A 144,179-nucleotide genomic window follows, 5' to 3' on the forward strand; every position below is an offset into this window, starting at 1 on the left:
CCATCATACAGACAATAGTGGCCATTTCTCGATGTCAGGAGCCAGTAAAATCCAGACAGATTACAAATAACTGTCTTAAATAGCGTACTGTTTTATAACAAAACATAGTTAAAAATACAGTTAAAAAATTAAAAAGCCATACAGTGATGTTCCATGAATGAAATTGGGACCTATTCACACAATTGATAAGTAGGTAACCCAGGAAAAACAAGTAAGAAAAGAATTCTGAAGGATGGAAATTTAATGGGATCAAACTCAAGATACATGGAAAATTCATAAAGGACTATTAATACTGGAAATAAAAACAACATTTGGGAGGCAAAAAACTAGAGGACACAAAACATCTAAAGAGAAACAAAAAATACTTGCTGACACTAGCACACAATAAATAACAAGGCCTGACTATTAATTACACACCAGAGATGAAAGTGCAGCAAGAGCAGGTTATCAGTCACATGAAGTAGTAAAATAGAATTCACTGTTTATACAGATGAGTAAGATGCAAACAAAAGGAATATGCAAGAACAGGAGAGAGAATCAGAGAATACGGCATAGTAAGCCACTTCAGTTGAGAATGACACAGGCAACAGAAATGGCAAGATGAAAAACACTTCCAAGGAAAACAGTTTAACAGCTATGACACAGTTTGTTACAAGACAAAATAAAGAAGAGGAAAAGAGCAAGGCAAATGGCTCTATCTTTATAGAAAGATAGTACCTTCTAAACAAGAAATTCACCTCACTTGGAAGGGTGATGTTTCAGCGCAAATGAAAGAGTAAAATTCAAATAAGCCAGAAAAAACAAATTTTGAGACTAAGACTTAATCACTAGCACTGACAACAACTTCTTGGTGTGAATTTTATTAATTCACAACAGAGGTAATTAAAAGACAGTCAATGAGCTCTGAGCTCATTCAGCATCTCAATGGACATCAGATAAAAATCAGAGTTGGTTGTTGAGAGTGCTGCTCAAGTGTTTCCAGGAACTCCAGAACCAGTTCACTGTCCCAGCTCCAACTCAGAAAGAAAAGCAGATAAAGAATGTCTGAAGTTTCCCACCATGTTTATCAAGACACTGCAAAAAGAAATTATTTCCAAATACATGGCAACAGCAAAACCACTACTTTCATTAGCACTAGGTGTCCAAAGACGAAAGGAAACCATTTGTCAAATACAAACAAGCAGGCAGAGAAATGGGTTTAGACCGATGGTCATAAAGTCAGAACCACACTGGGGTGTTTCCCCACCCTTTCCAAACTAAGCTAAAAAGGTAGGAAAACTAATACCTACCTCCCACCATGTCAAACTATTCATAGGTCATTGTCAGCACAGCTATTCGTTGTACTAGATGTTCACATTAGAGACCCATGAATGAAACAACAGAGATGCTAATGAATTCGTAATGAGTTTGGAAGGCAGAAGTTGAAGAAAATATCTTCTAGCACATCGTCCTCACAAGTGATATTCCACAGTTTTAGTGGCAGGAATGCAAGCTATGGTGACAGATATGCTGGTATCTAGCAGGAGAAGTGAGGAACATAAAATCTACACCTAAGACGCAAGACGCAAGTTGGGCAGTCTAAAAGAAATCCCAGAAAAGTGTAATTGGTTTCGAGGAAGAGGTCACATGTTTCAGAAAGGGTATAAGAAATAGGTTACATGAACTGCAATAGATCAGTTAAAACTAACAACCTCCCCAAAACAAATGTTATCTGTTGTACGGAAAATTACCTCCCTGCATTGCATTATATCAAAGTGAGCAGAAATTAAGCACCTTAAGAAGCAGCAGAGGATAGAGACACAACAAGCAATAATGGAATAGCCAACTGAATAACATCACTCTCAAAACAAAACTTAAACACTAAATGGAAATGTAGTGCCTGAGCACCATCACTATAAGCAAGAACATCTGCTGTGTGAGGTTCAAATACCAAAGAATTTTGATTGAGTAGAAAAAAAGATTTGTAGACATTTTTAAAAAAATACAAGACCTTCATATATAGATACTCTCTATGATTTCCTGGAAAAGAGAAGGAGTGTTAAAAATACAGAAAATAAGACTTAAGTGAAATACTGGCCCAGACAAGGCATTCCTGAAACACATCTTTCCTTCTATATTTTTCCTTAAGAGAAGAAAAATTAACATGTGAAGGCTACTGCTCTGCCATTAAGTTGGCTGAGCAATAACACAGGAAATATTACAGAAGCAGCAATAATATGGTCTAGCAACAGATGTGCTTTCTCAGTGAATTCTGAAATGAAAGCAACCAAGCAAGCAACGAAGAATCCCCAGAGACCTTTCTGCAGTCTGCTAAAATGGGAGAAAAAACATTCCAAAGCAAGTTCAGGTAGAAACCACGTGAAAGACTATCACCTCATACCACTTGTACGACAAACAACATGACCAGAAGATGCATCTTACTGGTTCAGCAGACAATAAAATAGACTGAGATGTCTAACACAGTTGTAGCAATCAGAAACAGAACAGTAAGAAACTGAAGGTAATTTACTATGGAGACTGGAAACTAACACTTTGCTTTCCTAAGGGAATGCATATATAGCTTATCCACTCCAGCATGGCATCTTGTCTGCACAGCTTCTGGGCTGAAGGTTGCTGGCCTCAAACCAGACTGAAGCATGCACAGATTTTGCTTACATTTGTGTGCAGATTGTAATGGATCTCAGGAACAGTTCTGCAGACAATGCTTCTTAACCACTGTGTACGTGTGTACAGCTGCTTACAAAAACAACTTTAAGACCTGTTAAGATCATCCTCTCCTATAGGGATCTCAAATCCTGTGACTCACCCACACAAACCACATATGCGCCATGGGACTAATTCCAATGACAATTTATGAAAACATTAACCATAAACAGAAACATCACATGCTACAAAGGCAAACTCAATTCTCTTACAGTAAAATGCAGCAATGTAACTAATGACATTCTTAAAAATCAGTTGCCTAGCTATTCCCAGGTAAGTGTAAAGGTACAGTGTCTTACTGACTAGAAAAATCTAAGACCCAACAGACAAAGCAGAGGAAGTTATAATAAAAGATAGCTACAGAAGACTGAACAAGTAACCTTTGTACAGACACAGGGAACCTTTTAGCCAAACCCTTCGAGGTATCACACCTTGGCCATGCAGGTTAGAATATGAGAAGGCAACCTCCATTTGCAGATGAAATAACAAAAAGATGAAATTAAGACTGAGGCAAACTGGAAGTCATTGCAACTGTTAGATCTTTTGATTCTTATGAGAAGGCTGGATGAGAGTTTCTGAGAGCACAGGTTTTATATTACTAGGTAGTACTGGCACTGGCTGGGATGGAATTGATTTTCTTCACAGCAGCTCACATGGTGCTTGCTGTGTTTTAGATTTGTTACCAAAACAGTGTTGAGAACACACCAATGTTTTAGCTGTTGCTGAGCAGCGCTTACACAGAGTCAAAGCCTTTTCTGCTTCTCACCCCACCAGCAAGTAGGCTGGGGATGCACAAAAAGCTGGGACAGGACACAGATGGGACAGCTGACCCCAACTGACCAAAGGGACATGCCATGCCATACAATGTCACGCTCAGCAATAAAAGCTGAAGAAAAGAGGAGGAAGGGACTGACATTCAGAGTTACAGCATTTGTCTTCCCAAGCAACCATTACACATGATGAAGCCCTGCTATCCTGGAAATTGCAAAACATCTGCCTGCTGATGGGAAGCAGTGAATTAATTCCTTATCTTGTTTTGCTTGTGTGTTCGCATTTGCTTTATCTATTAAAGTGTCTTTATCTCAACCCACAAGTTTTCTCACTTTCACCCTTCAGATTCTCTCCCCCATCCCACCAAGGCACAGAGCAACCCAGCAGCTGGGTGGGGCTTTGCTGCCTGCCAGAGCTAACCTACAACATAGATGGGTATTTTTACATAAGGGTTTAAGATCTATACACAAGAGGGTTTTTGAGATGTAGACAACACAGGGCAAAGTTAACATCATATTGAGAACATAAATGGTACATTTTATACACTTGTGTAATATCATATCTGACAGTATTTGAATTTTAACGGCTTTCACTTGAAAATGCTTCCACTTCATAGTGATGGACACTTTGCTGATCTGCTTCTAGCAGTACACTAATGCACAGCTGTACGTCTAGGTTATTTTAGCTATGAGCTTTCTGCATTGTTAAGTGTTAGTCACATGAACAAGCACATCATATAGGTGGGATTAAGTTTTAGTGTCTGCTGAGATTTTGGGATAGCAGTCTAAAAAGACTAAGAACAGGTAATAGCTCTTAACTGCTCAGATACCTTCACTCTTCTCCTTCTGCCTTCCTGTTTTAGACACACACACCCCCCTTCCATACATTCCTATAGGTGCCAAACCACCCTCATACCTAAAGCTTCCTAATATAAAATGTAAGCATACCCTTTTTAATTTTCCTTTTTCAGGAATTCTTTGGGATTCTAATTTTAGAATCATAGAGTTTAGAATCATAGAATCATTTAGGGTGGAAAAGGACCTTTAAGATCATCAAATCCAACCGTTAACCTAACACTGCCAAGTCCACCACTAAACCACGTTGTCAAGCACCACATCTACACATCTTTTAAATACCTCCAGGGATGGAGACTCAACCACTTCCCTGGGCAGCCTGTTCCAGTGCCTGACTGCCCTTTCGGTGACGAAGTTTTTCCTAATATCCAATCTAAACCTCCCCTGGCGCAGCTTGAGGCCATTTCCTCTCGTCCTATCACTTGTTACTTGGGAGAAGAGACCGACCCCCACCTCACTACAGCCTCCTTTCAGGTAGTTGTAGAGGGCGATAAGGTCTCCCCTCAGCCTGCTTTTCTCCAGACTAAACAACACCAGTTCACTCAGCCACTCCTCACAAGACTTGTGCTCTAGACCCTTCACCAGCTTCGTTGCCCTTCTTTGGACACGCTTCAGCACCTCGATGTCATTCTTGTAGCAAGGGGCCCAAAACTGAACACAGTAGTCGAGGTGTGGTCTCACTGGTGCCAAGCACACGGGGACGATCACTTCCCTATTCCAGATGGCCACGCTATTCCTGATACAAGCCAGGATGCCATTGGCCCTCTTGGCCACCTGGGCACACTGCTGGCTCACATTCAGCTGGCTGTTGACCAACACCCCCAGGTCCTTTTCCACTGGGCAGCTCTCCAGCCACTCTTCCACAAGCCTGTAGCATTGCATGGGGTTGTTGTGATCCAAGTGCAGGACCTGGCACATAGCCTTGTGGCCTCAGACCATTAATCCAGCCTGTCCAGATGGCATCCAAGCCATGAGCAGCCAGCTTCTCCAGGAGAATACTATGGGAAATGGTGTCAAGGGCCTTACTAAAGTCCAGGTAGACAACATCCACAGCCTTTCCCTCATCCACTAGCATGTCACCTTGTCATAGAAGATCAGGTTAGTGAAGCAGGACGTTCTTTTCATAAGTCCATCCTGACTGGGCCTGATCCCCTGGTTGTCCTGTACATGCTGTGTGATGGCACTCAGGACAATCTGCTCCATGACCTTCCCTGGCACTGAGGTCAGACTCACAGGTCAGTAGTTTCCCCAGATCCTCCTTCTGGCCCTTCTTGTAGATGGGCGTCACATTTGCTAACTTCTAGTCAACGGGGACCTCCCCAGCTATCCAGGAGTGCTGACAGTTGATGGAAAGTGGCTTGGTGACACTTCCACCAGCTCCCTCAGTACTCTTGGGTGGATCTCATCCAGCCCCATAGACTTGTGTGTGTCTACATGGTGCAGCAGGTCATTAACTATTTCCCCTTGGATTATGGGGGCTTCATTCTGCTCCCTGTCCCTGTCTTCCAGCTCAGGGGGCTGGGTACCTGGAGAACAACTGGTCTGACTATTTAAGACTGAGGCAAAGAAGGCATTAAGTACCTCAGCCTTTTCCTTGTCCTCTGTCACTATGTTTCCCCCCGCATCCAATAAAGGATGGAGATTCTCCTTAGCCCTCCTTTTGTTGCTAATGGATTTGTAGAAACATTTTAGTCTTTTACAGCAGTAGCCAGATTAAGTTCCAGCTGGGCTTTGGCCCTTCTAATCTTCTCCCTGCATAACCTCACAACATCCTTGTAGGCCTCCTGAGTGGCCTGCCCCTTCTTCCAAAGGTCATAAACTCTCCTTTTATTCCTGAATTCCAGCCAAAGCTCTCTGTTCAGCCAGGATGGTCTTCCCCCCCACCGGCTCATCTTTTGGTACATGGGGATGGCCTGCTCCTGCACCTGTAAGATTTCCTTCTTGAAGAATGTCCAGCCTTCACAGACTCCTCTGCCCTTCAGGCCTGCCTCCCAAGGGACTCTGTCAACCAGGCTCCTGAACAGGCCAAAGTCTGCCCTCTGGAAGTCCTAGGTGGCAGTTCTGCTGACCCCCCTCCTTATTTCTCCAAGAATCGAAAACCATCATTTCACGATCGCCATGCCCAAGACACTACGCTCACCTTTTCACTGCGGTGACATGGACATGGACGCAGTAAATGCCTGTCTACCCTGCAGCCCACAAGAAGTAGCAGCATGTGCTGGGCACCCACACAGAGAATGATGCCTTTCACGGTAGGGCTCGGTATAACACAGCAGTATGTCTTTGTGTATCAATTAAAACATCACTCCCCATTTACTAGCATTTGTTGTTGACATGTTCTGTCCTATTCCTGGCCTGCCTTCCTCCCTCCCTACTATTCCCTTTCTCCTCCTAGTGCTCCCTTCCTACTAGATTATCTTAACATACTCCTGCAAGGATGAAAAGCCTGTGCTTCCGGCAGCAAAAATCAACATTAACGCTGCAAACAGTCAATGCATCAGGAGCAGTATTTCCTGTCAGTCATGCCACAGACTACAAGAAGTAGTAAAGGTGCAGTGCCACCTCAGGGAAATAGTCAGGACTGACAGGACGGAAAAGTCGCGAGATCCTGCTCATATTTTGCTTCTCTGCAGGTATGTGTGAGGCGTTGCACTTCATACACTACAAGTATGAATGCAGGCTATTGCTTAACAACACAAAATTCATCCCCAAGAAACTCCATGTTTCTGTTTGTGAAATGTGTTTTAGATGGCAAATTTAAAATTAGCTCTATTGTACCTAGAAGAGACTTCAAGCTGTGCTGCAACTATGCATCTTAAACACCGAAGCCACCAGCTAGAATATTTTAACTTCACTGAAGATATTGAAATGCCTTCTTTACATAGTCCACAAAAGAGCAACCAATTCAAATTTTTGCAATGGAACTCTAAAAATATTAATAAATCATAAATGTTACTAAATATTAATAATCAAATTATTAATTGATGTTCACCAATTCTAAAATCATATTCTTACTTAGAACTAGTATCTAGCCAGAATTACAGTTTGGTTTAGTGAACACACATCCATCTGCATTAAGTCTATGATGATTCACCAGTATCCCTGAAGCCAAACTACCCGTTAATTCAACATAAGCACCTTGAACATCTCCACACAGCCCTTTATTGTTATATGCAAGAATCACAACTTCAAAAACATTGCCTTTTCATGTCCCTCTGCACTTTGTTCTCAGTAAGCCACTTCAAACACTATGACCTCGCCACTATCCCTGACGGGACAAGCCATGTTTCTCCACAGGATTCTAAAGGGCATTACGGACTGCCACAGAAAAGCCAATTAAACTATCTTTGTACCTCCGTTCCACATGACTTGGGCAAGAACAGAATCAGAAATAGACCCCTAATCCACAGAGGCTGAAGCTGTAAGCGCATTCCCATGGTCTATGCTGAACAGCTTGCTGGATGCAGCGCTACATTTCCATCAGGAAATCTGCCTGAATTCTACCAGGATTAGTAGATACTAAATACAATTACTGCCTGGGGAGCCTTTGGAGAACTGTGGAAAACAGCATTGCTATTTCAATCTATTTTTAAGTCAATGGAAGCTGTTGTTAAAAAGGCCTAACATTAATTGGCTGCTGACATCCAGGAATGAGCCAAGGAAGGATGAAATAGTTCCTTGCTTCAGGTTGCTTTCTCTTGAGGTTGTCAAAGTGCACTGACAAAACAAGATTAGCAAACCTGCTCCACGTTGAGCGAGTGCTAGGGTGTTACACAGCTCTATCCCGGGCAGCACACATGGATCTAGAGTTAAATAAATGCTAGAAGTTACTAGCAGCACTAGAACAGAGTTCTTTGTTAAAAGAACAAATCTTGTTGTGAGTTTAATTACCCAGTCTATGTTTAGAAGTCACACTAACTCCTTGACTTTGATGACACCTTACGATCTACTTATTATTCAAAGGCAAAAAAAAAAAAAATCCCTTTATTTACATGTATTTTAAGTCTCCAGGTACAGGCATTTCAGTGGCCCTGAACATCTAACCTGTGCCCCCATAACCCCATATCCCCGTATACTGCTTCATATCCCTTCACCCTGTTCCTTACACGCATCCTTTCCTTTTGTTGTTTTGCTGAGCAAGTTGCCTACAGGAATGCCTCTTTAGAAACCTATCAGCACAAGAATTCTACAACCCAGTTACCATGTGCATTTGCCACAGGTGCACTCCAGCTGTTATTACATTTCTTTTTCACCTAGCTCACCTGCATCTGTCTGAAATTCTTCATAGTTTGCTCTGCCCTCCTCCAAGTTGTTCAGCTATGAGTTCGGCTGCTTCATTTGCCTTTTTCCCAGAGCATTAATAAGCTAAACAACCCAGGACAACCTTAAAAACAACTACTGCCGCGCTGAAAAACAACCACTTGATCTTCGTTTGCCATTAGCTTGTTTTTGACTCACTATTCACATCATCTTGTTAATACCTGGGGTCTTTATTAACCCTTCTTCAAAGGCCTTTTAAATCCTCAATTAGGCAGGCAAAACTAGTTTTCCTTCACCGCGTTCTTTACGGAGGTAACAGGCTAAAGCCGAGTTACTTCTCTGAAGAAAGTAAGCGGCTAGCGGAACGGCAGTTTGCCTCCGGGGGAGCGCAGGGAGAGCCAGCCGGCAGCAGCCGCTGCCCAGCGGCCAGGAGGAAGGCAGGACCCGCCCGGCGGACGCGGACCCCCGCCCTGCGCCGAAGGGAAGGCCCCCAGCCCGGGTTTCGGGGTGCTGAACGGGCCGGGAAGGGGCGGATGGAGAGGGCAGGCGGAGGCAGGTCCCGGAGAGCTGCTGTATCAGAGACTTCGCTGGTTACGTTACGCTGCTGTTGAAGCACCCGCACCTCCGGCCCTCTCCCGTGCTCTGGAGGGGGGTGGGGGGCGGCCGCAGCCCCCGGCCGGGCGCCCCTCGCGGGGAGGCCCGGGAGGGGCCGGGGGTCGCCGCCGCTGGTACTCACTGCTTGTAGGGGTCGTGGAAGGGCAGGGCCAGCCAGTCCCCGTGCATGGCGTGCATGTAGCCCGCCATCTCCTCGGCGCTGTGGTCGGAGGAGATGAAGACGACCTCGAAGGGGGCGGGGGGCTGGGTCTCCTCCAGCAGCTCCGTGTAGAAGTCGCAGAGGACGGGGGTGAAGTCGCGGCACGGCGAGCACCAGCCGGCGGAGAAGTACAAGCCCACGACCTTGTTCTGCAGGGCCTCCTCGGGGTCCACGCTGCGGCCGTCCTTGCTGACCAGGAGCCGCCCGCTGAACACATCCACCATGCTGCCGCCGGCCGACCCGCCCGCCCCCGCGGGGCGCAGCGGAGCGAAGGCTGGCGCCGGGGGCTGCGAGCCCAGGTGGCCCCCAGCACCTCCACGCCGCGACCTTGCTTCCTCCCGCCGCCACACTCAGGCTCACAACCGTAACAACCGCCGCCGCTCCCAGCCCCTCGCCCCGCCGACGCCTTTATAGCCGCCCGGGGGCCCGCCCGCCGCTGACTGACAGCGGCGCTCGCCAATGGCCCCGCCAGGAGGGCGTTGCCCCGCCCCCTGCCAGTGGCGCCCATGGCGCAGCGGATAACGGCCCCAGCGGCCGGCGGCCTGAGGCGCCGGCGGGGCGGCAGAGCGGGGCCCGGCCGCAGCGGAGCGCTGCCTGCGGCGGTGCCCCGAGGCGCCCGCGGAGGGCGAGGGCCAGGGGCGGGCCGGCTGCAGAGGCGGGCCGGCGGTGCGGGGCGGCGATGGTAGGCGGGTGGACGGGGTTTCGCAAGAGGGGACGGGCGCGCTCGTCGTTTCTCACCGGCGGCCTGCGTTATTGCCTCACGAGGCGACTGCGCAAAACGAGACGTTTGGGCTAGAGACGTTTTTTCTCTTGTTCCTCTAAGTGCCAGATCGCCTTTTTGAGAAGGCGAGCACGTTCCCCGACTTGCTAAGCTTACGGAAGGTACGGAACGTGTGATACGTTCCAGCAGTCATCACCTTCGCACCAACGTCAGACCGCTTCAGCCTGTCGCGGGTTTCCCCTCCTCTCCCCCCCCGAAGGTCTCATCGCACGGCTTGGGCAGCTTTGGCACTGAGCTGGTCTTCCGTTGGACATACGGCACGGAATTTTTGTCCAGCGTGGAAAATCAGCTGAATTCTGGTGATGAAAGGGGCCGTCTCTTCTCTACACAAGCAGAGGAGCAATTCCCATTTTATTCCAAATGCATTTATCACGTGTTTGGATTCAACAATGCTTTTTTTTCTCCAGCTGATACTGAATTAGAAATTAATAAAAATAGCATTATATTACAAATACGCAATCTCTTTTCTGCCTAAAACAACCTGCAAAAAGGAAATGAAAGATGATTTGGCTGTAGGAGACTTTAATTACAGTTTATTTAAAGGGTCATGACAGGGTGATCAGCATACCTGGTACATTGTTTCATTTTCATTAATTGCACAATACCCAAATGAAGGAGAATTTATCTTAAACAAAAAATTATCAATATCCCCCAAAACAAATTCTAGTATTTATCCTGGATAAATACTTCAAGTGTCTAGTCACAAAGCTACCATAGGAAATCTTTCACATTAAAACTGCATATCCAAATGCATTCTAGGCTTTTACTGTTTCGTAGGTTCTCTTTTTTTTTAAGCTTCAGCCCCTCAAAAATCTGTTAATTTTATTTTTGGAAAAAGGCAGAGCAGTGACAAGTATGATTCAAATACTGAACACTAGAATGGAACTAATGTTAATCATGACGAGTGCCTGGTTAGGTAAATTGCAACTAAGTTCATAGTGAAACAGAGTCCAATTTCTACATCTGACCATCTACTGACCATATAGCATGCACTGTAAGAACTGCCATGCTTGAAGTCAAAAATGCAAATTTAATTTTGTATAGGAATAAACTGAGCACAGATCTCCTCCCACACGCATACCTTTCCTTTTGAGATCTTTTTGAAATGTTTTTTTCTTCCATTGATTTGACCCAAAATTTTTGGTTATCTACTGCCACTTTCTGTCCTCAGTGAAAGATACAAGGTACCGTTTTAAAATTTTGATTGTGTGAGAGAAATCCCAAAGAAGCACCACGAAAGTAACACAGCAATGTTTGTTTTTTTTTTCCAATAAGCTTCATGAAAAGTAACTGCCCGGTTGTGTGATCAGTTTGATTTGGGAGTTGCATTCACCTGTCCTTTCTTTTACCCCTTTTTCCTTTCATTGTGCAGATATACGGCTAATTAAAAGACTGCTTGCTTCTTGTGCAAAAGCTCACGTCTTTAAAAAAGCGTAAGAGTTCAGCCATTGTTATTGTTTCTAAGAGATTTGTTTATATGCAAATTAATCTTTACAAATCAGGCCTTTTTATTTATGTCCTAGTATATCTGACTACTTTGTAATTACTCTTCTGATGTTTTACTGGAAAAAAAAATGCTTAGGTGTTTGGAAAGTGGTTTTTATTCAAATGTAGTATTTCTCTGTTTTCATGGACTGTTGAGCTATGTTGTTTTCAAATCCAAGTGTATGTTTCCAACACAGAAGTGACATTTAAAACAAAGTAATCCTCCCATCTCTCACATCTCCCATCAATCCTTTCTCCAAGTTTTGAATGCTGTCTTGTGCTGTTGCCCCCTTCAGACTTCCACCTGATGTCAGAAGTAGAAGACAAAAGGAGCTGTGAAAGGTTGCCTCTTCTTAAAATAGCACAGGAGGGAAGTTCAGCTCACCTGAGCCTTTGATTTGCCACGCTGTCTGCCTTTGTGAGACCACTTGTGAAACACGATGGGGTCGGAGTCTTTGGAGCCTGTAGAGTCACAGGAAAATGGAAAAAAGTTTCCCTGTAAGTTCAGGCTACCGTAGGCTCGTTATTGATATTCCTACCAATTTCTCCTTCAGCCAGTGAAAGCATGTTTTCTCAGATAGTATGACCTGAAGCAATGACCCAAGGAAGTTGCAACCATCTCACCGCTACAGGTTAGAAAGCTGGTTAGCCAGATACGGTACTATTCCATGAGAAAAGGATGTATCGAGATTGGCTTCGAGGCCTCTGGGCATGCAGGGAAAAGTTCCCAGCTACCTACCGCTCCACAGGGAGACAGAGGTGGATGCACAAGGTGCACAAGGTTTGAGCTTACAGTTGTCTGTACTAAGCTTGTTGAGAAATGTAAAGAGCCAAGAAGGGAGTCCAAGCCGACAGGGAGTATAGCTGTAACTAGTACAGTGCTTTGCTGCTCCCTGTGTGTGTAACTTGCCGAAAGCCTGTCTGCATGCAAAGCAACTGCCATTTTTTACCTCTGGTAATTCCTGTAGCTGGTAAAAAGAATGATCTTGTATAGGAGAAGATAACTGTACTACCTTCCTTAAATTGTTTTGGTTTGGGTACACTTCCCCCTTCCCTAAAGCATAAAAACAACAGGAGACGTGATAAAAGGTTAAAACGTGTGTAGAAGACTATGGCTTGAGCCACACCCTGTCCATACAGATGGCAGGCGCATGCACACGTACTAGCTTGTAAATTATTGGCTGGTGTGCTCCAGATCATGCCTCAATGACAGTGACACTAAAGTTCTTGAAACTATTCAAGGAATAGCTACTAATCATGAGAAACCAGATACCTTCCCTGGGAAATTTATGGTGATCAACTCTGTCAGGACATCACAGATTCACTGAAAATGCTGCATGTCACAGAAAGTCTTATCTTGCACCTGCCTTTGATTTGACTGAATTTTGTCAGTTCTCTATGACACTAGCATGGACCAATTTAAAAAAGTTTCATTTTAGGATTTATACCAACATGGCTAAAGCCTGTTTCAGCTACAAATGTTTTCTAGGACTATTCTCATTAGGGGTGTTAACACTATCATGATTTATTCCATTCCCTAATCTGCACTTGGGCTGGTAATAATGGAGCTTTTTATACAGAACCTGTGGACCTTTCTCAAGGCAGTGTATTCTCTCTGAGATGACACCGTCAGAAAGCTTGTGAACAATAGTCATCCAGGGGAAGCCTCTGGGGAATTCCAGGGTAAAACAACTGAGATAAAAACCTCCCACCACAAAACATTACACTTCCGATTTTGCTAGAAACCAAGCTTTTTATTATAGAATTTACTATATTATTTTAATGTACCAATATTTAGTTCTGTCTTTTAATCTAAAAGCAAGAATGTAATTTTGTTTGTACTCACATTGAAAAGATGATCCTACTTCCCTTGTGTTTTGCTTCAATTAACACTGAAGTTAATTACATATCCAGGCTTTGACAAGCAAATGAGAATTTTAAAAAATATATTAAGAGCTTGCATCAATAAAGTCATGCTTTCAAGGGTATAGGGCAGCATGCTGAGAAAGAGACAGAGACGTGAAATGGAAGTAAAAAATGTTCAAACGTGCTAACTCCTATATAATACAGTATACACTCAAGGCAGTGTAATTCCATACACCTCTGGTGGCAGAGCTAATGTCTCTATAGGCTACATACAAATTAAACTAGGAGAAGGTTCTGAAAGCCTGTCTCAGTCTTTAATGAACATACCCTTCACTCTCTCCTTTGTGCACCTTTTCCGTAACTCGCACTGTTCTGAGCAGCAAAGGATTCGATCCAGTAAGCACTTGCAATAAGCAGTCTCTTATGAGTACAATTATAACTTGCAGCGTATGCATGATTGCTGGATTTTTAAGTGAAAAAGTATTGAACGCAAGGTTTCAATCTGCTTATAATTCTTAAGCCGTCTGTAGGACATACATGCCTCTATAACACAATTGACAATGTCAAGTCATATACATGTACAGTAAAGTCATAAGGCAAAAGCTGACTAAATATACTGAAAGGAGAGTGCTACCTGGATGAGGACTTGCTGAACCTGTGTACAATTTAATCATTAGCACACCATGTACTTAATTATACTCTAATTAAAAAACAGAGGTGACAAACCTAATCAAGGTAATCTTTGGTTGGGCAAAACTATATGGAATGCAATCCCTGAAGAAGTCAGATTATAAACTGCCCTTGGACAATCCCATTGTGTGTGAATGCTAACCAGTCAGAAAAGCAGACCCCAAAGGAGACATCAGGGGAAGGAACACACAGAATAAAGGAAACATACCAGTGGATTAAAGAGTTAAATATATAGCAATCATTGATACTAGATGAAACGATTGCTTTTTAATTCACTTTCACAGTACATATCAATATGCTTTACAGGAGAGAGCTGTTATAATCTGAGTTATTGATGAGAAAACAGGTAAAATTACTTTCCACAGTGTACACAGTGACTCACAAAAGAGAAGAAAGCAAGCTTCTTAGTCGCAACCCAATATATTAAACAATGAGCTGTGAAAAGAGACCAGTGCACAAAAAAATACTGAGCCAAAAAAAAAAAATCAATTTTGCAATACACAATCTGCCAACTAAAATAGTTACTGGGTATTCATAGCACTCCTTAGAGCTGCCACGTTTGGTACACCGTTTCCTCAGCTGGGATCAGGAGACCCAAATGAGGAGACCCATTATTACATAGTCAGCACTAATACCAATATTTTGTGAATGTTCTTTCATGACTGTTCTTGGGTCTATTTTCCCTATGTAACCTCCAAACACAAAAGAAAGAACAATATTTTTTTTCGAGTAGGAAAATTAACAAAATAAGTAGTGCATAGGTTCTTTAAAATACAGTCTTATTACTGTAATTCAAACTGTCTAGTGCCTAGCAGCATACTGCAGGCATCAAAGGCTAGCTGTAAGGGAATCTTGCTTTCCCTAGATAAAAGAGAAACTGGAATGTAGCTTATCGTTCTTACCACAAAGAGATCCAGCGTCAAATCAGGACTGAATAAGAGCTGTAACGGCTACCAATTAACCAAAACATTTTAGTACAGAAGGTACTGTTTAGGTAGGGATTATCCCCTTTTTCTGAAGCAACGGATTGTTACAAATAACAGGTGGTAATTATTATAGATAACAATTGTTATACTAACATTTGGAACATACCCTTGGGTCCCAGCTTAATATGCATTCTTGGCACAAATAAACAATAGCAAGGAAGAAAGAATGCCATTACAAAGACTTATAAATTAGCTGAATTTGCTAGATTACAAGAAATATTTTTTCTTTTAATCAGGAAATACTCAAACCTATTAATAGATTCTAACTAAGCAAGCAATCTACTATAAGAAGTGCAAGAACTAGGGCAACAGTCTTTGCATTGTTCCCTGGGTTTTAAATTATAGCAGCGCTGAACATTGGGAAAATAGCAAAGGTATATGAATTTCTCCTTGCAGTACGAAAAGCCTGATTCAACCATCCTTTGTGTCTAACTTTATCCTGGCTAGTGTGTATCAAATTGCCGAATAGTGTTAGGTAGTCTAAATATCAGTGCTGTAGCATTTCTGACTTCCAAACAGATACAACAGGGAAGCAATTCAGAGTCATTTAATACAGCAGCAGCAGCATGGCAACAAGGAACAACATTTGTGCCTGCTGCAGTGGAAAAATACTGAAATAAAATTCTGGTGAACTTCATTTGAGTTCAGACACTCTTTCCTCTTCAATCTTTAGCCTTTTAGCAGTTTAGTGTAATTAAGTAGACATTTTTTTTTGTGATGAGACCTCTGACTATGTGCATCCCTTTCAGGGTGAGAATCATCCAACATTAGATCCTGCATTTTTGTGCCTTATGAGAAGTGTAAGGCTGTGTGAGACTTCCTGCAGAATCCAGCTTAGTCCTCTACAGGGAGGTTGCTTACCAATTACTGTCATGGGCAAGACAGACTTGACCTGGAGAAAATTAATTTATTGCCAATTAAGAACAGAGTTGGATGGTGACAGACAAAACCAAAAATACCTTCCTCCCACCCCCCTCTTCTTCCCAAGCTCAACTTCACTCCTGAATCTTCTACCTCCTCCACCCCTCGCCGAGTGGTGCAGGGACCTGGGGAATAGGGTTTGTGGTCAATTCATAACACTCTATCTCTGCTGCTCCTTCCTCCTCACACTTTTCCCCTGCTCCAGCATGGGGTCTCTCCCATGGGCTGCAGTTCTTCATGAACTGCTCCAGCAGGGGTCCCTTCCAGAGGGTGCAATCCTTCAGGAACTCCAGCTCCAGCATGGCTGCCCCATGGCCACAGCTCCTGCCAGAAAAGCAGCTCCTGTGTGGGCTCCTCTCCACGGGGTCACAGGTCCTGCCAGGAGCCTGCTCCAGCATGGGCTCTCCATGGGCTGCAGCTTCCTTCAGGGCATGTCCACCTGCTCCACCGTGGGGCCCTCCTCAGGCTGCAGGTGGATATCTGCTCCACTGTTAACCTCCACGGGCTGCAGGTGGATATCTGCTCCACCGTTAACCTCCATGGGCTGCAGGGGGACAGCCTGCCTCACCACGACCTTCACCAGGGGCTGCAGGGGAATCTCTGCTCTGGTGCCTGGAGCACCTCCTCCCCCTCCTTCTTCACTGACCTTGGTGTCTGCAGGGTTCTTCCTCTCACATTTTTCTCACTCCTCTCTCACAGCTGCTGTGCAGCATTTTGTACCCTTTCTCTAATACACTTTCCAGAGGTGCCACCAGCTTGGCTGATGGTCTCGGGCATGTCCTGTGGTGGGTCCATTGGGGCTGGCCGTGTCCAACATGGGGGCAGCTTGCTGGCCTCTTCTCACAGAGGCCACCCCTAGACCCTCCCTGCTGCCAACACCTTGCCATGTACACCCAATACAGCTATTTTAAATTCTTGCATCCCAAGAGTAACTTCATCCCAAAACTTGTTCTATGGCTGAAACAATTCAGAGGAGGAATTATTTTAACTCAATCATCTTCTTCTTCTTCATTTTCAAGAAATCAGAAGACTGTTAACTCTGAAAACTGGCTGCTCCAGGGACGGTTCTGGGGCTAAACCACGGGAACAGATCACTGCAAACACGACACTGTGAAGAGGCAGAAACTCAGGCCCAGGATGCAAGGACCTGGAAGCTCTACAGATCATTGGCTGCTAGAAGGGCAGGTCTGTTGTCTGCATAGATAGGGAGTTAAGTTTTAAAGAAGCCTCAAAGCGTAAGTCTTCCATGTTCACAGTGAAACCACATCACATTCTGCAACTCCGATTGGCTGTGGCACAAATTCTTCCTGTGAGATGGACTTGGACCTTGAAAACAAGTAACAGACACAGAAAGGGACAGGACTCCCCCAGTACCAGAGCATCAAGACAGAGCCTTCCTTACCTGTTGTTAATCACCTTGCAAAGAGAGCACTACAGCATGGGACAGGATCAACCTTAATCTGGCCCAGAGATTAAAGGATTATTGCTTCAGAACTAAGTATTTCTGTTCTTATAGCTATGGTAGAGATCCTAGTAAAAAGTGGGTTCAGTTGCCGCTGTACCTTGCTGGAGCCTGCTGTCTCACTGCCATCCCAAAGGGCAGTTCAGGATTTCAGTCAGTTGGCCAGGTGACTTCCTTTTCACTCTACTGCACCATTTTCTCTGGTGGTTATTCTGCATCTTTACCCTGCCAAGTAGCCATTCAAGATTAATGACTAATCCCAGTAAGAAAACCAAACCAAACCAAACCAAACCAAACCTTGAAATTGCATTAGTTATTTCTAAGATGTTTACCAGTGATATAATGATAGTTTATGGAAAAGCAGATATCTCTACAGAACTGAAATTTCTGTCTTCAGCAGCACAGTGCATACTTTCCTTTGTTCTTTATTGACTCAAGTGGACAAAGTCACCAGCATCACCTGTCTTTGCAGTTTAGAACCTATGTTGAGGGCAAAAAAAGGTGTTTACTCCACAGAAGAGCATCTCAAAGCACAAAGTAAAAAATGGCTTTCAGGGCTATGACCACGTGCATCACAGGTTTTCTGCAGTGAGATTTTTAGGACTCTTCAAGCATTTTCCTTCCTTACACACGTGACTGTATTCTATAAAAGTCTCAGGCAATTCAGATCTCTCTTTTCACACTTTCAGATTATCTGTAAGAGTGTGATTGGTTAGTAGTAATTAGTAGTAATTTTAGGTAGTTGTAATTTTGTTATCTGCAAGAGTGTTATTTGTAGAACTAAAAATTCAGAGCACGTATGATGTTAATTTGGGCCATTTGCCTGCATAATTTGATTATGTTTTAAATATGAGGATTTCCATGTGTTAAACTAATTCTGTGGAAGCCAAAATGCTATGAATCTTCTCCCATGTACATTGCTAGCCTTGTAATATCAAGTTAAAGACCAGGATAATGATGTTTGGATTTACAGCATTAGAAAGTATTGCCCATGCTAGGCAATAATTAATCTTAATTTTCTTTTCTCCTCAGTAAAACCTAATACATTGTGCTTATTTTATATTATGAGCATCCTCTTGGTTAGTCTTTCATTCTTTTTGGAATGAACTTTTATTCTCAGTTCAGTTCTCATCTACTATGATCAGTAGGTACTGGGTCCATTTATTTTCCCCCCCTACCATCAGAAATTCTGAATCAAAGTCATTAGCTTTTCTACCTCACTTTTTCAGAAAACTGCACCGTAACTCCACTTTTTCATTTTGTTCTTTCTATCTGCCAGCTTCTGAGTAGACAACACACTGAGCCTCACTAACAATAGAAGAGAATTTTGTGTCAGGAGAACAAATACCCTTTTAAGGCAGAAAACTGAGAATGAGCGAACAAAGCCTGAGATTAATGAGGATTCCCAGCAAGACACAGTTTCAACCTTCCATAATGAAACAGGTGGTAATGTAGCAAAAAGTTACTTGTATAACTTGCTGTTGCTATGCTTTCTACACTCTTGAGCACGACCTTTGAATCATTATAGATTTCTTCTCTCATGCTTCTGCTATTAGTGTTGATTTATTTTGCTCTTACAGTTTAGAAGGTTACTTTGTTTTTAATCCATTAAATTCATGATAAGTTAAGTTAGACATCTGCTTCTGTAAGTTAAAAATGGCTAGGAGTTACTAAACAGTTAGTTAGAACTTTTATGGAAAGTGTAACAACCAGTGTTCCCAGTGCATGACTCCAGTGGTAGAAGATAAAAAGTCTTTCTGAAGATAATTTAAGACATCCATCCCACAGTCCAGTTCAAAGGTGAGCATATACCATGTGTAGCTAGTTAGTGCAGCAGGACTAAAAATCATCAGGCCAAAATCTGGTTGAGTGAAATGTGAAAGGATCTTACCTTTCCTTTCTCATATTTAAAGGAGTAGCTGCCCTGCCACTGAGCAATCTTCCATACAAACCTAGTAACATGCCCCACCTCCCCCAGCCTTCTCCCCTCCCAAAGTAGTGGCTGTCCACAAGAAACCACTCTGATTTAACTTGAATGTGCGTTTAAAGTAGTGTAAGGTTGTGTTGATTATTTTATCCACAAAAATATGCCTCTCAAATGTCAGGTCTGGGTGGAACATTCTTCAGTAACAAAAGCAGTTTGCGCAAGTCAAAGTAAACATGCAGATGTCCATGTTCATTACCAAAGTTAGCTTCGAACAGGTCAGTCTTTAGTGCAGAGACCTGAGGAACAACATGACAACAAATGCATCAAAACGTTCAAAAAGGACTTGTAAAAGTCAGACTCCATTGAATACAAGTAAATTTAAGGATTAATTGCACAGGGGTGGGTGGAATCATTGTCAAAGCATATAGGTTTTTTAACTGTCAGGCTACAAAACCATTTACATGCATTGTATACAAGTGATTGTACACAACACAACTGATTTCAGAAAAATAATGTGCAGGAATCTGTAATAAACATCTAAATAGATTAGGGAAATGTTAAGTAGACACCACCTTATTTACACTGCTGAGACCCCAGCTACTTTCTGTTCTGCCTACATAGCTGTATATTGTGCACATGCAGCTCTGCACTCTGAATTTGGAAGAGGAATCCAGGAATTCACAGGGCAGTAAACTATTAAAACAGAAAGAGCAGAGCCTGAAAAAAATGCTTAGTAGCCTGATAACTTTCCCAGGCTGCCAATCCTGAAATGAATTAAAATGGTAAGGTATTGATCTTGGCAGAGAAGAGAGTTAAATGATGTAACACGCCCAGGCAGAAACTTACTCACTGAAGAAGAAACTAGAGTTAGATTGAAAAAAATGCTTCTGAGTGTGCCAAAAAGTAAAAGGCTCTTATTATTCAGTGCTTAAGGATGAAAGCACATACCTGTCATTTCCTTCACTTGTTCTTACTTTTCCTTTTAGACCTTCATGATCTTAAATTGCAGCAGCCCAACCTCCCCCAAAATATCCTTACAAAAGTTTATCCTTTACGAAAAACAATGGAGTCCACTGAAATCAGCAGCATCTCAAATGTTTACAGCATATTTCAAAAGTTACTTCATTACAAAATAAAAAACTCACTGAGCAGAGAGAGAAGCTATTTTTTTCCTGAAAATACAACCTGTTTATATGCACAAGGAGGAATGTGACAGATGTGAAAAGTAGCTCTGTGTAGGACTCCTATCCCCACCCTCCTAAATCTGTGGGACATTACTGTTTTCAAAACATCAACATTTGAGCTGCTTGTAAATGAGCTCCCAAGTAACCAGCTTTCAGGAGCAATTTCATTACTGCAGTAATAAAGAACAAAAATACCTTTTTTTCATAGGGCTGCTTCTTCTATGAAGAGATGAGATGCTACAAAACTGAGGTTGGTTTATCAGAGGTAATACAGAACAGGTTCAGCCATTAGTATAAAATGTTAGTGTATCTATTTTTAACTATAATTTAATGTAGCCAGCTCACCCAGATTAACATCTGCTTTTTGGATGTGACGCTCTTGCTAAAGCAAAGCCTCAGACTCTCTCTAATCAGCAGATGTACACAATATAAATCTTCACGGGGATGAGTCTCTCAGGCAACAGGATACAATAAGCAGGACACTGAACTAAGGGAACTGAAGAGGCTTGGTGGGCATTCATCCCAACTGAATGCTGGCATGCTCCCAAGATCTTCAGTGTACATCTAATGAGCTTGGTGCCAAAAAAATGGATTTTGGGGTATCCATATAACACTTTCCCCTTTATTATCAGAAAAGAGGTAGGAATAAAGAAAACCTGTTCAATACTGGAAGTCTGCCTTAGTTATTTAACATAAAATAATTAAGTCTTCATGCATTAATCAGAACTTACATGACTTAAAAAAATCTGCAGCATGGCGATGTTATCTTCTCTGCTTATAACCCCTAATTTGGATCAACTTTGCTTTTTTATCATCAGTAAAATGTCCTTAATTGAATTTAGAATTTTATTAATTCAAAGTAGACAAATCAATCACCTAAACACTGCCAAATGCTTCTGCTCTTCCCTACTGCTGAAGCATTTTGTGTGTTCTGGAAAGAGAGACTCCTTCACAGACTTGCATAATCCCCTGGAGGGGATTTTTTCTGTGTTTGGTAAAATACAATTTAAGCAGTGTGCTTTACTTTAGCTAAGTTCCATCTTACCAACATTTATACTTACTTGGAAAAAAGAACAAACATTTGGCTTTGCAAGCAAACTTATTTCATAGGGCAAGTATTATACCAGCATATATGGCGCAGCATTAAAATAATAAATCCTTTTTAATTAGAAAACTGAAGAAACTGCTTCTTCACAATCTTAAATCACATCACTACATTTTGCTCATGAGAACAAAGTTTACAGTCATAAGTTGCACATAAAGGGTTTATTTTAAATGTTTTAAGGATAGAGTTACATCATAATTATAAAAATTACTTACAGAATTAAGTAACAGATTTAAAGTGTTTATACTTCTAAATGCAGAGAACAGGGAACTGTCTACATTGTTCAAAATAAAATAAAAATAATGAAACCAAGCTCTAAAGATGAAGTCATTACCTAATTTTAAAATGTGAACACGAAGACCTTTGAACTATACACATACCAAGAACCATCCAAATTGCACTAATGATGTAAAATACAAAAGCACAGCATTTTCAAGGAACCAGAAACTGTTTTTACCATAATTCTTTTCCCTGAAGCAACTAGTCAATTCTATCTGAATAAAGCCTCCCTTTTTAAATAATTCATTTAAAGGTGGCTTCTACCTGTTGCAATAAAAAGGGTTTTCCCCATAGTCTACTCCAACATAGTTTAGGGTTTGGCACTCAAAAAGAAAGAAGAAAAATGTAGTGTTTTGCTAATCAACTGTGATTTTATTTTTTCTTTAACAGAATACATGGTCCCTTCAAATGCTGTATGACACATACAACTGGAAAATTACCTTCCGTTGGCACTATGCTCGTCTCACCGGTGCATTTAATCCTACTAACAACCATTAAAACAGCACAATAAGCAAATTCACAAAAAACTGAACACAAAATAAAAACAGAACAAAACAAAAACCTAAACATTTTAACATGCAACTTTAGTTTGTTACATTGAACGTTCTAACCCTCTAAGCATGCAAAAAAGGATGGTCTGCATTTAAGGTTGTTGTTTTTTTTTTTTTTTTTTTTCCTTTTAAAAAGTTTTACATGGCAGCCTGACGTCACACACACACACACACACAATATACAACAATACTACAGCAGGTAAATGTGAAAGGCGAATAACTTTTATACAAAGATCCATGGCTTGTGCCATCACAAGCCCTATGTGATTTTGGAAAGTAATGTTGAACCCCTATAACAAGGAACCAACATTTAGTTACCAGGGTAACGCAAGCACTGCATGCAGATCTGAAACATGAGCCTAAAACAAAGCCCAAAGCAGATGGGCAGGGAGTGGAATTAGTCTCAAGCCTCAAAAAGGTGGTTTAAGCTATTTAAAAAAAAAAAAAAAAAAAAGGAAAGAGGAAAAAAAGATGAAAAGAAATATCCACGCAACAGACGACGGGGACATCTAAAAACAACCATAAAATTTACAGTTTATAGATTATACTCTAATTGGCAGAATATGTGGTGTATTCAAGAGGCTTGCAGAAAACCCACAAATGCAAGCCTAATGCTAAAAATGTTCCAGTAGACCTAAACCTCAGATATTTCAAAACAAACCTTGTATTCCTCAGATATATAGCCCAAAGTTCAGTGTCCTAGGTTATTCAGGTATCTTGTGTATAATCAATACACTCACTCATTCGTGTGCCACAAATATCAACTTGGGCTCATGGAGCCAGGCTCAGCTTTGAGATTTACATGCAGGACTCTTAAGAGTCAATAGAAAACACATAACAGATCTGCAGGATGAAAACACTGTGTTGCAAATCTGCTCACTTTGTTCAAAACACAAGGAACATTTACGACTTGGGTACTTAGTGCTTAAGGACTGCATTGAGAAACTATTCACTGAAAGACAATAGCCTGCCTTTGGTTGCCCATGATGTAATACTGGACATAATGCAATATAGTAGCAATGGACAAAGAATTAAGGTATCATATTTATATGGAGAGTATTTATTACCATTCAACAGCATAATGAGGCACAAGCCTTAAGGCTAAAATATGAAATCAGGCCAAAAAATGGACAGAAAGGGGCTTAAACCACTGAGTCTTCAATATCAAGAATACCCACAATAGAGGTCATCCGGACCTCTGATCTCTGATTAACAGCACCTCTCCTGCATCCTTCCACTAATGGCATAAGGTTGGATATCAGAGTATTTGTTCCTTCCATCAACAGTGTTGACTGTCTTCACATACTGTGTTTCTGTGAAGCAGTTTGTTGAAACTTGCAGAGCTCTGCCTTAATGTAACATGACAATAACATAACATTGCTGTGCTGATGGTTGTTGCAATTCTGATACTTTTAAAAGCTGCCACACTTAAAAAATCCTAATCTTCATTTACAACTATCTTGCAAGATTAAAACCGTGAAAGGATTTTGCTGTTGTGGGCTGCTATTTACATCCACAATGTAATGCAGATGACTGAACCACTGAGACTGCCTATAGCTTCCATTAGATAGTACACCACGGGCATGCAGAACTCTAGTGTTCATAGAATGAAATTCACGTTAACAGCATACCTCAAAGCAAGTACAATGTACACCACAAAAGGCAACAACAGGTTTAAGCTGTAGATTTGTCCGGACACTCCTTATGTGGAAAAGCCAGAAAAAGAGTAAGTTGGGAAGATGCCTTCTTGAACCAAAATGGTTAAAAACAAAACAAACATACAAACAAAGAAATGCAACAGACTGAGCAGAAGGCAACAAATGCTTCTCCTTCTCTAAAGTAAGTCTTCAATGTAAAAGGACCCCCACCCCCCACCCCCCTGGCATGAGATTGTATTTACCATGTAAAATATTAACTACTGTTAGGCTTCTAAGTCCACACACAAACATTCAGGTTGCTAGGTTTTGATATTAAATGAGAGACTACTGATTGCCAATGCGTAGTCTAAAGTCTTCTGAAGTAGCATATATACTGTTAAAGTTGTGGCACCAAGCACTTGGGTTTTGCTAAGAAGTGTGTATAACAAACGAAGAAGTACATTTAGGACTGAAGGCAGCCTTGTTGCATGTATTTTACTGGTTCCTACAACTTGTAAATACGGGCCATTAACCTGTATTTTCTAATTAACTGGTTATACAGATTAAATATATTTTTATAGTTTAAAGCCTTTTCACTGAAAGGTGCATAAGTCAAACACTTGATATCCTACTGCCCTGTGACTACTAAAAATGCACAAGTATTTGCATGTACTGCAAGTTCTTAAAAAGCTAAATTTGAAATGAAGTGTAGAAACACAGCAGATTGATGTTACTTGGGTTAGGCACTCCTCAGTGCTGCAACAACTGTTTAAACCTTTCAGAAAAGTCACCTCTGTCCCAACCCTGAAAACAAGGACTGCCAGTAGCCAAGAAATTAAATTTAATGTTACAAAAGAAGGCATATCAAAATATCAAACTACACTTGCATGTGGCAGTTGAACAGGTGAGTGCAAGGTTGAAGAAAAAGTTAAAATCTATGAAAAAATTTAGATTAATGATTACAATACTAGATCAACTTTACACAGCTTGAATTGCAGCTGTTCTTTGCTATTAACTCCCTCCTGCCCAAATATATTGACTTCCTTCAAGAAAAGGAGTTCTCTTACACAAAATGTGTCATGTTTGTTTATATTATTCAGAACAAAACAGTTTTGCTGGCAGAGATTGTGGGTTCGCAGGGACATTTAAGCTTTCATTAAACTGGAAAGCAGTCAAGTCTTTGTGTCTACAAATTTTACATTTAATAGTTCCACAAATTTGGCAAAAGTTCATGATGATGTCTAGGATGTCTTCACCAAATCGTAAACATAAATATGGAAATCATCATCAAACTTGATGAAATAGACAGATGGTTTGGCTTCAACTTGATGAATGACCATGCCAGTCCTTTTTGAGCCATCTTCTTTGGCATATTCCACTTGTTTGCCTACCAGGCTGTCCACAACTTCACCTGGTTCCCGTTCTGCAGGAGGTGAATCATCTGTAACACAAAAACAGTGTACTTTGGTAGACATTAATGGAATTTTTCAATATGGAAGACAACTGCAGTTTTCTTTAAAACTCATACAAAACAATCAGAAGTTTTAATTACAGAGTATGTAGAAAATCAGTTTTCTTCAGACAAGCACCTAACGACTGCCATGCTCCTAGAAAGTACAGTTGCAGAAAAATTTTCAAGTAATACTGTCTTCAGTTTTATTAAGACAAAAATAGCACTTTGATTGGTAAGAGAAGTAAATCTCTTGACATAAAGGTTTATGTACAAGTTACAGAAAATGTCTGTGGATAACTTAATTTAGGCCACCAGCAGAAAAAGGCACTGGGTCTCCTTAGCAGAGAAGTAGTCAAATGAAACCTCCCTCTTCCCACACACATTATTCAAAGTTTCAGTACATGCATGCTACTACAACAAAAACATCTCTTCTAAGATGATAGTAAGTATAAGCTCCTTTTTAAAAGGGGCTTTTGACTCCACATTGGAATAATACAGTTGGTGAAGTTTAAACCGTATTATTTGCTTATCTAGCAAAACCTAGCCAGAAATATCCTTGTATTTTAGATGATGCCTATGCTAAATTTGGATACAAAAAGGCATCATTTGTAACACGCCAATTGCCAAGGGGCTGGTTATAAGCCAATCACAGAATAAATGTGATAAAAGGTAAAAGCACTGTACTGGAGAACTGCAAGCTAACCACGCCTTCTTTCTCAGAGTGTCTTTTTGATTAGTTTAGATAAACTTGTGTTTGTATTCCAGTGAGGAATTTTCTTAGTAATGGTCACACCTAATGTGGCTTATATTCTGGAAATCCTTAGCCTTTGAATTAATGTTTTGTTCCAAGTTTGCATTAAGAATCCCTTACAGATTTCACTCATTTACTTTTCAGTTCTGTGAGCTGTGAAAGAACTCCCAAAGGAGAAAAAAAAAAAACCAAACATGAAATGAATAGATTGGATTATACTTGCACTTAAGATTCTTCCACAAACATAGGAAGTTTTGCTTTCAATTTTTGTTTCAGTTCCTCTACAAACACACTGTCATACACAGTTGTTATCCTCTTAGTATCAGTTTTATGTAAAGAGTCTTCCTTGGCAAAGATGCATGTTAAAAACTCTTACATTTTCATGTAGAAGGAACTATGAAGTGTTGACAAAGTTTTAATAGCAGATCCAGCAATATATTTTCCCCTCCCGAAAAAAAGTGCAAAAGGACTTATCTAAATTTTAGTTTCCTCACGTATGCAAAGCCTGTATTTGACAGGAGAGAGTTCCCTAGAAATTTTAGTTATGATACTATGGCAAGTTCCATCAAATTTACAGACATATGTCCAAGTATTCTAAAATCTGATTTGAAAAATACTACTCTTAACATCTAATCATTGACTCAAGGACACAATTCAAAAGATCCGGAAAGCATTCAGATTCAGGGAAGGTAGCAAATACTTAGAAGTGTTTTTGAAACAGGTAAGCAGTAGATAGTCTTGTGGTGAGCATGGAGGGAAGAGTGCATTAAAACCAATTAACTCTTAAATGGAAAGCATATAAGCTCTTTCCCTACCTACACACCCAAAGGTGAAAGAAAGCAAAGCAGACTTAAAATACATTCCAAGTCCTTTTTAATAGTTAAGACAAAGAACAAATTATTTGAAGGTTTAAATCTGAAGGAGCTTGCTTTATTTCTTTAGGAAGAAGAAGGTTACGTTTTTCCATTAACATTTGTGGGTCACTCTTTACAAGCAAATACATGGCTTTTTGTTAGAGTGGAAGGCAAAAAAAATCTAAACAGATTATCACAGACGTTATTTAAATAAGTGCCACTTGTTTATTTAGCCAGCAGGCTGTTATCAGTGCTAGATCTGAAGGAAGACAGTTTCAAACTCAACAAATTAATTGTAACTAATACTTATGTAAAGCACTATGTAGCCAACCACTACAGTTATCCCAATTATTAATTTTCTTTAAAGCTCAGATTGCCTCTGTCAGAGAAGTGCGTTTTAAATACATGCGAGAAATAAAACCTAAGTATTCTTTACAAGTTTTTTTCCTCTTTTTATCCAAATCTCTTGAACAATATTGATTCTGTGAAAATCCTTCTGTATTAATAGGAAAAGCCCCAAAGACTTCCACTTCCAGAAGGGAGGGGAAAATATCCCTCCTAATATACTGAAATATTTTTCTTGCTAGTGTGTTGCAACATGTGAGAGAAAACTAATTTTCAAAACATTAGTACTTCTTTCCCCCAAGAAACTACTCAAGAGTTTTTCACACTGAAGACAACTACCCCAACAAAATTAACCTGACTGTATTAGCAGACCCCAAAATATTATTCCCACAAGAACTGCTTCAGAAACACAAATGAAGAGCCATCTCAACAAGCTGTGATACTTCTGTAAGAAAACAAGAGTGGAAAACTTCTGGTTTGTCAGTTTATACTTAAAAAATCCAAGCATAAACTCCTCCACAGTAGTACATACATATTTTCAGCAGAATTAGGAATAATTATGGAAAATGCTTTTCCTGCCTATGTCACTGTTGATAAAAGTAAAGTATTCAGCAGTTAATACAGATGTTCTTTGTTGTGCTAGAACATTTCCTAGTTGTGATACTTAAAAAAACCAGTAAAATTAAAGGGAGTAACAAGCAAGATCTTTGTTTGTCAACTCTCCTGTCCATAAATAAACCACAGGCAAATGTTAATATAAAAAACTGCCACCGTCCAGGAGAAAACAGTAACTGGCCTACTTACTTGAATCAGGCATAATGCGAAGGTCACCTTCTTTATAATCATCTAAGAGCTGGTACATGTACAAGACGGGATCTTTCTCGTAGGTAATATAAAACCATGTGTTCATAATAGGAGCTCGAGCCAAAACCATCCCCCTCCATTCATCTTTTGAGCCATCTTCTGTCTCAAACATGTGTTCCACAGCTTTACCAATCATTGTGTCTGCCAGGTGGGCATCACTAATTCGAGATGAAGCTGAAATGACAGCATTTCATAAGTTCATTCAAAAGTACAGACATATGTCTTTATGAAAAACAATCTTTACCCCGATTGATAAACAAATTTGATTGGAAGTTAGTCAATTCACATACAAACCAAACACTGTCCATTCCAGAGAGTCTACTACTGAAGAACTGCAGAACTTTAGAAATGTTGTTAAAATAACAATACATCATCGTAATCCCTATGATTAAACAATCATAATGCAAGGTAAAGGGAGATCAATCTAGGCCACAGCAGGGAAGACTCTTTGTATTTTAACTAGACACTGGAGGGAGCGAGGCAGGCGGGGAGAAGAGGAAGAGAGGCCAATCACAGAACAGTTCTATGAAGTTATTAATGAAACTTTGAGGTTTGGTTCCCCCTAACGCCACTCTAGACACTGCTAGACAGTCTAGACACCAATTGCTTTGCAGTCAGAAGAAGCAACAGCTTCCTCTGTTTATAAACTAGTAATTACTTGGGTAAATATTGAACTTTGCAGTTTGAAAAACCTGCAGTTTAACAATCCAGTGGTAATTTTGAAAATCAAAAAGCCTTGTTACCAATCAAGTTATTTGCCTTAGAAAATGCCTCTTCCCCTCATTATTAAAAGTACTTAGACAAAGTACATGAGGAAAAATGTGACATTATTACTGTCAGACACAGACAACACAGCCAAGATGGCTTAGAGTTCAAATTTTAACAGAAATATCAATGTTAACTTTCCATATGGTTCTTAGGGATAAGAGTCTAAACAAATCTACAGAATGTACTGCATACTACTTAAAGACAGAAGACAACACTGCACTCACTGGTATTATCAAATCTTTGTGGAATCAAGAAAATTTAAATAGAGCATTTAGATTACCTGCCATGTGACAAAAATGAATTTGACTAGTAACATTTAAGTGGTCAGATGTTATCTTGGGGGAAGTCCGGAGAGATTAGTGGAGAACATTTAATAGTGAATGTCAGCTTATATGTATGCGAATTTAGGATAAAAATCCAAAACACTTACCAACTCTGTCCGGAAGAACTTCAAGTGCTGAAACTCTTTCATCTTTGTGCAGTTCTAGTCCATACACACAGTCAAATCCATCATACTTTATAAGATAGAGAGAGGGATTTACAGGAACTTGATCAAGAACTGTGCCCTTCCATTGTGTTACAGGTCCACTCCCTTCTTTCCATCCATGCTGTATTCTGCAGCCTACAATATTTCTTCGTGGCTGAGAAATAGGTTTGCTTGGTCCCACATTGTTTCTATGCTTTCTGTACACAGATACAAATGTAATATTAAACAAGTACATACACATTCAAAATTCTACTCCAGACAAGAGCTGTATGCTTTAAGATGGCAATGTATTTTATAGCTTAGTTCACCTTATTTGAACTAGGGTATAAAGCACATTACACTACATTGGAAAAAAGAAAACCACACTGAAAAGCAGTGAAACATTTTTGATGTGCTTTATAAGGTCAGTTTCCTAATAGTAATTTCTGAAACTAGTTTGCTTAAGCCAAAATAACTATTTTAGCCCTTGCTACACTGAATGTCAAAAGTAAAACTCACCTGATCAGGTCTCAAAGCACAAAGTTACCTGGCAGTATTATAACTTCACTACCTTGTTGCTCTCTGCAGAATGGTAAACACAACTCCTGCCCCAGGAGAAAGAAGTCACTGCAAACACTCCTGGTGGCTGACTAAAATTCTTCCAAGGCATTTGTTTTCCCTAACCTCTTTATTCACCTGAAGGAAATTTAAGCTTCCTTCTGCATTTACAGATGTTTTTGACTCCAAGTATTTTTAAAGACACATGGTAGCAACAACACTTCTCCAGCATTCCTTTTTAGTATAGCAAAATAAAAGTGATATGTAATGGTAATGGCAATAGAAGGGGTACTTATTACTGTGGAAAACAGATTACATGTACTTTTTTGTCCTGCCTCTACTTTCATGGAAGTTGCATGGAAATTCCGTCTGGTGAATAACAGTTGTTCTGATCAACAGTCATGTAAGGTATTTGACAGTTTCAAATCACTGAAAGTGTTATACACGTCTTGTTCTAGCCAGTTATTAAAAACACTAGTTAACAGTTTTGAATACAAATGGAAGAAACTAAGGAACATTATGACAGTATATTAGTGATAAGAAATGAATATGATATCTATTCTAGCATGTTACCATGCACTTATTCATTCCTAAAAAGATTATTTATCAAAATTCTCATCAATGTCAACTAGTTGTAAAATAAATTTTTGCGTTGCTACTTGCAGCATATGCCATTTAAGTGGCAATATGTACACCATTAGCATGCTTAAAAGCAACGTCTGAAAGAGAAAATCAGTTCCAGAAAACAATATTCTTCCTTAGAGATAATGACCAAAGAGAAATGTCTGCAGGAACGATGAATGTTCTCAGAGAAGTCCCTATATGATCCAAAAAAAGACAAACAATAATCATTCCACTGAAGTCCTGGAAGCAGTCTTGCAGAATAACGCACTCACTACATGACACTGGAATGCATAATGCTGAAGATGTAACATAACTATTAAAACCAAGATGTGTGATTGCTTCAGCAGCTTGTCCCACCTCCAAACTTTAATTCACCATAAAGATCTTCGCAGGGGGTTTTGTCAAATTTCACTTTTGTTATCATTTGACCTTTTCAGTATGATCAAACTGCAGCTTTTATATTCCTAACTTTTACCATGGAAAACCTACTTCTTCTTGCATCTGAACATGTGGTAAGAAAGCACACATAAATAAATAATAGCTATGAATATAGTTCCATGTAAGACAACCAAATAACCAACTCAAACCTCTCATTTCCTCAACAGTGTATTTCTGTGGTACACCAAGTAATACAATTGTACATAAAGATTCTACGATGCTATATCCAGAAGGCCCAACACAGTTTTTTCCTTCTGTTTCATTAGAATTATCTTTAAAATTCCACAAAGATTTGCTCTTGAAGACTGGATAACAATTTTCCTAGACACGTTAAACATGAGGCCAGGAAAAACAGAAAACAGCAAGTCCTGGAAATAGCTCTTGCCACATCAGACACATCCTCATTGTAAATGGCCCTTCAATCCCCAAAAGTTTCAGATCCTCTTCCTTATCTTGAAGGCAGTAAGCTGGTAAGTAGAACCTAGTTATGTGAGAAGGTTTCATTATCAGAACTGGATACTTTAAAAACTTTCTAGAGACTACACAGGCAGAAAGATATCTTCCCAGATTTTAAAGTTGTATTTATATGGTCCTCAAACAAACTTTTATTTGGCAGCTGCTACCAGGGAAACCAATGTAGTGCAGAACTGCAAAGGACTGGTAGCAGAAAAATCAACCGTTACTGCAGGGTTGTGCTTAAAAGACAAACTAGCATTCATAAAAAGGAGAATGGCAATTCCCGATAATCCTACCAAACAAAGTTATCTAATTAGGGTTTGGGGTTTTTTCTCCCCCCTGATCATCTCATCTCAGAAAAACACCACAGGGTAGAACTAAGGAAAAAAACAGAAGGGTGAAAGAAAACCATACCCCTCAGGTGTGAAAAAAGACACAACCGTGAAAAACAGGAAGGAACAATATCAAACAGTATAAATGTAGTACAGCAGCAATGGCCAGTACAATTTCAAGTCTTTTATGGTGCCAAGCAGAAAAATTATTAAAAATAGGACCCAAAACTTATTACAATTGTGATCTTATACAGACTATCATTAATAGCAGAACGATGATGAGAGAATTGTAATTAACTACTTTTCATAATATTCAGACTATGAGGCACATTAGTTGAGGCAAAAGTTTTAAAGTACTTTCTGCAATCCCTCAAAAGCAATCATACAGTTGTGAATTTCATCTTCAGATGCTGCAGGAACCAAGACTACAAGTTAGCTTAAATTCAAAATGGTTGACCAGAAATTCGAAATGGTTAAGTTCACTTGCAGTTATATTGCAGGTATAACCTGCGCCTCGAAGTCCTTGAATTCCCAACTACAAGAAATCTGGGGAGCCTATGAAGAAAAGATTGTTTTATACTTACACTATTTCTTGTACTCTTTCTTTATGCACCAAGGGTGGAAAGAATGAGATCTGGGAGATTACTGACTGATCTGATGCCAGTGAGGTCAGCTTCGTATTGGCAGAGATTACCACTACCCATTGACAGAGCACTTGGAAGAACTGCCCTATACCCACGGGAACCCTTTCCAAAAGGCTCAACAGATAACTACCATTTAGTAAAGAAGAGTGCAGAAGACTTATCCACACTGCTCATTCTATCACATCCTCAATTACTGAGTCATGCCCTGTTCCGTGCTTTTGGCTCCTTCCTCTGCCACAAACCTTCTGAAGCTAGTTTAAAATCTCCTCGATGGCCTTCGAGTGCCAGTGGGCTTGTTCCTCTTTTTCTTTAAATGACGAGTAACTAAATAAATAACTAAATCAGTGACAAAGTATGCATTACTAACTCATAATCTACCGTAACAACTCAGAGTAGTAGTATCAGCATATATTATTACATGGTCATTCATATCCTACTTGTTTATGGTAAACTAGTATGGTCTACTACTCTGCCTCATTCTCAGACAAGCCAGGGAGCAGCACTCAAGAAATCATCTTGGTTTGGTACAAAAACCCTTCACTAAATAATTAATAAACAATCGAACTAGGCTAAATTAACATAAAACTAAGCTGGATGCTTAAGTTAAATGCCTCAAAATCATGTCACTTGGGATCAAAACTTCTTATGCCCCATAAAAGCTTTTATGCTAACAAATTTAAAGCCTATTTAGGTATTTAAATAAGTGTATATAACCACAACAATAAAGACAAATCTAGCCACCCTCAAGTACAAAAGGCAACCCACCTCTGATAGTCTTCCCATCATACACTCCTTTCTCTGAGCGGTTGAAAGAGAACAAGAGAAATTAAGTTTTAACCAACTCTACCTGCCCCTAGACAAATAAATGTTTCTCTTTGCCTTCTATGAAGATGAACAAGAATGGATAATGATGAGCTGGTGGAAGGGATTAGAGCAGTTTTACATCAGGTGTTGTCTCTGGGAAACAGTTAACACTGTTAGCAGTGATTAACGATGTTAACTGTAGAAAATAACACCTGCTGAACAAATTGCTTTTGATTGATGCACCAGTATACAACTTTACACTTAAAATACAGCTAGTAACATTTTAATAAGTTTCACACTTACCCAGCTTAGATTTCTCCCACCAGAGATGTAGCTAGATATGATATCTTGCTGTTTGACACTAAGACCAATTATGCCCAGAACATTACCTCTATTTTCACACAGGTACTCACCAATGTTCAGCTGCTACTACTTAGAAATGTTGTAGAGGGAAAAATACATGCCATGAATGTGCAGGATAAGCACATATCCTTCACACACAAATAGCAGCCTCCCTACAGAAGTATTTCAGTATATTCTTTACTTCAGAAAGCTGAAAAATCCTTTTCAAAACTACAGTTGTAGTGAATGCAAGATTAGGTATTTCTAAGATTATTTCCAAGCGGAGTTATCAGTAAGCATACTCTGCAGTTTTTATTGGCTTGGTGACAATGCACGTACTCTGTGCCAGAGAACTGAGATCCTACAGTATAGGTGGCTAATTTCTGGCTCACAACTCCTTCCCTCTGAATTCCAGAAAGAATTACAAAATTGTATTCAAGGATAATTTTCTATTAACAGTCAAAACGATGTTTAAAACTCTATTTGTGGGGCATTCTTTCCTATCACCGTCTTGAAAGAATTAAAAGTCTGACTCTACACATGTAGACAGACTGAATATTACTCCACATGATTTTCAAGAACAAAGTGAGTGGAACAATACAGATATATTTCTAGAACAGTACTTCCAGTTACTGAGAGCTATACTTTAGTAAAAATATAACAACTTACTTGTGGGAAGTTCTTTTCTTCATCATGCTGGCAGACACTCCTGCATGACCTACAATATAAATGATGATAGAATTATTGAAAAACAAAGTGTGTATACAGTGCCAAAAAAGCCACCTTATACAAAAGTCTTCCTTTTGAATGCTAAAATGTAAAGAATCCAAATACTTCATGTTATGACTGATCAATGAACTACTAAAGGCTCTGCAGAGACAGATACAGGCTACATGCTCATGAAGCTCAGGGATGAACAGAAGGAGGGACTGACCACAACTGTTAAAAAGAAAACTGAACTTAACAGGGACCTGTGTGGTCTTTGTTCTAGGAAAATGGCTATAACAGTTGAGATGATCAATCAGCTACAACAGTTTAGTGAATCAACCGGCTGTGTAACTTTTCACCCTTGAATTAATCAAAAGGGTGCAAATACATGACTTCCAGAGTAAGACAGACCAGCACTGGGGAAGTATATACACATCTCAGCCTAACAGAGCATATAAAAACAGAACAATGAACAAAAAGAGCTTTGAGAAGAGCAACAGTCTTGAGCTCGCTTCAACCCATGTATTCCTTCCCAGTAACTGGGGACACCCAGTGCTGTGACGGTAAGCATGTTATAGAAACCAGTAAACATATGTATGTTTGTATTGAGATATAATAGTATATTGCAATTATTATATTCTGCTAGGTACTGGTCATTTTACAGTTGTAACATTCTGCTAAATCAAAAACTATGCAATGTAAAAAAAAAAAAAAGTTAAAAAAAAAAAGGTTCTTAAAACCTTAAACCCTCCTTGTGTGCAATATGTAAGAGAATCTGGTCAGGAGAGTGGTGGACTCTTGACACTAACTGGCATCATGGCCATGATAGTCTGTGACACAATAGGGTGAATGTTATTTAGTAAAAATTCAACAATACTGGGAATTCTGATTTAGCACTTTAGTCATAAATAAGAGCCTAAGAGAGGTCACTTGCACTGTGAGTAAGGAAGGGTAGTGAAAAGACTGTCTGCAGACAGTCTCCTTACTGTTTAGAGGATACAAAACTTTGTGAGTGTTAACAAAGGCTGCAAAAAAGCTAGCTGATAAATTTATAAAAGAGGAATGGAGAAATCCTAAGCAGGATTTTTCATGGATAGAACATTGCACTGATGCCAGTGAAATTTTGGGATGAATAAGAACAATGGAAAGCTTCTAATAAGCTGGGAGAGAGGAAAGGGGAAAGCAGACTTGTGCTGGTTGTTAGAAAGCTACTTGCAAGCAGTATTGAAGAAGTCAGCAGATAAGATGTGCAAGAACAAGATGATACAAAAAAACAGTTATGAAAGATAACATGATGTATAAAAGGTGATGTCCACAGCTAGAAAAATCAAAATGAGTTCTAAGAAGGAAAACTGCAGCCTCAGATCATATCCAATGCCCACATGCGTAGGGTTCATCTACTTAAGGTCAACTCAAATAGACGCTGTTAAAGTGATGGCTGCTATGTATGCTGAAGATGACAAATAGCCAGGAAATGTCTGGCTCGATCCCAATTCTCCTGCTCCCCTCATTGTACTGGTTTTGGCTGGGATAAAATTCATTTTCTTCATAGTAGTTAGTATGGGTCTGTGTTTTGGATTGGCTCCGAAAACAGTGTTGGTAACACAGGGATGTTTTAGTTACTGCTGAGCAGTGCTTACACAGCGTCAAGGCCTTTTCTGCTCCCCACACCGCCCCACCAGCGAGCAGGCTGGGGGTGCATAAGAAGTTGGGAGGGGACACAGATGGGACAGCTGATGCCAACTGACCAAAGGGATATTCCATGACATATGATGTCATGCTTGCAACAAAACAGGGTGGGGGGGTGGGGGTGGGGAGAGGAGGTTGGCCAGGGGCCACTGCTTGGGGACTGGCTGGACATGTTGGTGGTGAGCAGTTGTTTTCATTTGCATCACTTGTCTTTCTTGGGTTTTATTTTCCTGATTTTTTTTTCTCCTTCTTTCTCTTTTCCTTATGATTTCTTAAAATTATCTCTTTTTAATTATTAAACCGCTTTTATATCAATCCATAAGGTTCCCCCCCTTTTACCCTTCTGATTCTCCCCCCATCCCACCTTGGGGGGAGTGAGCAAGTGGCTGTGTGGTGCTTAGTTGCTGGCCGGGGGTTAAACCACAACACTCATAATGATTATTCACATGTCCAGAAAAAGAATGTAACTTTGAAGTGGTTGCTACTGTGATAAAAATTGAGCAGACACCAGATGCATCCCCTTGTGAAAAGTTTTATCTTCTTAAATTGATCTCCAAACTAAATTTTCAGCTAAATCAGGAGATACACCCCTAGAATGGATGACCTGTTTATGGGGAAAAGGAGCGAATCAGGTTATCCTCACCATGGAGGAGGCTCAAGGTTTAGTACTAAGGACTGGGGATTCTCTCACAAACCCTGCACGGCCAGAGGCAGACTTGCGGTGGGGCGATGCTGTCTGCTGGGCCAGGCAGGTCCCTGTCAGCTGCCGGGGAGGGATGGGGACAGGCAAGGGAGACGGTGGTGGGAGAATACTCAAGAGTTGCAGATCACCATACTGAAATCTGACATCTTGGACATGCTGGACAGATCAGAGCCTGTAGCTCAGGACAGGCAGCTGCCAAGTCTCCTGGGCACTACAGGGCAGGTCAGTCATGGGCCAGCCATGTGGGTTTTTACAGGGCTCAGGACAAAAGGCAGTGAGGTGGCTCACACCATCAAGAGGCCACTGTAATAGCCACTGTCATAGTGCAATTGCTGTATTACGATTATGTTGTGATTTCAGTATGTTGCTTTGCTAAATCAGAATGCCATGTAATGTTGAGTATCTTCAATTGGTATTAAAACATTAAACCCTCCTTGTCTGCAACATCTAAAAGAACCTGGTCAGAGTGCTGGACTGACACATATGTAACTACTGTCTTGTGTATGTAAAAGCATGCCCAGAATTTCAACTATGGATGCTTAAATTAACACCTACAGATAAATATTTGAGTTTCTCTATAGGTCTAAATAAACACATTATTTTTAAATTTAATACTATGTGCATGTTCCAAGCATAGCTTTGAAATATATATGTTGAAAACTTCCATGATAGTGGTAGTGTCATGCAAGAGACTCAAGCACTAGAAGTACCATTAACTTTCAACGTCTTCATAAATATTTTAATCTTTGCATTTTCATGTGAAAAATTGAAGAGGACACATACAAAGCTACAAAAATGGCAGTATTAAAATACTAGTACATCTTACAACACAAGCTCGTATCAAATCCTCAGGAACCTGCATTTCCAGCTGTAATGACATCTGAAATGTTTGGGTTTCAAAAATTAAGCCTTACATGCCAATTACTACAGTAAAGATCCTGTTTGCAATTTTTAATTATTTGGTCTTATAACGGTCAAACCACATGCTTATGAGGACTATTAGCTGGAAATTAAAAAAAAACCCAGTATCACAAAGAGCTTGATTAGAAAACCAAAGGACACTGGGACTTGACTACTACCACTAAACAACCTTTCTGATCATATTGCCAGCTATGTCTTCTGTATATAAGGTGTCTGCATTTTATTGATACATAATATAATAAAACATGTTTTATACAAATATGGTGGTGTTTTAGTAAAGACAAAAATACTTAGAAAAAGCAATCTGTTCTTCTGAAGTAGAGGAACCCTATCATCTTAACACAAACACACATTTTATGTTTTACATTACTGGCTGATGAGACGAAGTAAGATTTTGGCTACATCACCTCTAGTCGTTAAAAACACTACAGAAATAACACCCACACATTCTGCAGAATGGTTCAGCACAAAGCTTCTTTTCCGTCCTCTGCTCAAGGACTCTGAACCTGTACATAAGAAGGGAAGTCCAAAGCATTTAATCTTCCAAAGCGAAGAATAGGAACTTTAGATGTACACAGAAAGAAGATTGACTACAGAAGCTGCAATAAACATAAAGGAGAGCCTATGCAGACATTTGGGAATGGGTGTTTGCCCTGTTCACTAACTTTTCACCTTGGGAACCTCATATTTTTGATAGGATTCAACTTGTTCATTTATATAGTGAGCTCTAAACCAAAGCCTACTAAGACGACTAAGCACTGCTCAGCTTCTTATGTCAGTCAGTACCTTAAAATAGCTCCCAGTTCAATACACAAGTTATGGCATTTGGATATTTAATATGAATATAACAAGCTTTCAAGAAGATAGTATAGCAAGTATCCTAGGACAAACCCACTCTCATACTGACCACAAGCCTATTTGCCAGAATTCACCTTTGTATTTTGCACTGTCTTGAATTCAGTAATGCGTCAAGGAGCTTTTAAAGACATCTTCAGGTTAAACTATTGAATTGTGTAGGACTTCACTTGGCTAGACAGTTGAAGAAATTGTAGCAAGAGTTCACTGAATCATGAACATCTCTGTCCCCCTACAGCAGCGCTAAACAGGGGGATGGAACAGCACAGAATCCTTACATTTAGCATACTCTAGTAACAAGGTCAAAATTAGAATTAACTGATAAATCTTCCTGCCTCAAATCTTTCTTCGACCAGGAGAACTCCTTTAGCAGTATTTTTTTCCATTGCTACTGGAAAGCTGCAAGAACTCTATGAGCTACTCATAGGGCCAAAGTTCAGTAACATCCAGAGTTTGGAGTTGTACCTAAACTTCGGAGAAGATGATGGCACAGACAGAGGTAAGTGTTCAAGATGCCAACAGTACCACTTTATCACTCCGGACAGTATCTTCCTTACTGCTAACAAGATACACTCAAATAGTACACCTATAATCCTTGCAGTCTTCAGTGAGGATTCTGAAATCAAGACAATTAAAGAAGCCGACTTAAGCAGTTCATGCACATGTAACAGTAAGACAGCTTGATGTAGCAGTTGCATTGTTAAACACACACACAAGCACCCCCCCTCCCCCCCCAAATTTCACTGCCTGATCCCATTTCAGCCACCGAAAAACAACGATGATGTCTAGGTAAAATAGTAGTAACACACCAGAACCGCTTCAAACTGCTTTTTCTCCCATTTATTACCAAAGCATCTAAAACAAAGTAATGCTTTAAAGTAACCGCTAAAACAATTTCAGATATTATTTATAAAAAATAATAATAATAAAAAAATAAAGCAAATGCAGTTTTTACACATTAGGAAACTAGTTCCACACTTGAAGACCATATATTACATAATGCTGTAACCCTCAAAATCGCATCAGTAAGATGTACATGCCTTTATATGTTTAACAGCAGCATGTGAAAGACCATTTCTCTAATAGGAGCTTACACTAAAGTCCAGTGATGTGGAACAATATGTTCCAACAGACACAAGCACCAGTAGTAAAAATACAAAAAGTACACTGAACAGCCCCTGTCACACAGAGGAATAGCTATGGACCCCAAAGCACCTCTATTATCTCTTCCTTGCAAAGTATCATCTGATCCATGCCAAGTAAAACATTTGTTTCAAGCAGCTAATGCACAGTGGTCTTTGAATGGCTGCAAAAACTATTCCTTTGAAGTTGTAAAGCCCATTATAACCAATTCACAATAAAAATATTTAGAAATGCTGTTCTTTTTTTCCCTACAGAAATTAAGAAATCAATTGGAAATGCTAAAATTCTTCTGATGTGTAAGGATATCTTAAGTCCTGTGTATTTTGCTTTTTTGCAAGATTAAAGGAAGTAAAGCTACCACAAAATAAAACAGACATGAAACTTATCTTTATGTGGCAAGAAGTCAGCTCTGCAGAAGACTCTTCTTTCCCAATTTAGAATTAGCAAGAGCTTCTAGAGTTTCTTTACAGAGGTGTTTATTTGTAAATGCATGACATTTTAATGAGTGATGCCTATGATGTTGCATTGCTATGTCTTAATGACTTAAAACTTTTTTTTTTTTTTGTGGAGAGAGAATTTTTTTTTTTTTTTAAATTAACTTTTAACATACACTTACAATGCTGATGATCTCCTTCACCTAATGATTGTGGAACATAACAAAGCAGTAACCTGGCTTATATAAGTTCTCCTGAAACATCCAGTGCTATCTAAATAGCTTGGGACAGAAGCCTAATTAGTATTAGTCATTCTCTGTCAAGTGCCCAGTTCAAAGCAGAAAGGCATTTAAAAAATCCCAAACATTTCAAGGGCAGTATCTTAATGCAAATCTTTCAAGAGAAAAAAAAAAACAAACATCTGTGTACCAAGTGTTTTGGGGTCAAGCACAGTTTGGTCACAAGCTGCAGAGTGACTTCAAAGATGTTAATACTAATTAGAGAACAATAAAGGAGAGTTATTACATCCTATATAGCATGAATGCCATTGAATGGGTTTAAATTCACATTCTTTACCTCCTTTTAACTATGGAAAGACAAGTTCTAACCAGAACATTCCATGGAATTCCATATTTTAGGTAACCTCAAAATACTCTGTACAACTAAATTGCCCTGAACATAAAAACAGAAAAAATTAATACTGAACAAAAAACAAAGTACATGGATTAGTTTTAGTCTTCTTTGTAATAAGCAGCAAAGATTCAAACTTTGATGGATCTCAGCAAGGAAAAAATATTTATGTCTCAGTCACTTCCATAAAAGCACAGAAACACTTTTTTTTATATAGAAAGTGAGCACAAATTCCAACTCCCTGTCAAGAGCAATAGAATTAAGCATTTAATTGTCACAAGGTCTGTGTTTTTTGATGCTCAGTTCCTTAAAAATTCAACAGCAAAACTAGAAACCATGTTTCTGAATACTTCTACTTTACACTAGACAAAGACAGACATGGAAAAAGGATAAGACGAGACACACTAAACCAAACATTCTTTCAGGATGTTGACTCCATGGGAAGTACACATGTCACTTCAGCTGGTGGGTATAGCAGGAGAGATTAGTGAGAAGGCTGGGAGAAAGCTACTGGCAATGTTTTTATTATTGTCACATCAGATGGCACCCTCCATTCAATCCAGGAAAATCAGACAGACTCTTCAAAACACACCACAATATCTTATTTCTCTGAATATCATCTGTGTTTACAGCAAGCAGCAAAAGCCAGATGTTTCTAAGTTGTATTTCAGAATCTTCTGTGGGAACAGCAGTAATCCCACAGGAATTATTCTGCATCTGGAGGCTATTTCAGAATTACTTTCAGGGACCTAAGAAATACATCAACATACTTATTCACACCTAGTACTGCCCAACCTCAAGAGAGTTTGGGGAAGGAAGAAAGCTCTTTTAATCAATCAAAGCAGACCAGAAGTACAGAGATAAAATGAATTCTGACTCTGCCAGAAGATTTCACTGCAAACCTCATCAAGTCACATCTAGGAGTGGGACCTCTTTTCTCAGTTCACAAAGACAATTTACACTTGCTTTTAAATGGGAAAAAAAATACAAAAGCTTGTATACGACTTAATGTTTCCTAGTTCTTTTCTTTACTAAGAAACTACTTTGGTTTCAAACCACCCAGTAAAATCTTTACCATTGTTCCTGACCATCAGGCAGTTTGTTGGGATTCTGTACCTGTAGGAGATTACTGCTAGGAAGGACGCTAGAGGACCATGCCTGTTACTTATACAGCATTAAACAGGTGATCACTAGACTAAAAAAGGCCAAATCTAAGTGTAAACACAAGGGTCATCACAACTTATTTTACAACCAATTATACTATATAATGCTAATTAAAAAAACCTGTATTCCCCTATATTGGAGACAGACATAGACTAATTAGAGAGACAGGCATACTGCCATGCATAGGGGCAGCTGGCTGACCTACTGGAACCGTATCCTGGGAAACAACTCTATACTTTGACAAACTGTATGTAGGGAGCCTGTAGCCATGTACTCTACTGTTGTGAAAAAATAAAGTCTAGACTTCCTTCTTTTCTTCAGTGCTACCCTTTATTTCTCAAGATGGAACTATGAAGTATGTTTTCCAGTAAAGACATACTTCAAAAGCCTAGAGATTTTAATCAAAGGTACCTCTTCCTTTACACCTACTTTACAGCAAATAAAAGCATTTACTTTGTAGGCAGACAGACAGGACAGACGAAAATTGGCTTTTTCAAAGAAGCCACCACACCTCTAATGTCACTACTGATAAGTTCTCTACAATGGGATAAAATCAAAGTCAGTTTCAAAAAGCTTTGGTAATGCATTAAATTTTCTAACAGTAATCATATTGGCCTATACAAATACCAGACACAACCACTAGCTTATCTATATCTCCAGGTAGTGTTTTGTAGCCTGTACCTGATCCAAGAACCTCCTAGAATCCCACAATTTTATGATTTTACATGATTAACTGATCAAATATAAATTTTGTAAGCGATTTCTGTGCTTTCACCATATCTTTTAACCAGGAGGAAAAATTAATAATAGAAATAATACATGAATGCTGTATTATCTACTCCCAGGTGATAGCAATTTTATAGGCAGGACTTTTAAAAACGTATTTTCCACTTGAAGCATCTAAGCTGTTCTGAAACACTACATGTTTGTGTAGTTTCTTGGAAGTGGTGACCATCTTTAAAACCAGAAGGTAATAAGTGTCAAAATAAGATATTTGCATCAATAATGCTCTAACAGCAAATCCTGTTTGAAAGTTACTTGTTGACGTACAAGACTTTCTTTCACAGCTGTTCTAGCAAATCACAGAACCACAGAACGGACCTTTAAAGATCACCTAGCCCAACCCTGCTGCTGGGGAAGGGGACCTTTCACTAGATGAGGTTGCTCAAAGTCCCATCAAATCTGACCTTGAACACTTCCAATGACAGGGCATCCACAACTTCTTAGGGCAACCTGTTCCAGTGTCTTACCATTGCGAAACATTTCTTCCTTATGTTCAATCTAAATCTACCCTCTTTCTGTTTAAAACCATTACCCCTTCTCCTGTCACTACAGGCTTTGGTAAAAAGCCTCTCTCTATCTTTCTTATAAGCCCCCCTTATAAAATTTAAAGGCCTCCTCCAGGCTGAACATCCCAGCGCTCTCAGCCTTTCTTCATAAAAGGTGTTCCAGCTGTTTGGTCACTTTCATGGCCCTCCTCTGGACCTGCTCTAACAGGTCCATGTCTTTCTTGTGCTGGGAGCCCCAGATCTGGATGCAGGACTCCAGGTGGGGTCTCACGAGAGCAGAGCAGAGGGGCAGAATCACCTCCCTTGCCCTGCTGGCCACGCTTCTTTTGATGCAGCCAAGGATATGACTGGCTTTCTGGGCTACAAGTGCACATTGCTGGTTCATGTCCAATTTTTCATCCACCAGTACCCCCAGGTAATCTCCCAGGCTGTATCGATATTGGGGATTGCCCCAACCCAGGTGAAGAACCTTGCACTTTGTCTTTTTGAACTTCAAGTGATTCACACAGGCCCACTCCTCAAGCCTGCCAAGGTCCCTCTGGCTGGCGTCCTTTCCCTCTAGTAAATCACCTGCACCTCTCAGCTTGGTGTAATCTGCAAACTTGCCGAGGGTGCACTCAATCCCACTGTTTATGTCATTGATGAAAATACTAAATAGTACTGGTCCCAGTACAGACCCTTGAGGGACACTACTCGTTACTGGTTTCCAGTTGGAGATTGAGCTGTTGACTGTAACTCTTCAAATGCAGCCACCCAGCCAACTCCTTATCCATGTAACAGTATCTGTCAAACCTCTCTCCAATTATGTAGGTAACAAATGTCATGCTCACCCCCACTGTAACTGTCAGTACTAATTATTTCAAATAAAGTAACCGTCAAGTTTGGTAATCACTTAACTAGGGTAAATCCTTAACATTCCCAAATAAAATAATAAAAAACAAACAAACAACAACAAAAAAAAAAAAAACAGAAAAACAGAAAGAAACAAAAAAACCCCCACAAACCCAACCCAAAACATCACCATGACCACTTTGAAAGCCTACAAATCGTCGCAAGGATCAGACACACAGTTAATCTGAATGCACAGAACACTGCCACAACTGCAGCACTAAAAGTCATTCTTCCCTAGCAAATAAATTTTTAACATAAAACTAAGGAAGAATATCTGTTCACCTGCTTGTAACCAAATTCTCCTTCTAAAGAGAAGACAGAGTTGCCGCCTAAACCACTCTGTCACTTTACCTGGTTGCACTTTTGATAGCTTTCTCTGCTAGAAACACTTTTTAAAAAAATAAAAACCCTAAACAACTAACTCGCTATAATCTTAATTCATATCACATTGCAAGGCCTCTCTTCCAGCCATCAAACCCATCACTTTATAAACTCTGATGAACTCAATTACTGCATTTGCTGTTCCTTTCAAAGGAAGAATTTGACCGCTATCAGCGAAACTACTGGGTGCGATAAACAAATGTTCTGTCTTTCTTACTCAGTAGCTGCCTTTAGAAGGCCCATGCCCAACCTTCATTGTAGAGTGGGCTATGCAGTCTCCTAATGATGGCTGCCTGCTGTACTCTTTGCTAATGCGTATCCATGATCAAGAAATAAACAGCTGATAATTCCATTCCCTCCCTTCTTTCCCCCCCCCCCAAAAAAAAGCATTAAAAGCTATCTAGCCTGAGCCTACGAAATATGATCATAAGGAGGAGCCACAACAGCAAGGAGGTCAGCAGCTGTCTTCCTCAAGAATAAAATAGCCGGAGGCTGAACCCTGGCAACACCCAAGCCTAGGCCACGACTATGCCAAGAGCTGAGGCAGACCAAATATGTATGGTATTATGGGTTCTATTTAAATGACAGTGATACTACATCAATCAAATGATATAAGTTAAGGACTTCTCAGTTAAGATTAAAAAACTTCACAGAAAAAAAGATGAAGAGAAACTGTAACTGTTGTGTAGGGATTAAAAAGTAAAAATGGCATCTAAAGTGTGTCAATTTTAATGACAATTTGGCATGGTGACAGTTATAGGACAAACTATAATGAACAAATAATGGAACACATGACTCTTCAAAATAAATCTCTGAATTCTCTCTCTCTTTTTTTTTTAAAAGAGTCAAAAGAACAAATAGGAAGCAAAATTTTCTTTTCAATGTATTTAAGTAAAACTTCCTAGCTTAACTTGGTTGGTTTTCAGACAAAAAAATCTAGCCACATAATTACCCTCTACACCAGTTTCACATTATGACACTTCAAACCTGTGCGGTAGTTTTGTTGTTCACTGCATGTCACACTGAAGTCTTTAAATTAAATTCTTCTTAAGGTTGCTTTAAAAACCTAATGCCTGAATTCTTTGAACTTGGGCACAGTGCCCAGTTGATGTTTCGAAGTCAACAAGACTGAAGTTAAGTACCAGGTCAAAGCCTGTTCTCATTTCTTTTCTCTTAAAAATACAATTCTACTCCCACAGGTACTCTGCTAGTGTCAAGAGGAAGGATGACTTGTCAGTTGACGGAATGAAAACTCACTGAACCAAGCATTTAAGATTCTCTACTGGGTCTCCCCTTTGAAACAATTTTTAAAAGTGTTTGCTTAAGTTACCTTTGAAATCGGTAAATGTTTCAAATAAGTGACAGCAAATTAACACTAATGTAAGCTAATCACAGGTAAACACAGTTTTTAAAGTTTCTAAAGGGTTTAAAGGAAATTTTCCCATACCAGTTGCTTTAGTTCTCAATGAATTGGATGAGTATTTGAAAGCACCAGAATGGACTACTGCTTGGTTATTTTAAAAGTTCACTGAGCTTTCTCAATTACACATAACAGTTTCTTGAGGTTTTTAGAAAAGCACCAATTCACAATGGTTGGTGATAGAAAATATGCTGCATCATGTGTCTACAAAGTCTCTCCCTGCACAGGTCACTAACTAGTGAATTTTCCTGCAGCATAAAATAGGAAGCGAACTTCCCTGCCCCGAAAAACATGAAATAATTTTGTAACAGAAAAAAATTGACTAAATATACAAAACAATTTTATTACCTAATTGAGTTCAACTAAAAAAGAAATAATTGAACAGAAGAATGAACAACATTCATCTCCAACCTTTTCATTCTCAAAATGCTGGTCTGTAGAATTCCTAGCTTTCACATGATAACTTCTAGTCCCTGTCCCACACTAGTCTACACACAGCTGAAGCACAGTCTAGCTTAATTTATACAGGGCCAAGTATCAACCTACAGAACAATTCTCCGTTGGTCACTCGATGCTTTTTTTGCATCACTGCTGATAATCCTTACTACAGAGAACACAAGACTGACTGAGATTCATTAGTCTTTCAAGCTGCAAAACTTTGAGTAAGTCTAACTAGTCATAAGAGGATGAACGCTTACTCATATTGTGCATTTCTCTGAATAAAAAATTCCTTTAAAATACTTTGACTAACCTATTTCAGTTTAGAGAGCACACACAGTAGCAACAGTATTTGCATTTTTTGTAGTGTCTTCAAGAGATTCTCTTTTACAATTACTAGCTGATCAGCTTCTATAAAACCATGAAGAGTTTTACTCTAAGTTATAAATATATGGTGAACAAATTTGTTTACGTTGAAGCACTTCTGAGATGAACAAGAGAAATCCTCACCCTAATATATCCATGTAATCCTACAACAAAATTGATTTTGTTCCTTTTTAGAATTTTATGTAACTTACAGTTCTAATAAAACTTTGATATTATAGACTACATTAAACACTGCCTATATGTACATCTGTACTGCTAAACTAAATTTATGTATGCCTTTTCAATTCGTCAGCTTATATAACAAAAGTAAATGTTCTTTTAAGACAGGACTGATAACACCTTCATAAAACTATTAACATATATCTATAAAGTAAGAACACTTTTTACCCACTAAACCCAAACAAAACCACCCAGAAAAACACCTCACCTGCATCAGCTCTGGACCGCTGACCTGGTGATTTTCCAAATGGGGTCTTCATTCATCTGTGTTTAAGTGAGCAGCAAAGCTGCTGGACTAGGGTGAAAATCCAGTTCTTCCCAACTCCCAGGATATCTTCTTACTCTTGGAATAAGACAGCTACTTATTAATCCACCATTCAATCATGAATTTGTCCTTCCTCAAATGTAGAAGACGCACTTTCAATTACAGTATTCTGAAAAACAAAACAGGTAAAGTACAAATAGTTTGATTTGAGACTTGGTTGAGATAAGCATTAACTGACTTGGTTAAGATAAAAATATTCTGTTTATCTTTCATGCTCATTTTCATACTCAACAATAAGTTCCTTCATATTCTGTTACTCTGAAAACATTCAGCAGAGGGCATATAGGCAAGAACACAGCAAAACAAATACTAGAGCTGCTACCTTTCCCTCATATTCATAGGCAAGTTCCATATCACATAAAAGTCAACTACATACAGAAAGGAAAGTTTCTTAAAAACCACTGAGCTTACTACAGGGAAGAATGACTACTAGCTTAGAAGAAACTGTATTAGCTTCACCAGAGGTAAAGCAGAAATCAACTATTTCCATTTATGCACAACAAAACACCCTTGCATCCACATAGAACAGCTTTGCTTCAAAGAAGTTAAAAAAAAGGTACCAAAACACTGATTCCACTGCAATGACTACTCAAGCCACCCATCTGTTGAGTAAGTCATCATTTCACAGAAGATCTGCAGAAGTTTCTTGTGATTCTCCAGACCTAAACTCATCAGATTCCTAAAATATTTAGTCATCACATTCCTCAAGATGAGGGAGATAAGTGAGAACAACTTCATTAAAGTCCTTTTCAGGATTTAATTACAGAAACCTGTGATCACCTGAAAATTTGAAAAATTACAGGTTAATTTATTTCAGACTAACATATTTGGACAGGAACCATTTATCCAGATTAATCCATTACTTCAGTGCTGCATACAGCTAAGACAACTGAGGTCAAATCCTCCTTTTAGCTTCTTTTCCTCAAGAAATATCACTGCTGTCATCACACTCTCTGTAATGTGTTAATCAGCGCTAGTCTTCCCTCTTTTATTTCAGTTTTGGAACCCACTGTCAATTTTCATACAGGGGTTAAAAACAGAAGAATGCCCCTAACTAGTCATCCAGCTGAGGGAAAAAGCATACCTTATGCTCGTGCCTTAGTGAATAGGGGAACATAGAAGTACATGCCCTGAGGTATGGTAAAACTGTTATGGAGCAAAATGCATTTACATCTAACAACACTTGCCAATTCTTCCATGAATCACACCCATTAACTTCTAGGAACATTAGAGCAACACAGAGGAATACTCCTAGGAAAAAACAGCAATATGGAGACAAACAGTAATTTGCAGTTTGTATTTAGAAAGATCCGTACTATGTTTGGAAGAGCTAAACTCAGACATTCACAGTCAAAAATTCGTAAGAATTTGTGAAATTAAAGTTAAAAATTCAGTTACAGGAACTTAGTAGTTTTACCACATTTAATCTCTTCCTGAAATCTACCAGCGTATACACAACAATGCTGAATGATACCAGGGCAACAACAGTCAACTTTTAAAAAGCACCTGAAGATGCAATAGGAAGCAATTACCTTGCTTTACTTTACTAGAACACAGCATAAGGATTGTTTTTTCTACTAAACTAAAAAAATATTTTACTACGGATTAAAATAAATCAGCACAGAAGCATCACTGATTATGAAAACAAACTCTGAATTCAGAGCGCTGCTGTGATATATGACCATATTCAGTCTCACAGGCACTGCATAAGCATACAAGAAAGATCCAATTTTTGCCTCCAGGGGAACTACTAGTTGAGAATCAACTGTAATCTAGTGTTGTATTTTTCCACTTAACCCCCCCCCCCCAATAACCCCCCCAACCCCCAAAAAAGCATAAACTGAACAACCCTCCTGCCACAAAACCACAAACTGTGAAAAGCCTTCGGATTTACAAACTAACATACCCTTTTACAGTAAGCCATTGACCTATTATTCAAGAAGCTGTAAATATTTCATAGTACCTGTATGTATGACATACTTTCCCCCGCCCCGATTTCCAATTCATGGCAACAATATAAAGTACCATATAGGTATTTTAATTTCACTGGTTGTTAAGTAGCTAGGTTTATAAAAATGTAACAGCACAGAAGTTGTGGTTTTCTACCAGTTATTTTTTTTTTTAAATGGTATGTCCCCAATCATTACTACGGCACAAATCTGGAGCCATACTTCTAAAAGGGCAAATTACTTCCTAATCCTTTTAGAGTCACAATTCATTTGCTAACACTTCATTAAGTGTTTCACTGTGCTCTCTGAACATAAGGACACAAGGCTACTGAAGTAAAAACCTGATTCAGCAGTTCAAACTGTTTTTCTAGAAACTGAGCCAGTAGCTGTCACTAATTCAAAACCTCATGAAGATTTTTGCTGAAAGCAAATAAAACTTGAGTTTTCCTAAAACTCGCATTCTAAATTCAATTTACATTTCAGTTTCACACTGACAGTTCTGAGGATATTAATAAGGTGGGATAAAACCTGATTTTCTGAAAATAAACTCATGTACTTTGAGAATATCTTGACTTTTAAAGCATATGTAACTAAGTCCCACTTACAAGATTAAAAATAAACCAAAACCTGTGAAACTTAGGATTCTTAAATATGATTAATGACAAAACAACACATTTAATGCCATCATGCAAATATCTTAAACTCTTAATATGGAAAATCATCAAGAAAAAAAATTAACTCACAAAATGCAAAACGTTATTACAAAATTTTATTACAAGTCTCGAAGAATGTCATGTTCCACATAAAAGTAGAAAAGAAGTTTTTTAACATACTTCTGACATACTCAGTAGCAATAAGCTATACTGTTAAGGAAGAATAGTAACTCCTTGTTTGGATGCATGTAAGATGTCTTATGAAACAATCAACTTTTTAGGGTAATTCTGCTGATAGCAGCAGATACAGCAAAACCAGCACAAGTAGCTTTTTTGGATCCGAACTGACACATCCAAAACAACTTATACTAGTCTTTACAGACTGCCCGTAACTTTCAGAAGAGAAGTGCCACTGACTACCAGTTGGGCACTGATTTCCACAACCCCTGCGAGCACAGGTCACCAGCAGCACAGCTGCAGGTTTCACTTAGAGACAGGCATTCTTTTGACTTGTCATCAGCCACAACTACTCACCACCCCAGGTGTTTCGCTTGTTTGTTTTTACAAGCCTTCCTAGATCACAGCACACATATAAAAAAAAAAATGTGGAGATTAGATGACTACTTTGTCTGGTAGTGTTCTAATTATTGTGGAGTGTTTCACAGAAGGTCAAGTGTTAGACTAAAAGCACAAGCCCTACAAGTTGTCAATCATACCTGTTTTAATAAGAATGGTACAATCCTGCTACTGGAGTAGGGAGGAAGACACAATATTAAGACAGGAAAAAAATAAAGCTATGTTAAGAAATTATTTTTGAAGTATAAAGGCAAAAGGAGGAAAAAAATCAGCATGCCCACAGACTGCAGCTTTTACTGTGAACGAGCTTAACCCCCTCTATAAAGTTAGATGTTTAGAAACATTAAAAAGTTTTTATATGAGCTTTTAACTTTATGAAAATAAGTGTAAACACCTAAAATAACTCTCTAGCTTAAGTTTCAGTTAACTTTCATGCTTGTTTTCCACCAAACTGCATGCATGTCACTGCAACACACAGTACAATGTTGTTTACCACATTTAGTGAAAGCTTCACGACCCTACTATCCATGGAAGAGGGATGTTAGTAGCACAAAAACATAGTTGCCATAATTAATACTAACGGCATTAAAACCAAAGTTAAGTGCCTCACTCCTAAATAGCGTATCTGAATTTTACCATCATGAACACAGAAGGAAATAGTATCAGAACATTTGATGAGGCATTGATTTTTGGGGTAAAATTTTGGAAGGAGAGGGAGGGTAATAGCATGTGTTGCTTGTATCTCTGAGATGCAGAACTGCAAATTCAGGTTATACACCCTTTGATGTTAAGGATGGGCTGGCACCTCCTGAGGAGGTCTGTTCCTGCTTCCCGCGCTCGCAGCCAGCAGGCCTTCTGGCACCACCTGGCGGACTCCAACATTTTCACTTTGATTCCTAAAACACTTCTCTTGCATGCAACTCCCCCCCTACAAGTCTGCACTGGTAGTTGAGGACCAGCACACCACAAGAGTGTTCGGTGGAAGGAGCCATTCTGAAATTAAATGCATCAGCTGAAGAGATTCCTTGGTAAGCAGTATTGTGATTTCCATAACGCAGCTCAGAACTGCTGGTACATGTTTCAGTTGAAGTAGTACCATGGTTTCAGCACTAACAAGTTGGATGAAGCATGTCTGTTATTTACACTCCCTAATTCTTACCATATGAACAGAAAGGATCATCCTATGCAAGTCTTCTGCACCCCCTTCCACAAAGGCAATCTTAATGTTAAAATATCTCCTAATAACAGAGAGAATAAAAATACTTGCCCAGTTTTAGTTTGTGTTACTTTGTTTTCCTTCCCTAATAAAAAACCCCAAACACTTTTCTGTGGTGTAAGAATTCAACCACTCAAATTCCAAATTTGTTTGGAAGTATTCTACAGGTTCATCCAGCATATTGGTTATTAATAACTTTTTTTTATCCTATCACTAGGATTTTGTGTGGGTAGTAACATCTGATGTCTGAAAAGAAAGATTGCAGTATGTAAAATCTGAGCATAGAAGTGTGATTTACAGCTGACAACCATGAAGAACAATACATTTCAACTATGGATTTATAAGCCGAAAGACCCCAAATCATGTACTACTATCCCTCCCCTGTGATAGCCTCTGCAGTTTTTCCTCTACCCACAGATGTTTTATCTGTCTACAGTTGTACAGAAACAAGCAGCACTGGCATGCAACTGTATGTGCAAATATACAAACACACATACACACAAATGCACATGTGTTTCATTGCATGGGTCTTTGAACAACCTGATCTAGTTGAAGATGTCCCTGCGCACGGCAGGGGGGTTGGACTGGATGATCTTTGAAGGTCCCTTCCAACACAAACCCCACTCTGTGATTCTATGACAGATATAAAAACTTAAATAAAATTTTAAGTTACCTTCACGCGACAATGCTATAGTGATGCACTGCAGATTATTCAGCAGAAGACTGAAAGATTCTGAAATTTGTGCAACTATCTCTTGTTGATAGCGTGTGTATTCAAGCGACTTTTGTTGAGAATGGGACTGCAAATACTCTACAGTTCCTGCTAAAGAGGAAGCAGCACATGCATACACCCAATGAATTCTAGGGATCAGACTATGATACTTTATGATGATTATGGACTTGAATAAAAATGTTTAACCTTTCAGCAAACTCCTGTATTTTAATTTTTTGTTAACAAGATAGAATGCAAGAGACAGCACACTGCAGTTTCTATTCATAAGTAATTATTTATTAAAACATTTTAGCATAAACAAATGGAGAGACTATTTACCATAATACAGAGCAAAAAAGGGCTTGCTGGTAAGTTCTGAAGACAAGAACTTCATATTATAGCATAAAACCAGGGAAGCTGACATAATTTAGGCATCCTAAAAAACCTGAAAACACTATAATAAAAGCACAACTATCAACAGTAATATTATTTTGAAGAATTATCCCAATGGCTCAGAATTAGATAGGTAGCTTTACAAAGGATACTAATCTGTCAGAAGTCTTCTTAGTCAACAGTTTGAACAAGTTTTGTCTAAATCTTCTTCCAGCACATGTCCTTACCATAGCTTTACTGAAGTTAGAAACAGTATTTCAGATGAAATGTGGATTTTTTTAAAATTAACTTCATTAACTTGAAGCATTAGTACAGTTTTACATGAACACATGCAAATATTAACTCTTGAAGACTGCATTCAAAATTCTTACACACAACAACAAAAAAAAAGAACATCCACAGAAATCCTGAAAGTATAATTTCCAATGTTTCCTATCCATGCTTTTTATCTCTTGAATTAGCAAACTGTAACTCTTACTGAGACAACAGTAAAGTCTGTTCTTTATTTCCACTGCATTTTCCCTATGAGATACATCATTAAAGCAGTCTGTCTCACTTAATCCAATCTCACATTTAAGAACTCTTAGTTTTGCAACAGATGTAATTTGAAAAGAACTCTGACTGTTTCAGCCACTTTGTAAAGACAGCAGCAAGAACTTCATCAGAATCAGTATTATAAAACAGTGTTTTAAACAAACTTGCTTATCTTCTTTAATTTCAGTGACTTAATGACCACCCTCCCAGCATCAGAGTATCATCCTGCAAGACTAGTTTTCAGGACTCCCACACTACAGTTCTAAATTGTTGTAAAAGCATCAGTAAAGAGAGCAGGTGAGCACAGGATTCTCAGTTCCTATGTCAGAATGCACCCATTTCTGATTTAAAAAAAAAAAACCAACTGTTACAGGTTAAACGCTAAAAAGATGTTTCCTCCAAAAGCTTATAAAATAATCTTTAGCCTAGTCTGCATTACCCTTATGCTTACATAAATAGTTACTGTGGGAGATGCAAGGTACAGAAGTTCTTAAGTGTGTTCTTGCCTGCATTAGAGCACCCATCCATCAATAGCCTGGAACACACACAAAAAAAAAAGCAAGTAGGATTTTTCACCTTCTACGGAAAAACACCAAACAAATAACAAAACCCTGACTAATTACATTCAACACTACCACTGTGGACAACTGTTCAGAATTACAGGAAGAACACACTAAGTCCCGTTTGGACATATTTTGCTAGCATCTGCTCCTTGAAAAGCTCTGTATTACTGGGAGAGAGATCAATTTCACGAAGTTAATTCTGAGCATCCTACAATGAAGGGTAAGGTGTTTGTCTTAAACATTGACAGAAGTAAGCACTGCATTCTTAAAATAAAATCCATAGGTGAAAAACAGCCATAAAATGTGAGATTTCCCAAATGTTTTCCACCCCAAGAAAACAGTCGATGGATCTGACTAGTGCCACATGAGTGAAACTGATTATTAAAGTTTAGCTGTCTAGAAATTAAGCACTGAAGGAGGCAGTCTCTCCAGACAGTATGAACTACTTTTTTGAAAGTTCAGGTATCTAGAATCAAACTCCTACTTTTTAGAAATATACCAAGATGGCACTTTTTGAAGTGCATCTAAATCCTACTGCAATCAAAGGATTATTTCAGACTTTCTGGTCAACTACAGATTACGGTGATGCCATCTCATTCTCATCTGACTGGCTTGATATTTAATGCTAGGCCTCAGTATACAATATAAACTCCATATCCAACATGACTGTAGGATTCTGGCCTCAAAAAGCATCAGTCTCCACAAGTGGCATACCATAAACACAGTTCCAAGGGATTCCCTGTGAAATGCACAGCATTTACACATAGCAAAGATTTTACTCAGTAGGGCGCAAGTGGAAGCAGAGAGTAAATAGTAAACTGTCCAAGATAAACTGCCTGGAGATGACTCAACTAGAAGAGCCTGGAAGAGCCTAACAGCTCTCTGACAAACAGCTATCTGAACATCTGTACAGTGAAAGCACAGAAGTACCTCAGATGTATTTCAGTTTACCTTTTTTTTTTTTCCAGTCTAGATTAAAGCTATTACAGATAATTAGCAGTAACTTTTGACCATAATAGCAGCCAAAATTAGGCACATATACTGTGACGCAGTGTGTACTGCAGTGCAGCCTGCGTGCCCTTCATATTATTTCTTTCCCTCTTTCTCTCTCAGTTCAATCCCACCAATCTTCATATAATCTTTATCTGTTTGCACAATATCACGGTTTTCATCTGCCATTCGGGTACCGCTTAGAAAGAATATCTGGCTTTCTTCCTTTGCAGAATCTTTCATGTGGATGATAGTATTTCAGCACATTCGAACACATGACTTAATACTTTAAGTATGTACTACCACATGATAAGAGAACTGGTATTTACCTCCAGGGTTACGAAGTCCCAGGTTGTACCAGTCTAGTTTTTCTATTTATGCTTCAGTGGGACAGGAAAAAAGCACTTAGAACAAATTGTCCAAAGATTCTTCGCAAACAAAAGCAGAAGTTAAAGTGTGATCCATCAGAGACTTGGAAATATCTTCTACAGTTTCCTGCATTTAAAAGTTAGGTAGGAATCTCAACATAATCTGTAAGGAGTTCCATTATTAACTTTCCAATATCTGTCCAAGTAGTTTGAGAAATCACTGTGTGGGAAGCTTTAATGTGCAGTTATGGTAATGAAACCCTTCTCTAGAAGCCTACAGAGCTATGAGATCAATGCATAAAAAGTCTTCCCATAGATTTCTTTTCTAGCATGAAATTAAGATCATAGTATAAGGATAAATGATTAAGGATAGAATTGATCAGAAGTTTGAAAGTGCCTTAACCGTTAACAAGTTAAGTGAGCTGCATCTATTTTCTTGCTGACTTCACAAATGGTCAGAGGACTACTCTTAGAGAGCACCAAGACTAGACATAAAGAAGAAAGTTAAGTGCTACACAGAATTAGCAGTTACCCTACACAGACTGCCACCCAGAAGTTACAAAATTGAACTCATGTCTCTGCCACTTTACATAGAAAGATCCGTATATGTTCTCAGAGGCTTGACATTATGTCACAGCGTCAACACTTCACGCAGCAGAAAAATGTAATTGCCAAATAATTAAGAGTGACAATTTTGACACTGATATTAAGCAAAAATTTTGTAACTAGACTTCATCGCTTGGGTCATATCAGAATCACTTTATATATTCAAAATTGCCTAAAAATATTACTTTGGATTCTTTTAACAGAGTAGGAGCTGTTAAATGAAAGAGAAAGTGGGAACAAGAACCCCAATACATATGTTTTTGATCAATGAAATCTGATAGAGAAGCTTGCAACCTATATGTTAAAACTATGAGGCAGTTTTCCCTTGATCTTATTTCAGCAAATGCTATACTACCAAGAACACTGTAAAACACAGCCCACGATCGAATTACAGAACTGCAATATGAACAGTCGTAGCCCAAGATGATGAAACTCCAAGATAACAGTGTAACTAATGTTTAGATTTTACTTAGATTTCGTATTTCACAACAATTAAAAAAATCCGCTCAAAGAATATGCAAATTAAACACAAAGCAAAGAAGCAGCGTACAATACAGTGCATCCTGAAAACAATCTAAAATATTTGAAACTTATCTAAAAATTACATTTAAGAAAAGTACAATGCAGAAATCAAACCCTGGAAAAGTTAAATTGAACTGTTAAATTCAAAGTTAAATTCAACTGTTTTGCATACAGACACTGCTTGATAAGTTAAAGTCTAAGGTTTGTGTTTGTGGGTTTTTTTTTGGTTTGTTTTTTGTTTTTTGGGTTTTTTTTGGTTTTTTTTTTTTTTAAGATTTTTATTCTACAGAACTCTGGGAAATTTTTCTCTTACTGTAAAGCATATAAATCATTACGAACTTTTTTCCTAGTAGGATCCTTGGAACTTGCCACAATGCATTGCTATTTAATAAAGACTTAAAGAAATATTAAAGGCAAAGTCGTGCACCTGTTACATTTGCTTCACTCTAATCACGGCTTTCTTTACAAAAGCACAATTATTTCAGTGTTCTTTAGAGCTCTGCTATTCTCACATTTCACAACATTTTAAGTACATGGATAATAACTGGTTCAGAGGCGAGATAAGCCTTAACAAGCGCACAACAGAAGTGACTATTAATACTGCATATGTTCATTCAAGTGCTTCGTTTGAGGGTACACCAGGTTAAGAAGTCCATGCCACCATCAGCACTTAGAGCTTGCCTGGCTCTGCCCACATTTATTATACAGTTACCCTTTCACATTGGCTAGGTCTTTTTACCTGTCAAAACCACTTGTCACGCTACCATAGTTTCTAAAGCTACCTGCCACTCCAGAATACTGAATTAAAGCAAACCAAGAAGTCTTTCACTTCTTTCTAAACTTTGTTTAAAGACCTCATTTCCCAAGCACTGCCTTACACTCTTTCTGCATTACCCTTCTCCCTGACTTCAGCCTCCAGTCTTCCTGCATTTACATAAGTCATTTTACCATTGCTTTACAGAAGAATTCCTCCAGTCATTTGACAATGACCAGTTTGATCAGCTGCCCAACTCTTTCTTTATGTAGTTCCTCATACCAATACTCTCTTGGGATTACTGCATTTTTTTCTCTCCTAGTCTCTTTGCAGAACTAGCTGCAGTACATGCTGCTCTGTGGTTTCTGGTTTCTCACTGAGGGCTACTTGTCACAAATAACTTTCAGCCATCAACTCTGGAAAACTGCATTTCAGTCAATAACAAAACCATTAAAGAAAAGGCACAAAGCAGAACACAGAATACAAACAGAAAAAGTCTCACTGGTTGTCTTCAGCAGCACAACAAATGACACACTACCGAATTATGGTTGCAATCCTATCCAGCCCACACAACGCTGGACAGAAAGAAAACATCGCATGGACTTAGGGAGCTCTGCTGCCAAACGCCAGTGGGTCTCTGCTAAGTATGCACGAACGGGAACTGCTCAGGGCTTATTTGTTCAGAGTTGAAGTTCTTCATTAGCAGTTCGCTACTTTTCTTTTTAGTAAAAACACGCTATGTCCTCATCAAAGATATGTATACTCTTTACACTCCTCAGTTTCACCTCTGATCTGAAGGTTAAAGTATTGGATCAAGAAGCCTACAGTTTCTCCCTGCAGAAAAAGTAAAACTAGTTTTCCTAGTTATATCACCATGAAGACAATTAAGCAATTTTGATTTAAGTTCTATTCGAAGTTCACTCCAAAGAGCTTAAAGCGTGCATCCAGAATAAGAGTTCAAGTGTTAATGGCCAATCTCGGGCAGTCAAAAGCAATTGCAAACGAGCCCTCCCAAATTTAAGCATGAAGTAGCTTCCAGCATAAACAGAACCATGGGCAGAGTCACAGCACCACAGTCCCCCAGTACCACAAAATTCTTATATGCCTTCTTTAGAAGCATTTCCCAACTGTACTATCATCCTACCAGTCCAAAATGCAATAAAAGGAAGCCATTTTTAATCCCTAATCTTACACCAATGTATTTTGACCAGCTCCTACACACCATTCTTTCCATCATTTTGTTAGAGGATGGATGTTTCTCCATGAAGTTTTAGCACAAGTGGTTCCCTTCCACCTTCCACCCAATGATCTCTCATTTACAATTAAATTCATAAGGCCATCCAAATTAATAAAAAGTCTATAGCAGAAATTCAGTTCATCAGCTACTACCTTAACGAAAATCTAAAGGTGAATATGCTTTCTAACACATTGGCAGCTCTTAGTTCCCAAACACTCATTGCAGTGAAGTACTGTATCTTCATTAATGAACCACATTTGTCAGAAACTTTAACTGACATTTGACAAGTCAAGTCATAAATAATTTTCAGTTACGTATTCAACAGTTTTAGCCAGCCAACAGCAAAATGCAGGACACACATAAGCAAGTAGACTGCAATTTCTAGTTTTTTTAAGTTTAAAAGAGAGAATGTTTCAAAAATATTATTTAAAATATTCGTTAAGTTATCCAAACTATTGCCTTTATACTGTAAATGAGAGCAGTATTTTCCATTATGCTACATAAAACTCAACAGCTCATACACTTCATCTTATATTACTAGACACAACTTTAAGGAAAAAAAAAAGGCCGCACAGGGTTAGGAAGTTTTAAAAATTTCTTTCCAGTTTAAAATAAGTAATTTTACCAAATTCTGCAAATCGACCAAAATTAGTTAATATCATTAAGAAGTAAAGTCCTGCCACACACTATACTAGCTCTAACTTCACCAGCCTTTCTCCCTTGATGAGTGAATATGCAACCAAAAATAGTTGATTTTCCTCACTGTTCAGCAGAAAACACTTAGGAAGACGGCTAATGAAAACAAGCACTGGTCAGAGTGAATTTCATGTACATGCATCCATGCATGCACAACTGTGTACAGCAGGAGAAAGAACTATACTGGTTAATTCAAGTGACCTCTTCACCTTATAGGTTTAAAAGGTGGAACAACTCTAAACCCAGAAAGAACTTTACCTACTACAGCTGAACACAAAATACATTTATGCACTCTGCATACATTAAGCAAGGGACAGTCTTGAGGTATACAGAATGAGGGACATAACCAATATTTCTAGAGAAAGAGCTAAAGGTTTTCCCATTTTATTGTTAAAGTCAGCAAAATAATTAAGGCTATCAGTTGTAGATCTACAGGAAATCCATTCCTGTTCCATGTACACGGGGGACACAGTTTCCCTTTTACAGGAGGCAATCACATAATATTTTTCTTTCTGACCTGCTTACCATCCATTACTTTGTTGAAACAGTATAGATATCTAAGTATATGACTACTAACTACACAGGAGTTTCTTCCCTGTTATCTGCAGCTGAAGAAGTTTTCAGAGCAGGAACAGTTCTCATTTATAGTTTTCTTATTTCAACAGTATCTTCTATCACAATTAAGACATGACTTTATCTACTCTACATGGCATGCAACCTGTGACAACAGAAACTACTGTATTAGAAATGCTTCAGGCATTGTCAATATCCATTTAGAGGCCAAATATTCCAGCTGTGAACAATGCACTGAATATATGGCCCAATTTTTCATCAACTCAGCATCTCCCTCTCTTGCTGTTTTTAATAGGATCTAAGTATTGCAAAATCCATCTCGAGCTTCTCTAATACTACAGCTGTTTCTAGAAGGCCTTCAGAAACACAAGTATTCTTCATGGTAGCTAGTTCAACTAGCAATGCATTGCATTGTTGATTTTTTTTAAAATGGAAAGTTACTCTAATTCATCCTTAGGCATGTGAGATCCACCTCCATACGAAACAGTCGTACATAAGGCTGGGTCTTGCTAGTCCTCTAAAACAAAAGCTATCTTTTCTAGGTTTAAATGCCAATGCTGAAAGGTTCTACAGATCACCTACTTTAACACCCAGCTTACGCATATATTTTAAAACTCTGCATTTACATTACATTTAACATCTGTCTACCTGTAAGGCTGGCTGGAATCAAGTTCCTCTGCTGAGGTCTCCTACTAACCCAGTATAATGCTTAAATAGGAAAAGGCAAGAGTGTGATTTAATGTGATCTTGTTTCTATGAAGAGTCATAGAACAGGATGCTTTTTTGTATTGGTGGAGTTGGAGATTGAGCTAATGTCTCACTTAAGGCTAAGATTTGGTTGAAAAGAAACCTCTCTGCTTTTTCTTCCCTTAATTCCCCAGGACACTGGCAATTAAATTAGAACTTCACTGACAAGTTGGTGAATTTTGTTTCTTCTATTACAAGCCTTAACACTTAATTCTACTAATATGTAGGTAGTCCAGTCACCTAATAGAGTATGATAATCCTGACCCTCAAAGTAAGATGAATTTATCACACTGTACAATTCTCTTCATACGGCTTAAGAACACCAGTATTCTAGCTTTTTTTTTTTTCTGAGAACAGTGGAAGAACAACATTTTTTCCCTCAACAGTATGATCCATACAGCACCCCATTAAAAAAAACTGTTATGCAAAAAAACCCTAATGAAACCCCCCTAAACTAACTATACTGAACTCTCAAGTTGTATTTGAGTTTTATCTGGATTTTCTTTTACTAGCTTTTAAAAAGAACTGTTACCAACTCATACAAAACCGAAGCAAAAGTTTTCCTAAAAATGTGTACATTATTCATTTATAGCTTTTCCAACTACGCCTGAATTATTCTGTATGCTGAAGGCTTCAAAGATAGATAATAAGTGCTTTCCCCCACACCCATACTGTGTATAATAAAACAGCATCTTAGAGAAGTGGGCCTTAAAAAAGTCCTCAAAATGATCACCTATTTTAAGCTCTTTCCTTGATGGTAGGTTAAATTGATTTTGTAAGCATGCTTCCATTTTATCTTTCAAATCACTAACAGAACTTGAATGAAAACTAATCTAAGGACATGCTAAGCATGGTTTATCAGAACTCCCCAGGAGCCCAGGAGACCATGTAACAAGTTATACCTACAAGAATCTTCTACAGCTGAAGAAACTAACCTTTCTAACAAAAACTACTTCCCAGCATGCACCTACAATTTATTTCTTATATTTACAGCTTCCATAAGTAGGTTAAATTAAGTGATGTTTTCATCTGAAAAGGCTATCTGACTGATGAAATCAATCTGTTCTGATACAATTCCCCCACAGTACTTTACTGTATTTAAGAAAAACACGTCTGTTCTAAGAGATCACACATTTTCTTTCTCAAAATTCACAAAAGCTCTTGCAACCATTGTTGCAAATCCATATGTAGCAAAAATACAGTAATTTAAAAAAGAGTAAATAACAATGAGGTAATCACAAGTTTCCAGACAGGCAATCTGGTATACACAAACACCTGAAAACTTACCACATATTACAAGTGCCCGCAAGTATACCTCAATACCCGCATCAGGAACACAAAGAATAACAACTCAATGAACTTCAACAGTAAGAACTCCTCTGTTTTACCCTCACAAGCTTTTAATAGCAGTGATTGACTGGACACCTCTCAACCCTCAGACAGGCAGCAATGAAGTGTGACTTATTAGCTCTAATGACCAAACCAATCCAAGATGTGGGACAATTCACTACCAGTTTTTTAAAACTGTTTCCTAAAGAGTGGTAAAAGATTGGCAAACATTTACTTGAAGCTAATGTAAGCCCAACAGAAAGTAAGAAATCCCTATAAATAATTGTAGGCAAATTTGCACCATTCCAGCCCATTAGTGACTGATGTTGCTGTTTAAACTGTTCAGAAAAGAACTCTGAAGTAACAGGAGAAAGAATCATCCTTCAGCATGGCAGAAAATTGAGGAAATAATCATAAATATTATGCTTTAGTAAAATCTGTGAACATTTAATTCTCCATAAAATACTCTAGCACAGCTCCACAACAACTTTTCAACTTGCAGCCTTATTTATGTGTCAGGCATAGAGGTCACTAAAGTGAAAGCAATACAAAAACCACTTTTATACTTAGCTTTGCGTTGGGTATAACCAGCAAATTAATACAGTTCTCTGAACTTAGGAACTTCCATAGCATGCAGCCTCTGTCACACCTGCATACACACGATACACTGAGTGATCTTTGCAATGGCACTGGAAGCACAGATACACAAAACCCACTCCTTCTTCCTCTCTGCTACCAAATAAGCTAACCAGAGGCCAGCTAGTTTTTTCACTTGTGGAATTAAAAAAAAAATGGACAAAGAAGGACTAAGGGGATGACTAACTTCACTTTCATCAGAAGGAAGGTGTAGTTTTATCGCACTGTATCTACTTTTCACCGTTGTTTTTCATATAAAAGGCAACAAGAAGTTCCATTAGCAGATACATCATTCAGACCCATACTGTTGTGTAGGATTAGCTCACCTCTGTCCAAAGGTTTTTAAAGTTCTTGATCTTCCCTTGATGAACAGACAGGTGCACCTGCAAGAGATGATCATCTTGGCTGGTCCAGCTCAATAGTTCACAGATCAACAAGGCTTCTCCCATTGTTTGGGTCTTTGAATCAACTGGAAACAGTATGGGAACTTCTGATCAAAGCCTTCTTCATTATGTTTAATTATGTGCTGGCTCTATGTGTTCCTGGAGTTCTTCAGAGAAAGAAAAAAGGCCAGAAAAGGCCTATAACCCACTACTAAAGGAATCATACATCAGTGGTTATGGAATTAACATCCGAAGACCACTAATCTTTAAATGCTAAACCTCAAGTCATATGAGCTGATGAGAAGTAAGTGACAGTGGTAACACTACATGTTCACTAAACCAGACAAGCCATCAGTAAGTCAGCCGATTGTTACAATTATCTATAGCCATAGGATTTTGCCTGCAAGGGAAAAGAGTTACACATCCACACACAGAGGCAAAAAAAAAAAAAAAAAAAAAAAAATCACTGACAAAACCAAAGTGACAAAATAATTAAAGAAAAATTGAATTCCTGAGGTAAAAGGGGTTGGGAGTGGAAAATGACATATACATGCCGCATCTAGAATGCAGTAAGGAAAAAAAGGCAGCTCTTTTCAACTACAGGTTTGAAGTTTAGTCTCACACTAAATACAATTAGCTTTCTGAAATTCCCTCCAGGTTTCAAGGATAAAGGACAACTATATGTCTGCCACTTTAAGAATACATAAATAAACAACCCAAAAAATAAAAGAAAGTTAAGTTCTCAAAAGACGTTTTCCAGAATGCCTTGCAGGTTTAGTCTGTTTTTTAGGGCTTATCAACAGTAAAGCTAGGTATTAAGCATTTGTCTAAAATTAAACTGATTTATATGTAATAATTTTTTTTATTTTATTGCCTCCCACCGTAGCAATGTCACAACCAGATTCAATAATAGCTGGCTAAGGGACTCAGTGACATTTTGCCATATGCTTGCCCTTTAAAAAACTCCTTGTTTCACATTTTAGTTCAAAAAATACATAACCAAAAATTGAACACAAGAATCCAAAAAGCTGGATGTGAAATTTGGTATTAAAAACACACTGGCAGTTCTACCACATAGGAATCAAGCTGAAGAAGGAATTAGAGAATTGACTAGTGCCAAATGAGCCTGCAACAGCTTAATTAAAAAAAAAAAGTGCTTGTCAACATATAATTGTAAGTTCCACATTAATTCATGTACAGGTTTTTAAATAAAAAACAGTTTTAGTCTATTTGCTTTCCAACAGCTGAGAAGAACAAATGAAACATTTATCTATACAGAAACGTTTCAGTCATTCCTTGGCACAGCAAAACTAATCTTGCAAAAAAAAAAAATTTGCCTTTTACTGCAATATTATGCACACCTTTGGTACTAGAACAATGAAGATGCACGCATAGAGCATTTTTAAAGAGTTGCTTTAGAGCTCTTGTCTTCCCTCAAGCAGCACAGATAAGCAAAACTTCTTTTGTGTATTCTGGAATGATTTGCCTATGGCAACAGAAGACATAGTTCAATTTCAGTATTGTTCTGTCCTTCTACTATGGAACCATCATAAATGGCTATGAGAGTTGAGCCAAACAGCTTCCAAAACAGTGGTAAAGTCTATCACGTAGTAATATTAGATATTATTTCATTTCTTTTCACCCCATTGCTACAATTCTTCCCATGACTTTACACAATATAACAGGACTCTGAAGCACAAATGACTTTTTAAAGCATCCACATAATTCCTCTTACAGGCAATGCAAAACTACTCGCTGACTTGTATATGGTCCAACTTACTGACTGATCATTTAATAAATGCACAGCCTTCTGTGCTTAAAGACATCTTACAAGATGATGCTTTTATAAAAAATTTGAAGAAATTTAGTATTTATTCAAAGCCAGGAGAACCTTCCCTGCATCCCTTTACCCAAAGCTAAATTTTAACTCACTCCTAATTGCTCAGTCTACTGCAAATTACCTTACATTTAACCACAGGGCAAGAACATGCACAGACACCAGGGTAACAAGTTGTCACAGGTCGCTGTAATTGCCTTAATTTGTATACTTTTGCATCATGGCAAATACATAGCAGCTTAGCTTCTCTGTATTAATAGGTAGCTATCCTCCTCTTCAACTGAATCCAAAAAACATATGCACAGAAATAACCACTGCACAGGATACAACAGCAGCACCTTATTACTGTACAAGCCATATGCTTCCTACCATTCTATGGTAAATGCAAGTGAACTTTCAAATGTTATAATGCAAGTATTTTGTCCTTACTCATGCTTTTACAGATAGAGTTGACCCAAATAATGGATTATGATTTTAAGCAAGTTTACTCAGTTTGGTTTGGCAAGTTAGAGACACAGGTCTCTGGAAACTAGAGAGGGAAATGTCTATTGAAAAAGTAAGAAGTTTCTCTGTTCTCTGCTTACGTGTCTCCTCATAGGGGGTACTTTGGTCATCAGCCTTTGTTTGAAGCCTAGGTTTAATTGCTATTGTGCTAGTCTGAGAAACATTGTTCCAAAGTCAAAAGGATGACCCGAACATTCTGGAAGAGCAAGCCCAGGGCAAACATACCTAACCCTGCTGTTAGAAGGTAACGGAGTGGTAAGTTACTGCACTTAGCTAAGTCTGTTAGGTTAATTAATCATGGCAAATCAAACTCTTGGGTTCACATCTCTTTAGGAGGCTGGCTGATCTTTCTGAGTGACATCTGAAGTGTACAGTAGCCAGTTCTCAACAATCCAGGCTAGTAACACTGCTACACACACCTTCCAACACTGAGGGAATGTAAGTTTCATATCATATTTTAAAGAGCAGGGGGGGCAGGATGGATCTGCTATTTGACAGATCACTTTCAAGCTTTTTGGGTCACCAGTACTCGGTGGATCATAAGTAACAAATTATTCTTGGACATGCGTTCTGAGACCTTAGAGCCTGGTACACACTGAGAAGATGTCACTGCAACACTAAATTGAAAATAAGCATAATTAAAATATTTTCCTAAACCATGCTTAAGAATTTGTGACATCAGTTAGTTTTGCAAGAGCAAATATTTTGCTGACATACTTGAAACATTTTTTTTTTTCTCTCTAATGCAGCAGGCTTCTACAACTCTATTCACAAAGGCCCACAGTAAAGAACATATTTTGCTTCCTGCATTCAGGGCTGACAGTTCATCCTTTAACAACCATTGATTCTTACAGTTTACATCCAATTTCTGTAGCTGTTTTATTACTTACTCATGACATAATCACTACTTCTCTTCAAGATGAGCAGTGGCAGGCCACCAATTTGGGGGAGAGGGCCCGAAGACACCAAAAACAGTGTGGGGGTAAAGTAAGCCAAGTAATTATACATCAATACTTAAGACTTGTGCTACAGCAGCTACCTACCAATTTTAAAAGCAGAAAACAAAAAAAGCATAAGCATTCAAAATTTTTATTAGGACAAGCTATTATTCACAGCATTGATTAGAATGTCAAAATGTAACTGTTATGAACCTCAACGTAAGTAACCAATAAGGATATTGACATATAAGTAGTAATTCAGCACTTAAAAAAAGGAGGGCCACAAAATACTTGAGAGACCAGGTTAGAAGACACAGTTACCCACATTAACTCTGTACACAACCATAGCTATGACAAGCTGTACTATGAGCCCATTTACTCACAGATTTGAGACACACATGCTTAAACTTCTCCACAGCAATCGTAACAGGCAGCATTTAATGAATCAGAAGTCTTTGTTGGACACAAATACTGACATCAGCTGGGGGTAGGGGGAGGAATTAGAGTGAAGTTATTGGGTAAATTAAGGCCTCCTCTAGTCACAAGAAAATGGACAGATAATTTTGTTAGGAATTACTGCAATGAAAGAGTAAACAGTAACATTTTGCAAAGTGAAGCATGATCACACTGATACAAAGACCCTAAGCCCATACTCAAAAGCACAGAAGAATTTCTCCCTACAGACCTGATTTTAAGAAACGATTATAGACATGATTAGACAATTGTAATCAGCAGTAATTTTCATCCTAAATCAGTAGTAATTTTCATCTTTGCAATGACCAGAAAAAAAAAAAAATCCTAAAAGAGGACTCAGGAAAAATGATCTCTTGCCTTTAGTCTGCATCTTGAAAAAGCTGAGCAACCAGTCATGAACTGAATTTGTCTTACTTTCTTTTTTTGTCTTACTTTCTTCACCTTCAGCCATTTTAGCTTACATTAAAGCAGTTCTCATATAAATGCATTCAAATAACTGTTTACAGTGGAAACGTAAATCACTTAAGTGAAAACACTTGTTGTTAAGAATGGCGAGTCTCTTGCCATGGCTACTAACCAATAATGTAATCTTCATTTTTCCAGCCCAACTGCAAAATATTCACTCACTGTCTACAATGTTAGTAGGAATTCCAACCTGAACAGATTACCAGCTTTAAATGGTGAATAGCTGCAATAGATGTCAAAGTTGTAATATGCAGTAACAGCAAGGGACTGAAAACAAAATTCAACATTGTATTATGAGCTCTAACTAAAGCTAACTGCGCTGTTTTTGATACATTTGGAGGGTCAGTGGAAGAACAGTACTTTAAAACAAAAATTGCTACTTATAGAAGAGTAGTATAGCTGTAGACAAAAGATATCAGAGATTTGTAATACTAATACTACAGTAAACACGAGATTCATCAGCAAGGACAATGGTAACTTATTAAACTGCTGATCGTACTTTTTTTCTATAAAAGATGAGAACCATCAGCATTGTAACATTACATGGTATTTTCTTTGTTTACATACAGGTCTTTCAGACTTTTGGTGGAAAACACAACACATGCTGCATAACTAGAAGTCAGGAGGGGGTGGAAGGGGCAGGCCAACAGAGAGGGAAAAATCAAGCTGTGAAACCACTGACTCTCCCTAGAAGCAGTGGAGACATCAGAACAGTCCAATCCTCATATTGTTGGTGCTTTTCAAAACATGGAAGAAAAATGCATGAAGTGCTATTTCTGAAAACAGTATGGTATCTGCATACTCGTGAAACTAATCAGAAGATAGACCCACTATCAGTCAAGAAGGGGTTAGTATGTAAATTATGACAGGAGCTTGACCCCTACAAATCGATGGGCCCTGACGCCATCCATCCGAGGGTGTTGAGAGCTGGCTGATGCCATTGCGGGGCCACTCTCCATAATCTTTGAGAAGTCGTGGAGACCGGGGGATGTCCCAGAGGACTGGAGGAAGGCGAATATTACTCCTATATACAAGAAGGGCTCAAGGGAGAATCTGGGTAATTATAGGCCCATCAGTCTTACTTCAGTCCCTGGGAAAGTTATGGAATGGATCCTCCTGGGGGCCATCACGAGTCAAATGAAGCACGTGATTGGGAAAAGCCAACATGGCTTCACCAAGGGCAGATCTTCACCAAGGGCAGATCATGCCTGACAAATCTGGTGGCCTCCTACGATAATGTGACCTGCTCAGTTGACATGAGGCGAGCGGTCGACGTTGTCTACCTGGACTTCTCCAAGGCTTTCGATATGGTTCCCCACAGCCTCCTCCTGGAGAAACTGATGCGTTATGGCCTAGGCAAGTGGTTTGTGCAGTGGGTGAGGAATTGGCTGATGGGACGGACTAGAAGGGTGGTGGTAAATGGCTCTTTTTCAAACTGGCAACCTGTCACAAGCGGGGTCCCCCAGGGATTGATATCAGACCCAACGCTATTCAGTACCTTCATAAGTGATCTGGATAACGGGATCAAGTGCAGACTAATGAAGTTGGCAGATGATACCAAACTGAGTGGGGAAGCAGACACCCTGGAAGGGAGAGCCACCCTGCAGGAAGATTTGGATAGGCTGGAAGTGGGCTAAGAAGAACCTTATGAAGTTTAACAAGGACAAGTGTAAGGTCTTGCACCTGGGAAAACATAATCCAGGAGTGCAGCTCAGACTGGGATCCACCTGGCTGGAAAGCAGCTCCATGGAAAGGGACCTGGGGGTCCTGGTGGACAGAAAGCTCAACATGAGTGAATAGGGTGCTGCTGTGGCCAAGGAGGGCAAAAGGATGCTGAGTTGCATCAAAAAGGGCATCACCAGCAGAGATAAAGAAGTCATTGTCCCACTCTACTCGGTGCTTGTCAGGCCACAGCTGGAATACTGTGTACAGTTCTGGTTCCTGGTATATAAAAAAGATGTGGACAGGCTGGAGGGGGTCCAGAGAAGGGCCACCAAGATGACCAAGGGTCTGGGAAGCCTGCCATATGAGGATAGGCTGAGAGAGCTGGGTTTGTTCAGCCTTGAGAAAAGGAAGCTTAGAGGTGATCTCATTACCATATACCAGCACTTAAAAGGGAGCTACAAAGAAGATGGAGACTCCCTTTTTACAAGGAGTCTCATGGTGAGGACAAGGGGTAACAGGTACAAGTTACTCCCAGGGAGATTCCGATTGGACACGAGAGGAAAATTTTACACAATGAGAACAGACAACCACTGTAATAATCTCCCCAGGAAAGTGGTTGACTCTGCTATGCTGAACATGTTTAAGACTCAGCTGGACAAGGTGCTGGGCCATCTCGTCTAGACTGTGCTCTTGCCTAGAAAGGTTGGACCAGATGGCCCTTGAGGTCCCTTCCAACCTGGTATTCTATGATTCTATGAAGTATTTAAGAGAAGGAAGAACTGTTTCAAGTTACTCTGAAAAGTTATTTACTGGATTGTGGAAAAAATATACTTTAAGAGAACACCTGCGTAAGTTTGAGTATATGGCAATTTTTGTTCAGAAACAGCTGCCTTAAACCACTGAATTCCTCTGGTTCTGTAGTAGCAGAAAGGTGACAAAATGATGGCAAGAAGGAAGTCAAGACTCTAAGAATGAGGACCACCTTGGAATCACTTGTTCCCTACCATACCTTGCTTGTCCCAGAGCAAACATGCTTTCCTTTCTTAGACTTTGATAATAAGCTTTGATTAAAAACCCTGCTTTGAAATTACTTCACTGTGCATGCAGCATGAATGGAAATGAAATGAGAAAGTAAATTAATTGAGATAGGACTTCAGATTGAGAACTTTCAGCGGCAGCAACAGGTAGAAATAGACTTTTCTCTTTTTAGCTTTGTAATCTAATTTTTCTCTCCAGAAAGCTTTATCTCTGACCTGAACTAGATTCAGTAACACAAACATTTAACTGTATTTCCTGAGATCTTGCATCAATCTAGGTATTGGTAATAACAACAACCCCCAAAAAAACCCACATTCCTCTTTCCTTTTGGAAATGCACATACTTATTTGCAGAGAGGACTAAATTGTCCTGTAGTACTTGAAACAAGGTTGAGCCTACTCAGCTGAGGAGCAGAGAAGGTGAGAAATAGAAATTCAAAGAAGGAAAAAGTGAGGTATCTTCCAATGAAAACAGGACCTCAGAAGGCAGGGTATCCTTCCCCATAAAAGCAGGTGAGGCTTTCTAGAAGTCTGTCCTACAGATAAACAGCACACACACAAGAAGAGACAACCACGCTTCTGCCTTTTATGCTGATCCCTGCTTCATATTTAACCTTGAACCACCTCTGCCCAAACATAAAGTCTCCTAGAAATGTGGTTAGAGGCCTAAGTATGACTGAAAACTAGGATGTTTATTCACAGTGAAATCTCCCACACACCCCCTCTTCTCCTCCTGCAATGAATGTTACACATATAGGGAAAAACAAAAAAAACCCTCATCTCAAATGAATCCATATAAATTCCGTTCTTCAAGCATCTAGCCTAAAACAATCTGTAATGCAATGCTTCCTTCACCCCTGGTTCCCCATCAAGGTCACAGCAAGATATTACCATTTGAAAATGTACTTTTAATCCATTATTAATACAGCCACATGTCCCTAGTGATATGAAATAACATAAATTTGTCTCCTCTCTGTTCAAACAAGCCACAGGTATACAGAGAGGTGTAACTGAGGGTAGGAGTGAATCTCCTCCCCAACTGTTTAGCAGTTAAGAGAGCACATGAACCAGAAGACGGACTGCTTGCCCTCTCTGTCTTATGGCTGGCACCTAACAATAAAGTATGCTTTTTTTGACAAAATGGAGGTGCAGAAGATGGAGAGATGTAATTCACCCGAGGTACACTCCTGCAAGCTAGGGACTGAAAGAGATTTCTATCCTTATTCACTCCTAGAGAAGCCTTTTCCTCCTCCCTTCAGCAGTAGAGAGATGTCCCTGAGGACAGCCACTGTGAATGCTCCCTTCCCCTACCAACATGATGTCAAGCGTATGAGTATCCAACAATCTGTCGTTTCCAAGTATATCAAACACCTGCATATTCCTTAACCCTAAAAGCACTTAAAAGTCAGATCTTTATGAAGTCACGTGAAAGGCAGAATTTGATGTTAAGCTATATTTTGAATATACTCTTGTCCGAGCATGGATTTTGACCAATCTTATCTCACAAAACTGCAGCTCCACTGATGGGAAAACAGCCATTAATGAATTTGTGCATTATCTTTCACCATTAAGAACTTCTGAAGGGGATTAATGAACAACAACATCATTATGTTCACTTAAAACAGCTCTGCAACTGGAAGGTTTTGAGAAGGAAGTAGTAAATTAATCTCCAACATATTCACTCCCATTCTGATTTCACTTTGGTGTTCAATCATTGCCTAAAACACACATGGTTATAGAACAGTCCAGGCAAGCAATTGTCCATAATCATACAGCTGTAACCAACTTTCTTCCAAGTATAATTATGCAAGTTATACAATGTACATCCTTCCAAGCATTATTTTTATTTTATCATTCCTAGAAAATTGAATAAAGACAGTCTAATCTGCAAACATTTTTACAGTTCAAGTTGAAGACCAGAGATAAGTTACAGACATGTAGAATAGCAGACACAATACTTGCCAGTAAATGGTATGTACTTACCTTTGCATACTAGAAGCCTAAGCACTGCACTGAATTTTAGCAGATGTTATGTTTGTTAAGGCATTTGGAAAAGGTTACCAAGAAAACTTAACAGAAACGTCACCAGAGAAGTGTTCTAGAACATGCCTCTCCCATGCTACTCAGCTCGCAACACTTATATTAAATATGAAAATTTCCAGCTTTCTAGATTTAAAAATCTCAACAGTAAACACAAGATTATACACTGGACTTAAGCTACCTTTGTTCAGCATACTCGGGAAGAATTCTGCACAAGGAACATAAATACTAAATTAGGAAAATGAGTTATGCAACAGAAATAATTATTAGATTTTAATAAATACCAGACCAGAAGTGTTACATCTAATAAATCTTTCAGTTTTTACGCACTTAGGTTAAGAGGTTATGATATAGCAAAGTTCATTTTTACATTTAAATTGGATTAATACAAGTTCAGAAGAAAAAAAAAAAAGGGGGTTTTTTTGAAAGAGGGTCAAATAGAAGTCTACATAAGTGAAATTTTACAGACCTCACCATGATGGCATAGACTGGCTGGAACAGCTTACTATGCTTTAGAATAAGTCAAAGAACATCACTGGAAAAAGTCAAGCTTACTACTTTTTCATTTTATATATGACTGGCCACATCTGGGTAGAGTAGTATTGTGCTAAGAAGTAGCATCAGTGGTGGACATTGAATTCCCAGGTAATGTTACACTTTACAACCTAGTTAGCATAGTAACCTTAAAATAAATTAAACTTACAAACATTCCCTGTATTCATTAATTGTTTTGCTCTAGCTGGAATCTAAGGAGAGAAAACAAAGCAACACAATGGATAGGAAAAAAAAAGCCTCTGAGGCACACATTCAGAAGGAACCATCATCTTAATAGGCTACTCCCAAAGTTACGTAGTTACTTTGCCAAGACTGGGATCTCAGGATTCAAGACTCTGAACCATTAGCAAAACTGTCTGAACACGAAAGGATGGAAGATCCACCAGTTGCCTTGAAGAAGGCAATGCATTAAGAATAGCTAGGTTACCACACACCACCAATCGCTCAAGAAAGGCAGCTGTAGTGATTGAACCCTGGGCCCTTCAGCTGAGGTAGCTGGCACTGTTAGAAGGGGACCCCCAGCTACAATGCAGCCAGAGAACAGGACCCACGTACAGCTAGGCCAGAAGTAGTGAAGTGAAAATGAAGAGATGACTTCAAAGACGGCAAGTGGACTCAACAGTTGGTCACCATGATAAAAATGTTCTCCCTACACAAGGCCACCGTAAGTCAGCACTGTGAGAACAACTGGCAAACTAATGGAAAACACAACAACAAAGGAGTAACTAAAATGATACAAGTCATTTTGTTCAAACTATCATATGGAACCGAAGGTCTAAAGCTCAACAGTCATTCTGTATAAGTTAAGTATTTACTAAATCATTTAAATCCGCAGAACTGCTCTTGAGATAAGTATCTACTCTCACCAGTACTTGTAGGTGCAGACCTCGAATACCATATCAGAACATTCAACAGTAACATTAAAAAAAACAAAATAAAACAACACCAAATGAACCAAGCAAACAAAACCCAAACCAGGAGCTAATCAGCTCTTAGGGGTTTATAAGCTTTAGTCTTATCAAAAAGACTATAAAAACCTACTTGTAAGTGCTTACAGTATACTGCCAGTAACTCTTATTCTGCAAGCAGATCTCAAAAAAAAAAACAACCCACCAAAACAGAAGATATTTCAACAACATTTCAGCCACCTTGCAATTAACTGCGAAGATTAGAATACCATTAGGCTAGTTAAGGCTAGTAGTCACCACAGGTAATGACAATTTCTATATGTTTCAGCATTTTGTGGATACATTTCAACAAAGTTTCCAAGTAAGCAAGTCAAACAAGACCTCATATAGCAGAGATTTACAGCAGTTTCACAACACACATTACAGGAAAGAAACATAAAAAGGTAACCCGGATTTGTAGAGCCATTCTCCATAATCTGATAGCCAAATCAGTTTACCTCCTGAATTCCGCATGCCATCAGCAAATTCACTTTTTACACTACAATGGAAAGTTAACTGCAACCACCACATGGTGAAAGCAGCAAGTTTGAACTACATTATTTTACCGTTATTTGAAATGGATCAGTGATGAGGCCCCCTTGTCACTACAATCAACTGTTCACAGATAAATACAAATTAGTTAACTACACTGTTTCAAGGAACTCAACACTTATCCATGTCATAGAGATGTGGATGGAAGCAGTCTGCACATTTAGACAAGGAAGGTCACATTCCCCATTCCTTTACGTCACGTGGTATGCTGACACCTAGGTAGTATCTGAATAGCAAGTGGGACACACCTTGACATACAGAAAGTACTCCTTAGGAAAACCAGTGACAAGAAAGATCAGCGTCCACCTTCCAATCATAAAACCACCAAACTCTGAAGTGTAGTAAGAGAAGGAAAATGAGAAAAACTACAAACCAAAAAATTCTCTCACACCTGGTATGAGAAGCAATCTATCTAACCATACAACAGGAAATAACTTTCCATAACAGTGATTCTCTCTCTTGGCTCAGCTTCAGTGAGCAGCTTTCGAAAGAGGTTTTTTCAACCACTTCGTTGAATCGGTTTTAGTCATCTACAAAAACATATTCTCATGCCATATGATCAAGAAGTCAAGTCTGATCTTTCTAATACCTGGGGAAAGAAAGGAAGGGAGGCAAGGAAAACCAAAACGAAAGCATGAAAAGTTTATAGCAACAGGCTTCATTCTAAAAAAAATGGCTGTTTCTTTTCTTCAGAAAACAGAATCTTACGGAAAATCTTTCATTATTAAGCAAATTATGCATTACATTAAAAAAACACTTTAAAACAGATATTGCATCAGCTAGATGTTTACAGATCTGAACATGTCAAAGAGTGCAGCTTGGCAACAGATAGCAAGGAAAGATACAGGGAAAGAAGTCAATGGAAGAATACTACTGGGATTGAGAAAATACACAAGAAGTATTGAAGTATAAGATCAACTAAAAGTGTTTATGATTTACTTGATTGAAGATTCACTGAAAAGTATTTCTTGTTGAAAGAAATTGGTTAATTTCTAACGTTTTCAGCAAGCTGATCACTGAGACTGCATTTCTTGCAGTCGTCTTTTTTGTCAGTCTCACTTCCCAATACGAAAAAGTAAACAGTTTTGGAAAAGAAGATTTTACTTGTATCTGTTTTTTAATTTGGTTAAACACAGCCTAGCATTACCCACAATGACAAAAACACTGGAGTGTCTTCACTTAGTGGTACCAAAGACACAAGGATACTGCAAGTTTTTCAACTAGATCAGCTCCTCATGGGATAGTAAGACCCACAATATTGATTTCTGACCAACTCATCAACACAACCAAGACAGAAAGAAAAATCTTCTAGGTGTCATAGAAAAGAACACAATTGCAAGCTGTAGTGAAGATGCTATTGACAAGAAACTTCACAAAGCTAATGAAGTAGAGCTGAATTTTACAGAATAAAATTCAGTTCCAGAAACAGCACTACAACGTACCAGAATTAAGAAACATGACTATTTTTAAGTGATCCATTATTTAAACAGATGTGTTGTGGATGGCCTATTTTTATTCTGTTTATTTCACTCTTCAACCTAAGAAATCAGCTTAAGTATCCAAAGGCCTATTCTGAGGGGGGAGCTACACACTAAAAGAGTGAAATGTATTGAGGTAAGAGAGCGATAATGTCAAAATTTGGTGGCTATCATAATGAATGACTAATTAGCTACAACTGGTAAGCTGTTCCAGTGGCTTTACCAATATTGCCTTCAGGTTGTTAAATGTGGAAAAAAAAGTAACCGACTGCTGCAGGAATCTACTGATATATCAAGTTACAGACTTTTGCTCGGACTTTTCCATCTAGAATTAACACAGTTGGCTCAGGAGCCATGACGTAGATACACATTCCAAAATGATCTTGTAATTTGGACAACTCCATTTAAGTTTTACATTGTTGTAAACTCATTGTTATAAATTATTTTCTCCTCACCGGTTAATCAACACTTGTCAATGGGGATGGAAAAAGCAGCAGAAGTATTACTATATGATGCTTAATTCTAGCATTAAAGTGCAGTATTTATTTCTATCTCAGTAAAGGCTGTATGATTATGCCATGCCAGTGCTTCTCCACTAGAAGCTTCCAAAGCAAAGTAGACAAAGACGACTGAGCTAGGACATTTGTTACTTTAGGGCAGCGCTCAGATATTAACAGAAGCCATGGCTACCCATGTGTATATGATTGAATAGAGACCGTGTCTTTAAATATTATCCTTGAAAAATGAAATATTTACTATGAATTACAGTAACATGTCTAAGCAATATAAAGCATTGTGTCTGAGTACCTGCAGCATTCACCCTTAAGTTACAACCCAGATATAAATCTGTTTCACGGCAGACCACTTTAGATATGCTCAACAAACTACCTTCAAACGTTATTTTGGTTTTACGTCATAAGCAAGCAAAAAAACAAGCCATATTCATTGAAGCCAGAAGGGGGTGCTCTGAATAACTGAGGTGGGGGGTACTGAACTGAGCATTTGCCTTGTGTTAGGAGAGGTCAGAAGCGTGCTGTCTTGTTTTAGTCTGGGAGCTCACTTAAGTTCACGATGTCATGCCTTTTTTACAAAAAAGGAATCTGAAAAGCGGGAACGCTCCTTGTAGCGAAAAGGAAATACTTCAGTTTGTGCTATTGTCATCACAAGGGCAAATCCATCTGTGACAGAAAACTAGGAACACAAAGACCTGGCAAGTGTTAATTCCAGTTTTGTATCCCATGATTTGTGAGCTGTTCAAGATACTGACAAGGAGACGCAGGGAATGCAAAGAAATCCAAAAAGCCTGGGCTACGGTTTTTACCTACACAATGCCTATTCTGACATAACTAGTTCAGGTCCTTTTAATGTGACTGTGCTGAGTTGATACCTTACACCGAACCACATCCTGAAATGAACGAAACGGCCCTCGATCATTCTGCAAGTGTAATACAGTATTTCATCTCTGCCAGCACTTTGATGCATCAGCCTCCCCCCACCCAAAAAGAGAAAAAGATACGCACATTCCAATCAAGCCTCTCTCAGCGGGGCTCACCCAGTTCCCCCCTTCCTTCCCTCCCTTCCTCCCTCGCCCCAGGCCTTGCCAGGTTCCCAAACCCCCTCTGATTTTAGGTTTCATTTTGTTGTAAACAGCAAAACGAAAGGAGAAAGCTTCCAAAGCGAGGATCCTTACCCTTGAAATCCCGCCATGCGCGCAATAAGGAGGGTGAATTGTTTTTCCTCTTTTTTTTGGATGGGAGATGAGGGGGGAGGGGGAAGAAACAAAAGCCTAAACGGAGGAGAGGCTAAGCGGCGGAGACAGAGGGAGAAGGCGGAGACCCTGGTGGAGGAGCAGGGCGAGCGTCAGCCATGTTGTGTGTGTGTTGGTCCAGTATTTACAAACCTGCAGCTGCAGCAGCGCTTGGAGTCTGGGAGAGAGGGGAACGAAGGGAGGGAGAGAGAAAGGCGAGGAGGGAGGAGAGGCAGGGAGAGGGAGAGGGAAGGGAGGGAGGGAGGGAGGAGGGGAGAGCGGCGGCAGCAGCAGCAGACAAAGGATCCCAGCGCAGCCCGAGCGGAGCGCGCACAGGCTCGCACACGCACGCACACGCTCACGCACACGCGGGGCGCCTCGCACCGCGGCAGCGCTGCCCGCAGCCCTGCCGCTGCCAGCCCCGGGCGGCGGCTCCCCCTCCGGCTGCCGCGGCCCGGCCCGGCCCCGCCGCCACTGCACTCACGCCCCCTTCGCCCCGCTTTCCCGCGGCGGGAGGGGAGCGGGGAGGCCGGGGCGCGCTTCCCCACGCCTCCGCCTCCCCCGGAGTGCGCTATCGAGGGGGAGGCTTATCTGCCGGCAGCCCCTCGGCGGGCCCCAGCCCACGTACAATAGCTCCGCAGAGGGGAGGGGGGCGACCCCTCCCCTCCGGCAGGGGACGGAGGACGGATGCCGAGCGGGGCCCGTGCCAGGGGAGGGCGGCAGCCCCCGGAGCCGGGAAGGGTGGGGGTTGCCAGGCAGCCGGGGCGCTGCGGGGGAAGGGAGGGCAGAGACCGCAACATGAGCCCGGGGCCCCCGCGGCCCCGCTGCCGCCCGCCTCCCGCTGCTTCCGGGCGGGCCGCTGAGGCGGGGGCGGGACGGGAGGGGCGCCGGACCGCGGCGGGGGAGGGGGCGCGGGGCCGGGACGCCGCGGGCGGACACATAATGTCAGCCCCGGGGGAGGGGAGGCGAGGCGAGGCGAAGCTGGGCTGGCAGCGGCGGCTCCGGCTCCCCCCACAGCGACTCCCTCCGGCTCTGCCCGGTACTGGGCCGGGCCAGGCCAAGGGCGGCGCGACGGGCTGCGCTCTCCCCCCCTCCCCCCCGCCTCCCCTCCCCCGCCTTCCCCGCTCGCTCACCTGCCGGCGGGACGGGCGCCCAGGGGTGCCAGGCGGGCGGCCCGGGGGTGCCAGCGCTGCAGCCGCTGCCGCAGCCCCCTGCCTCGCCGGGCCGCTCAGCTCCTCCGCGGCGGCAGCGGGGACGGCCGCTCCCCTTGTCTCGTTTGCCCCCCTCCGCCGCCGCTGCCTCCTGCTCGCCTCTGCCACATTTGGATCCCCCTCTCCCTACGCCAGCTCCGCCGCCAGGATAGAGGCCTCCTCACCTTCCTGCCAAATAGTGAGCCGCCCGCATCGAGCCGTTCAAAACACAGGGCCGGGCCCCGCCCTCCTCCCCCGCCCTGCCCTGCCCCCCCGCGCCGCGCAGGCGCCCTGCGCCGCCCAAACTGCGACAGGAGCGAGGGACGCGCTCCCCCGCCCCGCCCGCCCTCGCCGAGCCCAGCGCGCCTGCGCGCCCGCCGCCGCCCGCCGCCCCTCTGCCGCCGCTTCGGCCCGCGCGCTACCCACCGTCGCGGCGGTGCCGCGGGGCGCTGCCGGAGCCCTCCGGCGGGCGGCTGGCGGGCCGCCTCGGAACACGGCCTACCCGGCCCTGGGGCGGCGGGCGGCCCTCGCCCCGCCCCGCCCGCTCGCTCTCCGCAGCGCGCCCAGCGCCGCCTCACGGGCGGGTCGTAGCGGGCCGCGGCGGCGGTGCCGCTCAGCAGCCGCGGCTCCTCCCCGGGCAGGCCCCGGGGCCGCGGCCTACCTGGGGCTCTGGCAGCCTCACGGCGTTCGGGGCGCCCAGCGGGTTTCTGCGGTGTCCTTGGTCACCTTCCAGCCCTCAAACAATGTTCAGGCGACCTGGGAAAGTGGTGGCGGTCCTGTTTCTGCAGAGAAGCCCAGCAGTGTCCAGGTGCCTGAAGGCTGGCTAGCACTGCGCGTGGCTAGGCAAAGTGTTCGTCAGTCATAGAGGCTCTGGAGTGCGCCGAGTATAGCGTGATCGCAACGAAAAGCAAAAGACTGCATTTTGCACTAAACTCGTCGCAAGAGAGGCAGTGTTACTGGGATGGAGATTGAGTCGATCCTTCAAAACCTAACGGAGTCCTTTGAAAACATCCTTGTCATCTGTGGAACACAGAACAAAAAAGGAGGTGCGGGAACACTTCAAAAATCCCAGCTGAACAAAAGCACTGGTTACAAGTTCTTTCCACAGTCTTGATGGACTCTTCCTGGGTGCTCCCAGGTTTTGGGTTCCCTTAGGCTGATGGACAATACCTGAGAGGGTAGTTGATGGAAAACCTGCAAGCAGTCAAGACTTGGTTCAGCAATTGCCAGACCACAGATAAATGTCAGCTACTGAACTACTAGTGTTAAATCCCAGGGCATCTAGAAAAGAAACAGCAAGCTTCTTAACTGTCATGTAGAACGTTCTCTAATTAATGAGATGTGCACGATCTAGATGGAGTTGAACATGAGGAAATTAAGTAAGCCATACTAGAAATTTTCAGATGAAACTGTGTGTAGGCCCTTAATCACAACAAAGAATAAAGGAAAATCATCTGTAGGCATTCTGATGAAAACATGATACTGTATCATCAAATCCTAGACCATCAGTTTGGTACCTCATTCAAGCATAGATTTGTAAGAGCCATTGATAGCTTCAGAGTGACAACAAAATGGGAAACATCAGTAAGTAAGATTATGTTGTCTTCTGACAAATTAAGTGATTTGTTTAACAATGAAAACAGGTGAACAGCTGGGGCCTGGTCTGCTTTAAGAAATCAAATGGGTACTTTCTTTGAAGTAGAGCTTGGCAAGTGTAGCGTGACATGATATAACTTTTTTCTGTTACAATATCATAAGGCAAACTTCCATGCACTAAGGGAGCCATAAAGTATGGTTATGTGTAAGGCTTTTGCATGTGGCTAAGAGCCACATGTGCACTCGGAGTCCAAAAAATAAAATTGATTTGGGGAAAGGATGATTTGGTTCAAAAGATGGGTACACATCTGGGATTTCTTAGCTCAACAGTAGCAAATACACAGGGTAAAATCCAAATTCCCAGTTCACACTCATGGGTCATGTTATTCATAAACTCAGAGTCTTCGACAGAAAATAAAATACAGGAACATGAATGTACAGGCTGACATATTTTGCTTAAAATTGTTCCTGGCAAAACAGGAGAACAAAGAATCATGTCTTTAGTCAGCCCTTTGTTAATTTCACAACTCTAAATTTCATCAAAGAGGGACTGTATCTCCAGTAATTCCTCTGACAAAGGGGCTCCCCAGAATCTGGGACATTGTTTACAATTTAGAGAAACTTACAACAAGGATGACTGACTACAGAGAGAATCTTCCGAGAGCATCAGGAAAAGAGAGGGGGAGAGGGTGAGAAAGCATGAAAAAGAGAGCTTTGCTTTCTTATAGGAGTAAAGTGAGGAGAAATGTACCTGTCTTAAGTTTTAGACCTTCTCACTTTCCTTCCTTTCTTCTACTTCTTTCTCTCTCTCTCTTTGTATGCAGACTCCATAGTTATTTGAAAAACTTGCATTGATTCTTATGGAGTCTTTTAAGATTATAGGATATTAACAAAAGGGGCCTTTAAAAGCTGTTGGTGGCAGTACCAGCAGAGAATAAAAGGTTGCTGTTAATCCTGGGCTGCCTCTGGGTAGTTGTAGATGTCTTCTTCTGGGAACAAAGGGAGATTCCAGGGAGCCATTACCTTGGAAAACCCTCCCAGAGCAGGATCATCAAGTGCCAACAACTCTTTCAGGGGCTAACCACTCTTCCTAGTTCTCTGTGGGTATGTCCACAGAGGGAGACTGCATTTTCATGCCTGAATGGAGAAATGCATGATCATGCATTCCCATCCCGTGCCCATCACAGGTGTGGTGATCCATGAGCTGGCATGGGAGAGTGTCCGGCTTGATTGAGAAGCATTTGAGGTTGTCTGCCCATCAAGCCCCTTTGTTTTTTCTTCTGAATTGCTAACAGCTCGTGCCTGACTAACCCTTAGGCATGGCAGGGCAAACCTAACTGTTTAACCCTTGCAGCTTTGGATCTGACCTTCTGCTTCAGCCGGTGGATTCCCTGAGTGCAAGCTGGAGCTCTGGGTTACACTCCCTGCTCCCTGTTGGTTGAGCACCTTTTAGGGAATTTTGCCAGCAGAACTGTGGGTGACAAGAAGTCAGTGTCTCAAGCTGTACAAGTTTTCATTTCTTCCAACAAGCCAGCCATAATACTGCAAGAACTGTGAGTATTTGAAATATTAAAATTTTTATTATGAGATGAAGCATGATTGAGAACATCTGGTTAGCTGAGAGTGACCAACTGAGCAGTTTTTCCAGCACTCATGATTGCCTGCCCTGCCTACTTTAGCAGTGATGCTAGAAATTGGTTGGTTGTTATGGAAAACTTTGAAGAATGCTGTTTCTCTCATTTGCTTTGACTGTTGATGTAAGCTGGGGTGAGTGAGTAAGGCTTCTAGGAAGGTAAGACCTATACCTAATCAAATGGGGGATAAAGATTGATACAGTTGAGGGTACAACTTAATAATGCTATACTGTCCAAGTAGGGTTATAAAATCAGTAATCACATGTGCATATCACTGAGATACTACAAGACAGGTGTTGAGATAAGCAACCATTGGTTGAATTTTCCTAAAATTGAAAGAATCGTAGAATAGTTTGGGGTGGAAGGTATCTTTAAAGGTCATCTAGTCCAACCCCCTTGCAGTGAACAGGGACATCTTCAACTAGATCAGGTTGCCGAGAGCCCTGTCCAACCTGACCTTGAACGTTTCCAGGGATGGGGCATCTACCACCTCCCTGGGCATCTTGTTCCAGTGTTTCACCACCCTTGTCATAAAAAATTTCTTCCTTACGCGTAGTCTGTATCTACCCTCTCTTAGTTTAAAACCATCACCCTTTGTCCTGTCACAACAGACCATGCTAAAAAGTCTGTCCCCATCTTTCTTATAAGCCCCCTTTAAGTATTGAAAGGCTGCAATAAGGTCTCCCCAGAGCCTTCTCTTCTCCAGGCTGAACAATCCCAACTCTCAGTCTTTCCTCATAGCTGAGGAAAGACTCTGACCAGTTTTGTGGCCCCCCTCTGGACCCCTGCTCCAACAGGTCCGTGTCCCTCCTGTGCTGAGGACTCCAGAGCCGGATGCAGTACTCCAGGTGGGGTCTCATCAGAGCAGAGTATAGGGGCCGAATCACCTCCCTCGACCTGCTGGCCATGCTTCTTTTGAGGCAGCCCAGGATATGGTTGGCTTTCTGGGCTATGAGAAAATGTTGCTGGCTCATATCTAGCTTGTCATCCACCAGTATCCCCAAGTCCTTCTTGGCAGCGCTGCTTTCAATCACTTCATGCCCCAGCCTGTATTGATACCAGGGGTTGCCCCAACCCAGGTGCAGGATCTTGCACTTGGCCTTGTTGAACCTCATGAGGTTCACGTGGGCCCACTTCTCGAGCTTGTCCAGAGAAGTGAGAATATGCAGTTCTGACACACAAATGACCTGTACCAACATGAACTACAGAGGAGTTATTCTCCTTGACTAAGGAGACAGGAGGAAAAATCAGTGGGGTGTGGTGACAAACAAGGATTATGAGTCTGTAACCTTTGCCCTTCACAAACAAAACCAAGAGTCATGTTTGTGACAACCTTCAACATTCACAGTTTTAAAGCTGTTTCTTTCTCAGTATCATAGTGGTTCATCTCCCTAGAATACCTTACTAAATGCTACTTTGCTTGCAAACCCAGGTGGATCACAGGATTGACATTCAATATGTCTGTTAGCATCTGACATTAGGATTATGAATAATTGTTGTTTTTTGTCTGGATGATTTGCTGCATTCAGTTAGAGAAATCTCATTCATGGTTAGTGGAGGTTTGATCAATGATGTTACCTCTGCAAGAATGTTACCTGTTCTAGCTTCTTGTCCTGGTTTCAGCTGGGATAGCATTGATTTTTCTTCCTAGTAGCTGGTAGAGTGCTGTGTTTTGGATTTAGGATGAGAATAATGTTGATAACACACTGATGTTTTGGTTCTTGCTAAGTAGTGCTTACACTGGTCAAGGACTTTTCAGCTTCCCATGCTCTGCCAGGTGCACAAGAAGCTGGGAGGGGGCACAGCAGGGACAGCTGACCCAGACTGGCCAAAGGGCTATTCCATACCTTATGACGTCATGCTCAGTATATAAGCTGGGGGAAGAAGAAGGAAGGGAGGGACGTTCGGCGTGATGGCGCTTGTCTTCCCAAGTAACCGTTACGCGTGATGGAGCCTTGCTTTCCTGAGGATGGCTGAACACCTGCCTGCCGATGGGAAGTAGTGAATGAATTCCTTGCTTTGCTTTGCTTGTGTGCGCAGCTTTTGCTTTATCTGTTAAACTGTCTTTATCTTGACCCATGAGTTTTCTCACTTTTACTCTTCCGATTTTCTCCCCCATCCCACCGGGGGGAAGTGAGCGAGTGGCTGTGTGGTGCTTAGTTGCTGGCTGAAGTTAAACCACGACATCTTCAAGGATAATTCACATTTCTTCATTATGCTTTTGGCTATCCCAGTCATTCGTACACTTAGTACTTGTGTTTTCAGTGCCTCCACCATTGTCTCAATTCCCCAGTGAGTTGCCTGGTGTTGTCTGTTAGCCAATTCGCGCATAATTTCCTGTGTGGACCTTTTCTGGTAAAACTAGCAATATTTGATCTTCAGCTGCTTCTTTCGCGGTTTTATTTGCTAGTTGATTTCCTATATGCACAGGACTCTTGCCGAATTAATGTGTCTTGCAATGCATGATTGCCACTAGTCTAGGTAGATTTATTGCTTGTAATAATTGTTGGATTGTTGGCTCGTATTTGACTGGGGATCCTTGAGAATTTAAGATTTAAATTTAAGATTTAAGATTTAATCCTTCCAAATGGTCCCATGAGCATGGACTACCCCAAAGGCAAACTTTGAATCTGTCAATATATTAGCAATTCTGTCTTTTAACAATTCTGATGCTCTTAGGAGGGCTATGAGCTCTGCTTTCTGGGCCCATATGTTGGATGGCAGAGCTTTAGCCTCAATTACTTCTTTAATGGTTACTACTGCATATCCTGCTTTTCGTATTCTGTCCCACATAAAGCTACTACCGTCTACAAACAGATCCCAGTCCGCATTGTCCATTGGTATGTCTTTCAAGTCTGCTCTGCTGGAGTACGTTTGTTCCATTGTCTGCGAGCAGTTGTGAATTAATTCTTCTCCACGAGGATCAGTAGTTAGGAAGGTCGCTGGATTTAGGATGCTGGTTACTTCCATGTCCACATCGTCTTGTTCCAAAAGAATGGCTTGGTATTTTCAGCATCTGACTTGGTGACAGCCAGTGTCCTCTTTGTTCCAGAACCATTGTAACAACATGGGGCACAAACACAGTTAGTTTCTGCCCAAGCATCAATTTTTGGGCCTCTTGGATCAGTAATACTGTAGCTGGCACTGCTCGAAGACATGCTGGCCATCCTTTACTAACATTGTCTAATTGTTTTGAAAAGTACCCCACGGGCCTTTTCCATGATCCTAGTCTCTGGGCCAACACTCCTAAGGCAACATGTAGCCTTTCATGTATGAATGGTTCAAATGGTTTTTCTAAATTCAGGAGGCCTGAAGCTGGAGCACTCATTAAGGTTTGTTTCAATTTTGTAAACGCATCTCTGCAATCCTGAGTCCGAACAAGGAAGTTTCCTTCCCCTTGTACAGCTTCATATAAGGGTTTGGCAGTAAGTCCAAAATTCATTATCCACAGGCGACACCATCCAGCCATTCCAAAAAGTGCTCTAAGCTCCTGTTTTGATTTAGGTTCTGGGATTTGACAAATAGCCTCTTTCCTTTCAGTTCCAAGACTGCAGTGGCCCTGGGAAATTGTAAACCTCAACTACGTTACTTCCTGCTGGGCGATTTGTGCCTTTTTCCGGGACACCTTGTACCCCACCATCCTCAAAAGGTTTAGGAGTCTTACTGTCATTTGTATGGAATCCGACTTGTTACATCCTGCTAGCAGTATGTCATCTATGTACTGCAGTAAAGTAATATCTGTCTAGCTTCTGGTTTAATCAGGTGCTGTTTCTGTCTTACCGGTCCGGTGTCCAGTTCTAGCTGGATGATTACCGGTTTTGCTGCTCGGGATCGTCCTGGTGTTCCTGAAGCCCATATAAGAGGTTTTACCACGTTTTCAACTTCTTCTGGTATCTCCTACAACTCAGCTTCCTTCTGTAGCATAAAAACTTGAGCATCTAAAGCTTTATTTTCAGGGATGTGGATTTGGATTTTCACTTTTGCAAAAGTAATTTGTGCATTCAATTTACTTAATATATCTCTTCCTAATAGCGGCATAGGGCAATCTGGTATATAGAGAAACTGATGGGTTAACACCCTTTTACCAATTCCACACTTCAAAGGCTGGAAAAACGGCCGATTTTCTTTCTGCCCTGTGGCACCAATAGTTGACGTGCTTTGATTACTTAAATTACCCTTGCATGTATTCAATACTGACTGAGTAGCTGCCATGTCTACTAAAAATTTTATTTTCTCATTCCCCAACTTTACTATAACCAGGCGTTCTGCTGGGGACGGTTTCGATTCTTCCCCAGGACCTCTTCAATCTGAATCTAACGTCACCATGTTAACAGCCTGCCTCGGCACTCTCTCCTGCTGATTTAATCGTGGACATTCTCTTTTCCAGTGTCCCTTCTGCTTGCAGAAAGCACATTGATCCTCTGAGCAGCAACGCTTAGGTGGTTTGTTATTTTCTGCCTCTAATGCTAATACATTACTTTCACTTGCAATCAAGCCACATTTTCTACGCCCATCATAATTATCCCATAATGCAAGGAACAAATCCACATACGGTATCTCATCCCATTTCTCTTCACGTCTGCAAAATAACATCAGCTGTAATATTGTATTATAATTTAATCTTCCATTTTTAGGCCATTTTTCCTGATCATCTAAGGTGTACACAGGCCACCAATGATCACAATATTGTACTAACTTTTTCTGAGTTAGGGGATCACCGCCAAACTTGTTCCAATGTCTTAATATACAACCAAAGGGAGAGCTCTTAAGAACCCCCCTCCCGTAAACTGTCCAGTCTCCATGGTACAAAGTTTGAAAATTACTCCAAATACCCAGTACCCAAACAAAATCTGGCAAACGAAATCCAATAGAGTTCCGAGTTCAAAATTACCACAAAATCTGACAAAGTTGCCAATACCCAAAATCCAGACCCCAGCCATCCCCATAATAGCATACGGATGACACAGCTCAGGTGGGACTCTAACCCACAACTGTGCACAGTAAGTTCCAATTTCAATTCCAATAGCTTAACAACATGTAATCGACTCAGATACGACTTACATGCAAGCGACAAATACCCATAACCCCATAGCAAATGTTGCTAATCTCCCAGATAGCTGTCACGGAGACTCACCCGACCAGGGAATCTGAGGGTCTCCCTGAAAATCCTCCGTTGTACGCTGGAGTCCTCATGATTCCTCTGGTCTGTAGAGATTCCGGAGAGCTGGTCCCATCTGGGTCACCAAATTCTGTTACCAAAAATAGTAACCAAGAAAACTCTCCGAACCAAATGATAGTTTAGAAAGCCGACATTGTTTTATTGCAGCGCTGGGTGCATGGGGGATCTCTCCTCCTAACATGCACACCGAACGGGACTTCCACGATGTATTTATACACAAATCCTGCAAAACTCTTTCTCTTTACAATGATTGGTTAGTAATTTGCATGATGAGATTACGGACAAGTTTCTAAAGCCTCAACTGTCAGAAACTAGTTCATTCCTCCCTCCTCATCTCCTTGTTTCAGTTCCTCCCTATCACATCCTGCTTTCAGTCTGTCAGGCTTTACAACCCAGGAGATACTACTATTGAGACCTTTGACATGCAGACTCCTTTTTCTTACATAGTTTACACCTTACAGAATTTACACAAAAGGACAAAAGGCTATTGAGACTTTTGACATGCAGACTCCTTTATCTTACAAAGTTTACACCTTGCAAACTTTACACAAGAGGACAAAAAGGAGCCTGATCTTTTACTAAATTGTTTAAGTCTTTGGTATCAATCAGATGACTTTATGTTGTTCTGCTAGAAACTGAGCTGCTGTTTTAGGTTTTTCTAGATAATTTTCTAAAGCCTTCTGTTTCTAATCTTGCACTTTTCCAATGTCTAACTCTAGTTGTTTAGTTTGTAAACAAGATCTAAGTTCTTCCTCCTGTCTGATTAAGGTAGTGCTTTATTAATTTGGGAATTTCATCCTCCTTCAGTTTCTGGATTTCTTTTTCTAGAGTTCTTCACCTCCTCAAATTTTTCTTTTGGGAAATCCCATGCATGATATAAGGCATAAAACAGGGTCCAAATGGCACAAGCTTTGTTTTTACTGCCTTTCAATTTTGCCGATTTGCAATGACTAATGTATGCTTCACAAGCAGCAGAGATGGGATCTGCTGCTTTAAAACAGCCAATGCTCCAAAGGTATTTCCTTTAGTCACACACTTATAGAGGTTGACAACACCCTTTTCCTCCTTAACATATTTTTTAGCACCTGCACGGTCTGTTTTATCTTGTGCACTTCCCATGCTGCCTTTACACAAACACTGTCAAGAATTTTGTTCTTCCAACAGGCTAAATTACAAGCCTGTTACATTGTTTTCTGTAAGAACCAATTCCAGATATACTCTTTTTGAGAGTTCACTTGCTTCTGAGCATCCGGAGAGCCAGACCAAAATGTGCACTGCCAGTAACTGGCGTTACCACCCTCACTCACAAGCCTTCCAGTTCTACCGCAGGGCTTGTCTCTCAGTTTACGGGCCACAAAACAAAAATGGCATGTGGCTGCTTCTTGAATGAAATATTGTTTGAGTCCAACCAGGTGTTGTCTTGGAGAGGGTTCCTGAACTCATGAGACCAAATGTGAAATGAACAAAGAGTAATTTCTAGAGGGATATCTGGACCCAGGAGCAAGGACTGCATTTCATCCTACACACACTACTTATGATGTAGTTCCTTTATGCTGTTAGGGGGAAGTCAATTTAAAAGGGGAACTTTAACTTCTGTTAATCCTGGGCTGCCTCTGGGTAGCTGTAGATGTCTTCTTCTGGGAACAAAGGGAGATTCCAGGGAGCCATTACCTTGGAAAACCCTCCCAGAGCAGGATCATCAAGTGCCAACAACTCTTTCAGGGGCTAACCACTCTTCCTAGTTCTCTGTGGGTATGTCCACAGAGGGAGACTGCATTTTCATGCCTGAATGGAGAAATGCATGATCATGCATTCCCATCCCGTGCCCATCACAGGTGTGGTGATCCATGAGCTGGCATGGGAGAGTGTCCGCTTGATTGAGAAGCATTTGAGGTTGTCTGCCCATCAAGCCCCTTTGTTTTTTCTTCTGAATTGCTAACAGCTCGTGCCTGACTAACCCTTAGGCATGGCAGGGCAAACCTAACTGTTTAACCCTTGCAGCTTTGGATCTGACCTTCTACTTCAGCCAGACTGTGTGAGCCAGTGGATACCCTGAGTGCAAGCTTGGAGCTCTGCATTACACTACCCCCAAATGATGGTCGTTCAGGTTATCTGAGGAAGTGCAGGTGGTCAAGTTTGTACAGAGAAGCCCAAGAGTGTGCAGCTACCTGACAGCTAACTAGCATTTCACATGACTAGGTGAAGTGTTTATAAGTAATAGAGGCCCTCAGATGTTGACAAAAGCAAAACAAAAGACTGCATTTTGCGCTAAATTGTCTTCTTCATGGAAGAGAGCCAGCATTATGGAAGAGAGCCATCCAAGAGGATGGAGGGACCTCAGAGAGCCATCCAAGAGGATGGAGGAGGAGTACTTCCTTCAAAATCATGTCCTTCTTGTCATCTGTGGAACAGGGAAACAAAAAAGTGAGTGGGTGAAGACTTCGAAAATCCCAGCTGAATAAAAGCACTGGTTACAAGTTCATTACATGGTCTTGATGGACTTGGTGGACTGTCCTCGGTGCTCCTTGCTTTTAGCTTCCATTAGGCTGGGAAGCCTTCTGTTAGAGCTTGGCAAGTATAGCGTGACATGATAAGATTTTTTCTGTTACAACATCGTAAGACAAAGAAACTTTAATGCACGAAGACAGCCATGAAACACTCTTCATTTGGCTTCCTGTGCCTTAAGAGTCAAGAAGAGTTTGATTGGACGCCATCATATTCTGAAATTAAAATGCAACTTAACCTAATTAATAATATCTTGCAAACTGTCTTTTAACTTACCAATGTTTTTTTAAAAAAAAAAAGAGTGCTGTACATAAACTTTATAGAATTTTGGAATGCTTTAAATGCTGCCTAGTTTTTCTGGGAACAGAATGGCTGAACTCTTCCACAAGCTTTGAAGGCTATTGGGATGCCTTGGCTGGGAACCAGGTTCCTTCTGGTTCCAAAAAACTTTTCTGACATCCTACCAGCCTATGAAGAATCAACCTTACCTGCTGAAAAATCAGAGCCCCCTTGACTTGATGGTAGAATCAAGAACCCTCAGAATACAAGTGGGAAGATCTTTGCTTGATCTGAATTTGAAGGAGGAATGATAGGCCTCTGAGCCTGATTTTCAGCCAACATCTTTAAATGTTGGGATCAATCAGCCAGTTCTGCTTTAACTTTGCTTTAAGGGAATAATTAAGGGGACTTTATTACTTTATTAAAGGATAACTTTAGTTGGCTCCCTGGCCAGTTTGTCTTTTCTAAGGAAATTGTTACAAAGCTGATACAGAAATTATTTAAAAGTAAGAGAAACAGAGGCCTCCTTCCAATGTGTTTGCTGAATGACACGGTTGCAACATTTATGAAATGTCATACCTACAGAACAAAACATCTATCTTTTAACAACTTCAGTAAAACAGCAGTAGGGTTCAAATGTAGGTCATCTACATTAAAATTTGCCTTTTTTTAAGTGAATCCTTGCATACATCAGGAAGTGGTGAATAAAGCTCAGCTTTTAAGCAAAATGCTCCAACTACTACTGAACTAAAACTCAAGATCTATCAGATATTTCCACCATCTGCTCACAGAAAGAGTGACTTCTGATCAGTGTATTTAACTTCTAGGAGCAGGCTTACAATGAATCTGCTTACAATTGAAACATATGTAAAAAGTTAATGAAAAAACTGTGTTTAAAATAAATTAAATCTGTACTTCAATTTGAGCTAAATCCAAAAAGTAACTGAGGTTTTAGAGGTTCAATGGAGAAGTTTTTGTGGTAAAATTAATTATTTTTTTCATAGCTCAGTCTCAATTCATGATGAGATTTTTCTTCCTATCAACAAAAGTCTTCATTTTTACCAGTGTAGTTACATCCCTTTTGTACATAAATGATCTATTACTATGTGTCAAGGAACGATAAACTACTGAAGGGGAAAAAGAGTCTAATAAATGTGCTTGGAGAGAAGAGTCACGGATATTAACCCAACATTCCTTTAAAACAGATACGACTTTCTGTCATGTAAGATGAGAGCCCTCTTCACAGGCTTGCTTTGGTCACAGCAAGAGAGAATACCAAATGAATCATACTACTATTGCAGAAATTTAAACGCTTCTCCCACTCTTGTATTGTCTCTTCCTCCCTTTCACACACACACACACACAAAAGCAGTAGTCCTCAGTCTTTTGGAAGACAAAGTATAGCATTTTTTTCCCTTGACAATTTCCATGGAGGTAGAGGAAATCTCTATGACAGACAAGGAAGATATGTACTCCAAAAGATACCTTTTCTTCATTATTTCCTTTATATGGACATTGAAACATGAGAAGCTTGATGAGCAGCTTAATTTGCAAATACATTACATTCATTTCCATCCTGAGAATTTTTGCTTTACAGGAAGTACAGAAGCATATGAGACACGTGTGCTGTCTCTGTAATGTGCTTTAAAGCTTTCCAGGGGAACCAAAGAATAATATAAAAAAGTACACAGTAGGAGAAAAAACCCACTGTGAGAAATCTTGGGAAAAAAGGCATGGCATCCCAACTTATTAATAGCTTTCGAAGAAGATAGAAAAGCTCTGTTCTTTCAAAGATTTAGTATAGAGGAGAGAAAAAAATTATGAAATACTGATCGATTTTTTAAGGAAGCCAAGTTTATTTCCATACAAGATGGAAAATACGATGTGGATAATCTTGTGTGATTTTGCTTACATTAATGTTGGATTAATTAGCAAATATTACAGACTATTTTAAAGTTACATAATGAGCATAATGCCTTATTCTGTTTCGATTTTCCATAGGATTTACATAACTTGTACATTGTATTTATTATTTTCATTTGTTGTTCATACACTTTTTATGTATAATATCTTCATTACTTTTTTTTGCTTTAATTACAGTCATGTCACTTCCAGTTGAGATGCATTTGCTAGTTCTTATGCATGGGTTGTGTAAAAAGAAAGTTAAGCTTTATTCTGCTCTGTGTAGATGCTGAAGATGGAGTATTTACATAACTTGGTAGAATGATTTACTGTGTTTTCGTGGCCTCAGCTGTGATGGTCTAAGGATACAAATAGGCTGCTTTGATAGTGATATTTATTCAGTAAGCTTCTATTAGGATGATGAACATAAAAAGAAATAGCAACCTGTAGACTACTAGGTGCACTTAAACTCACACATTAACACATCCACCTTCATAAAACCAGCAACCATCTAAAACATAGGCTTGCATAAAAGCCTCTATTACTTTATACACAGCTGCACTTGCAAAGCAACCTTAAAAGGAATTTGCGAAATAAGGGCAACACAAGGAAAATACTGTTTGAGAGGCTCAGCACTGCAAGAAAAAGGAAAAAAAACCCTATATGGAATTAATACAATATGAAGGGATAACTCATACAGTTATTTTATACCACTCTATTTTGAAAATTCTATGAGAATTCATTAAATACATTTAAAGAAGGTTTGGATGTTACATAAACCCCATTTCCCTTCAGCCCAATGAGACTCATCAGGGCCAGCCTTCTGGGAGACCATGCAACAAATGGAACCAGATTGCACCAGACCAGTGGATAGAAGACTTACCTGCAGATCTTCACAACCCTTTCAATAGGTGCCTTCCACAGATGAACCATCAAAATACAGGAATTCTATATATGCACTTAGCAGAAATGTGATATACTCCATCCATCATATGTCTTTGTCGAAACAGTGTGGGTTAAACTGAACAAACACTGCACATCAGCATTGAACCAGTCAATGAAGGATGGAGACACCTATTTAATAGTAGTGTACTTTTCACAAGATAACTGTCCTTTGTGCCTTAGTCTTTTTCTTCTGGGGAGATTAAAACAAATACCTTCAAAAACAAACTTGGGAGCAAACATTCACACAAGGGGACTAAAAAGCCCTCACTAAATTTAATAAAAATATTGGATTTTGACATGTTTCTCTCTATATGTATGATCTAAAATTTCATTGCAGCTATTGACTACTAGCACTCACTTCTACGCTATCCCTTGCTAACATCTGCGAGACCCTTGGTGAAGAGCATTGTTTTTTCTCTAGTTTTTTATGTTGATTAGTACAATTCAGTTAAATTTAGGGTAAATGTTCTTGGCTTGATGTGTGCTATTTCTGTTCGACTTCTCAAAATAACTTAATCTGATTTGTTTTCTTCTCCAATACCCTATTATGTTGATAGATGCAATAGCAGAAATTACTTTGTATATAAATACCTATTGGTGTTACTGTGACTGAAGATTCTTGTGGGCCTAAGTGCCTAGATGAAGACTGTTAAGGCTTTCCCATGCTTCTTGTGCCAGACTTAACTGGACTATCACATGTATTGACTATTCATGTAATGAAATTCTGTAATCTACAGTCTAAAAATAAGTCTTTTCCATCTGTTTATATTCAATAACACTATTGGAGTAGTCAGCCTGAGCACTCTTCCATAGTCTGGAGCCAACACACAGCAGCTAGACAACATATATTTCTAATATACACTTAACATGCAGTATAAAGATCACATTGTAAATCTTTATATGAATTAAGAGAGCTCATTAACTTACAGAGAATCTCAGCACCTGTATGTTAAATCTTTTCCTTCTTTCATAACTTGAGGGAGAAACATACCTAGCATTTAGCTTTCAATTCAAGAAAGCAGATTGTTAATGTTCACCCCAACCTCCAAGTTATAGCATTCAGTGGTCATTATCATTGCAGATCAACAGTTTCTTCCATTCCTTTCTGTGGGTTACCTTTGCGTTTTAAACATCTTGTATGTTTCCATGTAGTATATATTTTTAAAATAAAAATTCACATGAACATTTCATAGGTAAGTGGATGGCTCTAAAATGCATTTTTTTACAGTCTTCCATGAACATATGTCTTTGGCCTGTACTGAGTAATGATCGACAAAACTTCAGTGTGCTGTTTCAGATCTAACAAGGATTTTTAATATGGGCACACATCTCTTGACACAGAGTTGATTAGTTTCCACTTTTATACTATTTTTTACACCCTGCAGACCCTATAATACAGATGGTTACAAAACAATCTATTGTGTTTTAAACAAATCTGAAGGGTTTTCATTGAAGTGTTTCATTGAGGAAAACATATTCCTGTCTAAGCAGAACTAGAATTTCACTTTAATTTTTTGTGAAAGTTTTATTTCCACTCTCCTCTACAGTGATAAAAAATTATATAATCTGAAATCAGGTGATCATTGGGAAGAATAAATAATATCCCATGAAAATTAAATTAATGCTGAAAAATATAGGAAAGTTTCCTCAAACAGTTCTGGCTTGACTTTCTAGTGAATCAAATGAATCTGAAATAAGCTAACCAGCGTCCCAGCAAACGTACTGCAGAAAGAAAATTGTTTGAAAAATACTGAGGCAAATTGTTCCTATTAATTTTTGATCTGGAGTGGATTTGTTTTCGTTAGGAAAGCAAAATAAATTATAAGTTCCTGCTGTTAGGAGATGTTTAGAATTAACACGCAAAAAATTGAATTGCGTTGCATTGCTTACCATGCAATGAAGTCTTAACTGCTTGCAGAAATCATCAGTCTTTGCAACAGGATAGTATCTGAATATCTTAGGTTTTAAGACATAGTTGTTGTATACTGTAGCAAGAGTGAGGAAGGTGATCCTTGAAGTTTTCTGCCTGTGGTTCCAGAGAATCCAAAGGTATCTTTTCTGTCAGGTAGGTAGAAAATAAACCTTTCTTTCCTGTGTAGACAACTAGTGAGTCAGAGGAGACAAGTAACATGGATGGGCCAAGTAGCAACATCAACATGCACTCTGATTGGGAGGAGGGAATGCCAAATGGGGATTTAGGTTGCAGCTACATGTTCATCAGTAATGGGGCTTCAGCTATTGCTGCCTCTCTCTTTGCAGGTTGTTCTCACCATCTCACCACGTCATACACAGTATTTGCACAATGGCTTGTGAATAGCGGCAGGACTGCTACAGGTTACACACAGATGTGCATGCATGCTATGCATACATAATGGGAAAGTTTGGTGCCAGCAGCTATGTGAACTAGCACCACTGCTGAAAAGTCTTGACAAATGACTCTTTGCTTAGCTAGATGTAGAGAAATGTATTAGAAAGGTTTAGGCTGGTATTAACAGGACTGTCTGGGTGTGGTAGCATCAGGGCACCAAACTGCAGCAGAGGAGATGCAGGCATGGAGTGTGTTGATGACACCTAGATTAGGAGATCATCAAGATTTCATGAAGTCTGTGCTTCGCAGGGCACCCAGATTGGGAGTCAAAGGACAATTGGTAAATCCCAGTAATTCAGAGAGGTGCAACAGGATGAAGGGATTTACCATTATCATCTCCTATGAGGAAAAAAAAAGGTCTTTCCAAAATCAGCATTTCACCAGTAACCTAAGAAGGGACCTAGGAGAAGTGTTGAGGATTGATAGTCTGCGTACCTTGTCCTCTGCATCAGTGAGGAAGTGTGAGTGCTGGAAAGACACCTGGCTGCACACTTAGTGGCACCTGATGCTTGATAGACTTCTTGGACACACACTTCTTGGTGCTTGTGAGTATGTGGATGTGACAGTGTGGGTGAAATCAATTTTATTGTAAAATAAAACCACCTTTCCTTCCTGTAAGGTCTCATTTTGGGCTTTTCTGCCAGTGTTGCAATATTATTTCCTATATAGAGATCTATGTAGCAAAGGGAATGTTGAAAACGGAAAGAACATAAGAGGAAACGAGGCTATAAGTAAATAAATTGGGGGTCTCTTTTATGAGGATGTCTGTTACTTCACTTGACTGGAACAGAACTCTCTTAAGTCTCCTCTGTTAAGTTTGAATTGCTGTGAAAATGCTGTTGAAACACAAATGCATGTTCTAGCATGATGATTAGTAAAACTTGTCTAACCAACAACAGTGTTAAAAAGGGGGTGCTGAGTGTGCACAAAAAGGGTTGTTGTGGTTAAAGCCTTTCTTTTCACCAGAGACAAGCAGATCACATAATCTAGCCACAAGATATCTATGTACTTTAGATAAGGCCTGTGATGAGCTGTCAGATTCTTTATACCAATGTATGCCTATTGCAGTGTAACCAGCTTCTTGAAAATTCAGTTTAGCTGATCATAATAGAAATGCAAAATATGTGGGAACAACTATATTATGAAGAGTCACTTTTGGCAGATGAGGTAAATTCACCATGATTTACAAGGCACCTATTCTTTTCCTTCACAAGTGTGGTCTTTTTTTGCCATCTGTATATGCATGGTTTTAATTATCTGATATCTGAACTTGTGCTTTACACCCCAGTAAGCAGTTTTCTTCAAGGTGGATTGGCATGCTGTAGTTTTAACCAGCCAAACATTTCTCAGAGGTGCACAGCAAAAGGACAGGAGGCAGCAGTCATAAATTACAGCAGTGAAAATTCTGGCTGGATGTAAAGAACAACTGGCTCCTGGTGCAAGAGGTCAGGCCCTGAAACGAGCTGCCCAGAGACAGTGTGGAACTTCCATCTTCAGAGATTTTCAAAACTCAGCTGGACAAGTCCCTGAGCAACCCCATCTAACTCTGTGAAGTTCACTCTGCTTTGAGCACGTAATTGGTCTACGTGACCTTCAGAGGTCCTTTCCAACCTAATTTTTTCAATGATCCTCTTGAGAAAATCCTAGTTCTTTAATGTCTTCATCCTGCTTCAGGGCTGAGCATCCTTCTTTGTGGAGGCAATCCTGAGCTTTCCTAAAAACTTTTGAAAACTGCTCATATAAACGTATGAGACAGAAACACTATTTCCCTATAAATAAAGAAATATCAGGGAAATGTCACCCTAAAATGTTCTAGTAAAGTCAAAACAGTGCTAATGTTAAAAAAAAATAAAAAGACAGGCAAGATGTTATCTACACTGTAATTAGCTGTTGTGTACCAAATATCTTGTCCAGAAATATTTCAGAGGATTAAACTGAACTCTCCCATGAATACAATCAAGATGTAACATGCATTTGTTTCTGTAGACAGCTGTTCCTTTCTTCTGCATGTTCTCTCCAGCAGGCTTCAGGAGCAAGCAGAAGTAAGCATCCCACTATAGGCAACCACATAGTTCATGAGAAAAGATAAGTCTTCCCATATGTACCACCTCTTTTCAATGGAAGTGTGGGGACCAGTTACATTCTTCTGCTCTGAGCTGCATAAAACTATGGGCTTGGGTGCACCTTAGCTGCTAACGTAGCATGAAATACAAAGGAAAATAAGAACCAGTGCAATTAATTATACAGGCGTTTTTAAAGGTACAGTGCTAATGCAGTTAATCTGCATATGTTAAAGTAACTAATTATTTTGTTACTGGTAGCATATAATTTCAAAGTCACAGCACAAGCTTGTTGAAGATGCAGTATCTAAACAAGTAAGAGTTGGCAATTATTTTTGAATTTCATCGAGAACCTGTTATTAACACTTACATATAAGTAATTATATTCTCCCTAAGTCCTTGACTTCAAACTCATCATAATCTTTTGATAAAGGGGGTTTAGTAAATACACCAAGTCAGACAATTCTCACGCAGGCCTGAATCATTTCAGATATGCATTACGCATATATTCCCAGCAGTGCAGGAAAGTTTACATTTTTATGGTGCTACTGTGTTGCTTAAGATTCAGTGAAAGAAATGTGAATTGGCCACACATCTCTAAAACAGAAGGAGCAGAAAACAACTGTTTAATTGACACTTATTTTTGTATTTGTGTAATTTCTAATTGTTCGATTAATGTGGCTCAGTAGTAAGCATGGGATGGAAGAAAGGGATGAAACGTTATTTAAAGGATGGAATAGAGACCCCTTGTCTGATTTAAAAACTTCTTTGTTATGCTCAATATAACATGATATGCCTATTATCCTACAGAAAAGAAGGACATAAGCTAGTAGTAAAACTGGATTGTAATGTCTCTTGAGTATCAACCTGAAAATAAACGCTTATTACATATGCGCGCGTGTGCGCACACACACACACACAGACACAGGGTTAATGGATAAAAAACTTACAAGAATCAAATAAGCAGGTGTGACTGGTGCTGGAGAAGGATACTGCTTAAATGACTTGAGTGAATAGATTTGAAGGGCAGTGAGTACATCCAGATGAGGAAACCTTAAAAGTGTTTCACTGGGTCCAGACTACATCCCAACTGAATGAGTCCTGAGGGGATCCTTCTGCCTGCCCTAGATTCTTTTGCAGTGCAAAATCTGTGTAGTCAGGCAGGAGGAAGCCAGCTACGTTTTTGTTTCATCTCCTGCAGTCTGGACGACTAGTGAACCAGAACTGTAGAATGGCCTACAAAGTGCATCTGCTGTGTATTTAAACACTGGAAACAGATTTACGGTGGCCATACACAATGCCTTTCCAGCCTTCTCAAGTGGTTTGCCTAGGAAGTATTCCTGCTCTTTGAAATCTGGGGATGGGTAGAGTTTATGCTTCAGGGGTCTTTAATGAAGAAATAAACTCTTCGGAGATATGGGTGTCACTGCATTCTTCCATACCTTGATGTTCAGAATTACTCATTTTGTCTGTAAAATGCCTGGCAGCCTGTAGGCAGGGCCCAAAGAGCCTATAGCTGCCTCTTGTCTGCCTTCTCACGTTCCATGTACAGAGAACCAATTTTGCGAATCTGTATTAGTTATTAGGAGTGGTGACTTACTGTGTTCCTAACAGTTCTTAGATGGAAAGCTGTTGGTATCTCTCTTTTCCCCTCTCTTATCAACAGCAAAACCAGGAAAGGCCATAACCTTTACAATTAGGTATTATTGGATGTTTAAAAGTTTGGTTTTCAAATGACCAAATTGATAATTTAGATACAGTACAGTTTAGAGGTTTTTACTATAGAGCAAACCAGATAAAACTTCTTTGTTTTTCTTTTTGAAGTCTTGCCTGACTAAATTTTGCGTCCACATTACCTTGACTTTGATATTTGCAGTGTAAGACATGCCCTTGTTTTACATGGTGGTGTGACTTTTTTAGAGCTTTCTATCAACAATAATCAAGGACCTGACTGAATCTGTAATTGTTTGTATTGCTGATTTAAATGGGATGAGTAAAAAAAGGGGGGGGGGGGGGAGGTGGAAGCAATGCAGCCAATGACCTGTATGCTTAAGCAAAATGTTGTTGATAGATACAGAATGACTATGACTCTACTGTTTTATTCTACACCCACTCCACCCTCTGTTTGCTGTTTCTTGTACCTTGGATAGTGTTATAAGGAAATTAGGTCAGGTGGTAATAAACAGAAGCTTTTCACATTTATGTCTATCTTGAAAAATCATGTACTTTTCTGTATAAAAAAGGCAAGTTGAAGAGCACAAAGAAGCACCTTTGGAAGCATAATAATCAGCAGATAATTTCCATGAACAAATGGGTATTCACATGTATTTGCTATCTTGATAACCAGGACTACTACTTAAAGCGATTCAGAAGGTGAAGAAGAGCTATTCTGTGTACAGTATTATTACAATAAGAAGATTAATATAAAAACAGGAACCATCCAATGTGAAGTGTGTTAGGAGGTGCATGACAAGTTTAAACAGGGAATTACTGATCAGGAGCAAAACGTGGGTGTCACAGTCTTCCAGTGTACCTGTCACCAAATTTGAAAACTCTTATAAAGCAAAGAGCCTGGAAGTTTATGCCCTCTACCTTTTTGCTTATACAACTGGAGTATGCAGAAATTAAAATATGTAATATAGCTAACATTGTTAAACTAAGATCACACTATTAAACAGTTATGTGTTGCAGAAAGCAGGTTTGTGATACTGCAAGAAAAATAGTTTTAAATCACTTAATATTACAAAATAGATATGATGGTGTTAGAAGGAGGAGGAAGGCAAGAAACTGGTGGTGGAGATTTGGGATGAACAGTAAAGAAAATGATGGAGATCTGTACACTTCATTTCAAGAGTACCTACGGAAATCTTCAGTCTTTGAGTCACAAATGGATTGACACATATGATAAATATATTTACGTGATACCACAGTTAAAAGTGGCACTAAGAGTAAAAGCTGCTATGTCTTTCAAAAGAACATATGTATTACTGTGTTTTACACGTGGCTATTAAAATAGGACCTAGAAATGTCAAAGGTAAGAGAGAGCCATAGGAAGGTAAGAACTGCCTAGCATGGCAGGAGTATATAGCATGATTTTCCTAAATTGGCAGATAGCTAGTATTTCCCCAAAGATATTCTTTTACTTCAATTTAATCTCACTAGCTGAATATTTGCATTTCTTCAGACAGTATGGCTTGTACAGCATGCTTCACGAATAACAGTGTATGTATTCGTGCCTTGCAAACATGCTTTTGTCTGAGGAATGGAGAACTTGCCTCAGCATGGTATGTATGAGTTGTGAAACACAAAGATATGTCTTTCTGTTGCACTTCTACTCTGCCAGCCATTTCAACCCAGCTGGCCAAAATAGCTGAATTCTGAAAACAGACTTTTGAGTCATTTTATGTGTATATTCTGTTATCAACAGGACTATTCATGGTATAGCACTTGCAGGATTGGGGGATGTAATTTTATGTGAACCAATACTATATGCTTGCTCCATGAAACTCTTGTTGACTTTGGACGTTTTTCCTGAAAGCAAGATCAGGCGCTGATTCCCCCTGCCCACATTAACTAGTGCCTCTTTCTGCTTTTCTCTAATATTAGCTAGGTCTCCAACAGAGAATTCAAGCAGTCATTCTGTAAGGGATAAATCTTGTCTTTAGTGAAAAGGTTTTTTCCTTGTTTTCAGTGAGTGATGTTCTTCCATGACTCATGATGCAGGCATTATTTTTTTTAAGAATTTGAAATTAACACCTCAAATGTTTGTTACTTGCAACAACAGAGGAAAATAATAGTTTTGTGGGTCTGGGAAATTTGGGTCAAGAATGAAGGAAGTCCTGTCTGATTAGGAACAGCTGAAATTATATTGCTGTTTCACATAGACATTTGTTACTGTCCTGGTTTCAGCAGGGATAGAGTTAGTTTTCTTCTTAGTAGCTGGTAGAGTGCTGTGTTTGGGATTTAGGATGAGAATAATGTTGATAACGCACTGATGTTTTGGGTTTTGCTGAGCAGAGTTTACACCAGTCAAGGACTTTTCAGCTTCCCGTGCTCTGCCAGGTGCATAAGAAGCTGGGAGGGAGCATAGCTAGGACAGCTGACCCAGACTGGCCAAAGGGCTATTCCATACCATATGACGTCATGCTCAGTATATAAGCTGGGGGAAGAAGAAGGAAGGGGGGACATTGGGCGTGATGGCGTTTGTCTTCCCAAGTAACCGTTACGCGTGATGGAGCCGTTCCTTCCTGAGGATGGCTGAACACCTGCCTGCCGATGGGAAGCAGTGAATGAATTCCTTGCTTTGCTTTGCTTGCGTGCGCGGCTTTTGCTTTACCTATTAAACTGTCTTTATCTCAACCCATGAGTTTTCTCACTTTTACTCTTCCGATTCTCTCCCCCATCCCACCGGGGGGGAGTGAGCGAGCAGCTGTGTGGTGCTTAGTTGCTGGCTGGGGTTAAACGACGACAGCCCTTTTTGGTGCCCAACGTGGGGCTCGAAGGGTTCGAGATAATCACACATTTAATTGGAATGTGCTAGATCGAATTTATAGCTGTTAGTGCTGTTTAGGTATTAATCAGCAGGCTTCTGTACTTGCCATGGGGCTTGCTTGCCTTACTGTATATTAGAGTCTAGTGGTCGTTAGTGGCTGCTTTTTGCTTTTGCTGCTTGCTGAACTGCTTATCATCTTACTCTGCTGTGCCTGGGAACATTTTGATAACAGCAATGGCCATGCACCTGGGCTGGCAGATGGCCAGGGCATCGCTGCTGTTTCTGTGCTGCTGTACTGGACAGGCTGGAACTCCAGTGTGAACTCGAGTCGAAGGGACTGTGACCTGTGGATGAGTCCATGTGGGAGCAGGACACCCCGAAGCGTCTGTGGACGTGGATAAGCCCATGCCAGAGCAGGTATGTCTCGAAGCATCTGTGGCCATAGTTATGTCTGTGCCGCAGCAGGTATACCTCTTGATGGGATTGTGGCCCAAGGATAAGTCCACGCTGGAGAAGGTACACCTCGAAGCATCTGTGGCTGTGGATAAGTCCATGCTGCAGCAGGTACACCTTGAGGCATCAGTGGCTGTGCATGAGGTCATGCTGGAGCACCTCAAAGCGTGTGGCCATGGGTAAGGCCATGGTGGAACAAGCTTACTTCTGAAGAGACTGTGGCTGCGGGCAAGGCCACGCTGGAGCAGGTATATCTCTGAAAGCATTGTGGCCCATGGAGAAGGCCATGCGGGAACAGGTGCACCTCTAAGTGACTGTGGCTGTGGATAAATCCATGCCGCAGCAGGTATACCCCTGGAGAGACTGTGGCTCATAGACAAGGCTCCACTTGGAGCAGGTAAACCCCTAAGGGACTGCAGTCTGTGGATAAGTCCAAGCCGGAGCAGGGGCAAGGGGAGGAGTCCATTGCAGTGTTAAGCCCAATGGTCTGGTCCAAAGGGGCCAGGGGTGGAGATTGTAATGGAAATACCTTTAAATTGTTGTAACCCGGGATCTGAGTTGCATGTTATGGGAATTACTATAGCAGGAACCCCTTATTGCTAGCCAGGCTAGGAGCAAGGGGAGGAGTTCCTTGCAACGTTAATCCTGATCCAAAGGGGCCACGAGTGGAGATTGTGATGGAAATACCTTTAAATTGTTGTAACCCATGATCTGAGTTGCATGTTATAGGAATTACCATACCAGGAACCACCCGAACCAATGGAGAAGAAGCCTTACAAGAAGCAATGCAAGTGCAGCAGTGACCCAACCTGAGCTGGCTTTGGTGCCCAATAAGTCCATGCAACACACCACCTCTCCTGTCCTGAGCGACCACCATCACAGATGGAGCCCAAAGTCATGGACTAAATGAACTCAATGGACATTATGTGGACATTTGTGGATGTTTATGGACATTTTACAGACATTTTACAGGAGTGGTCCATAAAATAAGTGGGGTGGTGATTAATGAGGATGTATCGGATAGTGTGGGACCTGAGCATGAAGTAAATGGTATGGAATAAGGGGTGGATACTGTCCTGGTTTCAGCAGGGATAGAGTTAGTTTTCTTCTTAGTAGCTGGTAGAGTGCTGTGTTTGGGATTTAGGATGAGAATAATGTTGATAACGCACTGATGTTTTGGGTTTTGCTGAGCAGAGTTTACACCAGTCAAGGACTTTTCAGCTTCCCGTGCTCTGCCAGGTGCATAAGAAGCTGGGAGGGAGCATAGCTAGGACAGCTGACCCAGACTGGCCAAAGGGCTATTCCATACCATATGACGTCATGCTCAGTATATAAGCTGGGGGAAGAAGAAGGAAGGGGGGACATTGGGCGTGATGGCGTTTGTCTTCCCAAGTAACCGTTACGCGTGATGGAGCCGTTCCTTCCTGAGGATGGCTGAACACCTGCCTGCCGATGGGAAGCAGTGAATGAATTCCTTGCTTTGCTTTGCTTGCGTGCGCGGCTTTTGCTTTACCTATTAAACTGTCTTTATCTCAACCCATGAGTTTTCTCACTTTTACTCTTCCGATTCTCTCCCCCATCCCACCGGGGGGGAGTGAGCAAGCGGCTGTGTGGTGCTTAGTTGCTGGCTGGGGTTAAACGACGACAGTTACAAAGAAAACCTGAGAGAATCATATTCCCCTTGTGTGAAACAAAATAGTACTAAGTTGTCACAGCTGTAGTATTGAAAACCACAGTGTTTTTTGTTCACCTCATGCAACTGTAACACTATGGAAATCAACAATCTCATGGATGTATTTGGGTGATTTCCAAGAAATGGCAGAATGCAAAATATCCCTGATACTACTGTCTTAAGAAGATTCTGTGGATAAAAGTCCACTCCAGGCAGAAAGCATGCAGAGGATCTCCACAGCCCTTAAGCAGCTCAAGGAATGAACAGAGAGAAAAAGAAGACAACAACAAAAAGAAGCAATGGATTTCTCAAACTTAATCTACTACAAAGGTTTTATGACAAAAGCACTGTCATGCGAGAAAGTTTTCGTGATTTCCCTTTGCTTTTATATTATTTTACAGTGCTGTTTTACACCAATGAGGTGTTACTAGAGCCTGAGGAAGCAAAGCAGGGAAGTCTGATTTCAGTTTTCCAAGATGCATGAAGCAGCATATGTTAATAAAACCACTACCAGCAAAAGACCTGAATTTCTTAAGGAACTACTTTAATTGCCTCTTAGTAGGGCAACATTTAAAGGGAGTTAACTATGACTATGAAAGCAAGTTGCTTTTATAGTGACTGCAGGTCTTTAAGATATTTAGCACTTATGTTCTCCTTCAGGAGATATGGCTATGGCAAAGGAGTATGAAGATGCCACTTGTGCTTATTCCATATCTTGCCAGTCCCTTGCATGAATTCTTTTGGCACATAGATGACAGCAACCAAAAGCTCTTTAGCTTGCCTCTAAGCTCTGTCTCCACCTGTAATCCAGATGATTACAAACTGTGGAGAAGGTTGTCAAGTTATGGGAGTCATGATTAAAAACCATCTATAAGAGACCACTTTTACTGTACATGTAGCTTTTCATTCTTACGACTGAATCCTAAACTTGGTGAATGGCATAAGGTTTCCTCCTCATGGAATTTTTTGAACAAGACTGAGGGTCTCGCCTGATGGCACCCCTCAGGACTCACAGGAAATATATGAATGGACTCAGTGTGGCTGTTCACTGCATTTCAGTTAAGGAAATTCTACTGAACCATGTCAATCTAATTTGCATCTGTAGTGAATAAGCTCCAGGAATACCTGAATGAGTCACCCAATTAATATCATATGTTGCCATTTACAACCAGCAGTCCATTTTGAAAATCTGAGGCAAAAATAATTATCCTTTGAATCTTCCGCAACCAAGTGTGTCAAGTGATTTATGAATGGATTGCATTCTATGGAGGTAATTATTTGTGCTCTTTTGACACCTGAGGTGTACAGCACAGTGTCTCACCCCTGAATTAAGTCTTGGGGAAAACATCAGTAAAGATTCGTTCTGACTAACAATGAACTATGATACTACTGGTGAGATAAATGTAGGGCAGGTCTCACTTTTTTACTGTATTTACAACAAAAACAAAAGGAGGATTTGTCATAAATGCTTGTTTCTGATTTATTCTTTGCTGAATGAATTTAATCTAGAAATGAAATACTCATTGATAGATGATGTAATGAGCAATTTATTAATGGTTGGTTGAAAGAGTGGTTCCATTAATGAAAATAACAGCAGATTTTGTCTGCTGTGTTATTGTAATCTGGCTCATGAGTGAAAATACTTAAAATAATTTTTAGGAGTCACTATGAACTATTTGATGGAAGAAGAAAAACAGATGTCCTAAGAACAGAGACTAGTGATTTAGACTCTAGCAGTCTGAATTGCTGCTAAATTAGCTCTTACACATCTTACAGATGGTTCTAGTTGCTTTAAAGGCAGTCCAAAATATCTGGGATGAAGTTTCTAATGGAACTCAGCCTCAACTCTAATGTCCTACTAGACTACTTCTACCAGGACTGTCAAAACCAGCTTCTGTCCCCTAAAGTCACCCAGACCTTATGCAATGTACCTTTGTCGGAACTATCAACATAACCCATGACTGGTCTTGCTTTAAGCTCCACAAAACTAGGAATCAGGGGGAATGGTATGAATATGTATATCAAATATAACTAAGGCTAGGAAAATATTTTCTGTGGACATGCATCTTCCTGCTTTAAAAGGAGTTGGCTAGATTGCTTCCTTAGATTTGAAGAGTCCATATTCTGCAGAAGGAGTCCCTTACTCATAAAAAGTGTGGTTTGGTGTATCCTTTAGAGGCTATTTGGGAGTACAGAAATTTGCATTAGGAATATTAACATTTGTATGAATGAAGTATGAACATAATTTTATGAAAGCATAAGAAGAAATGGCAGGTTAGAAAAGTGCTATGTATCAATAGCACCTAGAGAAGCAGGTCATCAAGATCAAAGCACATGGTAGAAGCACTTCTCAAGATCAGGAAACCAAAGACAGACTGAAGCCACTGAGAAAAGATAGAAGGAGGATGAAGAGCAGAGCTGGAGTGTTAAGACTCCCAGATAAACGAGACAAAAAATAAATATATTGGCTGCCCACTGGCTCATGACAGATGAGACAGGGTGAAGAGGCAAAAAGTTCTAATTCTTTCATATCCTAGTGGGTAGGTACCAAAGGCATGTCTGAAAATCACTTGCTTATTATCAGTCACGGTAACCCTGGATACATGAGAAGGACTTGAGAGCAAGTATCCCTTGTCTTCTGGATTACACACAAGAAACTTTGGCCAGACTAACTGCATATACATGTCCTCTGGCTTGTGAGTATGAAAATTCAGTATGAAAGGATAAAAATAGCTGAGTGAAATCAGTTTTGTTTAAAATAAAAATCACCTTCTCTACTGTCTCACATTCAGTTTGTTACATTAGTTGCTACAGAAAAAAATTAAGACATGGTTGAGCTGGTTGGCTAGTCTGTTGGTATCCCCGATACACATGTGGCTGTCATACGGGCATGCCAGTCTCATGAGGGTATGGTCTTAGAAGGACTGATTTTCACCCAGCTCTGTGTGTTACACCATAGGTTGCTACAGAGCTAACATTTGAATTGCAGTCCTGATCAGAAATTGATTAATGGACTTGTATGCTATATGTGGTGTTGTGAGCTTCAAGGATATGCTTGCATTCTTGACTGTTAAAGTGATAGAAGAGATCACAGACCTGGGGATCATTTAGATTCTCTTCCTCTTTCACACCACAGCCTCCCAGTTTGTTTGTTTGGTTGGTTGTTTGGTTGTTTGGTTGGGGTTTTGTTGTTGTTGTTGTTTTGTTTTGTTTTGTTTTTTTCTGCTAGTATCAGATTCCTGGTAGGAAGATAAAAAAGAAATACTTTGTAACTTACATTAAGTAGATTTGTCCATAATGTGAGAAGCTGAAAATATTTGACAACTATTAATTCAAGATATGTGCTAAGAAAACTTGAATGATGGGCTGGATTGAATCATTCCTGAAGTGATTTCAGATGAAATAATGTAAAAATTTTTACTTTGTTCACTTCAAATTCATATTATCTGATGATCAGAGGTGGATCCACAGCCATTAATCTAATTGTCAGATGGTATGAATATGCTGATTGTTCAATAAAATTTACCAGTTAAACAGTCACATTACAGTTAGGAATATCATATGTTTGTGCATCAGAAATAAACAAAATTAAAAGTTAACATTTCTTTCTTGGTAATATCTACTTTTAAGCTAACTACCAAAAGTTTTAGTAATTTTCTACTGAATCTTGGGCACAAGGTGAGACCTATATCAGTTTAAGAAAGCTACCCTACATCAACCAGATGTTACCAGATACAATTTTTTTTTACTTCACATCTGAAGAACAGTGTGTAAGTGAAGAATCATTAACCGCTAAGAAAACATATGAAAATCATGTATAAAAGCAGTAGAAATTCTCTTACTATATACAATGTGAAATAAATATATGAACTCAACACTTGAAGTTGTACCTTTAAGATTGTGAACTTACCTTGGGGTCTCTTCCAGTCTGAATTATTCTATGATTCTGTGACGGTGAGTCAGCCTATTGGGGAGGAAAGTCCACTGCGTATACTTAAATTGCAAGAATAAATTCTAAAGAAAACTTGGGGCATTTGCAGATTAAAACCTCTGCAAGAACAGAGTTTAGGGAATGAGAAACATAATCCCAAGACCTTTTATCTGCTTATTATTAACATAATATTATCTAGACTGTATAATGTAAGTGGACATCATTAATAGCAAGTTAACAATCTGTGTAAGGCAAACAAATAGATTTATTTATTTATTTTTTTTACATTCAAACTGACTTCTGAATCTTTGTTTTCAGAAAATCTCAGCTCATTTCTCAGTTTTGTTTTTTTCCTCTTCCAGTATCTTCTGATCCTCTTACTTCCTATTAGCAGAAATAAAGACAAACTATATACAGTCTAGAGTTTTGCTGAACTTCTCAGCACATTAGAAATAGATATAATAGATATATTGTATTATCTAGCATGAACTGATACATCTAATAGTATATAATCTTTGTATCATAGCTATGTAGTTAACCTATGTATAAATATATGTATATAACAAATATACTAATGCCTGTGAAAGAAGATGAGGTGATTTGTTAGATAGTTTAACCATCCTAGAAGTCACAGTTACAGCAAGAGTGAACTTCAACTTGGGAAAAACAAAGTAAATGACTAACCTGATCTTCTATGACAAGGTGATCCACTTAGTGGATGAGGGAAAGGCTGTGGATGTTGTCAACCTGGACGTAGTTAAAGCCTTTGACACCATTTCCCACAGCATTCTCCTGGAGAAACTGGCTGCTCATGCTTCGACAGGCGTACTCTTTGCTGGGTAGAAAACTGGCTGGATGGCCGGGCCCAAAGAGTTGCGGTGAATGGAGTAAAATGCACTTGGCAGCCAGGCACAAGTGGCGTTCCCCAGGGCTCAGTATTGGGGCCAGTTCTGTTTAATATCTTTATCAACGATATGGACGAGGGGATTGAGTACACCCTCAGTAAGTTTGCAGATGACACCAAGTTGAGCGGGAGTGTTGGTCTGCTGGAGCGTGGGAAGGCTTTAGAGAGGGATCTGGACAGGCTGGATCAATGGGCTGAGGCCAGCGGTATGAGGTTCAACAAGGCAAAGTGCTGGGTCCTGCACTTGGGTCACCACAACCCCATGTAACGCTACAGGCTTGGGGAAGAGTGGCTGGAGAGCTCCTCAGGTGTGCTCAGGTGGCCAAGAAGGCCAATGGCATCCTGGCTTGTATCAGTAATAGTGTGGCCATCTGGACTAGGGAAGTGATTGTCCTCCTGCACTTGGCACTGGTGAGGCCACACCTCGAGTACTGTGTTCAGTTTTGGGCCCCTCACTACAAGGAAGACATTGAGGTGCCGGAGCGTGTCCAAAGAAGGGCAACGAAGCTGGTGAAGGGTCTAGAGCACAAGTCATATGAGGAGCAGCTGAGGGAACTGGGATTGTTTAGTCTGGAGAAAAGAAGGTTCAGGGGAGACCTTATTGCTCTCTACAACTACCTGAAAGGACGCTGTAGCAAGATAGGCATCAGTCTCTTTTCCCAAGCAGCAAGTGATGAGAGGAAACGGCCTCGACTTGCACCAGGGGAGGTTTAGACTGGATATTAGGAAAAATTTCTTCACTGAAAGGGTAGTCAGGCACTGGAACAGGCTGCCCAGGCAAGGGGTTGAGTCCCTATCTCTGGAGGTATTTAAAAGACAGGTAGATGTGGTGCTTAGGGACTTGGTTTAGTGGTGGACTTGGCAGTGTTAGGTTTACAGTTGGACTCAATGATCTTAAGGGTCTTTTCTAACCTAAATGATTCTATGTTTCTAAATTATAGATGAGAGATCATATCTTTGGAGACAGGTTTAAAATCAAAAACCTCAAACACACTTCTATCTCCTAAACTTACCTTCATTTAGGTATAATTTGTAATCCATATTACATAGTTAATAGGTTACTTTATGAGGTAACAGTAGTGTCCAATCCTTTCTGATCTACAGCAGATCAAAGCTTCATCTTGCAAATATTTTCTAAAAAGTAGGTGTTGGCACAAGACAGCATCATTAATTGTGTCGTTAGATCACTCACTGCTAAAACATCCTCATCACCTCATTGTTGCACACATGAAACTGACACATGAATGTCTGGCAAGGTTTAGTGCATTTTCACTCCAATAGCAAGAATATGTGCTATTTCTATAACTGGCATCCTGTACCTCTACTTCCTTTTCAAACTAATGCAACTTTCATTATCAACATGTCTTTTAGGAATCGAATAACTTTCAATTTGCAAAACTAAAAGTTTTAATGTAGTCAGCAAATTTGTATGTTGCAGAAAAGTAATCTTCACAATGCTGGAATAGAGAACTACTCTTATAAATGGGTTAATGAGAAATAATTGGGTCAGTTCACAGTTATTTTTTGTGTGTCTTTTTCAAAGTGAAATAACTGTAGAGTCTTGCACATTGGATCTTGGAGAGTTAATTTTGTGACTCACCCATCAAGATGGGAGTAATTCTAAGGAACAATCTATCTATAATATGGGCAGGTCTGAAAAGTTGGGTTTATATGGGAAAAACAAGGTCTCAGTATTGCTACTTGAGTTCCGTTTTTGGATACAGCAGTTGTCTAATGATAACATGATAAAGAAACCTATAAAGAAAAGTAATAATTTCAGTAACTTACCATGTAAAAATGCAGTGAGGAGGACTGGAGAGGTGTTTGGATTCAGCCCATACTCCATTTTCTCAGGAAGAGCAGAAAGGCCTGGAAAGTGCTTGCACAACAGCTGGAATTCACAATTAGTGAAATCACAGGAACTCCTACACTTGGGATGTCCAGGCAGTATCTGTAAGCTCAATAGACATGACAAGTCTACAGGCTACTGATTTGGTAGGCAGTCAAAAATTAAGCTGAGCTTGAAAGGAAGTGAAAAAAAAAAAGTGGGAAGTATCCTATTCATGTCTTTCATTCTCTGGGGATGCTTCGTGACTGGTTCAAATTAAGCTGAAACTGTGCTGTTGCCAACTGGTCCTTCCTTCTTTTGCCATTTTGATATGCACTCCTACTGATTACCCTGTGTTGGCTGTAGTGACAATGAAGTTGTGTGGTGAGTTGGAGCTGCCTTTCCATTGAAAACATATCTGCACAAAATACAAAATGGGATTTTTTTTATTTGGATCAGCGTACTGGGAAGGAGGGGGGTGGGGTTTAAGAAGAAAAATAAATGGTTGGACCGCTCCTTTTGACATCAGCTCTGCATCTGGTTCATTTAACTCCAAAATTGCATGAAATGAAGATCTCTTTGGTCAATATTTTGGACAAATATACATTCACCATTGTGTCTTTTATTACACTGTACTGAATTTAAAGGAAAGAACAAATGCTTGCATCCCAGAGCAAATATTTGTAAGAGCATGTAGCACTGAAAAAACATTAAGTATCTTGACCTAATTATGATCCGTTCACTCCAGGTGGGATGCCTATGAGAGGAATTCAAGATGGTCACAAAACTAGACATACTTTTTTCTTGGATTGGATTAGTCTTGTTTACCTGTAATGAGTAGATTGTTAATTAGCTTTTAGACATTTAACATAATTGTGAAGGCTGATGTGCACAATTCGCAAATATTTGCTCCAAGATACAGTCATGTCTATGTTAGGTGCAATTACATCTATTTTGGAAATAATGGACAACCTCATTACAGAGGTCACCATCACTTCTCTTTTTAATGACGTAAATAATAAGATAAAAATTATATCTAAAATATAGCTGCTTGTGGCAAGATTCTAGGAAATTATATATTTCTGAATACAAAAATACCTGGTTTTGATGTTTTCTACTGTTGCACTTGAAAAAACATCATGTAAAGGAAAAGTACACAGTGTTTAAATATTTATTTACTTGCATATTTAACTTACCAAACACATCAATACTGCATGGTCTAATCTAATCTAAATACTATTACTGTTGTGCAATTATGTTTAGGTCAACTTATACATATTTCAACAACAGTAAATTAAGAACCTACACACATAATTACCTGGGAACAGATTTTATAATCATACCAAAAATCCATCAAGATAGTAAGATTTGCATTTACTGCAGAATCATGTTTATATTTTCTCAGTTCAAATTAATTCAGTGTTCAAAGTGAAAGATTCAGAAACTTTCAAATAAATCCTGTTCTACTAAATTCCCATCCTCCTACATAGAAAACTGTCAAGGACTGGTACTAATGTATAATTGCTTTAATGACCCAGAAAATAAATAGCAGTTCAGGTGATGTGATAATCTATGTATCAAATCTCTTGTTCGTTTATCCTAAGTTTGTTCTCCCAAGAGTATTGTGTTGTATTCAGCACAGTACATTATTTTTTAATACAACATTAGTGTTAAGAGTTACAAATACAATCTCTCTTCCAAGGAGTGCAGAAAAAGGATAAATGGGATCAAATGGTAATACATTGTGGTGGGTTGACCTTGGCTGGCTGCCAGGTGCCCACCCAGCTGCTCTCTCACTCCCCTCCTCAACAGGACAGCAGGAGAAAATAAGATGGAAAAGCTCGTGGGCTGAGATAAAGGCAGTTTAACTAGAAAAGCAAAAGCTGCATATGGAAGCAATGTAAAAAGAGGAAATTATTTACTACTTCCCAATGTCAGGCAGATGTCCATCCACTCCCTGGGAGGCAGGGCCTCAGCACGTGTAGTGGTTGCTTCAGAAGACCAGCACCATAATCACAAATGTCACCCCCTGCGTCTCATTTTCCCCAGCTTTTATTGCTGAACACAACATCACATGGTACAGTATATCCCTTTGGTCAGTTGGGGTCAGCTGTTCTGGCTCTGTCCCCTCCCAAATTGTTGCCCACCCCCAGCTTACCGGCCTTTGGTGGAAGTGGGAGCTGTTGGCGAGAAAGCCTTGATGCTGTGCAACCACTGCTCAGCAACAGCCGAAACACTGGTGTGTTGTCAATACTGTTGTAGCCACAAATGCAAAGCACAGCAGTATACAGGCTGCTATGAGGAAAGTTAACTCCATCCCAGCCAGACCTAGTACATATGTACTCTTCCTTTTTCTTTTGTCCTATATTTTGAGTATAAACTTAGACCAGGTTTGATTTGGAATATATTATTGTTATTCAGTATACATAATTTTATCTTGTGTATTTGAGAAATTATGTGATTTAAAATAGTCCATAAATACAGTTGTATCACAGATGTGCAAAGTATTAAGTCTTTTGGTTTTACAGCTGGATGCATGACATCAAAGACAGGATGAACATCCCAGTTTTATCAAATAAGTTACATTCAGAAATATACACAACCAAGAAGTCTCAACTTCCTGGTCCTTTTTCCAGCTGAAGGACCAACTTTTCTCTAAAAGTAGACTACTTAAAATGTGACTTTTCTTTATTCTGCATAGGGTATGTTTATGTGAGCAGGATACTTATAATGTGTATCTGGTATTGAGAAATTAACTTTGCAGTGTAGTTTGAATATATTCAAAGGACTGACAGACAGAAATGGTAAAAGAATGATACGCTTTGTAGTGTCAGACAATAAGATGACCATGAAATCCTAAGTGATTCTGTGAACATAATTCTGTTATTCAAGGCTAAAACTTGTCGATTTCTTTTCTCAATTACCATGGCAGCTGCCTTCTCCTGCATAATTACTAATACATTCACCTTTCCGTGAAAATGAAAACTACATCTGAAGATTAATTCGCAAAATTCAGCTCTTCATATTGCCAACTCTTTGTGCCACCTACTGCTTTTCCTGCCACAGTCAAGCATGTTGGAAACAAAGTTGTATTTCATTCCATTTCTACCGCTTGAGAAACAAGACATGAAATTCAACAGAAATAATGAGCATAGCTAAGTGCAGCTTAGGATGGTGGACAGGTTGGTTGTGTCTTAATGCTTAAGTAGATATATGATTGTAAATTCCCGCTTGAATGGTCTTGCACAGGGCCATGAAAGGCAAAGTGCACTTTGTTAGCTTCCTAGGGTATGAGAAGACTGAGGAAGGAGGCTCTGCCTCTGGTTGGAGGTAATGTTACTGCAGAATAAATCGCCAGCTTTTTTGATTTTACACTGCTGGAACAGAGGAGAGTCCTTCCATTGACTCCTGCAGTATCAGGATTGAATCTCTGTGATGAAGCATGAAGGTCAGGGGCTCAAGGGGCTTCCTATCATATCTGCAGAAGGTGAGAACTTATATAATTTTCCTGGCAAAGTCATAAGGAACAAAAAGGAGCATTTTTGTCTGTGAAGACCAAACACTTGAGCACATAGGGCTTCTGGTTGTAAGAGAAAGACAGAGGTTTATACAGATGAAGTGTTTTCTTATTCTGGCTCCTAATATTGGGCATAGATAACCCTGTTTTATTGGAGCTGTATTTATGGGTGTAAATCTAGATCTAGTAAATGGGGTTACATCAGGCTGGTGGCCAGTCACATACATTAAGTAAGTTTGTCGATGATACCAAATTAGGGGGAACTGTGGACTCCCTCGAGGGTAGAGAGGCCTTACAGAGAGATCTGGATAGACTAGAGAGCTGGGCAATCACCAACAGTACAAAATTTAACAACAGCAAGTGCCAGATTCTGCACCTGGGATGGGGTAATCCTGGTTATCCATACAAATTGGGGGATGAGAAGCTGGAGAGCAGCCCCGCAGAAAGAGATCTGGGGGTTTGGGTTGATGGCAAGTTGAATGTGAGTCAACAGTGTGCCCTGGCAGCCAAAAGGGCCAACCATGTCCTGGGGTGCATCAAGCACAGCACAGCCAGCCAGCCAGCTGAGGGAGGTGATTGTCCCAGTCTACGCTGCACTGGTGTGGCCCCACCTTGAGTACTGTGTGCAGTTGTGGGCACCTCAATACAAGAAGGACATCAAACTATTAGAGTGTGTCCAGAGGAGGGTGACCAGGATGGTGAAAGGTCTCGAGGGCAAGACTTATGAGGAGTGGCTGAGGTCACTTGGTTTGTTCAGCTTGGGGAAGAGAAGGCTGAGGGGTGACCTCATGGCAGTCTATGACTTCCTCAAGGGGGGCAGCGGAGGAGGAGGTGCTGATCTCCGCTCTCTGGTGACCAGTGATAGGACACAAGGAAAGGAAATGAAGCTGCATCAGGGGAAGTTCAGATTGGACATTAGGAAAAGATTCTTCACTGGGACACTGGAACAGGCTCCCCATGGAACTGGTCATGGCACCAAGCCTGTCAGAGCTCAAGGAGCTTCTGGACGACGCTTTTGGTCATATGGTTTAGTGTTAGGTAGTCCTGCAAGGAGCATGGAGTTGGACTCGATGATCCTTTTGGGTCCCTTCCAACTCGAGATATTCTATGATTCTATTATGGTATAACCTTCTCACGGGTAGTTCAAATTTAAACCCTGGAAGACTAACACTTCTTTTCAAGCTCAACCTTAATTTTGAAAAAGGAGGATGTGACTTGACTCTTACCAATTTAAGCCCCCTTAAATTTTGCCTCATGTTTATCACTGTTGCAATCACTACTGTTTCAGAAAAGACATCAGTCTAGACCACACTGCCATGTTTAAACATGTTTCTACCTGTATACCAACAGCTTCTTACAAAAAGCCTGAAAAAGCTGCTCCAGATGATAACAGCCACCAAAATGCAAGTGACCGATCTTTTGAACGGATAGGTGAGAGTAGCGTTAGCTTTAACAAATAATCCATTGCTTCTCAAGCCAAAGCTCTGTTGTTATCCAAAGAAGAACCCTCCATTCTGTATTGCTAGGAAATACATTTGAACACAATGGAATAATTGGGGTTTTTCTTCATGACAACCTAATACAATGCATCAACTCGTTTCCATTATGAATTTTGGTCCTGTATCAATCCTGAGGGTTCCAGTAAGAGCTGGCTGAATTTATTCAGAAGAATGTTTCTCAAAGAAGTGTTTTTTCAGCTAAAATACTTTTTTTCCACAGGAAAAAAGAGATCACTTGAGGTGATTTTTTTTGATGATTATCTATTGAAACTACACTTCTGCAACTAATCTGTATGCTTGTTTACATGCCTGTCTGTGTATTTTGTTACCCCAAATAAGTTTTGGACCTGCTGGGTTATTCAAGTTAAATTATTGTTTAAATTAAAACTACAATTCCTAAAAATTTTGTGAAAGTTATGGTTGGAAACAGCATAAAAAATTTACTAGTACTCCTTGGTCCAGATAAGAAGACAACAAACACCACATTAAAGAACAAAGAATCCACAAGGAACAAAGCCTCCTCCTGTCCTGACAATGACAGAAACTTCAAGCTCCTACTTATCTGCACATTCAAACAAAAGACACACATCCATTCATCAGATGCCATTCTTTTAAGTAGTAACAAAAATGCCTATTTTTTGTACTAGATTATTTTTAAGTACTCAAAAGCTTATTTTCATTTTTGGTAGAAAAAATCCAACTTTCCCTTTTTTTACCAATAAAGAAAAAAAATGTTGAAGGGTAGGAGCATAAAAGACTATGATTTTTGTTTCTAATGTTTTTATCAAAAAAAAATTCATTTTTATGAGGTAGATAGATAGTTTTTATTTCTACTTTCAGAACTGTATTTGCAGATCTTATTTGTGTGTTTCTTATGAATACTGAGATATATAAAGAGCTTATGTTTCTGCCAGTTAACAAGAGGCCTTAATGTAGCCAACATAAAGACTAATCTAGTTGTCATAGGATTAATTAAGCTGATTTGAAGGAGCAGCAAGTTGTATTTTGTTTAAATTCAATTGCTAAAATGAGGCTAATAAGTTAAATGAGGATTCTTCTTGCTCTCTGTTTATTTACTTATTAGGGGAAAAATTAAAAATGACAGAAGAGGAAATAAATGAATTTCAGATAACTACAGCTTCCTTGTCAAGTAGTGAAGCGTTTGCAGTATAAATATATACAAATTCAGTATAGTGAAGTAATGCCAGTTCTGTGTCATGAATTTATGCAGTAATTTTGTTTTTGTCACATCAGTCTAGGTTCCAGTCCTCCTGGTTCAGCCTACTGATTTAGCCAGTTTTGTGTGTTGGGTCAAACATTTTGGTCAAAACAAAAGCAGAAAGAGAAAACAACAAATGGAGAAAAAGGGGGAAAAAAACAAAGGCAAAGTGCATCAAGGGAAAGGGAGCTAGAAGAAAGGTTTCTACAGGTGAGACCAAACTCAAACTTGGATGAGGTGCCTCTTCCTGAGAAGGTACTTTACTCTTTGGCTCCTAGGTCAGCCGAATAAACTCCTCCAAACATTTGTCCCTGGCATTGATAGAGTCCTCCAATATATGCCTTTGGCTACAAATACTGCTTGAAACAACTACACTTTTGATGAGCTGGAAAGCTTCCAAAATGTCGGGCAACCTCTCAAAGCACAATTGCACTGCTCCTTACTCTGCCACTGTTCTTTGCTAAATGCTCCTCCTTACCTTAGCCTGTCTTCTGTACCTTGGTTGCTCGGGCCCCTTGTGGACTGTTTAGATCTACAAACCACCCACACAAAATGTCAGGAAATGAGAAAAATAAGAGAAACAAATGGGGGAAAAAAGTTCCTGGGGAGACTGGAAGCTGATTTACCTTTTCTTTAATTTGAGATTACTTGGAACATGAAACGTAGGTACAATGACAATTTCCTGCAGAGTACAAAGGCACTAGATGATGTCTGCATCTGCATCTTTGCATTTGTGTAAAGCTATGGTTTAAGTTGAAACTACAAGAGGTCTCAAACAGAATAAGTCTCCTGCCCCCAAAAAAATCCAGTACAATTCTCTTAAAAGCTAGAAATACGTAGACACTGAGTGTTACTAGCCAATGGTCACAGATCCAGAGGAAGGAGAACCTTGAGAAAAATCTTAGAGAGTGAACAGATCAGCCAGTAAATTAAATAACCTTTGAAGAGCAACATCCTCCCAGCATTTAATTCCTCTCATATTCAGGGAAAAAGACTTTTAGACAATATTTGTAAATAAATAGTTTTGTATCAAAGATACCTTACTGCGTCTTCAGTCTCTGACATCACTTTCCCCCAGACTTTTGAGGACTTGAATATCTGACCAACCACTTTGGTCAAAAGGGATTGTACAGTGGTTAGGATCACCATACATTTTCAGTTCCTGAGCAAGTACCATCTTCTACGTTTTCCATTTACACTGACGTGTTTTGACATGGATCACATTCTGTGTATAGTCTCTGAAAACTTCAAGGTAAATGTTTGCTCATCTTGAAAATGCAGGCACGTATCAGTTTCCAAATTCTGCTATCTATTGTACTGCAATATATTTCCAGCAACTGCTGACAAACTACAGGTTTGTCCTTGTTGTAATTCTACAGTCCCAGACTGTTGACAATGACAGGACTGATAAAACTCCCATTGACTACGGTGGTGCAGGATTTGGTACTAGCTGAAGATGTTCAGTTGGTTTAATATTTGCAAACTTAGTGTGAAATTTTACCTGCCACCTGTAATTTTGAAATTCTCTTTAATCCTTGAACAGTATGACAAACTGCTATAATCCTGATATATTACTTATGTATCAGTAGTCGTCAGCTGTATTTAGCTCTTTTTACTTCTGTTCACACTGATCCTTACAGTCACATTTCATCCATGAATTAGAAAATAAAAGAGAAGGAATGCGTGTGCATATGCTCAGGCACATACACTGCTATCGCTTTTAAGATAACAGTCATGATCTCCAGTTGTTTCAGAGGAAGAGCAGCAGATCCTTCCCTGGCTGGGAGCGTGACTAATCAGGGAAGAATTCTCAGGAATTAAGTGGGATTATGTTGGGCTCTCATCTCTCCCCACTCCCTGCAGAAAATGATCATGAAACAAAACATCCTCTCCAGAATTCTCTCACTTCCCTCTTCACAGCCATCCCCGTCTTAAAATAAAAATCCTCCAGATCTCCCTACTTGATTGCTCTTTCTCAACAGATGTTGTCAGTTTGGGACAGGGATTTAGTACAAAGTGGAGCTATGTAGTTTGAAAACCCCAAACTGAGATTTATGGGTTCATGGTAATAACTTCACCATGGTCCTGTTTCCATTTAAAGCCCAGTTTTCCAGGCTCTGTTTAATTCAAATTTTCTGTTTAAAGCTAAGATTTCCAGGCTTCCTCTAATCCAAATGCATTTGTCCTGGAACCATTCCCAAACTAGAGTGGCCAGTGTTTTGTCCATGAAACCCTCTTCCTTGGCTCACAGTAACAGATCTCCACTGTGGTCAAGATGCGAGGTATCATGTTGCTCAGTATTGTCACCCATGAATCAACCAACCTCAAAAAAAAAAACCCCAACCAAAACCAAACCAAAAACCAAAACCCCAAACACCAGGGTGTACAGGAATTATGCACTCTCTTTGGACTGTCAGCATCCCTGGTGGCCTCCACTTAGTTCCAAGCTCTCTTTCTGAGGCTCCCAGATGCATGCCAGAGCAGCAAAGTGCATAGAGAAAGAGCTCAGCTATTTGATTTGCATATTTTTAGCAAACATTTTTATGCAGACCCCACTGTGCCTGTGTTTTCCTTCCTGTTTTATTTTTTTTGTGTAATGAACAGTAACACTGCACTCACACACTAAAAGATCAGAATTAATTAATCACCAATTAGGCTGACTCACTGAATAAAGCAAGCCACAGGCTTCACCTAGTGAGTCCTGCATCTCATCTTGTAAAGAGCTGTGTTTTTCATGTCTCCGAGTGATGTATGATTTCTCATATTTGTTCCTATGTTTAATTATATGTCCTGTTAAAACCACAGTTCCTGCATGAACTTTCCCGATATCACCTGACAGGCACTGAATCTCCTTACATCTTCACCTCCAAGACAAAAGAGCTTTCTGGCATAGCTGCAGCTGTGAGAGTCAGTGGCATCTCTATAACTCTGCACTTTCCTCTTCTCCTCTGAGGTTTCTTTGTTCACAGGACTGCAGCATTCCTGCAAAGGCATTTGTTGCTGAATGTTACTGCCATGCTCTTGCAAAAGTGACACTGTAATTCCTCGTATTTGCATGGCTAATTTTGAAGAATTAAATTCACACACTGAAGACTTGAAGGAGGAAGAGAAATAACTGTTGTGTGGAAGTAACTTTGCCTCTGCTTAATGAGATCATTTTTCAATCAGGTATGCTCCTCAAGTCTGTTGGGTGCCTGTTGCCATTATATCCATTTGTAGTTTTACCTTTTAAGATTGTGAATTTTCCTACTTTTGCTGTAATGAGACACAGCCTTTACTGCTGCTATGTGTAAAGAGGCTGTTCCACAGAGGCACATTGCTGACACTACACACGCTTTTCCTTGCAGCATTCTCCTGCTCTTCTTTCATAAACCTGGATGGTTTCTATGCTCAGCAACTCAGAATGATATGTTACTGGTAAAACTTTGTCTGCCTCCCTCATTTCTTTTCAGCTTTTCTTCCTTTAGTTCTCCAGCACCTTCTTCCAGAATTTGACCTTTATCAGTGTGATAATCTCATACCTCACAAAACGCGTATACTTTTCTTACAGTGCACAATGGTCTCTGGGCTACTTTCCAAGCACTAGTGTTCCTTACCTTAGAACAGTCACAGACACTTTATAAATGGAGGAGATGAGAAAAATATATAAATGGAAATAAAAAGTTAACAAATCTATGTATTTATTCAAGACACTACTAATCTGAGTTAGGGAGCAGGCTTGTTTAATAGGCAATTTTTACTTCTCTTCAGGTTTTTCCATATAACCAAAGGATGGAACATGTGAAACAATTTTCCAGCTCACAAATGACTACTACTAACAAGACCTTCTCATGTAAGCAGAAGATAAATGTTTAAACAGACTTCTCCTGAGCTTGGACAGTTCCTTGCATGCTAATGACTAATTAGCCAAATTTCATATAATGATTTCTAGAATATGCTAATTTTTATAAAGAATGCTTTTTAATTCTGTATGAGATCATGAACATGCTGTGTGTGTATGCTCTTCATTGCTGTACGCTCCGCTTGGGAAACACAGCTGATTCTTCTAGTCTTCCTTTCTTTTTTTGTTTCCAGGTTGTGCTGGTACTCAAGGGAGTGAAGACCCAGTCTAACAACAAAGAATCGAAGAATGAAGAATCGTTAAGCCTGATGATCCTCTCCCCAAGGAGGATGCTTTAAGCGTAGGTTGTCCTCCAGCTGGGAGAATTGGTTTAAAGGCACAAGATCACTTAGCAACCAAGCCACCAGGCAAGCAGGGATGTGGATCAAGTCACCCAGGCACACTGCAGTGCACCACTACAGACGCCAGGTAAAATGACTAAAATGACGGCAGTCTGCAGATCTCAGGTGTCTCTCCATGACACACTCAAGAGGGAACGTGAGTCAGAGCAGGGAATTCTTCAGCTGACTGGCTGTTTTACAAGTAATCTATATTTAACTGCTCCCAATCTTGTAAGTAAAAGGCAATTGTCTTTGTAAAGCTCTGTAAAGCCTATTTCAGTGATGGGATCTACAACTGTGGCATGCTCTTGGAACGCCAAGAGTGGAAATCATGAGACATATTGGTGGTGGAATACTAAGCTGGGAGAAAAATGCAATGAGAGACAGCACTACCTTCAAACAAAAGGACTGAGTGTCGTCCTGTACTAATTCTGCACTTGAAATGCTTGCTAAGAGGTCTGAACAAAGGCAAGGTGTGATATGAGAATGCTGTCTAGCTCTACCATGGTGAAAGCATGCTGTATTTGACTCAAGAGTTTCTAACACAGAAAAATTAAACAGGTCACATGCACCAACACATTCCTATTCTGTTATTTCTACTCAGAGGCCTGTATTCCCACGATACTCCTCAGGGAGTTGGCCAATCTGGAATTGGCACCTCCTTTTTACCTCCCTTTTTTATGGGCCTCATATATGGATACCAGGGCTTCCATCTCTTTAGTCTCCTGTCTTGACAAGACAGTAGATGTGGTTGCCTTTTCTTCCTAATACTTCCCAGCTCATTAGGAACTCTCAGGACTGAAGGAAACTGGAATTGTTCCAGGAACTTAAATTCTCTTCTTTGGCAAAGACTAAACAACTTTTTTTTAAGGATTACTGAATCATCATGAATACAAATAAATCAATCTTTCTCTGAAGTCTTTATGTTGAAGGATAATGGCATACTGTCAAAACAATAGCAGATTAAAAAAATAAACTCTTGGAGAAATAAGAATCAGAAGGAACAGTGTATCAAGGAAGAAAATTTGTGTGTTCCGCTCATGCTCTTATCATCCTGCAGCTAGTAGCCATCTCGTGAGTCACGCAGAGGGACAAAGGCAATTTACTCACATTGAAAAGAACAGTCTTATATTGGGCAGATTATTTAAATAAATAACTTTCCACGGCTTGATAGCACCGTTCTCAAGCACAAATATCCATCCATGAAGACAAAAATTACTGAGTAGGATACTTCTATTCATGTATGCACAGGCATTCCTTAGCAATGGTATTCTTGAACAAAAAGGGTAGTTATCAGAATTTCTGCTCCATTTCTGTTCAATATTAATCTTTCTTCAATCTCCAGACTCTCACACTGCACTTGAAACAAACTGCTGCCATAGAAGGTCAACAATCTCAGTGTACCTTGATTTTCCCACCTATAAAATAGGTATAAATTTAAAGCTTCATTAAAAATATTAAATCATGTTGACAAACATTGATAGTTGTCATTATACATTAAATCCATAGCTATGTGAATTTATATATATGCTGAATATGAGTATGAATTTTCTTCCCTTTCTTTCTTTACATTTAATCTTCTTTCCCTTTTTCTTCTATCATAGAATGCAAATAGTGAAAACCTGGTCCTATTAAAATTTTTGGCAAAACTCCCAAGTCTGAAATGGAGCCAGGATTTTACTCAGTAAATCTGGTTGACTGCTTTCTGCATTTTAATAGTATTATACCGTACCATCTTTTTTTTTTTTCCTTTCTGTGTTGTTTTCATGCTGTATACCTCTATAAAAGCTTGTATTTGAATTAGCTAGCATGCAACTGTGGGTACGTGTATATAGAAAAAAAATCTGAATGTTATTTTGCCAGGTTTAAAATAGACTACATGTGAGCTGCAGTCCTTTGTGCTCCTCTGATGGATATTCAAAAGCATCTGAAACCTCTTTTGATTTCTGACAACAATTTGAAATGTCTATTACTTTCAGCATATTTCATACAAAATGTTCTCAGCATTTTCCAGCTAAATTCTGTGCCTTACTTTCATTTATAAGGATGACTCTTTTGTTAGGTCTTTTCAATTTCTCCACAATCCCAAGACGTGCTTTGATCACTTTGGAGTTAGTGACAGGGTACGCTCAAACTCTTCTCATGTAAAAGAACAGGCATGGCAGTAACTAAAGCTAAAGAAAAGTCAGCACAAAAGCATTGGTAGAGTTATTCTGTTCAAGAGTATGTATATACCACATAAAAGGTAGAGCAGCAGTAGGATCGGTGAAACAAATAGGAACAATTTAAAATTCTAAACAGGTTTTAAAAGGAAAAGATGTCATTGGATCAAAGAGCAGGTAATTCAGATTAGCCTGTCTCTTACTTAACAGACTTAGAGATGGGCCTCCTTCTAGCCTAATTTTTCCATTCTTCTCACTAGAAGAACATGGAGAAACAAACATATTTTCACAGTTTTAGTCCACATACAAATGGACTTTCAGAACTAGTTAAGTTTGATACAGGGTTTTATGCCGAGCTGAGCACTCTACTTAAAGCATCTTCCATTAGAGCTATGTGACCAACCACCACCATCCTCCCAAGGAGAGAGACATAGTCAATTCATGGCTTTTAGTCAGGCTTTTATTTGTATGTGAGAGGTGAGGAAAGGAGAAGAGGGTTTGTATTTTATCAACTTGTTCAAAGACTCTTCCACACACACACATAGGTATATTTGAAACGACAGTTACAAATAACCCAGACAAACAAACAAACCTATTTTGCAATACGGCCTGGAAAGTGATAAGATTGTCATGATCCCTAAATCACTTCATTTCACAGCGATAAGCCAGCTGCCAAGTGGGTTTAGATGAGCTTCATCTTTTTTGCATGCTGGGGTATTCCATAAAGCCAGAAGAGTTAAACTCGCGGCTGTGAGAGTTTTCACCATGGTGTTTCATTAAGTCTTCTGAGTATCCTGTGCTGAAGCAATGGAGGCAACTAGAAATAAAAGACTGGGTCTTTGAATTGGGCTGGGAATCAATCCTATAGGAAAACAGTGCAGACGTTAAACAATGGCTCCTGACATGCTGTTGCTGAGGAAACATTGCATGCTGCTCTGTACTAGCTAGAGTTTCGTAAGCATTAATCATGGCTAGGTATACTGACATGCTGTGGTTTAGTTGAAAGATAGAGGGTTTTTCAATATGACGAGACTGTGCCATCGTCTACCAAGAAGAGAGTTGCCCAGCTAACCAGTTAATAGAAGGGGGATGGAGAACAGGAGATGGAGTTTCCCATCCTTATTCAATGGGATCTTCCCTCCAGGTAGGGCTTGAACTGTTTTAGTAAATTGCAATGGACCCTGCCACCTACTTAAAGCTACAGAGTTTTGTGCTTTAGTTTTCTTATACCTCAAATTTGAGATCCATCTTCGCTAGAACAAAGCACTGCTTGAGCTCAAACTTTCCTTCCCAATAGTCATATAGTTTATTCTGTAGATTTCTAAGAAAGTGAATAACTGGAAGAGCTGCATGTTGTGAAATCTATCTGTTATGGGTATATTCTGAAAACATAATTGCTGATACAACTGCGGCTGGTCATTTGATGCCACTATAAAATGCTATTTTAAGGAACAGGTTTATAGTCAGAACCAACAATAATACCCTGACACAAGTTCAGTGGAGGAATCTGATTCTTTCCCATGCTGCCAAGTGCCGTTTAACTTATGAGCAAAACTAAGCCATTCCTGACTATCTATCTGAACTACCTTTTCCTTTTTCTGTACTTAGAGGGGAAAAAAAAATCCAATTAGCATTTGATACAGGAATTTTTCATCCCACCCCATTTACTGTGCTCCTCTAGCTGCTCTGTAGCATGTCTTCCACATAAAATGACCTGATTTCATTCATAGGAGGACTGAATTTTTGTTTTCTTTTATGAATAACTTTAGAGAAAAAGATGTTTAACTGTCTGCTAAACTTTATTAGTTGATATAAATCCATTCCATTTAACACCCATTCTTTTTCCAAGTAATTTGATTTTAAGGGCATATATATATACATGTGTATATATATGCACATATGTATGTGCATCTCTATGTGTCTCTGATGGATTTCTAACTTTAATGAGTGTATGTTAAGACTAGAATTGAACATTTGAATGGAGGACTGATAGATTGGTCTTTATGCTGTATGTTTTTGCAGAGCAAATCTGGCTTCAAGTGGTTGCTTCTCTTCCAACTTACGACAGTATTGTCTTCAACCATCCCTGCTGGCTGATGTTCTGAGAGAAAGAAATATATTCAGGTTCTTTTCTTCTGTTCCTTTCCCCTCCAAACTAATGTTTGTGCAAAAAATTACAAGGATTTTCATTTTCATATTAGGCCCTCTGATTTTTTAAACAGCTATCTGTCTTTCCAGCATGTTATTTGAACTACCATTTAGAAGATGTATCAAAGACAAGAATAAAATCTATTTTTTCTGGCATTTGGGGCCTGTTATGTATCCATCCCTGATTAAGTCAATGGTAGTGCCACACAGCACAGTGAGATAAGGCAACTTTTTCGTTCAATTTTAGTGTCTGTTTGGAACAATTTGTACAAGATGGGAATTATTTCAAGTCTGTCGAACAAAACTTGCTGGAAAAACTTCACGATGATCAATACTTGTTGTCAAGGCATAATACCTGTAGATATTCCTGAGTGAAGGCTGTCAAATATTTAGACAAACAAATGATAAGGAATAGGGGCAGGGGAGACTCACAAAAGTTCTCTTCAGTGACAAGCCTGATGGTCGGAATCTGCTTGGCAATCACCTAGAGTGGAAACCAGCCTAATCTCTCTCGTGTTTCCCTTTACCACCTCCTTCGTGCCATTTCAGAGTGGTCTAAAATACTGTGCAGTAGCACATTGTCAGATAGTTTAAATCACTTGCATCACTTTTCTTTATTGTTACAACAGCTTTTCCCTATTTTTCCAAACGCTTTTCATTGAACTGTAGAAAATTTGGCTGGGAGAAACCTTGACACTGTACCTAGCTTGCTCTTGGCAGATGCATTTTTCTTTTGTAACCTTCTTCAGTGTTTATGTGATTCTACCGCTTTCTTAATCAACTTGTTCCTGTCCTTACCTACTCTTAAGTTTTTGCTAGTCCCTAAATGATATCTCATCTGCTGCAATCTAAGTTAATTACATCTTGTTTTTTCCACAGTGGTCATATAGATTAGATTATTCTACTCACTGCAGCAGCCTTCTGCATATGGGAAGATTGTTGATTCTCCCTTCCCGTCTTCACACCTTTAAGCGAAATAAACCCAGCTGCCTAAGTATCTTGTCTTCTGGACCTTCCATCCCTTAATTTCCATGAATTTTCTCCCAGCTGGTCAATTCCTTTGATTTATGGTACTGGTAGGATGTCTTAGCAAAAAAAAAAAAAAAGGCATACTGTTAAAAGGGGATACTTTTTTGGTTAATTGGTTAAAAAAGGGTACTGTTTGGGAAAAAATACAATATAGAATATACGAAGTTGACACTACAATCCAGAAATTTGAATAAATTTGAAATATGAATATTTGGAGACAAGATAACTGGTAGGAAGAAGTTTGCTAATTTAGTACTTCGTTGTCTTCACTACTTTTAAGACTTTTTCAATAGTCTATAACATATTCATCTTTAGAAGTGTTTGCTAAACATACATTTCATTTCATTTCATAGGAAGATCTTTAATTAGCATTTAGCTTGCCATTTGGATCACTGACAATAGGCTATTATAATTTATATGATCATTTATGGTTTGGGGTTTTATTTTCAAATATCTCCTTCTCACACAGATTTTTTGTCAGTTTGGGGAGGCTTCTAGTGTCATAGTAGGGTAAAGCTTTGGTTACTTCTCGGCTAGCTACAGAGAGAGATGTCCTGTCTAACCTTCTCCTCCCTTCAAAGAGGACTTGCCAAATCACATTACTGCTTGCACAAACCTGAAGAGAGAATACCAAAAAATTATTCTTGTCAGATGAGATGACAGAGGATCAGATGAACTTTTTCCAAAAGAACAAAATCACACCACAACTAACTTAGCCATGGGACAGACATGATAGTATACAGGAAAATCAGCAATGCTGTGGCATTTAGAGGTCCTGTCATCTTGACAAGAAGATTGGGAGAAAACCTTTGATCTTCAGCCATCCCAACTTTTATAAAAGGTTCTTAGTTACTAAGAATCAGCACAAGGTGGTAGCCTTCAAGCTGCTACGGTTTATTCGTGATGCAAGAATGCTGAGCACCAGTATAAATGGGCCCCAGGATCAGAAAAGGAGGGAAAAAATGGGATAGCATGATCATATAACCTCTACCAATGCTGTTTTCTGGACTGTAACAAGACCTTCTCTGATATAAGATGAGATTTGAACAATCAAATCTGAAGTCAGTGCTACATAAACACTTTCCCTTACCTTTTTTTTTTAAGAGTGAAGTGTTTTGGTTTTTAATTTCTTCAGCCTCACATATGTTCAGAGGATTGTGCAGACAAAGAAAAAAAAAAGTGGCCCAAAGTCTACAGACCTGGATCTCAGTCTGAAAGCCATGAGATCACAGAATCATAGAAGCACAGAATATCTCGAGTTGGAAGGGACCCAAAAAGATCATCGAGTCCAACTCCATGCTCCTTGCAGGACTACCTAACACTAAACCATATGACCAAAAGCGTCGTCCAGAAGCTCCTTGAGCTCTGAGAGGCTTGGTGCCATGACCAGTTCCATGGGGAGCCTGTTCCAGTGTCCCAGTGAAGAATCTTTTCCTAATGTCCAATCTGAACTTCCCCTGATGCAGCTTCATTTCCTTTCCTTGTGTCCTATCACTGGTCACCAGAGAGCGGAGATCAGCACCTCCTCCTCCGCTGCCCCCCTTGAGGAAGTTGTAGACTGCCATGAGGTCACCCCTCAGCCTTCTCTTCCCCAAGCTGAACAAACCAAGTGACCTCAGCCACTCCTCATAAGTCTTGCCCTCGAGACCTTTCACCATCCTGGTCACCCTCCTCTGGACACACTCTAATAGTTTGATGTCCTTCTTGTATTGAGGTGCCCACAACTGCACACAGTACTCAAGGTGGGGCCACACCAGTGCAGCGTAGACTGGGACAATCACCTCCCTCAGCTGGCTGGCTGGCTGTGCTGTGCTTGATGCACCCCAGGACATGGTTGGCCCTTTTGGCTGCCAGGGCACACTGTTGACTCACATTCAACTTGCCATCAACCCAAACCCCCAGATCTCTTTCTGCGGGGCTGCTCTCCAGCTTCTCATCTCCCAATTTGTATGGATAACCAGGATTACCCCATCCCAGGTGCAGAATCTGGCACTTGCTGTTGTTAAATTTTGTACTGTTGGTGATTGCCCAGCTCTCTAGTCTATCCAGATCTCTCTGTAAGGCCTCTCTACCCTCGAGGGAGTTCACAGTTCCTCCTAATTTGGTATCATCGACAAACTTACTTAATATACATTTGACTTCTGCATCCAGATGATGTCTAAAAACATTGAAGAGTACTGGCCCTAAAACAGGAGTTTGGTGGGGATGGCCTGAAATTTGTGCCATGATCCTTATACTCTTGGCTCTGGTACTGATGCTTGCTTGGATTTCCAAGAGGGCTTCAGATTTAGATGCTCAGAAGTTACTTATGACTGTAAATGTCTCTACAGTTGAGAGATCTCTCAAGCTACAGCTGGAAAGTATTGGTGGCTATTTTTCAAATAGTACAATATGGAAATTGCCAAGAGCTTTCAGTTTCAAGACAAGACGTTGGCTATGGGAATATAAAAATAAATAAAAAATACATAAATAATACTTTAATATTTAGAAGTCAGGTCAGTTGTAACGGTGGAAAATCTGAAGCTGATCAGTCCTAATAATTATATATAAAGAAGTCCTTATTATACATCTGCGGTTGAAATCAGAGCATAGTTGTATTGGATAACATCATTCCCATCTGAATAACAAGAAATAGCAATGTCAGTGAGGTATTGATCTCCTATACACGCTAATAATATAAAGGAAATATAAAGGAAATCTAAAAACCGAAGGAATATCACATAGCTGGTAGACTGTATAAAAACATCTTCAGTAAAATATTTTGGTTTTAAATGTTCTGGTAATTATAGAAAGTAGTCAAGGTGCTTTTATAGTAAACATGCATAGTGGGAACTGCTTATCTGCTGTGAACACAAGTGAATACAAACAATATCTAAAAATAATGGGAATTGAAAAATAGTTACTGGAAAACGCACTGTAGAAAGAATCACTACGCTGTATTATACCACTTGGGTTTGCTGTTTATAGTCCTTTACACTGCATGACAACAACTGCCAGTAAATCAAATGCTACAGTTTTGGATGGCTGTGAGGCATGAACAAGGGCTTCAACACAGCAAAATGATGCTATTACAGTTAAAGACCCCCAGTTAACAATTACAGTGCAAGTGCCTGACAGTATTTCTCTGGTAAACTCATATGTTCAAGGATTCATTATCTTTGAGAGTTAAATCAATGGGCAAATGAGGAAACAGAGGTCTTTTGCCTTTGCTGATTTTTAAGTGCGAGGAAGCCAAATGTTTCATACGAAATAAATTGCAGCCAAAGCAGAGGACTGTTGCTTCCCATGAAGTAGAATTACACTAAATAGAGTGTAATTAATATTTGCATGCCTTGAAACCTGTGATACAGTTGCACAACAAGGGTGCAGGAATACACCTGAACAACAGTTCAGGTAGGAAACCTGGGAGACGAGCATTGTGGATGCAGAACAAGCAGGGAAAACAGAAAAATCCTACGGAATAAGCAGGAAAGCTTCCTGGTGGGATCCAGGGCCTGAAATCAGATGAACAACCCTGGGTGAAGACAAGATCCCCACCTTCTTGGTTTTGCACCAGAGGGACCAAGGAACATAAGAACAAAGCTGTTGAAATATGGATTAAAAATGTTGCCCCCTTTTGGTTTCAGCTTCTTTCCTTTTCTTCAAAGGGCTTTCAAGCCAGATCAGCTGGACCTCCGTGACTAATACAATGGAGAACTATAGCCATCAGTGCTATCAGCATAGCATGAACTCCTCATTTATAGCTAATTTCAGACAAGATTATTAAGAACTAGCTTCAAATATGCAGTGGTAATGATGGACAGCGAATAAAAGCTAGCCATTGGCAATGTGTATTGTTAGTCAATGCTGCTTTAGTATAGTTTTCTTTTGAAGATTAAAACTGGCCTGATGTATTGATCTCCTATACACCCTAACAATATAAAGGAAATATAAAGGAAATCTAAAAGCTGAAGGAATACCACATAGTTGGTAGACTGTATAAAAACACTTTCAGTAAAAGACTTTGTTTTCAAATATGAAACCAACCCCCTTGCTATACAGTTATATTGATTTTCATGACTTTGCCTTAAGAAGTCATTAACATCCTTCTGGTGTTTGATATTTCAAGGATACAGATTATTATCAGAGAAACTAAGAAACATGTTACTAGTTTTTATGTAGTAAGTTAGGTTAAGTCCCGGTATTATTATTCTGATAATTTTGAAGAACTGTCTTAGAGTAACTTTGGTAGCACCTGGTGGTTTCAGTGGCTGAAACAAGAATATTGCAGTTAGATACTGTCTGTATTGGGTTTACGTGGCATGGTGTTGGCAGTGGGGAGGCTGCAGGGGTGGTCTTTGTGAGAAGAGACCAGGGGCTGCCTCCATGTTGGACACAGCAAGCTCCAGCCAGCTCCATAAACAGACCCACAGATGCCCCGAAAGCTGAGCCTATCAACAGCACTGGTGGCACCTCTGTGATAACATATTTAAGAAAGAGTAAAAAATGATGCGCAGCAGCTGTGAGAGAGAGGAGTGAGAAAAATGTGAGAGAAACAACCATGCAGACACCAAGGTCAGTGAAGAAGGAGGAGGAGGTGCTCCAGGCACTGTAGCAGAGACTCCCCCGCAACCCCTGGAGAAGACCATGGTGGAGACTGTCCCCCTGCAGCTCGTGGAGGACCATGCTGGAGCAGATACTCACGCTGCAGCCCATGGAGGACCCCACACTGCAGGAGGTGAGCATGCCCTGAAGGAAGCTGCAGCCTGCGGAGAGCCCATGCTGGAGCAGCCTCCTGGTAGGACCTGTGACCCTGTGGAGAGGAGCTCATGCAGGAGCAGGCTTTCTGGCAAGGCTTATGACCCTGTGGGGCACCCACACTGGAGCAGTCCATTCCTGAAGGACTGCACCCTCTGGAAGGGACCCACGCTAGAGCAGTTCATAAAGAACTGCAGCTTATGGGAAGGACCCACCTTGGAGAAGTTTGTGAAGAACTGTCTCCCATGGGAGGGACCTCATGCTGGAGCAAAGGAAGAGCATGAGGAGGAAGGAGTGGCAGAGACAAAGTTTTACGAACAGACCACAACCCCTGTTCCCTGTCATCCCCTACACTGCTGTGGGTGGGGGACTGTGTGTGTGGAGGAGTAGAGGAGTCAGGAATGAAGGAGTGAAGATGAGCTTGGGGAGAAGGGGGAGGTCGGGGGAAGGTGGTTTTAGTTTTGTTTTTATTTCTTGCTATCCTACTCTTATTTTTAATTGGCAATAAATTTAATTAATTTTCCCCAAGTCAAGTCAGTTTTGCCTGTGACAGTAATTGGTGAGCAATCTCTCTGTCCTTATCTCGACCCATGGGCTTTTTCATCTTATTTTCTTCCTGCGTTCTGTTGAGAAGGGGGAGTGAGAGAGTGGTTGGGTAGGAGTCTGGCAGCAATAGTCAAGTTCAACCCACTATATTGTCTCATGTAGACTTGGTCTGTTGTTCTCATTCTCACTAACACCAGTGGAGCCACACTGCTGCCAGCATGATAAGAAGCCACCTCTAATGGAGGTCAGGCATATTAGAAATACAAGTTTTCTTTAAAGAACAGAAGTAGCAAAGCTACAAATGCACTCATTTGCTGAGAAGAAAATAGTTTGTAGCTACAAGTTCATTTTTAAAAGCATGCATTACTATAAAGGCAGTTATTGCAACACACAATTCTAGTAAAAAGAAGCTATTGTGTTAGCCTTAATGTAGCTAATAGAGGTTAAATCCAACTCCTGAGAGATACTGCTAAGAACAGCCTTAGTTACTAGATTCAAAATACTGAGAGAAACTAGTCCTAATTAATTTTTCTGATGTAAAAAAATCACTTTCTCATAGCCATGAACAGATTCTTAAAATCATCTTGTAAGGCTGTCCTGGAACCAGGAAGCTTATAAAAATCCTTTCACAGTGAGAAAGGGGGTGGAGCATGGGTGCGTGTTTGTTAATTTCTGACTCATCAGGCTCACCAATCCCACAAAACAAGGAAGAAGAGATGATAAATGTGACCTTACAGACCCGACACAAAACTGACCATGGTCACAGGCCAGATTTAAGTGGAGCCCTACAGATCAGCTGGCTGCCAGTTGTCATCTACCATTATACTTTGTCTGGAGGGAACAATAGTAATAATAATAATAATAAAAAAAAAATTACAAACACTAGTCAAACTGTAAATAGACTTTGATATATGGTACAAACAAGTGTGTGAAACTCACAGTCATCTGAAGCTTTTCCTCAGTTAGAAATTACGATAACTTTGAAATTGCTGTAGTCTGACTAATACTCAGGAGGCCAGCCTTCTGGCCTGCTCAGTCCAAAAAGGAATACACTTTTACACCCACAAAGGGCAATATTTTATTCAGAATCCATGTTTGCTGAAAAAAACCCCAAGCCTGTAACAAAGGTTGCTACAGTCTTATCTCACCACTTATACTGTTTTTACACAAGGATTTGTTTAAGAAGGTAAGCAGTTCTCTCAATAGCTGTTTAGTTACTAAGCTGTTAGGATGATATTTTACTGTTTCATAATCAGTTGCTGACAATAAATTGGAACTTGTTTTACCTTCTTACAGTAAGGTATGTTCCTTGTCCTAGAAGGAACAAAATCATTGACTCTTCCTGCAGCAAGATAACACCTACAAAGTTTATCTTAAAATCTGTTATTTGATTTCGTGAACTGTAGTCCTTTCCTACATTGTATTTTGTTTCAGCCTTGTTGGACATATAGCACAGTCTCAGGATAGATAAGATCTGGATTCCAGTGGCAGCCAGCCAGCAGCTGTGTTTTGGAGATTTGGTCTTCCCGTTCCTGGTTTACCCTGTTCTGTCATTGCCACGAAGGCTGCTCACTATCCTGTGCTGCCATCCGTTGTCTGAAAAGTTCAGGAGCTCCTTTCTGCTGGCAGCCAAAGTGAACTGTGAGATTTCCCCTGGGTTAGAGAAAGATGTCAGTTTGGTTGCAACCAATGTCTGCAAAGTATAAAGAACTTGGTAAACATTTTCCTTGAAAAGTGCCTTTCGTTTTGAGAGCTTGTAAGCACCAGATACTATTTACCATTTCTGTTCATTATTCCTACTGATTGGATGGTGGAGATATCAGAAGCAAGCTTTTAATTCTCAAAGGAGAGCTGTTGGGCTGCAATTATGCCGTCCACAGAGGAGGGCATAAAGATACAGATTATCCCCTTAAGTCCTTGTGATCTCCAGTCTGTCAGGTGTATTTTAAATCTGTAGTTTCCCCAGCACAGAGGATTTTTGTCCTATATTTGCACATCTACCATGGTTAGATCCTGGTCTATGTCTAGGACTTTTACTAGCATAAAAATACACATATTATACATATGTGTAAATAAATTCTAGCATAAAATACACATATTAAAAACTTACAACAACAAGCAAAATTTTTAATTAATAAACAGGACTTTCCCCTTTACAACAGATAATAAACATATAACATAATAAATAACTTCCCCTTTACAAACATTGACAATTGTCTGCTAAAATATATTTTTAAAATATAGGGGTACACCACACACCATTAATTTTCAAGGACAGATTTAAAACAGTAGGGAGTTGGCTTGACAACTGTCAGTATAAAGCAGCCTATTTAAATCCGAAGGGAGAGAGACCTTAATACAGAGAAACAGATAACTCAAATGCCTGCCCTCCTCAATTCAAGTGTGAAAAAATAAGAGGCCCTGGAACAGGAGACAACTGCTGTCCAAAAAAGAAACAGAAATTTTTCATCTGTTACCAAGTTATTGCAACATGGTTCCTACCTGGGTCTTTCTACATGAGGCTAAAATTCTGTCCTTAGCCTCTCCAAAATCTCTACATGGCAGGGAATGGCTCTGCTCTTACAGCTTGTAACTGTGAACAGGGAAACTCTCTGTAAAGACCAATCTTGCTTTGGCTTGGCTTGCTTTCCTTCTTTCTTTCTTTCTCTCTCACTTTCTTTCTCTCTCTCTCTTTCTTTTCTTTCTTTCTTTCTTTCTTTCTCTCTTCTTTCTTTCTTTCTTTCTTTCTTTCTTTCTTTCTTTCTTTCTTTCTTTCTTTCTTTCTTTCTTTCTTTTTCTTTCTTTCTTTCTTTCTCTCTCTCTCTCTCTCTCCCCCCTTCTTCCTTCCTTCCTTCCTTCCTTCCTTCCTTCCTTCCTTCCTTCCTTCCTTCCTTCCTTCTTTCTTTCCTTCTTTCTCCCCCTCCCAGTATTGTAAAATATTTAATATTTAATTTTTTTTATGATGGTCCAGCTCAGCTACCTGTCTGTTTTGTAATATATGAGACCCATTCTTATCCTAACCCTACAACACAGAAGTAAAATCCAACAGTCACAAATTTCATAGGACAGGCAGGGCTTCCCCCCCGCCCCCGCCCCCCCTACTTTTTAAAGCTCAGATAGGGCAAAGAGATGAATTTTCAAAGATCTGATGAAAAACATCGAGTCATAATGGAAAATATGCTAAAGATGGTGAGGTGAGAATTTAATTAAAATATTATCCCACTGCTGAAAAAGAGCCAGCTGAGCAACCTGCTGAGATTAAACTCCTGTTCACTATATCTGAAGCTAGGCTTCCACCATGCTCTTCTAGCTCGGTCTTTGTACTAGCGCATAAGAGCTCAGCTGTTCAGCTGGCGCCGGGTTGTTGCTGTGATCTTGGTCACATGAGGAGGCTTTCGGCAGACTGTTCACATTCCTTTAAACTCTTGCATAATAGAAAGCAGTTGCTGAGCACGCTGCTGAATGCTTTGCTGTTCTTCTTTTAGCCTTTCCTCATCAGGGAGAATCTCCTCCTGCAGGAAAACTGGAGATGAAGCTTTAGATGAAGCATCCAGATACAGCAATTAGCATGGAGAATTAATTATATTATAACTTGCTACCCAGCCATCCTACATCCAAGCTTTCACAACTGCTCTGGTAAACTGACTTTTTTTTACCTAGCTTCAAAATTACCACCCCCCAACAAACCCAAACTAAAACCAACAAACCACAAAATACTCAGAAACAGAGCTCCACGAAGTTAATCCTCATGGTCAAGTGGCAAAGTTGTAATTTTGGGCATGCTCTCTGCAAAGAAACACAAGAAAATTGATAATTCAGTTCTGGATTTGCAGGGAACAGTCTTTTCTTACGCGATGCCTCTGCAAGACAGAAAACTTTTACGTCAGGATGATTACCAGGACCCACAGTGGATTTACCAGGAGTTGAAAAGATTGCAGTCTTTTTCTTTCCCTACTAGTGCTGCCCAGTGTTGCAGGTCACATGCTATAAAGGGGCAATAACTGTACAGCCAGCTCCCCTTCCCCCAGCCTGGCTCAGCCCTATAGGGATGTCCAGCCTTGCCAAGAAAGAGCCTTTCCTAATCCTCAGAAGTAGAGTAGGCAACACGATGAGGAGATAGCTGCCCTCCTTGGAGCTCATTATCTTAGGGATGTCAAGTTAAAAAAAAAGAGAAGAGAAATAGAGAGATTGTTCCCATCCTGTAATCCCATGGAAAGGAGTTACAGGATGGGAACAGTCCTGTCTTCTGCCTTGAGAAAGCACAGGCACAAGTCAGGTCATGCGACTCAAACCCAGCCAGGTCCTCCCTCCTTCTCCTCCTCTGCTGTCTCTGAGGGGAGGGATATCACTTCCCCAGGTTCACAGACTGAGCGAGGGGGCCTAGGGAAAATTCAAGACAGTAGGTACATGGTTACTTGTCCCATGTGCTATTTTTAATATCCAGGACAGAACAGTTAACCTGAAGACTCTCTTTGGGTATGCTGGAATATGAGTTTGTAATCTGTGACTCTCCCTGCCATCTAAAGTGCCAGGCCAACGTATTTTGCCCTTGTTTTCTGTCTAATCACAGGTCCAGTAAGTCAGGCTCCGAAGAGTCTCAGAAGGAGCCTAACTGCTTCATGGTTCAGCATGACCTCATGGTGGCGAGAACAGCACTGTCTCAGTTCAGGTTTCTGTGTGTAAACCCACAGCGAAGGAAAGGATACTCCTTCAGAAAGCACTTGACTCCCAGGAAGCTCTTCTCTGTCACCTGATACCTCTCATTCCAAACCGAAAAGGCCAAAGCGGGGTTTGCAGAAACCTCTAGGTGGGTGGAGTGGCATCTGAGCACTGTTGGGAGCAGTGAGGACAGCAGGTACGGTGGAGGTTGGCACTGCTGTCTCTGATTGCACCACCAGCCCCCTGCTCCAGCCTGAGTTCTGCTTCTGTCCAAGGAAAGATCTGAAGCTGTGTCTTCATCCGCTTGTCTGTCGAGAAGTAAAAGTACTCAAGTTTCAGCTTGTAGTGCCTCCCATCATTATAACTGCAGAAGGCTGTGTCTAGCCTTGCTGTAATAAAAGAAAGGCATTTTGGTAGTGATAAGAAAGCCTGACTCTGCATGGATCAGTTAGGACGTTTTAAATGTATGTGTGTAGTAAAGCAGTAGAAGAAAAGGGGTTTTGGTATCTTCCTACAAAATAAACGTTTTTTGGTTCAGTTCCTAATGTGGGAGTTTCATAGTAATAAATTGCAGCTCAAAAAATGTGTTTAGTATTCATGCAACTGTTCCATCCCCCATGTCCACAAAACATAACTAAGAAGTTGAAGAAAAAAACAAACACCGTATTTGAAAGCAATTTAAAAATGTTACCCAGAACTAGCAGTCAGTGAATTGTTCTAACAGTTCCCTGGAGTATTTAGATAATCGTGGTTTTGTATCATCTTGGTATGCAGTGTTCAAGAAAGAAGAAAAACATTTTGCAGTAAGAACTGTGCCCAAAACACATATAAAAAGGATGCAAGCGGAATCTTCAGTTACACCCACAGCTGTACAACCTCATTTGGAAAAAGTTTACCCTTAGTTTATGGATCTCTCTTCTTTCCTTGCCATTCTCTGACCTGGCTTTGAGCCAGGCTCCATTTTGGGCTTTTTTGCTTTCTGAGGATCCTGTGCTGTTCATGATTTAAAAATAAAAATTGCAACAATGAATATACATCCCTAGTATCTATTAGTTTAATATGTCTGTACATGATTAACCAGGTGAAAAGATCTTTAAGATAAAATTTCTCAGAAACATATTCCCATTCAAATCGTGGTCTTGCTACATTTTCTTTTCTCTACATTGTATTTCATTCACTTTTCTGTTTAGTAAACAACAAGAAACACTTTGAAAAGTGCAGGCGTTTACCATTTCAGTGTCTGGTCCTATATATCTCAGTTCACATTCACTTGGCTATTTTGCTTGTATGATGAGTGGTAATCAGTGAACCTTTCTACCTGAACAGTTGAACTTGTGAGTGAAATCTAAAACCCCTTCTGTAGCTGCACTGAATGTCTTTCAATAGCACGATGAAGAGATATAAGCACATCTGAAATCATTGCCATGGGATTCCCAGGACAGATCCTGTGCAAGTCTGAAGCTGCACAAGCAAGGATTATTTTTGTAAGTTGGGTCTGCAAATTGAACTCCAGCATTGATGAAATTATAGCTCGTGGCTTAATGATGTTGCTTGAAAAAAAGTTCTCCGTAAATTAATACCAAAATTGCAAATTACAATTAAAAAAACCAAATTAGCAAGGTAGGCTATAGGAAAAGTGGTTTCAAATGATGCAGCAACATATGGGTGCAAAAAACCCAAGAAGAATATACAGCCTTGGAAATGAGACCATTGTACTCTGCTGAGGTTAGGTTAATGAACCATACAGACAGAATCTGTGAATGATGGAAGTGTATGATTATTGTTATTGATGTTGTATTAACTTTAAATAGACCAAGTTTTAAATACATGAATTTTTGGAATATTGAAGCCTATGCACAGGAGCTGTTCTAAAGTCCGTCTTTGCCCTGAAAGCTACTGAACTTGCTATTCTGAAATAGATGTTGTTAGCGAGATATGAATAGACTATTATAAGGATTTGTTTGCAGTTCTTAAAATTCAAGGTTTTTTTCTGACCACTGGGAGGCAATTTGGAATCTTAAATGTGTATTGAGCAATTAATCATCAAGCAATTATAGAAAATGGCACCTTCGTACAAAATGTACCTAACCTGTTACATTCACTAAGGCACACCTACAAGATGAAAAGGTCAGGAAGCATCAAAAGAATCAACTAAAAGCATGCAGTCAAAGAACTTATGTAAAACTAGATTAAATTTCTAATTGGATATACTCTCCTAGTAGTAAAGTGATCTTTGAGCTTGTCCAAGTAGCCAGGTCCTATACCACTTATTAGTCTTACAGAGTTAATATAGCTAAGAGGAGCTAAGCTGACTTTGACTGTGGTTCATGTACATGTACAGTTAAATCCGTGGATATTTATGGTGACCTTGCCGCTGGTCAAAGATCATTTTTTTCTTTGTTATACTTACAAACCCTGCAAGCATTCTTATTTGGCATTTATTAGTGGAGTCATTCAGGCAAAAATATGAAGGCCCATGCTTTACTTGGCTGTTGTTGGTCTGGCTAAAGAAGGAATGGAAAAGAAACATGTAAGAGCATTGCAAAAGAGGGTAAGCAGCTGATCTTACCCAAGCAGAGCTGGGAGCAGAAGCTCAAAATAAGGAAGGAAAAATGACTGGCTTTTCAGTTTTCATGTGCAGTGGAAGACGTTCTGTATAAAAGCTGTGAACAATCCCAATGCTGATATTTGATTCCAACTATTGTCACAAAGAGAGTAAGTGCTGGGAAACAGAGTATTCTGGGGATATTTCAGTGTAGTGGGGAAACAGATTGACTGTATCTGCCAAAATAATATCAGAACCAAGACAATTAGGAGGGGAATAATTTAGAGTAAATGAATTTTAAACTTCTTCCATGAACAGCTGAAATCTCTCAGTGGACAATCTGTTCTCAAGAGCTATAACAACACAGTTGAATGATACTTATTAAACATCACTACATCTTTAACAGGAAATCTCTTCACCCCTAGCTCAAGAACTGTCTGCATAAGGAACGTGTGCTTTAATTCATCAACTCATTTTGCAATCATTATTTCCTCAATAGTCATTCTCAATGCACAAAATTATTTTATATCAAATACTTAACTGTAATTCAGCTGAAGACACTTCCAAAAAGGGCTGAAACAGTTCATTCACTTAGGCTGCAGTTCAGTTAATACTTTAAGCTGATGTAAGCCAGTGCTTCTATCAAAGTAAGCAGTCCCACTCTCATTTACCTATGATCTGTACCCACTCCTTTGTTCCAGTACAGTTGTCTGCATGGCTGGAAGGTTAACGAGATCAGGGAACTTGTGGAGATCAAAAATAAGTATTTTGCTCATTTCTTCCTGCCAGCTAGTTTCACGATTCACTTCACTGCATGGCTACACAAACACTTATGCAGGAGGCATGCGCAGGACTCCTTCAACAGGCATGGGTAGGACTCCTTCTTTTGACATTGCAAGGCAATTGTGGCAGTTCAGCTTTAACAGTTTGCTCCCATCACTCTACGGAAGGTTTCCCAGTGTACACGTATTCAGAGTAGAGGTTGCAAAAGGGGAAAAAGAATGTGTTTCCACTGCTTCAATATGATGATGTCCAGGAGCCTATTTAAACTCACCATCATCATCAATTTAAGTAAATCGTCCAGACTTTCCACAGAAGCCTACATTCTTCCCTCTATAGAGGGATTAATCTCTAGCAAAGAGGTGGAATAGACATTTGAGGAGTGAGATTTTTTTAAACTTCTGTATCTTTTTATCGGTGCTTTAGGTGCAGAAAAACAGAAATAAGAATAAAAGGATCCTAGTGAGAACCTAGTGGAGAAGAGCTATTACATAATAGCTATTTGGAGATGGTTTTGAACATAGATGGGCCATTTCAGATAGCAAAGCTAAAATCCTGTTGCATTTACAGAATAAAAGGGGATTTCAAAATAGAAAAGGAGAAAAAAGAGCTCCTGAAGAATAGTGCAAGGACTTCTTACACTAGGTTTGAAGCCACAAACAGCTTTGTGTGAAACTTGCACTTCTGGTAAGCCAGGTTCAAGAAAGATTCATCCTGACTGACACTGGTGAAGAGAGAAGCTATTAAGATCACGAGCCCTGTCAGGCTATTTTTTAAGTTAAAAGTGAAATTTGAAAGGATTCTCTGTGGTTAGACCCAAGCAAAATCTCCAAGTGCTCTTCAAGTGTGTGGTGCACAATGAAAGGAAAAGACCAAACACAGGGAAGTAAAGAATCAGGAACTCATACCTCCAGGATGAGGAAACCTTACCATATGGTCCTAATACTTCTGGTTGAAAAAGGTCACTCCTTACACTGTGAGTGCCTCTGAATTTCTTTATAATAGCATGAAAACCGTTAGAATTGGTGCTTCCACAAATAAAAGGCAAAATGTGGAAGAGATGAAAAATGAAACAGACACCAGGAGGGACAATAAAGTGCTGTGCACCTAAGTCTTGCTTAGAACACCAGGTGTGTACTGGGCATTAGGTACCACCTTAATTTTTTAACTTACCAGGACAGGCATTCAATAGGAAAGCCATCTAGATTATTAAGTTTTGCAAGATTTTTGAGGGAGAGGCTAGTTTTGCAGACCAGGTCATTAATTCAGTCTCAATAGCAAGCAGCCGCTCACATCTGAGCTCAGAAAGAAAGAGACAAATATACAGTAATAACCTTGCTTCTCAAGGTTAACTTGGTAAAGCTTTCTCCTTCCCCTGCTCCTACCCCCAAATTTAGGTCAGCTCAATGTTGAATGAAAAGGTATGCTGCAGGAGGCAAAAGATGTCAGGCAAAAACATCGTAACATAGTTAAAGGCCAGATTTGCCAAAAAGGAAGTTACATTTAATTACCTATAGTACCTATAGAGAGGAGACAGATGAGAAAATTGCTATGATTCACTGAAAACTTGAACAGTGAAACACAGAGAAAGCAATGTAGTTGAGACTTAAGTTCAGATGCACGATGACATTCTATCATTACATCAGGAAAGATAAATTTTCAGAATATGAAAATGGCAAGGGAGTGATTTCTTTTTATTTATTTGAGAGATAAGGAAAGTCATAAACACTTTTGTTGTTAAGATGCAATAAATATTTATGGGGTTTCTTTTAGTGTCATCTAGTCTTCAGTAAAGTTGTTTCTACCTGAGGCTTGTAGTGTAGCAGCGGTTAAAACCCATTCCAAAACTTTTAGCAGTTGAAGAGAAGCATTTTTAGAAGGTTACAAAATTAATGATTCATTTAAATAAAAAATGTGTAGATTTTTTAACATAAGAAAGATAAATACAAAATATACAGAGTCAACTCTCTTCCCTCCAAGCCCCTACCACAGAACAAACAAACTGGAGAAAAGAAGTTGTATGTTACAGAAAGAAACGCAGACGATCTTTCAGAAGAACAGCAGGTTGTCTTGCAATTTGATAGCCAAGGGACATAACAGCTGGCTAAGTTATGTAGCGACATATTACAATGTCTGTGTAGAAATAACCCTCAAATAACACACTGTGGGAAAGTGTTACTACATTTTCCATCTTGTCCTTTGCAGTAGTAAATTCATATTCACAACAGGGGATCGTTTCACCCCGTTCGACAAAGGGTGCAGCACAGAACAGGTGCTCAGATCCTAAGGACAAATCAAAGAAAACAAGCTCCGATGCAGTAGAGCAGAGAAAAGTTTCTGGAAGGAGCTTGCTAATGCAAAATTTTCTGTAAAAGGGTGGTTAGGAATGCATAGGAGAAATGTTCAATCTATTCAACTTTCAGCTGATTTGTTCCTAATTCCTTCCTGGGTGCTGACTATTTCCTCTTGAAAGTTGATGACAGATTCTTGTAGGCTACCTCAGGACTCTGGATCAAGACGTTTGTTGTAAATTTGTCATTACATTCTCATTAATATTCTTGAAATAAAAACGTATACAGTATCCATGTATGATTTATTGCTTTTTTTTTTTTTTTTTTTTTATTTAATAGCTGGGAAAAATGAGATGGGGGCAGCCAATGTCAGCTTAACTCTGTACTGGATTTATTAATTCTCTGCCTATCGTATTCCTTTTTCTATCCCACAAGGACAGTTTCTATGTATAAGAGTTGAGGAGAAGAAACTGCATCCAGCTGGCTGTTGCCCAAGAAACTTCCTTCATGTAGCCCTTATTTAATGGCAGCATTTTAGATTTCTGAGGTAATGCAGAAAACACACTGAGGGATCTAGACAGAGAGAGAGAGAGAGTATACAGGATCATACCAGGAAGGTCATTCCATCATACAGAGAGCACAGGGAGTGCAGAGAAAGAAAGGTGTGGCCATACGAGTCACAACAATTACATTTTATGACAGTATCTCCAGGATTCTCATATCCCAAAAGCCTTCTGCAGTCAATTAGTCGGAGGAAGAACTCTAGACGTAAGTCTCGCACACCACGAAAGGTTCTTGTTCACCTCTGTATGGCAATAACCCAAAGAAGAAACACTGCCTATGAAAACGAATCCACAAATGTGGTGTCAGCCCCGCCTGAAAACCTACCTGCTGTACTATCATTTGAAGTGGAAATCTGTTTTCAGAAATCTGATGCTGAAGATCTGTGTTTCTAGTGGGTGCACATGCAGAATGGAGTAACACAAAATAGGATAAGACACCTGAAACATGCTCAGCTTGCAGCCTGTTCTAATCTTTTGAAAAGGTAGTAACCATCACAGACTTCTTTTCTTTCTAAGAAAGAGGTACATATACAAGCTGCACAACAGCAAAGAATCAGTTTTCATAATACTGAGGATACACCTGAAACAAGACTCAAGCACCATAGCCTGAGCTGGATGTAAATATTTCCTTCAGGAAGGATATTAGAGACCATTTTTTCTGTAGATATTTTTTTTTAAAAAAAAGGGGAGAGCAAAAAAAAAGGGGGAGAAAAAAAAAGAAGAGACAGCATGATGTTAAACTATACTTTTATATCAGGATGTAAAACACATCCCCATCCAGTGAATTTATGCATTTTTAACAAATTTAGAAGAGCATGTTCAGTTGCACGATTGGTATGCTGTGATATGTAGAAGGCAATCTCCCAAATTAGGAACTCTGTGTGTCAGAGGCTTTCCAGATGTCTTTTCAAAGCTCTTTTGGTCTACGGTTCCAAGCATACCAGAGTCTCCTGACTCCACATCAGCCAAGACTGAAAGGATTAACTTCTAAAAGCATGGCTCCTAGTGGAGTTGGGATCCAGAGAGAAGTCTGGCAAATCAAATCATTTCCACAAGATAAAAAATATAAGTAAATTCTAACAGGGGAAAAAAAAAATCACAGAAGTTCTCTGAAGATGCTGTGCCTTTAGGAATAAGGAAGATGCTTGAGTGCTGGGCAACCATCTTTGGACAAAATGAAGCACATTCTTCCATTTATAGCTGCCAGTACTATTTAGCAAAAGTTGTGACATGATAGAGCACCGTGGCACCCCAGCTCAGTTCCTCAGTCATTTCATAAGAAGCAATTACATTACGTTCCCTCATGATATAAAGGTCCTTGAGACCAGTCAGGCCAACTCCTTCCTTCCTCAGGACTTCCAACAGCTTCTTTCAGCACTTCTCCTTCAATCTCTGTCACAGCAGCTGTGACTAGAACTGGCCAGATTCTGCCTAAAAAATGCCTGGGAGATTTCCTATGCTAGGCCCCATCATGCGTAACGGTTACTAGGGAAGAAAAATGCCATCATGCAGAATGTCCCCCCCTTCCTTCTTCTTCCCCCAGCTTATATACTGAGCATGATGTCATAAGGTATGGAATAGCCCTTTGGCCAGTCCGGGTCAGCTGTCCCGGCTGTGCCCCCTCCCAGCTTCTTGTGCACCTGGCAGAGCATGGGAAGCTGAAAAGTCCTTGACCAGTGTAAGCAGTACTTAGCAAGAACCAAAACATCAGTGTGTTATCAACATTATTCTCACCCTAAATCCAAAACACAGCACTCTACCAGCTACTAAGAAGAAAATGAACTCTATCCCAGCTGAAACCTGGACAGCATCTAAGAGCCATGTCTTGGAACAAAGTTGATTGGCTCTATATCCACATTACTCAGAAATGGGATGGATTTCCAACTCTGTGCCCCTTCTTTTTGCAAGTGTATGCCCGTGTATTTCTGTGCAATCAGTCCTTGCTTATTATGTTTCAATGTCTAAATTTTCCAGAACTCTTTTTTTCTCACTGTCCTGGTTTCAGTGGACGTTCGGAGTGATGGCGTTTGTCTTCCCAAGTAACCATTAGGCGTGATGGAGCCCTGCTTTCCTGAGG

At 40.0% G+C, this 144,179-nt stretch overlaps 2 protein-coding genes and 1 long non-coding RNA gene across 8 annotated transcripts in view; 1 reads left to right on the plus strand and 2 right to left on the minus strand.

Annotated features, from left to right (window-relative positions):
- Nucleotides 1-9,772, minus strand: part of NXNL2 (nucleoredoxin like 2) — an 11,005-nt gene extending 1,233 nt beyond the window's left edge. The window contains exon 1 of the mRNA XM_087742484.1: nucleotides 9,325-9,772. Coding sequence (XP_087598610.1) covers nucleotides 9,325-9,626 — 302 coding nt within the window. The 5' untranslated portion in view covers nucleotides 9,627-9,772. The remainder of the gene's footprint in view (nucleotides 1-9,324) is intronic.
- A 12,183-nt stretch (nucleotides 9,773-21,955) lies between these two features.
- On the minus strand, nucleotides 21,956-78,988 carry SPIN1 (spindlin 1). Of its 6 annotated transcripts, XM_087741862.1 has the most exons (7): nucleotides 78,382-78,617; nucleotides 47,456-47,681; nucleotides 38,441-38,502; nucleotides 34,645-34,693; nucleotides 29,742-29,995; nucleotides 28,484-28,717; nucleotides 21,956-25,717 (listed from the first exon to the last, which is right to left on the minus strand). In XM_087741862.1, the coding sequence occupies exons 3-7, from the start codon at nucleotides 38,442-38,444 to the stop codon at nucleotides 25,518-25,520; spliced, it is 741 nt and encodes a 246-aa protein (XP_087597988.1). In that variant the 5' UTR covers nucleotides 38,445-38,502; nucleotides 47,456-47,681; nucleotides 78,382-78,617; the 3' UTR covers nucleotides 21,956-25,517. The 6 variants fall into 6 exon arrangements, with proteins under 6 accessions (XP_087597988.1, XP_087597984.1, XP_087597986.1 ...); XM_087741858.1 differs by lacking the exons at nucleotides 38,441-38,502; nucleotides 78,382-78,617 and adding an exon at nucleotides 78,865-78,988; XM_087741860.1 differs by lacking the exons at nucleotides 38,441-38,502; nucleotides 78,382-78,617 and adding an exon at nucleotides 78,624-78,640.
- A 141-nt stretch (nucleotides 78,989-79,129) lies between these two features.
- On the plus strand, nucleotides 79,130-92,774 carry LOC148050548 (uncharacterized). The gene is made up of 3 exons (XR_015700982.1): nucleotides 79,130-80,022; nucleotides 81,389-81,587; nucleotides 92,329-92,774. It is a non-coding gene; the product is annotated as an uncharacterized LOC148050548 (long non-coding RNA).
- Nucleotides 92,775-144,179: the final 51,405 nt, after the last annotated feature.

The sequence above is a fragment of the Nipponia nippon genome, unplaced genomic scaffold (assembly GCF_047370975.1).
Source record: "Nipponia nippon isolate SJK-2023a ecotype South Korea unplaced genomic scaffold, ASM4737097v1 scaffold_8, whole genome shotgun sequence".
Taxonomy (NCBI): Eukaryota; Metazoa; Chordata; class Aves; order Pelecaniformes; family Threskiornithidae; genus Nipponia; species Nipponia nippon.

Bases quoted from the DNA above. Each gene is read 5' to 3' on its own strand.
- SPIN1 (XM_087741858.1), bottom strand. From the start codon at position 47,507: ATGAAGACCCCATTTGGAAAATCACCAGGTCAGCGGTCCAGAGCTGAT. The intron at 34,694-47,455 runs GTGAGGTGTTTT...TTTATATTGTAG, and splicing joins GCGGTCCAGAGCTGATGCAG to GTCATGCAGGAGTGTCTGCC. The intron at 28,718-29,741 runs GTAAGTGTTTTG...CTGTCATTTCAG, and splicing joins AGTTCTTCCGGACAGAGTTG to CTTCATCTCGAATTAGTGAT.